Source organism: Simochromis diagramma, unplaced genomic scaffold (assembly GCF_900408965.1).
Source record: "Simochromis diagramma unplaced genomic scaffold, fSimDia1.1 OVJJ01000802.1, whole genome shotgun sequence".
Classification (NCBI taxonomy): domain Eukaryota; kingdom Metazoa; phylum Chordata; class Actinopteri; order Cichliformes; family Cichlidae; genus Simochromis; species Simochromis diagramma.
The window spans coordinates 15,990,731-16,132,656 of record NW_024387492.1 but is presented as its reverse complement, the minus strand read 5'-3'; the positions used below and the strand labels follow the sequence as shown (position 1 = coordinate 16,132,656).

Sequence of the window (141,926 nt, the reverse complement as noted above, 5' to 3'; positions counted from 1 at the left end):
AGCTGTTTCTCTTTCCCTCTTTCTTTCTCCCCTTCTTTCCCCCAGTCAAGTCTGTCCCGTATACAGTAAGTGAAAATAAAATAAACAATAAAAGGTGAATCAAATGGACCATTACGGCAAGGCTGGGATGGTCAATTTGGTAAAGTAAATCCGTTGGGCATCTTTCTTTGCCTTTAGACAATAATTCTGATGGCAAAAGAGCCAAACGGGACAGGCAAAAAAAAAAAAAAAAAAAAAAAAAGAAAGTAATCAAAATGCTACTTAAATACACTGTAAAGACTTAAGTTATAAATTTATGAGACCTTTTCTTTGCAAATAGCTTTTTAAAAGGGACAGAATCTTTGCTTTTCCCTAATAATGTGTCCCCAGTGTGCGTAAGACACACAATATGTAAGAAAATCGGCTCTCCTAGTTAGCCATTCAGGTCTGAAGCTAGGAAATAATAAAACATCTCTTTGCTCTGATATTGTTTCTCTTTGGGAGGCAAAGTGAACAGGTTGAGGAAGCATTAGTTCTAAGGGGTTGTGAGGAGGCATTGTCTTGCCCCACTCCCACGTTGTCTAGTACCTGATGTTCCCTACAGCATCTGCTCGCCATTGCCAAAGTGCCAGGCCTCTCACTGAGAGGGAAAGTCATATTATTTGTGAGCCTGTCTCAGAACAAGAGCTTTACAGAGATATAACTTTGAAAAGGGCACAAAAAACAAGACTTGTGGAATCTCAGTGGATTTATGGGGATCATTGATCCTGGTCTGCAGCAGACTGATGACAGTATGCCCAAAGGAAAAAGATTTTAAAGCTTCTAGTTTAAACCTGGATGTTTTTCAGAGTATGGGAATCAATCATGAAGGAAAAGCTGGATTTACCAGGAGGAAGTGGACTGAAATATTACTCCTGTGCTTGCTATTATTATGTCTCATTTTAATTCCTCGACTTACTCACTGATGTAAGTTGCATAATAATAAAAATGTCACAAAGGGCATGAAATTGAAGAAAGAAAATCTGCATCACGCTGAATAACATCTCCAATGAATCATCAAATCCTTCATGGTCCTGAGTCTTCTGATTCAGTGTTGTTGTTTTTTTTTTTTTGAGAAGGCATGGGAACACATACTGTTAACAATTCCTCCACCACAACCAGCTTAGAGCATGTATGTCTATGTGTTACCTATCACCCAGCTGACATTTTTCTACATGTGCAAAACACTCCAGATTAAGCAGCTTTTGGTGCATGTACCCATGCTGGATAACAAGCTGGGTAACATTACTTGTCTAGATAACAAATATAGAAGCACATAACATTGCAGGTACCCATCTCTGTCAGAATCACAAGAATCAATTTTTTCACATATAATCTATTAATATAATAAAAAAAATATATATATAATATAAAACAACATATGTGTTCAATATCTGTCATATTGTGCACGTATAGTCCCAATCAAAAGTTTAAGACCACTTAAAAAATGGCAGAAAATCATATTTTGCATGGTTGGATCTTAACACAGTTCCAAGTAGAGCTGGAAGTGAGACAAAACATTTTTTTTTGAGCATGCAATTTATTGAACTGAAACAGGCTGTTTTACAGCTGATCAAAAGTTTAGGAGCATGTGCCTTTAAAAGGCCAAATTTGTGCAAAAATGTGGATTCATTGTCATTTTCTGGCAGGTAATCACACTTCATGATGCTCTGATGGCAAAGGCAAAAAAACCTTTCCCTTTTTGAACGTGGCCGGGTTGTTGAACTGCATAAGCACGGTCTCTCACCGTGCGCCATTGCTGCTGAGGTGGGACACAGTAAGACAGTCATTTGGAACTTCTTAAATGACCTCGAGGGTTATGGAACAAAAAGGTCAAGTGGAAGACACCCCAAAAATTTTACCACCACTGAGCCGGAGGGTCCTATTGGCTATCCGTCAAGACACTGGATGATCCTCGACTCAAATTAAGGCTGAAACTGGTGCCGACTGCAGCCCCACAACCATCAGACAGCATCTGAGACTTAAGGGCTTCAAAAACAAAAGGCCTCGTCTCCTTGAATGCCACAGAGCTGACCGTCTGGACTTTGCCAGGGCGCACCAAACATGGGACATTGAAAGGTGGAAGAATGTTTTATTTTCTGATGAGATAAAATTTAACCTTGATGGTCCTGATGGTTTCCAGCGTTACCAGCATGACAAGCAAATCCCACCTGAAATGTTTTCTACGCGCCACAGTGGAGGGGGTGCCATAATGGTCTGGGTTGCTTTTTCCTTCAGTGGAACAACGGAGCTTCAGGAGGTGCAGGAGTGTCAAACAGCCGCTGGCTATTTTAAATTTAAAAATTACTTTCTTAAGAAAATAATTAGGTAATAAATTCCGTTACTTAAAATGTAATGGAGAGTTAAACCTACAGTTTACTAAAGATTCAAAAACTTGTTACAGTTAGAAACAAAGTTATCTCGAGTTATCGCATTCGCAAGGTATTCAGGAAATTTGACCACTGACCTTGAGGTTGAGGTCACTGAGATTCAAATTCACTGGAAATTTTTAGTAGCTGCACCTATGGCACTAATTTAAAAATCCTGTGTACTCTCATTCTCAATTTATAATTCATAAGATTTTCAGAAAATGTGACCTCTGAGATTTGAACTCATCTGAGATTTTTAGTAGATACAGCTTATCAGCTTTCCCATTAGCCTTTTACATCTGAGGGGTAAAAATGACTGCACTTCTGTTGGTAAGTACATCTACAAGGTGGGCCATTTATATGGATATACCGTAATAACATGGGAATGGTTGGTGATATTAAAGTCCTGTTTGTGGCACATTAGTATATGTGAGGGGGCAAACTCCTCAAGATGGGTGGTGACCATGGTGGCCATTTAGAAGTCGGCCATCTTGGATACAACTTTTGTTTTTTTTAATAGGAAGAGGGCCATGTGACACATCACACATATTGGTAATGTCACAAGAAAAACAATGGTGTGCTTGGTTTCAACGTAACTTTATTCTTTCATGAGTTATTTGCAAGTTTCGCTTTGTTCACAGCCATTGACACGTTGAAGAGGTTAACACGTGAGGAGCGGACCGAAATTGTGTTGATATCTGGTGAACGCAGTAACCGGGTCATTGCAGCAGATTTCAATGCAAGACACCCTACGAGACCACCCATCTCCCATGCTACAGTTAGCAAACTGCTTGCTAAGTTTTGTGAAACTGGTTCATTGTTGGATTTGCCAAAATGTGGATGCAAGAAAACTGTCACTAATGAAGAAACATCATTGGCTGTCCTAGCTTCATTCAGCAAGAACCCACAGCGTAGCACTCACCGCATGTCACTGGAGAGTGGCATTAGTCGAACATCCCTTCAGTGGATATTAGCTACTCACAAATGGCACCCTTATAAACTCCAGCTACTGCAGCATCTCAACGAGGATGACCCAGATCACCAATCAAAAATTGGAACAGGACCCTCAGTTCACGCAGAAGATTTTGTTCAGTGATGAGGCAAACTTTTATGTGAATGGTGAAGTTAACAAACAAAACCACCGCTATTGGTCTGACACTAACCCACATTGGATGGATCCCTCCAAGACTGTTGGAACAACAAAAGTGATGGTTTGGTGTGGTATATGGGGTACAACGATAGTGCGTCCATTCTTCATCAATGGAAACCTCAAGGCCACTGGATATTTGAAATTGCTACATGATGTGTTTCCCTCTTTATGCACTGAAGCTGGCACGTACCCTGAGTTTTTCCAGCAAGATGGTGCACCACCACATTATGCAGTGGTTCCCAAACTTTTTTTGCTAGGCCCCCCTTTGTTTTACAAGCAAAATGTTCGACCCCCCCCCCCCGCACGCACGCACACATCCTCCATCCACACACACCCATATTTTGCTCCATTGCGATTTATTTCACACCTCAAACATTTAGTAAACAATTAAGCAAATACAAGTAATCTGCAATAAATTACAGGTAGTAAGAAAATAAACTACTAACTCTTTTACGCTACGTCCACACCTGTCAACCTTCTGACTCTCGCTTCTCGTCTGGAACATCAGGCCCACGTTCTGCAAGAAACTGTTCTTTTTTTTGCAGAGACAATTTTGCAGTTGCAAGCAAACATGATTAACCTCTCACCTATAAATGAGTCTATCTACTGTGTGTGTGCGTGGGTGTGTGCGTGTGGCTCGACCTCACACGAACTTTGTCTTATGAGAAGAGAGGCCAATTCTCCTGTGCATAATAACCTAACTGAAACTATACCTGTAATATGTTGAATAAATGTTTTAATCAAGAACCTCTACTAAAAGCTTAATCAAAAGATATAAATGAATAAAAGACAAGAATGAATAACCTGGTTATTCAAATAACCTCATCCAGACAGCTCCTCAAAGTAACTTTCACTTTCACAAGCACGCTCTGGAAAAGCCTGCGCTTCCTGTCTACTTTTGCACAGAGTGTACTCAGAGTTAGGCCTTTCTTTTATAATGCAACAGAATCAGCACATACACATTTAAGATTATAACAAGCATTCAAACGCATTTAAGATTATTGATTTACCTCAACAGTTTAAAGTGGTTATAACTGCACCTGTAATAAAGGCTAATTGGGTGCCAATATGTTTAAACATCTGACTACAATATCAATGCTGTAGATTATATTATTAATGCAATGGTAATGATGATGATTAATAACAATAGCAGCAAAATAATTTCCCTGATCTCCACAACGGGTATTTTTGAAAACGCAGCTGTTTCGTCCACACGTAAACGGCGTTTTGAATCACGGAAAACTGAGATTTTTTAAAACTCCTTTTTTGCGTTTACATGTGGACGAGGAATACAGAGTTCATCACACAACGTCAGAGGTATGTGCCTTTTTTCACATCACGCTGTGCACCACGTTATTGTTTACATGAGATGAATTGCAGAATGGCAGATAGAGACAAAATACTGTTACTGTTAATCTGACTATCTTCAGATTTTACACACTTACATATACACACGCAGTTAACGTCCCTCCATTTACAAAGGCAGAGGCATCACGGTGTAATTATTTTACGTGTAGTTGTTTTTTCCTGTGTAATAATATTCTACATTGATATCAATACATCTTTCAAATAATGCCTCTCTGTGCAAAATGGGTTCAAAAACATAAACAACTGTGGGATACTGTTTGTCCGTGATTTAGACAGGGGGAACAAATCGTGGCAGGATAAGCCTGATATTATTTGTATCCCGCTGTAACTTTACTGTATAAAGTATAGTATAGTATGTATATCTCCAAAATGTCAGGAGTAGTTAGTCAAGAAGTGTTTGTGAACTAAAAATCAAGAATGTGGGATACTGTTTGTCCGTGATTTGAACAGCCCAGTGCGTGCTCCCGATGAAGGGAAAGCCAATTCTGCAGGGGAGACCTACCTCGGCACTTGTGCAGGTGAAACCAAAGGGAAGATATGCTTCACCATATTTTCTAGTCTTTGGCTTAGAATGAAGTTGGTTTGGAAACATATTCAGCTATGCTTCTGTGTGGGCGCCCGTGCTAGCGGTGTTCAAGCATTTGTTTGTTTTTTCCCCCTTTTCATACCGCGCCCCCTGTAAGGGGGCCCCACACTTTGGGAAGGTCTGACATTATGGGTGCCAGGTCCGAGCATTCCAAGATGAACAGTTTCCTGGAAAGTGGATTGGTCGTCGTGGGCCAGTTGAATGGCCCCCAAGGTCTCCCGATCTGACCCCCTTAGACTTTTATCTTTGGGGTCATCTGAAGGCAATTGTCTATGGTGTGAAGATACGAGATGTGCAGCACCTGGAACTACGGATAATGGATGCCTGTGCTGGCATTTCTCCTGCGGTGTTGCTATCAGTGTGTGAAGAGTGGGAGAAGAGGGTTGCATTGACAATCCAACACAATGGGCAGCACATTGAACACATTTTATAACTGGTCAGAAACTTGTAAGTAACTTGTGAAAGAATAAAGTTACGTTGAAACCAAGCACACCATTGTTTTTCTTGTCACATTACCAATAAGTTTGATGTGTCACATGGCCCTCTTCCTATTGAAAAAACAAATGTTTTATCCAAGATGGCCGACTTCTAAATGGCCACCATGGTCACCACCCATCTTGAGGAGTTTGCCCCCTCACATATACTAATGTGCCACAAACAGGACTTTAATATCACCAACCATTCCCATTTTATTACGGTGTATCCATATAAATGGCCCACCCTGTACATGGAAACTGAATTACATGGAAAGTCAAAAGTACTTGTACTACTTGACAAAATTACAATCAAATAAGTGCTATACTATTGCTGATTTCTCAAAGCAGAAAATATGTTGTGTGAAGATTTTGTGCCTTTAAAAATCCACTGCAATCATAAAATAAGACTAGACTGACTCAGAGTTTAAAAACGAAGACACTATACATTACATAACACTTATTTTTCTTACATACCCCAGGCCCTTCATCATAATTTCAGTGTTTTAAGATTGTACTTGTACCCCTTTACACAACAGAAATGGAAATTTTTTAGCTGTTTTTTCCAAAATATATATTTTTAAATAACTCGTCCATCCCATTTGATTGGGTAATACGCGACCCATTACCAAAAATGAGTTTGACATGCTTCCCATAGATTTTTTATCTTAATGTTTTTGGTAACCCTTTGGATGGATTAACCTCAGGTTATGCACCACTGCTACATGGGGCATTTAAAACGAGCTCTGCATGACATTTTTATCAATAACGCAGGTTGTTTTTGTTTTTCTTTGGAGTTTGGGAGTTGATAAAAGCTCAGCACATCATTTGGGACTCTGAGCAGTAACCACCACTTAAAACACATACAAAAGAGAGCTTTTTTTCTCAAGTAGGAAAGTTTTATAAGAGTCTTTATATTATAAGCCTACACAGTATCCTGTTTGCGCTGGATATGCTGCAGGACAGGCAACAATTTATTATTCCAAAACACATGATGACAAGATGATTACATGAAGCAACACAACAAAGTGCACTCAAGGATTCAAAGAATCTCTTTGGCACTCTGTGACAATGCAAACCACACACACACGCACACACACACACATGTGCGTATAAGCCCTGTAGACTGTAGACCCTTCCCACTTGTCAATGAATCCAAACTAAATGAGCCAGCATCTGGTTCATCTCAGTTTATCCTTCAAATCTTGACCCACTCCTTGTTATGTAATATTTACAGATGCAAAACAATTACATAATGATTACCTTCTTGTCATAGATAAATAGACATGCATTTCGGTAAATGTATAAAGTATAAAGTGGCATCCGGACACAATATATTTAATAAAACACACAATTTATTTGACCCTTTGATCCCTTTGACTTAGCAGGAGACATTGAATTTAATGCATGAGTTGTTTCAGCGTTCACTGGATGCTTTCATATAAGGTTGGAAAGTTCAGTCATTGTCATTAAAGGCTTTAAAGCTATAGCACGTGTCTATATAATGGATGGAAGTACAGTATAAGGTGATTCTTCACATCGGGGGACATCAGCATTTTGCACAAAAAAGCATTTACTGTTACAAGAAAGCATACCTTCTTCTGGGAGGGTGGTCATACTTATGTAAGCTGTAGCCGTTGAGATCCCAGTTCAGAGATCTTTACGGCTCAGAGTCCAGAAGATGACATAACATCGGTACAAGTTATTGATTAAAAATGTGTTGGTTTTGTTTTATTTAGTAGGACTGCAGCTGCTTAAAAAGTTCCTGGGCTTGATTTCTGTTAGTCATCCAAAGGAGAGCAGGAAAACCTGTGTGTATAAGGGCCAACAACTTATGATAATTCCTAATGGTGCAATAAGAATAAGAACTAATTAGCTCATAGTAACTCGTGGCTAGAGTGCCAGTGGAAACTCTGAAAGTGAAAAATGAACGTATCAATTAATTTACAGAAAAGTTTCTCATGGCACTCCCTGAACCTGGGCTCAAGTAACTTTCAGTGACAACACACACACACACACACACACACACACACACACACACACACACACACACACACACACACACACACACAGACAAACAAAAAAACCACAAAAAACAACAACAGGTAGAAGATGAGACAGCTCAACTTGACTCAACTCAGTTTTCAGGGTTTTCATTTAGGTTGTATTAGCTGGTGTCAGATACTTTAATTTAGGACCTGCTCCAAGCTGAGTCGGAAAATGTGACGTAAACAGACTACATGTCACTGATTGGCCAGTTGATGGTGTGACTCGATGAGTCATGAGAGCAACTCCTTCATTAAAATCAAAACCGCCCTTTTTGAAACCCTCCCTAAACCTAACCAAACAGTGGTAAAAACAATAGTAAGCAGAGAGTTTATGAAGTCCCAAAGAAGATCGTTGATTGTTTTACACCTCCCATCCTTCCATCCTCCTGTTGTTAAAATTTGTTGCTGTTTGAGCAAACCAACAAAGTTTTCTGCTCATCAGCCTGAAATGGGTAATCCTATTGTTTTCTAGCAATTTGTTGAAAAAGAAAGGAACATGGCTGATGGAAAGCCATTCACAAGCTCAGATTTTCATGTAAATTTAAAAAAAAAATCTAATATATATGAAGAATTAATCAAAGTCAAAATTGAATTCTCAAAGAATAAGCAAATTCTGGGTGGTTAAATAAGTAGAATGATTGTTCATTTAGTATTGTTCATTTAATGCCACCCAACATAACTATTGGCAACTCAAATAACCTCAAAAAACAACAAAGCAGAAATCTTATAGAAGTTGGATCAGGGAAACTTCTGACTGGCCCTATTTGCTTTTATTGCAGCTTGTGCATGTGCATTGCGGTTTGTGTTATGATTTTATTGAGAAAGTGTGCGCTCTTACTAATTAAATCATATTTATGCCTGTTTTTATCTGGTCAGCCCTTTGATTCTAATTTTTTTGTAAAGCACTTTGGTCAGCATGTGTTGCTTTATAATTTGCCACATAGACAAGCTGCCTTGAGTTCAAAGTAAACTCAATTTTTTCTCTTGGTGTTTCAAGTGATGCAAAAGCCACAATATGTGTCTCCTTAAGACTAACTGCCACTCTCAAACACACCAAAAAAGGCAATTTAGGCGCTGGGTTAAACTTAGAATGTATTGTATCTGAGCGGCTGTATTGCTTTCAACGTCTCATTGTTGTGCAGTGTCGTTGCACACAGTCACTTCCGTGCTGCGGTCTTATCCCCGGATAATCCTACTGTGGAATTCGTGTACTTTGCTGCAGGCAAAACAGTAGCAAGGTGGTGAACTTTTTGACCACACAACACCTGGGCATAAAAAGAAACTGAACTAAATTTAGATGTGCAAAATAGAAGTCAGCCCCAAATATATCTTTGTTCAGTGTTCTTTCTAAGTCTGTATGTGCATGAGCTCAACTTTACTAAAATGTATGCTGCAAAAGAAAAATTCAATATGTTCGATGCTTCAGAAATGATCACTGCATAAAAGGGAGAAAATGCATAAAAAGGTGCACTTGATTGAATATTTCAGCATTTAAAAGAAATACAATAAATAAATAAATAAATACAGTGTTGTGCAAAAGTCTTGAGCTACCCCTCAGCTGTTCTTGTTTTGTTTTTTTTACTTTGTCTTGACCAAAGTCTGCAGGCTTTGTGAAGGTATGTAAAAGCATAAAAAACACTTAACTCAAGAAGGGATGAACCAGTGTTGTGTCTAAACATAACATTAGGAAAAGAACCAAAGAGTGTGTATCTTTACTCTGTTACTAATAGCCTCTTCCAAATCTATGAAAAACAGTTGGAAAGACATAAAATAGTATTTTTGGATCAGCAAGGTGGTTTCCAAAGAGCTATTAGCTGAAAACGTCATATATCTCAGCATGGCATGGTGCAGTGTTTCAATAAAAAGAAAATCTCTGGGTAGCATTTCTGGGCCTTCAGCTGATCCATCTACTGTTTATTGAAGCCTCATCAAAAATTATCATTTTTTAGGAGACAGAAAATTGGTGGAATTATTTACAGAGAATATACTTTCAGCTGTTTCTTAAGACTACTTACAAGAAAGCTTGTCTAAGACAGTTGAGGGTTTGTAGAAGAGTAAAGGCTGTCACACCAAATACTGATTTCCAAGTTTGTTAGAACTGTGCAAACGTGTTGCCTTGTGCATGAGGGGTGTCACAAGACTTGCAGAGGACTGTATTAGTTTGCTTTAAGCCTTCGAAAGATCTCAAACTGGAGCTGATCTCAGTGTTCTGACACGACATGTTTCATCATTCGACCTTATATATCACAAACCCTGTATCTGTCATCCTTGTTTTCTGTTACGTTCTGCTTCTAATTTCAAGTGCTCGGATATACAATAAAAACTGAACTTGGCATGGCTGTAAAAATTCTTTTGCCACTGAGAGCAAAGCTTTTAGAAGTATGAGCAAGACCAGCTGCAATACAACAGATGGCAAAGTTAGCACTGGCAGATTTAAAGCTTGACAGATTTCCTTTTTAACTGCATATTGGGTTTTGAAAAGCATTATAAGCAGCTGCCAGATTTCATCCTAGAACTCCTCCGGTGGTGTTTGTGAGGATTCTTGAAAGTCCTACCATTCCTTCTTGCTTGAGTCCATTATCATCTGATCTAAATTATTCATCAGATATTTAAAATCTGTGCCGAGAACTTGCAGGCAGGAGAGGAGAAAATTGAACAAACACCGCTTAGTGACGGCTCCAGCACTGGTACCTGTTTTGGTTTTGATGGAATCACATTCAAAGTGTTGAAAAGCACACATTCCATCACTTTTCCTGGTCTGCACCCCAATCAGGGGCTGCTGTGATTTGTTTTATGCCTGGTGTTATTAGCTTTATCTGCACCAGGCCTGCCACTGAAATATGTTCGTCTGTGCTTCGGAGACCTTATTTGCTGATTCAGCTACAACACGAGCATCACAAAAACAAGGCTGTGGATTTCGTCTGCAGTAGAAGCAAAGCCAAGTCCTTCAGTAAAGGCCATTATGGTGTGAAGTGAAGGACCATAAAGGCCAAGACTCTATATTAGTTGGCCTGTTCATCCCAACACACAGCAATCTAAGAGGTCTCAAAATGTATCAAGCCACTGGAGGTGCTGTTTAGGCCAAAGACATTGCACAAAAAATTTCCAGCAAAACTTTAACCTCACAATCGAGATAATCTTTTCAAGCTACTTCATTGTGGATTAAGAGGAAATTTGTCTGGTTAACAGATGTTTCTATGGGGGAAAATGTTTTAATCATCTCGATTTTTTGTTTTTCACACCATGAATCACGCTTTTTGCTGCATGCAAACCCCAAACCTCAGCGTTACTTATGATCCATTTGCTGCCTTTGGTGACTTTGATGAGCAGTTGTTTAAAGAAAGATGAAAGAGCTGAAAAAGTGGCAGGGGATAATAATTCTAATGTGGTTTTAAGTATTTGTGTTGTGCATTGTGGCAACCACTGTAGAATCACTGGAAGCTGTCAAAGCAAAGTGCATCCAATTACAGTAAATGTGCAGCCGAGCAGATAGCGTGAGCGAGAAAGATTTAAGTATTTGCTGTCGCTCTTGGCTTTTTAGGGTGTTAGCCTTAATTTAGCCAGTCTAGAAAGAGGAGCTTAGTTCTGTCTTGCACAGTTTGCAGCTGAACAACGGTTCAGGTAGCAGGCTTTCTCATATGAATCCACCTGTATAGATTCCACACAGGTGCATTCATGTGACCACGTTAAAGCAGCGATCTCAAGAACGTCAAGTGTGATGATTTTCTGTTCACTTCGTTCCTCGGGAATGTTTTTTATTTGTGTTGCAAAAATGATGAGTCATATTGTAGAATAGTTATTGTATGCAAGACAAAAATAATCCACTAGATGTTTTAGCAAGAACAAAAGTTAGAAAACAAAGAAGACTTTGCTTGAATGTATTAAGTGTGGGCAGTAATAGCAAAGCTTGGCCAGTGGGCAGCTATGACATGATAATAAGAAACGGTAATTGTACCATAGCACAGCAATATACTGTAATATAGATGGTGTGCTCAACTGGTTGTGGTTTTAATCACACGGCTGTAACTGCACACCTCTCAAGACTTTACAGAGGTTGTGCTTGACCTGTTTTCTTCCATCGGTGATCTGTTCCCATTTATTGGATCAATGACACTAATCAGAGCCATTCAAAATAAGTTCTTTTTCTGGTTTGGCAAGGTTTTCCAAAATACTTCTCTTAGGGAACAAATGTGATACATAACAGAAGGCAAACACATCAAATCAATTAGCCAACTGACTATGCGATGGGATCGTCTTTCTACATCTGTCATACCACCCCTTTAGAGGAAGTCTTTAAAACTGCTTGGCACCAACAAAAGGACATTGCTTTGCATAAGAAAACAGAAGGTCATTGTTGTCTGGTCCTAACAAGTAGCAGCATCCTCTTTGTAAACAGACACAGTACAAAAAAAACATTAGTACTAAAAAACTGTGTTTAGACTGGACAAAATTTCTGTAGCTCTGAGGGATTTGAGTTAACACCAGGATGTGCACGTTGCTCACAATGAAAAGCTTCACATGATAAGGTTTAGGTGGATTTATATCATCTTAGTGAAAAACAAAAAACAAAAATAGAGCTCTTAAGATTGTTGTTAGCAGGTATTTGGTCAGGCAGTCTAGTGCAAAGTAGTCAGGTGACAGACAAACAGACATGGTTGCTAACCACAGACCCAGCTGCTTGGTCAAATGCATTTCTTATGCTGTACTGAAGATAATAGTAGGCTATAATAGGAAGGCCATAGTAGGAAAAATGTGCCACTGTATTGCATGTTTGCAGAAGAAGACAAACAGCCATTGGAGCACCCGTCATGTATTGACCTTTTGGAACCATGTTTGTGCTATTCGTGGTGTGATCCATCTTCATCTCCAAGTTGTGTCACCTGTCAAATCTTTTCCCGTAACACTAAGAATGTCGCACTCCATCTGCCAGGCTCCTGCATGCCTCAGGCATTTCACCTCAACTGTGAACGTAGTTTTTCCTTTTCATTCCTCATTTGATCTCTATGTGACATGTACGAAGCAATAAACTTCACAACTGATGCATTTCTACATATCTCCTTTGGTGGGTGGTTGAAATCAAACACTGTCGTGTGTATAACTATATAATTCAGTGTTTATCATAACACTGAATTAAAATGCGAAATGAATGTAAAACAATATTTTTGATGCAAAAATTGAGTGAAAGAGCAGGCCGACTGTATATATTTCAGTCTGAAGCAGCTGCTTACTTTGGAGAATATCATTAATTTCCTGCCAGTGTTGTTGGACTTGGTCAGATTTCTGCTCTGGAGCGGTTAGCTTGGCAGAGATGACGGAGGGCAGTTGCTCACCACAAAGTCTCTTATTTCTCATCAGAGAGCAGCAGCACGAGGAGAAGGATGACAGATACTCTCACATGGCTAATAAAACAAAAGCACTCGATTTCCTGCTACTGATTCGTGTGAACGGAGCAATCCTGCGGAGGGAGGCGTTTAAGTGAATGATATGCACTAAATTGTGCCTTATACTGACAGGAATAAGAATTAGATGTATAAATATCTCAGTAACCAATCACAAAACATGTTTTTTCCATCAGTGTGAGTGTATGCATGTCAATCTGTGCAGCATATATGGATATATTTAGACCCTTGCCCACAACTACTTCCTGGGGGCTCTCAGCAATAGGAATTTCTTACATGACATCATGCACACATTACTCATGAGTTTCCGGGACCTGATATAACCATATTGGCACTGGTTCCCATGAAGTTTCTGGCTGTTACTGGTTAAACTTGGTTGTAAAGAATAGTGATTGTTTTGGTTGCTATCAGATTGACACAGTTGCCAGTAGTTTTAATGTTTGCCTACATAAGTACTCACTAAACAGCCATAAAACCTAATTAAATGTGATGCAAACCACAAGCACAGTAATTTGTTAGTGACCAAAACAATTACCAGGAAGTTCTGACTGACTGCTCTCTAATCTTGTGTGAATGCTGGACAAGTTAGTGTCACATGGTTATCGGTCATGTGTCTGCAAAACCTGAAATTATTCCCCTTGCTATATTCTAAAGAAAGAAGAACAAAAGTTCATATAATCTCACATAACCCAGCCAACATCTGCAAAGTGGATAAAAATAATGTTGATGTGACTACTCAAAATCAATCGCTCACTAAGTACTCACTCTTCCTTATACGAGACTTATCCACTGTATGTAAATTAAACTCAGATCATTTCTTTGTGTTGTTACATCAAAGAAAAGTAGAAATATTATAACTACTGTATAGCTGTAATACATAGTATCACCTTATGTTATTAAAGCGAACAATTCAGCCTATTCACAGATCCAGAAGACACTGAAACACGACTGTCAACACAGTTAAACTGTAGCATCCTATGGCATTTAAGGCCAGGATTATAGTCCCTTGTGTTCCTTTTACCATGTTTCATGGACCAGTGCAAAGTTGGTCCCTCCCATTTACCCTCTGATGATCAAATTTACATGATATTTATTTATTATTTACAGATATTACCTGAAAATTTGGTCACAGCAACACAATCATCACTCACAACTGTCCCTAACTGGCCATATTCTTCTTCCTCTAACCCTGCCCTGTTCTCCAAAACACAATTCAACACTTGGCGTGTTGATAAAGTGCATAACATCCAGTGCTAATGCACGCAATGTTATCAGAACAGAAGATCCAGGAGATGATTCACATGTAGGAGGAGTGGAACGGCTGCACAAGAAGACTACCTTGAAGGGGATTGTGGCCAAATTTAAACCAGGTATGACTTTAAGCTTGTTAGTCATGAAATGGAACATGTATATACACCGAAACAGCTCGGGTGCACACACAGACACACACATACTTGTATTTACACTGAGATTTTTGGCATAGCTGCGTCTCCAGTCACGGTTCCTCTCGGGATGGCAAACACTTTCATACAGCCATCTCACGGCTGTACTCCTGTTCCAAACACAGCTTCCATCCCGTCACAACACGCCTTCTTCAATCAGCTCACATTTATTTCCCTCCTGTGCTCCTCAATGGGCCTTTATGGACCATTTTCATTACACAAAACCCACCTTTGTTCACCACAGCCTCTTTTCGGGAAGAGTCGATCTACATTTTTCTGCAGAGAAATTCTTTGATGTGTGGCTGTTTCCACTGGAATCGACGTAGTTCAGGAAAACTAAACAAATTTTCATGCAAGCAGGGTCACAGGCCATCTGCTGTTTTGTATATTATGTAATTCAGCCTGTCATCTGGGGAAAATAGACGGATGTAAACGTCTTCGATGTAATAAATCAAGCAAGAGTGAGATAACATATGTTCAATTCCAGCATTGTAATCTACCACTCTAGTTTCAACCCAAGGTCAGTCAGGAACTGGGCTTCTGAACTGGATTTCACAAGCACCAGTTAATTTTGACACAGAAAGTAAACAACAAGCAAATTAGGGACTAACCAAACATCATTTGGAAATTACTTTTAATCAGGCCCATTTCCTTTAAGTGGAAATGTAACAGAGCTAAAACCACAAGAAAAACCTTTTCAATTTGCGTGACCAGAGTCATCAAAACATACCCCAAAGGCTGAAAAAGAGGAGAAGTGAGAAAGAGCTGCACTGCCCTTACATATGTGGGCTTTCTGTATTTTGTGGACTTTAATGACAGGAAAACAGTCGCATCCTGTTTCTGGTATTTAACTTGTTAAACCTGTAAAGATTATTGAAAGTATTTTAATCAAGCAGTCACATACACAGCAACACATGCTTCCTACTGCAGCCTCCAATATTCTAATATTCAGAGCAATTTCAGCTAATAGTAAATTAGTCTTTTTCACTCTGTCTTTTATGCACCTTTACATTTCATACCAGGGAGTTGTCTAAGCTTGTTTCCTGGCAGTGGATGTGCATGTCACCCACTAAGTTGATAACAGTGACAAACTGGATTCCCACATCCCACTGAAGGCTGTCATCTCCATATGTCATCTACATGTGGCCTACTGTAAATCTGAGAGTAACCGATAAAGGAAGGCAAATGACCAAAGATAAAGACAGATTGTACAAGGCAATTAAAAATTCATTCTAGGCATATCTGGGTTCACTGAGTGTCTGTGGCTTGTCTTATGTAAGATAGCACCTGGGTGCCTTAAAGCATGCAAGAAATGTGGTATGTGATCATGTGCTTTGAGGGCACCGCCTTGTCTGAATTTGTAAAAAACAGTGCAAGCTGTATGTCCAAAATAAATAACCCCAAATAATCAGTGTTGAAAAGATAGTAAACATGATCGAATTTTTCCATTTCAGCCATGTTTGCATTCACATGGATGAGGTATTTGGATGAGGAGTATGACACTCCTAATGTTCAAGGAACTAGAGATGGTTCAAGTTTTATGACATGACACATTATCCTGTTGGAATCAGCTTTTCGAAAATAGTGGGATGCACATAGTCAGGAACAATACTCAGGTAGGCAGTTTACTGAAAATGCTTGTACAGTGGTCCCTTGTTTATCGCGGGAGTTGCGTTCCAAAAATAACCCGCGATAGGTGAAATCTGCAAAGTAGCCAACTTTATTTTTTACAATTATTATAGATGTTTTAAGGCTGTAAAACCCCTCACTACAGACTTTATGCACCTTTCTCAGACAGACATGAACATTTTCACACTTTTCTCTCTTGTTTAAACACTCTCAAAGTTCAAACCTTCGTAGAAAAACAAGTCCAGTATTATAGAATGAAAACAAAGGAACCCGTGGTTGCCTTACAAACTTACAAACATACAGTACAGCACTTCAGAGTCACACTGCTAGCGATCAAAGATTTATGTAAATTTGACAAGGTGAACGCATTCTGCACCGTACAGGAGACACGGCACAAGGTTGATTTACAATGGTCTACAGCCAATCAGGAGGCAGAAAACAATGCGCTGTAAGAAAAAAAAAAAGCATGCAAAATTGCACCCAAAAAAAAATCTGCGAAACTGCGAGGCCACGAAAGGTGAACCGCGTTATAGCGAGGGACCACTGTACATAATAAAGTGTCCGGTGAGTGTACTATAAGCAGGCATTAACTCATAAAAAAGGTAAACTTGTTTACATTCTCTTTTTTACTGGGAGAGATTTATCACTTATCCAGTGTGATGGTTTTAAATACTCCAGTAATAATTTAGTAATGAGCACTGACCAGGTAGGAAGGATGAGAATCATGAGATCACTCTCATATATGTAGCAAACAAACAAGACATTAAATTAGTTCGACTCAGCGCCATGGTGGTTACAACTGTTGCCTCACAGCAAGAAAGTACTAGGTTCAAATTCACCATCTGGTTACTCGAGCTTCCTCCCACAGTCCAGACATGTAGTTAGTGGGGTTGGGTTAACCGATAAATATAAATTGGGCATAGGTGTACCCTGCCTGTCACACTATAGCAGCTGGTATAAATGGATTGATGAATGGATAAACTTCCAACCAGGCCCGAGTGGATTTTAGAATATAAATAAATTGTTGATTCAGCTTAAAAAGTGATTGTTCTCGGTAGAATGCATCGTGGATAATCTATGCATGCTTTTCCTTTATTTCATTTGGTCTTCATTATTCTGCACGATTACATGTCTTCCTTAGTTATACAGAGTCGCATACACTGCTTAAAAAAGAAGCTGTTTCTTGTTTGGTTCCTTTGAGGTGGTGATGGAAATCCTAGATAGCTAAGCCACAATAAATCAGAGGGAGGGAATTGAAATTCTTTGTAAACATGCTGAAGAATCCCTTGTTGACAGCTGTGGAAACGGCTGCGTTTTTCCTTTGATTCTACTCAACATTTAATTGAGTCTCTGGACTAAATACATTGACCACGCCACACCATGATGTCACAAAACAACAATCAAACAACAAATGTTGGTCTTTAGACAAAGTCTACTGTAAACTGAAGGTTTCTTCCTTTCAGTATGTGGTTTCTGTGGTGGGCTAATGCCCGTAAATAACAGAGGAGGAAATGGGTAAGAAACCACAGAAAAACATGGACACACACATAACTCATCACCCAGTTTCTCTCTGTCTGTCTGCAGTTGTTTGATTTTTTTTTATTCTTCTTCATCAGGAATCTGGATGTCTGGTCAAGGCTCATCCCTTAAAGATCTAAGATTACAGCTTAAGTATCACAGACTTCCAAGGCAGAGAGGGCCAAGCTCAAACTACACCAGCTGCGTAACTTCACAAACAAATCTGATTAATCCAGGGCAATAAATTTGCAAACCAAATAATTACATGTGTTGGGGGATTTTGAGCAAATACTTGTTGATGAATACATCTCAAAGCTGCAGAAAAACAAAGTCCCTCTTTTGTGTAGTTACATGGATAAAGCCAGGTTTCTTAACAGGAGACATCAAGCATAAAAGCTGCACCCTCACAATCTTCATATATATCAAAGCTTCTGGATGACAGAGGAGCCAGTAGACCTGCATTGCTGACAGAGTGAAAGGTGCAGAGGGATTCTGAAAAAGTGTGTGGGTGGCTGGGTATCAGTGTGGGTTTGTTAATTGATAACTTGACCCCCCACATAGACTCTCATACTTCAAACGCTTCCAGTTAAGTAGCAGTGCCCCTGCTGCTGCAACACTTTATGACAAAGTTCACTTGCTCGGCAAGGGTGCTTTTAACTCCATGTAAGTACATCACGTCTTAAATTATTTAACCAGGAAGTTCATGGAGCTTCAAATCTTTTTTCAGGGGAAACATGAGGTCACATACCTTATACCACTGAACATAACATGTACAGATTTCGACCAAAAATTAAGCAAATGAGAACAAACAAGTTACATAATAACAAAACTCAAAGTCACATGACATAGTAGTGAAAAGTATAATATACTGAGGACACGGACACAACCCCAGCTCCTGTTAAAGTTCTGTCAAACAGGATTAGGCTGCATTCTTTGCTAAGGCATTGTGGGAGCTCAGGCATTGTGGAAGCATGAGAATGAAGATAAAAGCCTGGGTAATCCTGGATAAAGTTAGAAATATTACTTTAAATAATTGTCTACATTGCACTTTGACTGTTGCATGTCTGTTTTTCACCCCCACGCTGTCCAGAAGTGTTCCAGTTTTAAAATCTATTTTAAAATTTATAGTAGGTAGTAGTACAAAGGTTTTCAGGTTTTGTGCGATATGTGGGAAATATCCATCTCCACCTTATCCAAAGTTGTGACTTGGCATTACAACAGTGGAACTTAGTCATGTGGGTGGTCAGAGGAATGATCTGGTTGGCCTGATTTTATATACTTAATGTGATAATGAGGTATTTCATTTAGCATCTGTGATGAACTGACTTCTGTGAGTTTTGTTACTTGTGAGTCTTTTGTTTCGACACCTCTCTAGGGCAATTCAAAAGGAGCTGACAGGACCTTGTGGCCCTCTTTTGAATATCCCAAAAGGTTTAGAAGTGTGGAAAGAAAGAGGAAGTTGCTCTCTCTTTCCCCTCCCATTAAACATCTCTATTTTTCCTTTCTACTGAAACGTGATGGAGCCACTGCTGTCGTCTCTAAGCACAACCTGTCATTGTGGTCCACATTTTCCCAAGGATTACTGTCACTGGCCTCTTCCTTTTGGCCAATCACGGTGTCACTCACGCTGCCCTTGATTACAGTGGCTGGCAGGTCGATGTGAAGGTAATCGCTATTCGCTTTCTAATCCTTATTCTCATATTTGGGAGAGAGAGAGCCCGGTGGATCTTCTCACCACCCATCACTCCTCTCAACTCTTCTCACTTTCTTTCATTTCTGTCTGTTCTCTCTCCCATGCCGGTCAGCCGCACAACGGCTCCATTCTCCTCCCTGTCCTTCTCCCAGTTAAATGCTTGGATTGGCCATTAAGTGCTTTAATGATGCACAGAAGCGTGAATGATTTCAAAGAGAAGCAATGTCACCTCTGAGACTTGTGAATGTGTTTAATCACAGATTTAAGGTATTATAATCTCTCTGATGACAATATTAAAGTTGAATCCAAGGTAAATTGTATTCTCACATAAAGCTCTTAATGGGATCAAAAGCATGTAGCCGTGGGAGTAAAAATAAATGTATTATCAAAGCTTTGATCTCATTCCATGGTCCCTCTTTCTGTGATTGCACAGTGAAAACAAACAGTTTGTGTCAATTTAATGTACTAAGCCACAATATATTAGCCTTCAATAAAATGTGTCTCAGCAATGTTGGGAATATTTTTATTGTGCTGTGTCCTTCAATATTTATTCTTTTCTAGTGAAAGTACGCATAGCCTCCTGACTACCAGCAATGCAAATTTGTCCTCTGTAGAGCACCTTTCTAAACCTGAATATCTCCCATGCACTGCATACTACAGAATTGCCTCCTTTTGGTATCTACAGAGGACATTTAGGGCTTTCCAATGATACCAAATGTGAAGGGGTGGAGCTTTGGGAACTTTAGTTTTTTCATTAAGGAACATGGCGGCCATCGCTGCAAGCACATTTTATGGGAAGAAGAAAAGTAAGTGCATAAAACTTCTTATTGAGCAATTTTTAGCTGTAAATGTTGTTAACATATTTTAAATAAGTCTCTTAATAACACATTAAAACATAGTATGCTTAATTCTAACTTCATTTTAGTATAGTATTGAAGTGTTTAAAAAATGTCCTCCGTAGTGGACATTTGTAGTCATTTCCTCCATTTTGTTCTGTTTTTTGAAATGACCAGAAAAGGAGTCCTTTTTAGAAGCAGAAAGAAATTTATTGCAGTTTGATGAGGGAAACCCAGATCTTGAGTTGTCTGATGAAGAAGATCATAGGGAATAAGCCCTTGAAGAAGAAAGAAGGAGGAGCATCAGAGATGGTACTCAGACCTGAACTTGCTGTCATTAAGTGGTTGGACAACAAGCCAGTTGTCATGGCATCCTCTGCCTATGGCAATCAACCTCAGGACAGACGCACAAGATGGTCTAAGAAAAACAAAAGGTTTGTCCATGTGCCAAGGCCACTGGCAATTGCTGAGTACACTACCAATATAGGTGACGTGGACCTTGTTGCCGAATGTTGAGTTTCTACAGGATGGTCTCTCGCACTCAGAAATTGACAGTATGTGCAGTTCTCTACTTTTTGATCTGGCAATCACCAACTCGTGGCTTCAGTATAGCAGTGACTTGCAGTTTTGGGGGAAGAAACCACTACAGTTCCTTGAGTTCAAACTTCTCCTTGGTGAAGAGTTGAAGCAAATGTTTGCCATCAAAGTTCATTTTTACATGTTTGGCCTTCCAATGTCCTCTGCAGTGGACATGTGATATCTAAAAAATTTAAACTTTTTTTCCCCCAAAAATTATTTCAGTCTTCTAATTACCTTACAAACATTGGGGGATTTAAAAAAAAAACTTGATTGGACAACATTTTTTTCCTGGTAGTCAGGAGGATAGTGAAATGAAAACTGACAATATTACATAATAAAAATGTGAGGTCTGACGTTTATTTGACATCGTTTTAAAGGTCCACAGTCTATCAAGATTATCAGTATTAGTACCACTTGTTCCTGGAATATATATTTCCGGTTTCAGGGCAAAATGCAAACAGGTGTGGGTCTTTGTATACCTGTATACCCTTGGTTTGGAGCTATTTTTGCACACAAGAACCCTGGATCTTACCCTTGTCTCATGCATTATTGACCAGCAGTGTGAGGTAATGTCCAAGCACACATCCTGGTTTGAGAAGGAACCCGTGGACGGCTTTGTCCTCTCCGCTCTTACACAACAATGGTTTGCCCTGTTCTCCCGGCATCTTTTGCTAAATTGGGACTTTAAGACAAAACATCCATCCAGTTCTGCAAGATAAGTGGTCCTGAGACCACTTGTTGTTGTGTCCCCACTGCCATATTTATCAAACCAACCTATGACCTGATGCTGGTGCAACATAAAGCAATCAGCAAATGCAATACATTGACACCTCCTGCACTTTCCTGTAATAAAACAGTCTTAAGTTATGATTTATGATTTAAAAAGAAATACATTTGAAAAAAAAGATTCTTTACATATCACTTCATGTCTTTTAAAGCAAATAATACGACCTTCTTCTTACACTATGTGCTCCCATGTCCATGTGTCAGACAATGATTTATAGGGATTTTCTTTGACACTTTTTTGACCATTTCTTTTGGTTGCAGTCACCTAAGAAATGTTAACTGGACTAACTGGATTAGGGAGGGCACCACTGTTAAGTAGAGGATTAATGAGAAAATGCAAAATAAACGAATCATAGTTAAATATGGAAAGTGAGAGTGATTCGATCACGATCATTTATTTCAAAGCTGGTAGGACTGCCTTAAAAGAAATAAAGGATACCATGAACAGCATAACAGAACATCGCCAATGAAGCCTCTGCACCTATTTAATGTGATTCAGACTTCTGACAACAACTTCTGTCTTTAATCAAAGATTAAAGGGTGCCTTTTCTTTGAAACTTACATTAAATTTAGCTTTTTTATTTTAGTGGGATGAGAAATATAAATGTTTTTACTTAATATTTTAAATATTAAACTATTTTTTTCTTTATGTGACAGAAATAAATCAGCAACCTCTGTGCCAGGCAACCAAAACCAGATCCTGAGATTAATTTTATTTATATTTATCATTTATCTAAAAACAAATTAAAATAAAAGGTTTGTTAGAGAGGATCAGAGTGTTTAAACTCTCAGGGTGGAGGTAATATTAGGTCAGCTCACTCTCTCAGGCATGCGATAAGCTCTCCTGCCTCATATTTGACATGTTGGAACTTTACCTTATCTTTATATTCTAAGTTCAAGTACAAGCATCTTTACATCTGCACACCCACAGAGCTATGAGTGGAGCCTGTGAGACATTTAGGAGTTCAGGAGGTGAAGAGGCAGTGATTAGCCTGTCAGCTTCTTTCTTTACTTTAAGGACCAACAAGTGCGCCCTTGAGTGCGACCCCTCAAGGCCTACGGCAGACAGGGCTGGCCGCTCTCCATAACACAGGTGTTGTGAAGTACTCAGCCTGTAGGAAAAGTCTGTGTTAAATATAGCTTCCTCCAGTGGCTCCAAATAACCTCCTAAACTGCCTATATATAAATATGCTTAATATCTATACACCTTTGATATAAAGGTGCACATAAACATTATGCATATTGTTCTGTTTATTGCCGGGGACATGTTTTATAGGAACAGATTCAAAAGTTGTTCCAAAAGTTGAAAAGTTGTTTCCAGCTTTCCAATAAAATTCTGGCGAGCCAGTGTCAAGCAGGTTAGGGTAACGCTTCAAGGAAGAAAAAGCTTTTCTCTCTGCAATTAAAAACACAGGGGAATAAACATCTTATTTTCTTTTTAAATCAGATTTGGATAAGCTTTAAATTGTCAGATGCAACACAGAGACAGAGGATTTTTGAAATAGTAATAAAGTTACACAAGAAATACACTGTGTCAAATACACTGGCATCATGCTATTTCAGCTGACGTCACACTTTGAGGGGTATTAACAAGTGTCACCTGTATTATAGAGTCAGTGTATGAAGGGTTAAATGTGAAAGAGGGGAAGCCCGAGCATTATGGGAAGAAGACGCAACAATAACAACAAACAGCCATAATGATAGGGGACTCCACCTTAAGCTAATCTCAGTGTGTAAATTTGGAACAACAAATTTATTGTTAGAGCGAGCAGGTTTCTGCCCTGTCTCTTTCTCTCCTTTGGGTATTTAACTGCGTGTGTGTCCTTTCACAATGCAGTCATTGAGGAAAAAAGCTTATAGTTATAATCCGGCTAATGTCCTCTGTCAGTCTCTTTATTGTTAACTGAATCTTTTATTTACTATGAGGAGTTTAAATAGGCTTTACACTGCTTTACCTACTCTTGGTATTTTCAAATCGCCCAGGTGTACTTTTTTGCTAAATTTACAGTGATATGTCAATGTCTTGTATTGAAAACAAAAAGCAAAAATAAAATCAGGATGGCAGTGAGATCACAAGTGTTTCCAAAACTGCTCTCATATGAATTGTTTCTGTGCCTTAGCAGTGAGTACAGAGAACCTTATTTGGGGAATTTCGTGGACGCGACTTTCGTTAATTTTATTGTAAATTTTAAACTGTTAAATAACACACATGGCCACATTTCTCTAAGACCAATTATGGTGGAAGAAAAAACATAGTCATTGTGATTTTAATGAAGTGGATCATTTGTAGGATGCAAACTGCCCATGTCAAAGTTACACCCTTTTGTAAGCGCCGTAACCCATGACTACCTCCTACCAGCTATTCATTGCTCCTGTTGAGATCTTTTTTCCTCCAATATTTCAGAGGCATGTCGTGGACACTCAGCAAAAATCTTTTTGTGTGTTAAAATAATGCCTTCTGTTCAGGTTAGTGTTTGCATGGCCACGCTGAGTACCATCTACACGAAGGACTTCTCTGGAATTGGACTTCTGGTTGAAATCTATGCAGAGCCTACAAAACAACCTATGTAAGTGGTTAATGTTGTTGCCAGCATTTGTCCTTGTGTGTGGTTCATTATGTGTTAATTACTGTGTGGTCGTGTCCCGGTGTTTTACATGAGGTGCCAGCCAACAGAAACAAGTCATATGCTGGGACTTTTTTCCCCCAGCTCTTTGTTGTGGGTTTTTTTTTTCAGTGGTAAACATATTTCTTGCTCAAGTTTTTCCACTTCTTTGTAGGTTCCCTCACATCCATTCTAATAGTAACAGCAGTCTTAATCCAAGAATTTGCTGACATTAAGTCCTTATGTTGATGCTATGATTATTATTCCTTATATTGAGATCATGATTGTTACTCTCTCAAAGATAAATTACAAACCTGAGCCAAAAAAGTACCCTGAGATGCACAGGAGTAATCAACGGTTCTTGACAGGACATCACACAGTTATGCCATAGGTTATAGGTTAAGTCCTCAGTGACACAGCTAGATTCAAGAGAACTGTCTTCAGCATGGTGGCTATTAAAGTCTGCCACAAGCTTCCTGGGTTTCTGCCATGACAAGCAATCACCACCCTGTGGTCACAGATTCTTGCAGCTCTTTTCACAAAGAAAGTTTTGAATGGCATCCCTTCTGATGCCATGTCTCCAGCCTCCCTCTCTAACAAAAGGCAAAAGTTCACCAAGAGTTGAATTTTGAGGTATAAGAAGGATGATTAAAATGCTTGTGTTTACTGAGTCAGGCAGCCTCCAATTATTTCTGATCCAATTTACGATCAGCTGATGATCACTCAACGCTCCTTTGTATTTGATGCAAGTGTATTTCTACAGACCAATTTGTTCCCATTGTGAACTTTCCAGTGGACTAGTTACGGCCGCTATCCCATCAGTGTTGTATATACAGGGAGTGCAGAATTATTAGGCAAATGAGTATTTTGTCCACATCATCCTCTTCATGCATGTTGTCTTACTCCAAGCTGTATAGGCTCGAAAGCCTACTGCCAATTAAGCATATTAGGTGATGTGCATCTCTGTAATGAGAAGGGGTGTGGTCTAATGACATCAACACCCTATATCAGGTGTGCATAATTATTAGAGATGGCACGATACCACTTTTTTATGTCCGATACCGATACCGATATCATAAATTTGGATATCTGCCGATACCGATATGAATCCGATATAGTGTTTTTTAATCAACAAAACTGTTTTTTAAATATCTTGCTGCATTTTGTATAAGTTCATACTCAAGTTTAAAACAACAACTACACTAAAGCTATTCTGTTATACCTGTATGCAAAAAAAATATTTCATAGTTCAGCAATACTGATCAATCTAATAAACTTAAACCTACACCATCCTCCCTATTCTGGTATTTTAAAGAGTACTTAGCGTAAATATTAAGCAACCTAACTAATAGGGTTCCAACTCCCAGCAACAACAAAAATAAATAAATAAAAAATGGGGAACCACCCCTCATCCTCCACCTCATGATGCTTAATCGACGTAATCAACCTTAATTTGATGCAGTGTGAAAAAAAATGCACAGAAATCAATTATTTTTCAAGAAATATTAAATAGATTCAACATCTTTCTTCAACAAAATTGCAGACTGCACAGATGGTACCTTCCCAAAGGAAAAAGTACTATAGCTTACTAGGGTATATTAGACTCAATAGTTACTATATACAGTAATTGACTTCTATTCATTTTACATCAAATTAAAACTTTGGGTTTAAGATTTGGATAATTATTTATTAAAAGCTAGACATTTTAAATGAGAATAAGAAAGAAAAGTATGTCTTTGTGCCCCCTTTTCCCTGTTAATGCCCTATCGGCCCCCCTGGCTAAATTTGCTAGATCCGCCCCTGCACAGTTACAGCCGTCAGCTGCGTAGAAAAAGATCCTCGAGTAGAAAGTAATATTAAATACATTCTAACAACAGCTTATCAAGCTTAAACGTGCTGCTGTTGTTCAGCCGCTGGTTTCCTCTTTCTGGTGCAAAGTGGGCCAAAAACAAAGAAGAGAGACGGACTCGCGACAGAAAAGCCGATCAGCTGATCGTTAAGCAGTTTCATGATTGAAGTAGCAGCAAGAAGAGGCAGTCGCTTGTTAAGCTTAACGCAGGAATGCTTTACAAACATTCAGAGATGGACTTACACACTTGCTTTACTTCTCTCGGGATAACTTTGTCGGAGATGAAATGCCGGGTTGCTAGCGAAGCTCCAAATGCTATCCAGACCACCACAGGTCCCGCATGCTGCAGCCGCTCTATCACCTGATGCATACTGCTCCGAGTGCTAACGTTCTGAGGTGAGTTACGGCGTGTTGCAAGTTTTGTGAGGTGCTTTCGTGATATTTAATGGATCGGATTACATTTTTTATTTTTCTCCGATATCCGATCCAGTAATTTAGGTCAGTATCGGACCGATACCGATACGTAATATCGGATCGGTCCATCTCTAATAATTATTAGGCAACTTCCTTCCAAAATGAGTCAAAAGAAGGACTTGACAGGCTCAGAAAAGTCAAAAATAGTGAGCTATCTTGCAGAGGGATGCAGCAGTCTTAAAATTGCAAAGCTTCTGAAGCGTGATCATCGAACAATCAAGCGTTTCATTCAAAATAGTCAACAGGGTCGCAAGAAGCGTGTGGAAAAACCAAGGCGCAAAATAACTGCCCATGAACTGAGAAAAGTCAAGCGTGCAGCTGCCAAGATGCCACTTGCCACCAGTTTGGCCATATTTCAGAGCTGCAACATCACTGGAGTGCCCAAAAGCACAAGGTGTGCAATACTCAGAGACATGGCCAAGGTAAGAAAGGCTGAAAGACGACCACCACTGAACAAGACACACAAGCTGAAACATCAAGACTGGGCCAAGAAATATCTCAAGACTGATTTTTCTAAGGTTTTATGGACTGATGAAATGAGAGTGAGTCTTGATGGGCCAGATGGATGGGCCCGTGGCTGGATTGGTAAAGGGCAGAGAGCTCCAGTCCGACTCAGACGCCAGCAAGGTGGAGGTGGAGTACTGGTTTGGGCTGGTATCATCAAAGATGAGCTTGTGGGGCCTTTTCGGGTTGAGGATGGAGTCAAGCTCAACTCCCAGTCCTACTGCCAGTTCCTGGAAGACACCTTCTTCAAGCAGTGGTACAGGAAGAAGTCTGCATCCTTCAAGAAAAACATGATTTTCATGCAGGACAATGCTCCATCACACGCGTCCAAGTACTCCACAGCGTGGCTGGCAAGAAAGGGTATAAAAGAAGAAAAACTAATGACATGGCCACCTTGTTCACCTGATCTGAACCCCATTGAGAACCTGTGGTCCATCATCAAATGTGAGATTTACAAGGAGGGAAAACAGTACACCTCTCTGAACAGTGTCTGGGAGGCTGTGGTTGCTGCTGCACGCAATGTTGATGGTGAACAGATCAAAACACTGACAGAATCCATGGATGGCAGGCTTTTGAGTGTCCTTGCAAAGAAAGGTGGCTATATTGGTCGCTGATTTGTTTTTGTTTTGTTTTTGAATGTCAGAAATGTATATTTGTGAATGTGGAGGTGTTGTATTGGTGTCACTGGTAAAAATAAATAATTGAAATGGGTATATATTTGTTTTTTGTTAAGTTGCCTAATGATTATGCACAGTAATAGTCACCTGTACACACAGATATCCCCCTAAAATAGCTAAAACTAAAAACAAACTAAAAACTACTTCCAAAAACATTCAGCTTTGATATTAATGAGTTTTTTGGGTTCATTGAGAACATGGTTGTTGTTCAATAATAAAATTATTCCTCAAAAATACAACTTGCCTAATAATTCTGCACTCCCTGTATGTACAGTGTTGTGCCAGCATGTTTCTATCCAAAACTACTACAATATGATCATGCTGTAGGGAGTCTGAATATTCCTCAATTTCTGGTTTAATGCCCCAAAGGTCATTCATTATTTTTCAAAAGGTCAGAGTTTATAACAGGGTAGATATCCTAGTTTAATTCTGAGCTCCTCAACAAATGGTCGGAGAGCTGTGTAACATCCTGTCACACTGCATCATTTAATGTAGACAGTATAGTAGTATATTGTTTGTCATATTCACCTTGTTTCTCAGCAGAGGTGGCGAAAGTACAGACAGTCTGTACTTAAGCAGAAGTACAGATACAGTTAAAAAACAACAGCAAAACACTCCAAAACACTCCAGTAAAAGCACTGATTCTACACCTTTACTCAAGTAAAAGTGAAACATTACAGGCTCTAAAATGTACTAGTCTTGCCTCTAAACAGGAAAAGGAGCACAGTGTAGGGTTAAAGTGTGATTAAGCAGGTGGGGAAAAGAAACAGTTGTAGTGACTCAATGTAGAATTACAACTCACAATAATTTCTCTTGAGAGCTCCAGCAGATTTTCTTACTTTACTGGCTGTGAACAGCTTATCTGGGCTAATGCTGCTCTGAATTTTACTGCTGTTTGTGGATTTACACATTTGAATTCAACAAGATGTCGGGTAATCCATTCGCTTCCGCTTATCCTTTTCAGGGTTGCGGAGCCTATCCCAGCTGTCATAGGGCGAGAGGGAGGGTACACCCTGGACAGGTCGTCAGTCTGTCGCAGGGCCAACACACAGGGACAGACAACCATTCGCACTCACATTCACACCTAGTGGCAATTTGGATTATCCAATTAACCTATCCCCACAAGCTGCATGTCTTTGGATGGTGGGAGGAAGCCGGAGTACCCGGAGGGAACCCACGCAAACACGGGGAGAACATGCAAACTCCACACAGAAAGACCCCGGCCTGATGGTGGAATTGAACTCAGGACCTTCTTGCTGTGCGGCAACAGTGCTAACCACCGTGCCACCGTGCTGCTTTTAGAATTTGCCCTGATTCTTTTCTATCCTGTCGGGATCTGTGAAAGCAGATCATGCGGAGTAGGGAGAGGACCCAAATGCAGACGCATGGACTGAAGGCGAGCCAATAATTTAGGTAAAAGATAAAAATAAGACAAACCTGAGAAAACAAAACAAGGAACTAAACTATAAACCTAAACACTGAGAAAACCTGGAGGAAACATGACAAAGAACTGAAGAAAACTGAGACAATATATACACTGAGGGATGATCAGGGAAGTGGAAACACATGGGAACACAGCTGGAACAAATTTGTATATAATGAGACAGGGGAAGCAAAACTGAACACAATTAACACAAGATGAGAGACTGAGAAAATAAAACAGGAAGTAGCACACGTCCTCTACACTGACAGTAGAGTATGCTGTCTTTTTTCTAGATGGTATAAAGTTGGTATGAACGTGGATTTCAGTCAATGAGTCTAAGCATTATCAGCTAAAATTCATACCATGACCACCACAGCCACTGTGCACCAGTACACACCCAAATACAACAGCTGGACCTTTAGATATCAACACTGTGCAATAAACGTCACTCATTTTATGCTCACAGTAATGAAGTATTTGTACTTTGTTACTTCCCACATCTGGTCATGAATGTTGACAAAGTAGGTTTGGCTGTTGTGACATATGTCATATATACTCAATGCCCTTTCAGGGGATGTGTTTCACACATTCAAATGCAAATGCAACCCTAAGTTGGATGAAGGAGAAAAATGGAGGAATGGCTGTGTATGGACACAATCCTTTTCCTAATCCTAACTGAGTAGTTTGGTTTGATACTCTGTGCAAACAGGACTCTATTTGTGGGGCTCTACCCAAATTACTATAGCTGCTGCAGCACCACTGTGCTGTGTTTCTCTAGCACCTGTGGGTTCCAGGTATACAGCAGTTCATGAGTATCAAGTTAAAACTAAGAGTGTTTTCACAATTCCAGTGTTTAGTCCATTTAAATTGAACTCTGGCTCACTTTCCACATTGGTGTGGTTTGTTTGTACAGATACGAACAAAGTAATCACACTCTGGTATAGACCCAAACAACCGCACTGAAAACCTTTGGAGCAGGTGGTCTAGGTCTGGTTCCAAATTAACTGTAGAATGATTAATTTATGGTGTGACATGTTTCATTGCTCCTGCCCGAGACACATCTAGCCAATAAGTAAACTAAACGTTCTCACTAGATTTATAATAATGCATTTTGGTTTACTTAGAGTTTACTTGTGTTTTTCTCTGTGTGAAAAAAATCAAACCACAGAATGAAGGTAACAGACTCATCAACTCACTCTAACCAGAGTAAATGAACTATAGGTGGAAAAACATCTGTACAATTTTACAATTTTTCCAACCATTCTTTCCAAATGCCATTGCAATCTCATTCTTAAAAATTCGGGAAAACTTAAATCATTCTAGTTTTGACTCCTCTTTCGAACCATCTGTCCTCTCTGTCCAAAATGTGAACGTTAGCATCCTCGAAAGAGTGACCTTTATCCTTAAGATGCAGATGGACTGCTGAGTCTTGTCCCGTGCAGGTGGCTCTTCTATGTTGTGCCATGCGCTTGTGAAGTGGCTGTTTGGTCTCTCCGATGTAGAGGTCTGGGCATTCCTCGCTGCACTGTACAGCATACACCACGTTGTTAAGTTTGTATTTAGGAGTATTGGCGACTACAAACACCTACTGTCAAACAAAGTAATCACAAAGAGCTTTGCTGCTGTAACATATACGTTTTTCACACAAGTTACTGCCAGTAGCCTCTTAACCTTTTTGTAGTCATATAAGTAACATGTTTTATTCTGACTTATCTTATTGTTGCGGCTCTAACGTTGATCTGATCTAACATTTCTTTTCTTTAATCTGTACATATAATGTAATTGTCAAACAATATCCTATCCATACGTACATTCCGGCTCTATGTATGGTGTTGTACAGAGTGGAAGGCCCAATTTATGAACTGGCATTAGGGTTTATTAAACTATTGCTGCTGGAAGCCCACTTTGATACAAGATCAAGATAGAACATTCCAGTCTTTGATCTCAGTTTACCCCAACAATGCTATATGGGGAGGGAGGGGAAAAACAAGTCCAATGTAATTATGGGAGAACTCATTTCTCCTGGCTTCCTGTTATTGAGAACATGCTGCAAATAAGCTGAAGGCACGGTATCAGCAACATTAACAATGTTTCCTCTGACTGGGCAACTGCCTCTTTGATGTGCTGAGAAAAAGTCACACACACACTGCCAGTTCTGCAAGGAATAAAGAGAGAAAGTGAGGTGGGTGGAGATAGTGGACAAAACGTGACAAAAGAGAGGAGGGCGATGTGGACACAAAGGAGTCATGAACTCATGTGAATGAGATCTGAGAGTAGTATGAATGGCAATGAAGAATTGTTAAAATGTGGTCTTCACTGACAAAGGTGATGGTGCAAAAAGGAATTTTATGCAAAATGCCAAAAATCAAATAATCAGTTCCCAGTTTATCATAGAGTTATTATCAAATTTTAGATGCAAGTGGGCAAGACTAGGAATTTACTGAAATAGCTTACCATACTTTTTCTTGCTATCATTGCCAGTTAGCATCATATTAGCTGGTTTATCCAGTTATTAACATATATATCTCTATCTACCGTGTTCAAGCACAACTGTTCCCACTCCTGTCCTGAAAACACACAGCCTTTCATTCGGGCCCAGGTTCAAATTAGTTTGTGTCATCATCGCAGTGCCTCTTTTTTTTCATATTGGCCATGGCACAGTTCACTCAACTGGGCTCAAGTACAGCAAGTAGCAACTGCAGTCAAACTGGACTTTGGAGGCCAGACATGCTTGGGCTCAGTGTGGATAGCATAATGTGAGTACACCCTTTGCAAGCCTGTCATTCACCCAGGTTACAGCCCCAGCGGAGCACAGCACCCCTTTCTCTTGTCTGACGAGAAGTTGTGCAAAAGCAAAGTCAAAAAGACAGATGACAACATCATGAGCTGGTGAGTTCTTCAGAATTTTATAACTAGGAAATGAATGGCTGCATGTAGTTTGTGTCATATTAAATTGGCATGTGACCACAGTTATTTCTAAATTTCAAAGTGCATCTGCCCCAACGTGTAAATCAACTAGAAAACTTTCTTGCTCTCGTCCTTAAAGCCAATTGAACTAAACAGAAAATGATCTAAGAAACAAAGTGGTAAAAGTCCCTGTTCATGTAAGGTCCACTGGCAGGGCTATTTGGCTGAATACTACAGAGCTAACAGCTCTTAACTGTAAACCAATCATAACATCTAACTGCTAGCCCTGTTAGTTAACTGAGGAAACTGGGTACCCGCTGCCATCTATGCGTTCTAGATATGCATACATAAGTATGACACTTTTGTATACCCCTAGAAATTATGGCAAATAGTCTGTGTGGATTAATAATTCTTAATAAGGAATAATTGATCTTTCACGTTGCCTGTTAAAGATTTTGTATATGTATATATATATATACATATATACATATGAATGTTCAGAAATGTATTTTGGGTTAAAGGGAATTGTTTTCATCCAAGTGACCACTCTCTCTTTTAACGGAGCCATGGTCACTGCGCACTGGAGGGCTATTTAGGGCCAGTTTTATCTGAAGATGAGTGCAATACCTCACATCTGTCGATCAATCTGAAGCTACTGCCAGTCTGTACCTTTTGATCTCATTCAAAGGCTTCTGCAAAGTTAGTTCATTCAATTTTCATTTCATTTTATTTATATAGCACCAAATCACAACAACAGTTGTCTCAAGGTGCTTTTCATCTGGAACTAATAATTGCAAAGATACAGTTTAAGGGCATTACACTCTCTTATACTATTAAATTAGATGATAAGTTATTAAAAAGTTATTTTATTTTGTTTAACACAGCTGGTCACATAGTACATCAGAAACTCTCCATAAAGAGAAACAATTCAACCAAAATAAGTTTAGCTTCAAACATTTACTACAGCTGGTAATCTGTGACAGAAGACTTACATGGAAAATGATAGATTCCATAAAAAAATTAGGGAAAAAATAAAAGGAAAAGGCGTCTCCAAATATTTATATTTAATCCTAAATTGATATGTTTGCAAATAACGTTTCCTCCGAACTTGTGGTTCGCCGCTCCTCCCTGGATCGAATCTGAGCCGATGATCCAGTGCTGTAGCGGCACGCAAGCTGTAATTTTAATGCAAACACAATTATAAAAGCGGGATCCTCCACTATCATTAGTGGCGAGAGTCTCAAAGGCTGCAGCCACAGCGCAGCATGTAGCTGACATTACATTGCTCCAGAATGAATGGTAGTGGCAGAATACTATGATCAGAGAGTTTGGGGAAAGTTTGGAGATGATTTCAAAAGCCAGTCCAACATCCTGAAAATCACAGAAAAAACGAGCAAGAGAAATTAAAGAAGAATGCAAGAGAAATTTGAAACTCTAAACTCGCCAAACTAAACAAGCCAAGTTTAAGAAAACATGAGTGCAGTTTGTGTTGCTGCTAGGCTTGATGTTTGCTAAACTGAGGCATCTACAGGCATAACAAACATTGTTATCATTTTTATGCTAAGGCAACAAGAAACCTCAAAGCAGGATACACCTCTAATCTTGGTGTGGGACAGGTAGAGACATCACCATTTAATAAGTAAATGCAAATTATTTCATATGTACTTTTACAGCTTCCAAATAACGCGTGTCAGTGTTTGCTTGTGGATTTAGGCCATCTCAATTCTTCTCACGAAGACTGAGTCATGGATGTTGAAAATCTTGTTCTTGTTAGCGAATCTACTTCTTTATGACTCAGGATGTTGTTGTTAGTTTCATTATCATGCTGCAGAATGACTGTGCTGCTGCTCAGAGGCCCCTTTTTTTGCTGGTATGATTGAAAAAAATCAAGACTCTATCATCTATGATTATGTGTGAGTATCGTTTTCCATACTTTAAAGTGTAACTTGGGAAACTTTCACACTTAAACCTTGTTTACCGTGTTCAAAAGTGTCTCAGTTAGAAAGTTCACCACACGTACCGCCCAGATGTGCCTGAGGAGCCTGAAAGTTAATACAGGAAGAAAGTCCTTTGTTCTCGGCTAGTCATATCCAGCATCTGTGGCAGAAACATTATTAGTGAGGCTGCTTGTTACTCTCCAGCTAGTTGCTGCTATTAACGAGCAAGCAGCCACAGCTTGCGTGCTCTGCTGCATTTCAGAATACAAAGCGTTTGGCTACAGGAGCTGTTTAGCTGAGCAGAGCATCTGGGGGTTGGTCAGACGGAGATCAGATATCTTTCCAGTCAGCAGAGTTAATTTGGGAAAGGCGTCAGTGTTTTAATCTACACCTGAGTATGATTACTGTGTTTACACGTGCCCACTCACACTAAGGGGGGGAAATCATACTAAAGCGCACAGGATGTGAATGCAGGCTTACACAGCAGTTACACAGCAGGTGCACTTGATTTCCCCTTAAACTGGAATGTGTTTACACGTGTGTGAAGACAGTAACTTCCATAGCTCAGCAACAGAAAACAAGTGCAGTTCTATGTATGCCATTGATAGTATACTATAATGCAATGTATCACAACCTTTGCGATAATGTTCTGTCCTCACTAAGTGTTGTCCTCGTGAACGTAGACTCAGCTATACAGACAGCTAAACACTCCTAATCAAAATCCAAGGAACAGGCCGATGTGTTGAGTTGGATGATTTAATAAGGAAAAAGTGTGAAACTGTTGACAAAACCAGAAATAACAATAAAAATGATGCATCAATATACAATATAACAAACACACCAGTAAGTCACATATTCAAAAATATGAACACAATATTTATCTGTTTAGCGAGTGCCCGAAAAAAACATCAAATGAAATCACGCTCATGATCAAAATGTTAAAGAAACCACATGGCATATGAGCTAGCTTAACCTTACTAGCTTGGGTTATATATGCATTCAAATTAAATTCAAACTGCAAACTATATCACGCCTTCACAACAAATAATAATGCACACAAGTCGTCTCAGTGATAACAAACAATATGACTCACAGATGATGCCGTTTATCAACTTGTGAAGGCATGGATGGCAACAGATTAAGAGAAACTGCCTCTGGCTAGATCTTGCACAGTAAAAATACACAAAAACAACTAGAGAGCAAACTGCAGGACAGAAAATACCTAATGCCAGCATAGATAATATGACAATGAATAAGCAGTTAATGACACTGCACACCAGAATCGCAAATGCAAAGCAATGAATAGTTTCACTGATTCACCTTGGAATTATTTAGAATTCAGTGGAAGTGGGAGAGAGAGTTATTCCAGTAAAGTAATATCAGGACTGAAGGTCTGGTCTTGGGATGGCTACTGTTCTTTGGTCCGGCCTGTCAGACTTTATACTCTGTAGTCACGCATACCAGAAAAAGGAGTCATTAACAGCACCGTTTCCATCCCTGATTCTGTCTCTTGTGTTTCATTTCTAATGACCGACCTGTTGTAAGCAGCTGTCTTTCTCAGGCATTGAATGTTATATATGACAAGCCTGAGAACCAACATGAGTCATTTAAATAAAGTGAGCGCAGAGTCATTTGCGTTCCAGCTTCTGCTAAATTAACTGTGCAAAATACGCTTCAATGTGAAGCTAAATGCTCTGTCACAAGGCCTGCAACGTGACCGCCGTGCTTGTATGGGCAGTGTGTATGGAACGTGTCTTTAAAAACAAGAAAATACATAGTTTTTGCCAGTTTACAACAAGATACGTATTTAAGGTACTAATTTCAAATAGGAGTGCAGACAGGAGAACTGAAAGTGCCCCTTTGATTTGCTTAATTCAAAGAAAATTTACTTCAAGTTAGGGTTAAGTAGAGTTTCTCTGACTTAAGGATGTGCTTGAAAGCACATTGGTGTGTCCATTGCAATGACATCACCTTTCATGGGCTGTTTTGTTGACGATGGTTAGTTCCTGTGGTTGGATCTCTTTTCTTTAGACAGCTACTGTAACTGCCCTTGCTTCTGTTAATGGTAGTCTTCATTCTGTTTATTTCCAAAATACTACTACTGTGCCTGGAAATATGAACTGTGTCACTTTTTGTATGACAGAGGTCCTTTCAAGTAGAAAAATAGATTGACAATTATTTACATGAAAAACCTCAGATTATTGTTTTGAATTGTCAACATTTTTCTGAAAGATGAAGTGAAATTATACTTTATACATATACATTTCATGTACTAATGAAACTATGTGAAACGTCGGTGCCAAGCCTGATTATAAACATCCAGACAGTGTTTTAAGTTTGAGGCTATGCTCACATCAGCATCTCTGAGCTGATTCATTGTTCCAGCCATAACTGCAGCTGCTTCTAGGGCATCTTTTAATTCAAACCATGCATGTCAGTTTCTAAAGAAAGAAGGTAAATGAGGCCAACTTCAATTTTGAACGCAAGAACTGCACAATTTTGACTTGCATTTAGAGACATCTTGAGGTTCTCGAAAGGAGCAAGTCTTTAAGGGCGTCTGAACAAATGCTGCCAATGCACACTCATCTTGATGCTTGGGTTACCAAGTTTACCTTTGTAACAAATAAATAAGTACCAGCTTGAGAGAGATTCTTTCCTTTTGGAAAAGTGTTTCAACAATTTAGACAGGCAGGACTGTCATATGCATATTCTGAACTTCATCTTTTCCACAGCTATTGTACTAAAGTCCTTTGCGATCAGTTTTGCACTTTTTGATGTTGAGTCAGTGACCGCTATCTGTTGTTAAACTCACCCCTTCTAATTAGAAAAACTTAATAAAGTAAGTAGCAGGGGTGCCAAAAACTGCAGTTTCCCTAATTGCCTCTGGAGGTTAGGTTAGTCAGTCCAAGGGATGGGAATTATCGATATCACTTAGATTTGTTTCCTTATCGATTTTCTTGTTGATTGTCATTGGCTCTGCTTTGAGAGTAACCACTATCACTCAACTTTTATTGAAAAAATATCATTTTATTAATGACAGTTTCTGACTGAATATGAATATATTTCTAATAAGCAAAAAGTTTGAACCTTAAGTTGGATTTGGACTTTTAATTGATCTATTCCATTTTGCACTTATTGGGGTATATACGTATTTGTTAGGTATGCTATACAGTACATAAAATCAAAATGCATCATTTGACTAATGCCAATCAGAAAGTTACAGACTATTTTTATATGTGAATACTTATAAACTTGCATTTTATGTGTTTTAACCATATTTGGTACATATTAGAGAATGTAAAACCCGAAAATTTGTTAAGAAATTACTTTGATTTTGCCACCCCATCTGATTTCCATGCCACCTTCATGCCGCCCTAAGAACATTTCCCTAGATCCGCCCCTGGTCTTGAGATTAAGATCCTCTGTTATGAGAGCTGACCTACCAGGGCTGACCTTCACTGTCATTTGCAGGAGAAACATCCCAAAGAATGCCCCTGCAAGCACAGGGATGTGATGCAAACTCCCACAGAAGGTCCTTATTTAGAGTTTGAATCTAGGGCCCTCCCGCTGTGAGGCAACAGGGCTAAACACTGATCCACCAAGCTGCCAAATTTATAATAAAAACTTAAGTCATTTAATCTGTGAAGGGACACAGAATGATGGAAATTCCCAGCAACAATCCTCTGAAATGAAGACTGCTTCAAAGGTTGCCTGGTACACATTTTATGAGCACCTTTCATCCAAGGACAAACTCAGACAGCAGACATTCTTTGCATTCCTGTCCTGCTCCCAGTAAACAACAGTTGGGTGTTTAATTTCTGGTCTGAATTTCTCTGACAGCAGCCTAATGCATCTAATGAGTCATCTGTCCTTTGTTCGTCTGAGCTGTCGCACCTTTCATGTGCTACTCTGTATGCAAATCCACATAACAAGAGGCTGGAGATGGAAGACACATGCAAGCCACATGTTCTTTGTCACTCCTCATCTTTTCTCTGGTTTAAGACCAGAGTTTCACAATTGACTTTGTTATGTAATGACCTCCAGTGAAGAAAAAATTGTCCAAATGTTCCCTTTTTACCGTGCAGGAAGTATCTCTTGCACTTAACTATGATACCCCTAAACACCAAGTAGCTCATACCCACCATTCTTTAGGAATGCAACTCTGATGCAAGTCACTGAGTGCTGGCATATTACACAAAATTATCTTTACATGCTACATCACTGAGACAAATACCCAGCATACCTGTAGGGCTTATCCACCTGGAGTGGAACGAGTCGTAGCTGCAAAAGCAATAACAGGACAAAGGCAGCAAATCACTGGGGTTGAGTAGCTTTGCAAAACTTCAATACAGCCATGAACAAACCCCAGTGGCACAACCCTCTCATTGGAAAAATAAAGTCAGTTATCCATTATAATTTTCTATACATAATTTTCACATTCCTCTGTATCGCATAATGTCTGAAGTGGAAAAGAAAAATAACCACAAGCATAGTTCAGAAACAATTTTGAGATGTGAGGTATTCAACACATGCTATTAAAGGAAACAACTGAAAGAGGCAATATGGTAACATTTTACTGCCAACTACCAGAAGGTGGCCACATTATATTTGTGAGACAGTTTTTCTGTAGTGGGGATGAAAAGAAGGAACTCAAAAAACTGTTCTAAAGAAATGAAATTAGAGCCATTCCCCAAACCCTAACCCAGCGACACACCTACAGCTCCACTAATCTTTTAATCAGGAGGAATTTGATATAGAATGAAATCAAGCTATTTTCCTTGTGTAAGCCTAACGCTAATCAGTAACACTGCTGTTCTGCAAAACCACAAATTGCTTTCACTGTCAATATTTTCAAAAGACCAGCTTTCTTCAATATCTGGAAATGATGCAGCAAAGTTTGGATGAGGTTAGTCAGCATGGACAAGGTTTGGATAACAATTTAGTTCCAGCGTAGCGTCATCCAAAATCAATATAAATACTGGGTTGATAATTGAGTAACATGAATGTGCCGGCATAATAGGAAGAGCTGGCTGGAAATAGTCTCGGGCCTTATTTGACTGACGTTTTATTGTATAAACTCCACCTTAACCACTGTGCTGCAATGGTATCCCTTTAGATCATTAATGTTTTTTGTTTTTTTTTGTGATTTACATTTTGATTCCACTAACCTGACTAAGGTTAAGTTTTAAAGCTAGTGTCAGAAGTGGAGATATTTGATTATCTTGGAGTTTTGGAAAGAAATAATAAATATTCCATTTCATTTATTATTTATACAAGTTAAAGAAAGACAAGCATTTTTGCACTAATGCACAGCCATGGATTCCTGTGACACTTTAATATGGAAGAAAACTTTAAAGGTCATTAGTAACTTGTGTTTTTCAAATGGCAGATCAAAAATAACTATTGTAATAATGCATATTCCTTTTTGATGAAGATATGCTTTGAGCTGGCGCAAGGTCACCTGATCCATCCCTAGCTATGTTCCCATAGGCCCAGGATGCTAATAGACTTCCCATGATCCACTGAGTATTTAATCTCTACGACCATCTTTTCACTGCCCGTGGGTTTTACTACTGGATGTTATTAAACTTGAGCTGTGTCCCAAAACATCGGCTGCATCCTCCGAAGGCCGCATTTGAAGGCCGATTACGTCACAGCCAGGCGACAAAAGCTGTCCCAATTCGTCGACTCCTTCAAATGCAGCCGACAAATGCGTCCTTCATTTCCCCGAATTTGAAGGACGGGTTGGGTGTGTCCTTTGTGGACCACCATATCCCAGAATTCATAGCGCAGCCCAGCCAATTTCAGTTTCCAACAATGGTGGCCGCTACTAAGTTTTAAAATTACTCTTATCAATCTATCAATCGTCACAAAATAAACTTTTAACACATTTTCAGGTGAGAAAGTAGCTGTGTAAACATCAAACATCTGCTCGGTTTATCAAGACATTGCATATTTGCAAAAGTGCGCCGACGTTTTTGGAGACGTCTGTTACCCACCCGCTCGATATCTAGCCGGGGGGTTCAATGGTCACTTGAGCCGGCGAGAGCAGCGGACTCCCGGCTTCATTGTTTTCAGACCCCGCTGTCTTTTGCTGCTCAGGTTAAACATGATATATTAGTAACTCGGATAACTTAAAAATGTAATTGTTTGGCTTTTTTCGGTGTTTTATTTGTTCTGGAGCAAATTGGTTTGGCTGAGATCAAAGTTATTAGATTATTAGATTAAATAAAACTTTATTAATCCATCGGGTGGGTTCCTCTGGGATTTTCACGCAGCTGAATAACGTCAAACAGAAAACTGATTAAACAGAAGTGTGAGACAGTCGAGAATTTACGGCAGTGTCCTGTTATATTTTAGATAGCAAGGAGCAGACGGCTGAGTTTATTAAACTCCACCGACACAGCGGTGACGCAAACTAGCAAAGGCTAAACCGTCCCATTTCACAGCCTTGCACTTCCGGCCTTCTCGGTCTTCGAAGGACCCGGCCCACGTAGACCGCGAAGGCCGGGTCCTCCGAAGGATGCAGCCGACGTTTTGGGACACAGCTTTGGTCTCTTCTCTTCCATTATTTGTGTTCTGTTCCCCTTATGTGCTCATTTTTTTCTCTTCCCTTTCCTCTCATCCTCCAGCTGGTTATAGCAGATGGCTACCTCTCCTTTAACCTGGTTCTGCTTGAGGTTTCTCCCTGTTCATCAGGATATCTTCCTTCCCACTATCACCAAGTGGTTCATATGGGAAATAATCTTCTAGTTAATATTGTAAGGTCTTTACTTTGAAATATAAAGCACTTTGAGGTGACCGTTCTTGCAAATTGGCAATATAAAACAAAACTGAACTGAACGCTCTCCACTCTAGGTTGAACAAAGTCATTAATATTGAAATACTCCTTTGATTGTTGCCATGCCTACGAGTGTCTGTTTTGTTCTTCAGCTAAAACACTACAGAACTTGCTCTGAGTTAAAGTACAAGCTGGATTATTCTGCCAAACTGTGTAACAGTTCAAGATTGTTCAAGGAATTACTCATGTCTTTGTGCAGATTCTTTCTTTGAAGACATTTGATTCTGAACAGATTCAAAGGCATTATGATTCTTTGAACTGTGGTGACTGTGTCCTCAGTACATTCATTTGAATCAAGTTTACCGAGTATTGTGTTGATATTTGGAAACACATTTTATGGAAGAACAGACAAGTTCTTTCAAGCGGAGGTTTTATGAGTAACTTTGCTGTCATGTACAAAAATTTATGTCACTCCTCATTGCCATTCAGCTCAAATAGCCATGAGCAGTGTCTTATTGATGAATTCAATTATGCTAAGTTGCACCGTGGTATACAACACTGCAGTAATGTAACTAAACCTAATAGGAAATGCTTGTAATTCTGTCTTTTTTCCTCATGATGCAAGCACGAAAACCATTTTTCTTTTCTCCATATACCATTCGACTGCTAATTTGCCATTTTTGACGTACACACCTCCTTTCATCCAAGGACAAGTTGCAGGGAAACAAAATTCCCAAATAGCATATTTGAGGTGTAATTACCAAGCAATGCAGGCATGTAAAAGGTGAGATCAAATGGAATATACTGCTTTTTGATTTCATCGGGAGCTTATCTGTACATAAAAATAAATAATAAATAAAAAGGAATTGCAAAGTGACTCGCTGGATAGCTGCAAAAAATGGAACTCAATTTGAGTATTCAAAATAAGAGAAACAGCTGGAGCACATCTGTGAGGGTTATGCAATAATGCAGCCTACCAGTAAAGGTATTGCTTGTGTTCACTTTTCAAAGCCAACTTGTTCACTAGAAAGGCTAATTCAAGATGTTGGACTTGGGCTGACAGTCTTTGGCACTGGACCTTTGACTGAGGATATGGGTGCTCCACGCCAGTTGCGCAGGAATAAAATATAAATAGTAAGACAGCAGGAATAAATAACAAACAGGAAAAATGTTTGAAATTAATAGGAATGCATACAAACTAAAGGAATATACACAAAACAAGAGAAAGGTACAAAATGGAGAACAAAGTGTGTGGAAGTACTGCAAGTGTAGTTTTCGATAGCACCTATAGGTGAGATGGGTGTGGCTTGAAAGGCTCAGTGTGGATTCTGATATCACACACTCAGGAGAAGAATAAATGAAGAGGAAGAGAATATAAGTGGAGCCAATGGCAAGGCAATAAGATGGAATGAGTCTGTTAACAGGTTGTGATTGAATGGGGTCAAGTTGGCAATTACCTGCAATCTGTTTGTGATAATACAGCAGTTTACTGCGATAAATCGGTGAAATTGGTGAAAATTGCAGCTCTGCTACAATCTGTTGCAAATCTGTTACCATCTACATGTACAGAAATTCATATTAAACAGAAATTTGCATCACATTTTTTCTTTTTTTTATTGTTTTGTGATTATTCATAGCGTTTTACTCATTTTGTTGTACATTACTTTGTCGTTTCAAGCCTGTGAAAAGCACTCTGTAAATAAATTTTATTGACTTACTTACAATTAACTACTTACATTCATAGAGTCCAGCCAGAATTTAGAAATTTGTTGGCGCTGTACAGCAATTTAATTGCAAAATGCTATAAGCACTCAGGTACCTGTGCAGTCATCTTACAGTCATCCACCATTTTTTTGTAGTTGCAAGGAGTTTGCCATCCTATTTTTACTCTAGTGAGCCAACAGCCTATTTATGCAAGATAATTCATAATTTTATTGGGAGGGTTATATTGGCTGGGTCTGATTATTGGGGGGGGGTCATTAGCCCCCTAACCCCCCTGGAAATTACGCCCCTGGTGCAAATGGATGGATATTTCAGAGTAATTTAGACAATTTCGATAAACTAAACTAACATACAACTTGTGTATTATTTTAAAATACAAAACACCAGAGCTGAGTGGGCCCTAGGTTCCCGAAGGACCACAGAAACGTCAAAATATACCAGCATGAAAATGGGTCTTAAGAGGTGGAAATGTACCCCTTTAGACATCCCTTGTGATAATCTAAATCCTTCTTCTGATACTGATGACAGACTAGATACTTTAGCCCATAAGTATTAAGACTTTTTTTTAATCTTTCATATCAGTGCAGGTGTAATATGATCTGAAACCCAGGATTGTTTTAATAAAATCTTGATAGATTTCCTTATCCTCTAAATCAACACGCATTCCTCAGGCATCAGCGTGACAGACTTTCTCAGATCACGATGGTCCCGGGGCCAAACACGGCCACATCCCAAAACACAAAGCAGCTTAAACTGATTTAGGAAGTCAGATCAGAAAGAATAGGGGCTTTATCAGAGGTGAATCAAAACACCTGCAGAAAGGATGAGCTTAGGATTCAAATGGTATTCGTCAGGTATAACAGCAGGATGTGGAGGAAGGTGAAAGTATGATAGGTAAACATCACAGCTTCTCCTCAGATCTTTGCAGTCTAATGAAAGTTAATGCTGGCTTTGATATCGACTTGCAGACAGATTTATGGAAACAAAACCATGCAACCTTTAAATCTGAAATTAGGACACTACCAGTGCCAGTCTTCATGTCATCTTGACTCTTGTCATATCACAGTGCTGTGTTGGTACATCTTGAAACTGGCTATCATAAGGTCATGGAAACATTGTGATTTTGATGGCTTTCAGACACGATTGTCCTCGTTGGCTCAGTATTACCACTGAAATCAGCTTATGTAATTATTTTTAGCTGTTGCTTCTTGTTAATGCTTGTTAATGCAGTGCCAACACTTCACTGCTGCTCCCCAGAGAGGATTGAGTGCTGGAAATTTAGCCCATATTTAATTAACTTTAAAAAAGTCTACCTAAAAGTCTGTGTTGATCATACATCTTGGTTTAACTAAAAGTTAAATTACAAGTAAAACCTTTAATTTTTTTATGCCCTTTACATCATCCAACAAGAAGTGCATAATCAGCTGCCTCAGTCTCAACTCAGCCTGCTTCTGTATCGCTGCAAGGTCAAACTATTTTGGCTCTTTTGTTTGTCCTCAGGGGACGATTGTGGGGGTTTCTGTTTTTTTTTTCTAGGGAGAAACATAAAAATTACAGATTAGAAGAACTCAAATCGTACTTGAAGTTAAGAAATGTTTCTCCCTTCAGTGATTGCAAAGACGTCACATTAGTCCTAATGTCAGGGACACTGACAGTTCCTGGAATATTTAGTTTATATTTATTAATAAACCTCAATTGATCAATATTAAGAGATTGAGAAAAAAAAACAGTTACAAGGAAACCTGAGATTTTCTGTTGTGTCACTTTCATTTGCCAAGGGTTAGTACTTTACATTCATAAATATTACTTACAAGTCAGGTCATGTCAAAACTGTTCCAGGAATCTCAAACAGATAATATCCTGGAGCATTTAATCAGATGACTTCACAATAATTTCACAATGATAATGTGTGCTGGGTAAAAACACTTTGTATAATTTATATTTCATGCTGTCTGGCTCCATTATTATTAGTATTATTATTATTGTTATAGATGGGGTAAAATATGCTACTTGAAATACAGTAATTTTTAGACACACACTTTCTTTTCATCACTCCTGGGTGTGATGGGTTTGCTGCCTTACTCACCATAATGAAAAATAAAAAAAGATAAGTTAGTCTTTTGATTTGAAAGACTTGAAAGACCCCAACTTCTGCCCTTTTAAGGAGGCCTGACAAAAAGCAATAGGAATCCTGGTAGAAACAGCTTCAACCTGCACCCTGTGTCACATATTCTGGATCAAAGCAGAGTACTTGACTGCTATTGTGCCATAAATCCTGTTGATATCCACACAAACATGACCCCTCTGACACGCACGCCACAGAAGCAGAGCCATAAACCTCTCTGCAGACATTTCCATTCAGAATTCTGCTTCTGTTGGAGCTTGGCCGCAGCACCATGACTAGTGATTATTTTCTCAAGAGACTCCCACAGAGAAGGAGAAATTGGGTAGATGCCAACAGGACTGCTGAGAATAGTGCAGAGTTATTTTGTCAGATTTTAAGTCACACAAAGGAAAAAAAGAAGTGGGGGTAATGGGGTGAACTCTGTGGCATAACAAGCTAAGAATCTTATGTGGTTCTTCCCTAAAGCATTCCACCAAGTCCATGTTCTCAGTCCTTCCCATATATCTGACATCAGTCGGTGATATAGTTATGTTTATATCTCAGGATAGAGTGTTGAGTATTCGAACCTTCTCCTAGAAAGACTTAAGAAACAGAACCTATAAACTCTCAGGCCTCGTGCAGAGGACCCAAACTTGAGGCGTGCGCTGCACTGTTCTTTTCTTACACTGCACGACTTGTGTCCAAGCCAGTGCTGGATGTTTTCTGCCCTTTAAAGAAATATGACATTACATGTCAGAATACTGGGATGGCCGAAAGCACGTCCATGTTGTTTTTACGTTTAGTTTTGGTGGTCTTCTTGCTTTTATTTCGAGATAACATTAGAGACAGGCATGAGTCGAATTGGAGGCCAAAGAGTCTTTTGTGTAGGCTTTATTGTCCTGCATCGGTGCATGTAGTGCTTTGGCTAGGCAGAGAGAATTTAACCGACACAAGCTGCAGAGATCACCTTCAAAACGTCATCGGTTTTATGACTTTGAAAGCATACATGATCTTGAATAGAAATGAAAATGACAGAAAAATAAAAAAAGAACTAATGAGAAGCATAGACAGTGGCTGCAGTGGACACTTTTCCCCTCTGATTTTTACTTCTTTATTACAATTTCTTTCCAAGACTATGACCTAGGCTAAAAGAACCAACAGCACAAACATAAAAGTAGCCCACACTGAATGGCAGATTAATTTTTACATTACTCACAGTTGAGTGGGCTTTACACTTACAGTATGTATCACAGTCACTGTCCACTGTCCATTACCATGCTGGAAGCTGTTGCTACTGTGGTATGTGTCCGTATTTAGCCCCCTTACAAAAATATTATGTCTGCTTCTAAATTGTCGAATATTTTAAATCCAATGGTTTGAAAGTTACTGGAGATCATTTGCACTTTGCACATAGTTCCAAAGACTAAATGCACATTCCCAACAGTGGCAATTAATGGCATTCTGATTAATTGGCTTTTTTTGTTTTGTTTTGCTTCAGCATGAATGTCTAAAGTTGCATTAAAGTCACTCCACCCAGTCATGTTTGCTAATGGTTTCCTTCAGGAATGCAATAACACAGGGGATCCCAGCAAAGAAAAGGACATGCTGACAACTTAATGGAAAAAGACAAAGATATTTACATCGCTTAATGCATGTCTCGACTCAAGAGCAACATGTTTTATGAACCACAATCTTCTCTATATGGCAACTGATTATCACAGTTTATTATTTACATTTAGGGAATGAAGTGGCCAATGATTAATCATTATGATCTCAATTAAAAGGACCTTTGTTCTTATCATAAAATAAGTTATAGAAATATACTTTACATTTTTGTTTGGTCTATAACAATTGTTTTTCCTTTCATCTTTGCATTTTCTTTTCTGCTGTCCCAGGACAGACTAATCAAACATAAGACTGTGACACAGAAGCTCTTGACTGCATAAACTGACTTCAAATAGAAATTGCAAAGTGCCTGCCGAGGACAACCAAAAGGACGTCATCGACATTTATCATGCAGTCTTCTAACCTCAATGTGGGACAGACCAGAAATAGCACTGCAATAAAACGTCAGGGGCGGTAATCAATCTGTGAATTTGAAGGCTCATAATCAAATGCAAAAACACTACAAAAGAATACTCTAAACATTATCCTGACTGCTATCATTTTTCTCCTGATTAGACAATACAAACATTCAACGTTAAAAAAAATAATAATGCAACAATGTGAAAGGCTTTGCTGATAGCAAATAATGTACTTACAATGTGCTAAAGTGGAGCTAATGTAGTAACCATTAGTTTTGAATTTGCCAGGTGGCCAGAAACACTACTCCATATATATATATATATATTCTTAATAAGAAGCTTCTTGCCATCAACAGTTTAAAAGTTGTTGATATGTAAAACATACTTTTTTCCCCAAGTAGCAGAAAAAAAAAAGATTATTTAACACAGATGGCCAAAATATGTCTCATGCAGTGATAAAAGACACTCTGGTCCACTGCTGTTACTGAGCATGGTTCATCCATTAACTTTTTCCAGGTTGGCAACACCACACTGCCAATGTAGTGGTTTCACTAAAGCGATTAACAGCTTCCAGGAAGAGAGAAAAGGATCCCTTTAGTCTCCCTTAACTGAGCATAAATGAAGAATAAATGAAGCCACCCCACCACAAGACCAAATGATGATCGGTCTGACAACTGTGTACCCAGATCACTGCTAACCCCGTGCTCTTTGTGGATGGTTACACATCAGCAGTCTCAATGTGGTGCAGGAACCTTTGCACGTTCCACTCATCACATCAGCATTTCACCCTGAACTTGCTCTCCTTTTAGGTAAGAGCAATCAATCTTCTCTTGCTTTTTAGCATTGTTAAATAACTGGTGAAATGTCTGTGATGACGTGGAGTTTCTCTTAACTTCCTGGTGGCTGCTGCAGCATTTAAATAGAGACCACGCCCACAGACATTTTTATGTACTCCAAATCCAAATCTTAAGAAATGCATGTAAATCATGAAATCCTCCAACACATTGTACAGTTTTACATCCTTATTTATTTTAATTTATTGCAGAAACAGTCAACCCCTCCCCATGTTTACGTCTGAAGGGACCAGCAGCTCCAGGATCTTCTCTTTTATGTCCAGTTATGTTTCTCACCCACTGCTAATTTTAATACCTAATACTGTTTTAATGTTGTGTTGCTGTTATGAGATTCATTTTATAAACTGGCCATGACTATGCATGGTGTCAGCCTCAGTCTTTGTCGTTTTGGAAAATGAAGGTTATATAAAACTGTCAAAATCAACAAATTCAGACTCACTAACCAAAATCTTTGTGCATTAAAAAGATCTGAGTGTAGTACTTTTAACGCTGAAGCATAATTCGAATACTTGTGAGTAAAGCAACTTTTAAAGTCTAATGTAAGAAAGAAAGTGCCAATCAGAACGTGTCAGTTTTAATGCATTCAAGCTCAATGTCCTGTTTTTATAGTCATGTACACACGGCCAGGATGTGCTGTGCACATGTCAACCTCTTTAAGCATCTCGCTGGGTTTGTGGCCTTTTCATGAGGGTCATGAGCTCCCTGTGTTACCCTGCAGTCACTCCCACTCGCTCCCTGTATCCTACTGTTGCTAAGCAACCTGATCAACAGAGCTGCTGAAACAGGCCTGGTTAGTGTCAACTGTGACTCAAGAGGAGGGAAAAAAGGAAATATTTTGGGAATGATTTCCTGAAAATATTTTGGCTAATTTGAAGTGCTGCCAAAATAAGCAACTGTTTAATAGGATATGAAGGTTTAACAGACATTACAGTGATCGCATTCCTTCGCTGTTGACAGTGTGTGCTGACAAAGCACAGGACCGCTGAAACATTTCCGATATGAATCTCGATGCAAACATTGTTTTGCAAAACCTGCCAAGAGGAGGAAAGAGATAAACATCAGTGTCAGACGTGATTAAATGTGTCAGAAAGATCGAATAAACTCAATCAAACAGACAGTTTCCTTGTAAAAGAAGCTCTTAATCTAGTGAATACAAACCTATATAATACATTTCACATAATGCAAGTATATTAAAATGTACACCCATCAGGCATAATGAACCACTGGCCTAATATTGTTTTGTTTCCTCTTTTGAGATCTGGAGCATTTGTGGCAGGGCCCATTATCCTGCTGAACGCAGCCACAGTCATCCGGGAATATTAGTGGGGTGCACAGGGTCTGTAACAGTGATTAGGCAGGTGGTACCTGTCAAAGGAACATCCATATGGATGGCAAGATGATTGGTTTCCCTGCAGAACATTGCCCAAAGCATAACTTTGTCTCCCCTGGGTTGCCTTCTTCCCATACTCGGTGCCAAGTGCTCTCCAGGTAAGTGACATACACACACACACCTATAAGAAATCAAGATTCAACAGAGCAGCCCATCTTCTTCCATTGCTTCATGGCCTATTTCTGAAGCTCATGTGCATCTTCTCCCCACAGAAGACAGGAAAGCTGGGAGAGAAAGAGGAACAAACATATACACTGAGTTTTGTTTTACACTAGTATATATTAGTATTAGTGTATATTAGTATATATTATATACTCGTGACATTATGTAATTACATGTCATAGGGGAGTTTTGTCTGTTTTTCCTAATAATGTGAAAACCTTTGCGATAAAATAGATTGAAATTTACCCATTTACTGCTCCTGGACTAGGTTTTAATGACCTACAGTTTAAAAATAACCTTATAGGGAAATCTGTGACAAGCTGATGTCAAATAACTCAGTTTCAACATTTAAAAAAAAATCCAAAAGAAACACCTTGCAAGTGAACTGTGGGTTTATTGAGCCAACTAGAGAACATTAACCCATATATACAACCCTCAGAGAAAGATTTCTATTCTTTCTTGGATATACACTCAGCAGAAACTATTAGATTCACCGCCTTAGTACCAGTATGGACCCGCTTAGAGCAAGGTGCTCGAAACATATTGACATGATTAATGGAGGTTTGTCAACTTTAGATTAATAATGTCAGTCTCCCATTTCACCTCACCTCAAAGGTGCTCTATTCATGTCCAGTGACTGTGGAAGTCATTTGAGGGCAATAAACTCAGTGTTCAAGAAGAGTAAGAGGGTCTGAGCTTTGTGACATGGTAGCATACATCAGAAGATGGGTACACCATGATTTTAAAGGGATGGACGTGGTCAGCATGGGTTGGAAATGTCCCCTGCATCACCAGCAGCAGCCTGAATTGTTGAGACAAAAAAGCGACTTCATGTTATTTATGGAAAACTCCTGACCTAACATCAGATCGTTGCAGCTGGAACATTAAGTGACTTCATGTCTAAATGTAGTCACTGGTTAAAACTGGCTGATTAGATAAAGGTGTAACAAAATAGAATGAGTGTATGCCCAGCTGTTTTTATGCACCACACACCACCGCAACCTCACTACCAAAATCTTTAGGTAGTTTGGTCATTTTAATAGGCTTACAAGCCATTAAATAAGCAGTTTTCTCCAACTCGTATTGGGGAGCTCACATTAATCCCTCTACCTTAAGACTGCATGTCAGTCAGCACAACAGTTTTTTGTTTGACTTTCAATGGCGAGGGCTCACAGATGTGAAAAAGAATAGCTGCCTCCAAAGTCTGTCAGAATCTTTAAAACTGACTTTACATGGCACTGCATTCCCTTTCTGTGCACGAATAAGTGTGGTCGACACAAAAACAACAGCTCTGGAAGTAGGTTACCTATATCGAGCTTAGCTTTTATGCTAAAGCCGCAGGATAAAATGCCAAACATGGAAGTAGAAATAGGGAGGCTTTAAATAAACACTTGGATGAATGTCTGCGTGACAGAAATGTTAACATCTGTTTTGTCAGACGGATTTGGTAAACAAAGGGTTTGTCCCTCTGAGACCAAACACACTGAGAGGTTCTCAGCGTCAAACACAGGCATCACATAAGCCTTTTGTCAAGATGTTAAACTGCAGAACATGTACACATAACTTCTACTGTCCCACTGATTCTTCAAGTGCACTGTTAACATGAAGTAACATGACAGTCAGGATGTTGCCTCCAGCAAGCAAACATCTTGATTCTGAATAGATGACAGTTTGCATGTATAGGAAGAACAACTGAAAAAAGAGCAGCTATATAAAGTTTATCTACGACTCCTTATTGGAAAGCATAAGGAATCCTGTGATGCTGTCATGCTTGTTTGAAATGATACTTGCTTTACTTATCTCAGGAGCAACAATTAATTCTACAGATTTAAATTTTGTGTCCTATCAACCACTTACATTTTTAGCTATATGTTTACTGACACAGACCTCTATTAGCCAGGACTAAACAAACTAAAAAGCTCTCTCTCACACACACAACACTTTTTTCCCTCAAATATAAGCCAAGTGCTTCTCCTGCCTAAATGAATGTCAGGACACGACATGGATGACTAAAAGATAAACCAATGATATCCTACTGATGTAGATTAGTTTTAGAGGCAGCTACTCAGAGTATTTTGTAGCTAAGCCCGGAGGATTTCTTCAAATGAGTGCTTGGACACTAACTCGCGTCTCCTGCATGAACAGGTGGCCGAAGGATTCATTGAAATGTCAGTTGTTCATTCATGCACTAAACAGCTGCTGAAAGATGTCGTCTCGCTCAGAGGCTCTTAACCTGGTTATGGCGACCCGTGAGGAAGGTCATACTGGGGCCAGTGGAAAAAGTAACAATGAAAAGGAAACACATTGTAGTAGAGAGTCATAAATCGCAAACTATCTTTAGGCAGGATGGCAAACAAGAAGTCTTGTGACAATGTGTTTGATCCAGAGACACATCAGTCTACTCAGAGGTAAAAGGTCAGTACAATGCTATTAAAAACATGGAAAGTAAAACTGTTCTAAAACCAGAAAATCTCTCTCAAGAGCAAATGTGAATATTAAATTACCCTAAATTGTTAAAATGAATAAGAACTGCAGGCCAGACTAGTCGAATCCTGAAAATAAAGCCTGGGGCCACGAAAGTCATCCAAGCTGAACCGACTGCTTCAGACTGTGTTCAGTAGGCTAGGAGGGTAATGACAGATGTGAATGTATGACAAATGAGGTGTGGCACACATCCTTCAGTAAAACCATTACACCTGATGTAAACAATCCACGGATGTCGGGATGGGCAAGGTGCAAATTACCCATAGCTTCAAGCAGTACACATGCAAAGCTCGCACTGAGAGGCTATTTCTTTTTTTCGTGGCCTTGCGTGTCACTACCAGGTCTCGATCCACACCCCTTCTCCGTAACTGCTGGCATTTGGCACACTCATCTAATTGTGTGTTGCTTGATTTTGGCTGTGCAGGTCTAGACCAATCCTCCTCTTTGTCCATGCCCCCTTGAGTCATTTCAGCACAGCATTTTTCTTTTCCTTTTTTTTAAACTCTCCCTGTAAGTAAGGTTCACAGACACTGTGGCAATTACAACCAAACTGCTAAGAGAAAGCGAGTTTAAAAAGCTATTCTCAAACAAAAATGTGCAGCTTCTGAACTTAACAGACCTGATACGCAAAGTCCATTTGAATCAGGCCTGTCCAAACGTCCTCCATGAGCTGTGAGTGGCTTTCACTGATGACGCAGGACAAGGAGGGGTATTGTAATGCCTCTTATTATGTTGAGTGAGTTAAAAGCTAATAACAGGGATTTCTGTCGAGGTCTTAGATAAATGAAGCTAGCATACAGAACAAGGCTCTCGGTATATGTAGGTATGCTGGGAATGTGGACGTGACAGGTGACCTCTTTGGCTCACCAAATAGAGACGAAAGTTGTTTACTGCTGCTTTACGTCAGGTCACCGCAGTTGAAGTGGGTGTCCCAGAAGAATGTTTGAGCAGTCATAAAAGATGTCCACTGTTTATAATTCCCCCAAACTACTAAACTTGAGCTGTTTGAAGATGAATGCCTGTGCGTATGTTGTTACATAAAAGGTGAGTGATGGAGGCCTTATATGCAGAGTAATAGGCCTGAGGGAAAGTGATTTTCCACTTGTAAAAGCAAATTCATGTTTATTCTGGTTCAGTTTTCTGCAGGTGCCTTAGCAAGTACATCATGTTAGAAGCCAGTTGTAGAACTATCAAAAATCCTATTGCATTCTCTGCTAGCGGTTAGACCTCAAGATTTTGCTAACAAAGCCCAACATAAAGAAAGTGCAACAACATAAAACAAAGAGCACTGTGTTCTCGTCTCAGGGTATGTATTATTGCTACCTTTAAAGTACAGCAATATTGAACTCCCATAGATAATGTTTATTTTATCTGCACTTGATTTTTTACACATCATTGTAGTAAAATATAGATGCGTACTTGATTGACTGTATCCATGACACTAGATGGAATTTTTAATAAAGCTGTAATGTTGACTTGCAGGATAAACATCTTTAAATCTTATTTTGTTTATAATTTACATATTTAGGCATGTACACATAGTCAGAACAACCTGCTGAACTTCAAACTTTGAAGATGGCATCGCTGTTAACCGGTCTGAGTATTTCAGAAACTGCCGAACTACTGAAATTTTCCCACACAGCCATCTCAAGAGTTTAGCGAGAATGGTGTGAAGAAGAGAAAATATTCAGCGAGCAGCAGTTCCCTGTGTCAAAATACCTCATTGAAGTCCAGACTGCTTTGAGCTGATAGGAAGGCAACATAACTCAAATAACCACTCATCATAACCAAGATATGCAGAAGAGTATCTCTGAATGTACAACACAACAAACCTTAAAACAGATGGGCTGCAGCAGCAGAAGACCACTCTGGGTGGCACTACTGTGAGCTAACAACAGGAAACTGGGGCTATGATTAACATCACCATACCAAAATTGAAAAGTAGAAGATTGGAGAAACATTGCGTGGTGAGATGAGGTCACTGTGTCACAATGCTATAAAGCACTTTTGGTATAGGATTTTGAGAAAGGGAGATTTGCATGATGGATGTGCGGGTGCAACATGGATCAAATCTCTTAAGAATGTTTCCACCACCTTGGTAAATATATGCCATATAATTAAAGCAGCTTTGAAGGTAAGGAGTCTAACCAGATACTAACAAGTCCCTAGTAAAGTGTGCCATGAGGGTAACTACCCAAAGGCATTACCAAGATCTCTACTAAATAGAAAGAATTGTTTCCACAAAGTGTTTGACCCGGGGCAGTCTTAACCCTGCACATTGAAAAATGACACTTACCCAGTGCACTTCAGTGTGATCCATATGCAATGAGAAATATCTCCTTGTTGCTATAGCCTGATGCATCACAGCACCAATACTAAAGCACACCTTGCATAGCTGTAACATCCAGCTGCTTTGAAAAATACAGCAGTAGATCAGCAATTTCTCTTCTGCCCCAACTGCCTTGAGGCAACTGTTGTTGTGATTTGGCGCTATATAAATAAAATTGAAATAAAATAAAAAATGTGTTGTTCGGAGAGCATTTAATCCACCAACTTATATGAGCAGAGTTCACCCGCTTTATTTTGCCCCAAACGTGAGTTTGATCCACCCAGAAAAAAAACATTCCATGAAGGCGAAATGAGTCTGGAAAGTTATTTCCAAAGAAGAAAGTGCAACAGCTTCTTTACGGGCAGACTATCACAAGACAGTGCACCATCTTACCATCTAATGATTCTAAATAAGGAAAAAACACATATATGACTCCTGTTTTAATAGACTTAACCCTTTGTGAAAGCTTTAAACTGCTTTCATACATTGCTACTGTCTAACAGTGTCTCCTCCTTAGGCAAATTTAATAAAGGCGGTTATTAAGAGTGAAATGAAAAAGAGCTGTGGCTCAACAACATGACTGCACTTGAGTAGAAGAGCATGTGCCACTAATATGTAATGAAAGTAGTATATTTTGAAGCAAAATGACAGGCAGACCTATTAAAAAGTTTTCATTCGTACACGGCTGCCTGTGTAACACAGGGTATCTTTTTTTTTGGACTGTAAACAGCTGGTTAACAGCTGTGAAGTTGCTAATGGTCAAGACGGGCCTTTGTATTAATTTGCCAAATTTGGGGAAAACATTTCACTGGAGGCCCCATTAGAATTAAATAGAATCGGCAGTTACGCTCTCAGCAGCAATTATATCAGATGATTCAGAACACCCAGACGTCTTTTTCCCCCAACCCACTGAGCTCTGGAATGCAAATTACATTGTCCACGGAAGCCCATGAAAAGAAGCTGGCACACCGTGACCTCCTAATAGGCTGAAGATGGAACTGGATCAAGACTACATTCCTAGACACTATTAGATATTTAGAAATCACTGCGCAGAGAGCCTGTGGCAATTAATGTCTTTTAACGCGGACCTAGCTATAATGATCCTGGCTTGGTCGCAGTAATGTCATGGGTGAACACACCAATGGGTAGTTTATTGGGAATTAGTGAGAGCATAAAAAGGAGGGTTCAATGAAAGAAATGTACAGGTGGTCATCTGTAGGTCTGCATCACTGGAAAATGGATTTTGAGCTCCCGCGTGCATCGGGTCTGACAGAGTTTGTCTAACAGTCACTTCATTGTTTTGGATTATTGACCGAAACCTTTAGTGTCGCTCTGTGAATGCCCTGCGAGTTTTGGCATTCAGTGTCCATTCATTTTAATAAGATGTATACAGTACAGGCTCAATTTGTCCATCGAAGCGCTGTGTCTACACGCTTTGTGTGGCTTAATTGCCGTAAAGAAGCAGAGCGGGTTTGGTGGCGTTGAAGAATGCCTATCCGTCTGTCTGTCTGTCTTGGCGTTGTATTGTTTACACAGTAATAATAAAAGTAGTTTTATTGAAATGCTGAGGCAAGAATGCTTACCAAGCTTAACGACAAAAACAAAGACTTAAAAAACCATTTTATTCTGACTCACTGATTGCTATGTCTGTAAAATGGTCTAAAAATCATTTTAAAAAATGTCTTGTTTACATCAAATAATGCGGGAAAGAAGCACCTTCTCACAGTCAAGAAGCTGGAGCCACAAAGTATTTGGCTTTGCTGCTACATAAATGAAACAAAACCAGGATATACTCCAAATGGTCATAGACACACAAACACCAGCGCAGGCTGACGTGACATGAATATAGATGAATGGATTCAGCATCCCCCCATCTGTGATCTATAGATTTTGGGCTGTGAGCAGATAAACATATACATGATAAAGATGGTAAATAATTTAATTTATGACAAGTAAGTTCTCTCATCTGGAAAGCATGACTGTGGAGCTTTGACATATTTAAAAAAAAAAACATCTTCAAACACAAACACCTACAAGCATCAGGCAAAATGAATATTGCCCCCTTTTTTTTGCCTTTTTTCTCTCAGCTTCCTTCTCTGCATTAACCCAGAATCTCTGGCTCATCTTCTCTCTGATGATGAGGCAAAGAAGACCATGTGCTGAGTTCACGCCATGTTGAATTTACGGTGACTATGAGCTGCCGACTGGGAAAAATTCCCCATGTCATCTTCTCAGTAATAATTGCAAGCAGGGCGTGGGAATAACTTTAAGAGGCTGCAATTCATCACGCTGTCTCAAATTGAAGAAGTGTGACAGCACAAGCTGCAACTTTGAGCATCCTTATGGGAATTTGGTGATACTCAGCTTTTGGTCAACTCAATTCTGCTCAGCATTAATTTGGTCTCTTTATAATCTTATTGGTCCGTCTGCAACAGTCTGTTTCCCATGCAGCCCCTGTAATGAAAGGGCTGTGTGCAGGCAGGAAAAGGACCCAAAGTGCAGACACTCAGAGACAAAAGGTGAACTTAAATACAGCTTTAATGCTGAACTCCAAAAATGTAACAAAACTAAGACTCCAAGGTAAACTTACACAAACAGAACACACAGCAAGATAAGGGTAGATCACAACACAGACACAGAGAAACACAGGGCTTAAATACACAGAGGGAGCAATCAGGGAATGGGTAACAGGAGGGAAACACAGCTGGGGCAAATCAGGCCTAACGAAACATGGGAAGCAAAACCAGATACATTAACACAAGACATGGACCTTCAAAGTAAAACAGGAAACATAACACAGAGACGCAGACTTAACACTGGGATACAGAACTATGGAACAGAACAGAAACCAGGAGGCACAACTCTGACAGAGAAACCAAAAGACTTAGAAATGATAAATAATATAATAAACTCCAAACTCCGGGTCAACGACCCAGGCATCCTAACAGCCCCTTGGGAAAATTAATTGCTCACTCTTGCCTTTGACTAACCTATTATTCAGCATGTCATGTTTTCTTAAACAACCTTTTACGGTAGTACCATAACATTCATTTGTGTTTTTCCATGCAGGTATTATACAACTTCAGGTGTATCATCATACCTGTCATACTCACCAAATGACTGACAGCTTACCAATAAATTTATCACCCTCAGTTCCAACCTCTTGAATCACTTTCCTCTGACTCTACATTACGGGAAAAATAACTTAGTAACCAGTACCGTAGAATGTGAAAGCAGGCCTGAGGATGGGTCATGGCCTGCCACGATGCTGAACTTCAACAAAAACAGGAGGGCAAACAGAGGTGCGATGGAAAGTTTTGTTCAGCGGTCATAAAATAATGTCACTTCTATGTTATGACTTACAGGGAATAGCAGATGATGGATTATTCCACTCAGTGACTGGCCTCTGAAATAGCATGTATGTGCATGTACTGGACTGTTTTTTTGCCTCCTCTTGTTTATTACCTCCTCTTCGTCACCTTTTCTTTGTTTCTGCTTTTCTGTCTTCTTGTTAGGCAGCATGCTGGCTTTGTGGTTGACACCGCTTCCTTAAACAAAGAAAGTCCAGGTTTTGAGGACAAAGCAAAGCATTTCTGTGGAGAGATAACACGCTCTCCTGTGTTTGTGCAGAGCTCCAAGGACAGTTCCGGTTTATGCCACCTTTCAAGACTTTAATGTCTTAGGTGATCACTTCTTATGGTTTCCTTTAAACTGTTCTCTTAATTGTCTCAAATTGTGTGCTTTCATACTCATGCTTAGTATAAGTTAAAAACAATCAAATATGGCAATTTTCCACCAACAGCAGGACATGTTTACACTTCCGATGGTGATTCCAATGCTACAGATTATCTTCAGCCACTGATGTTACGTGTGTTCAAACAATTTCTAATAAGGATCACAAAGTGCTTGACAACAACAATCAGCAAATACAAACATTAAAACAATGATAATGCCAAAAAGTTAAAAACAAGCCCACACAAGTAAGTAATGAGCTTATTTGTGGGCCAGTGGGCCAGATTTGAGTCTTTCCCAGGTTGATCCTAGCCCTCAGGCCTTATACACAACCCTGGTCTAGAACAAGGAAACACCAAGGTTTAGTCAGAAGAGCTTAATGATTTCCACGTTATACATTATATATTGGTGCAAGAGTTTCTATTGAAGCCAGGCATTTGACTATGCAGCGCTCTGAAAGTGAACAATGAGACCTTACATTTGATTCTGAATTTTAGGTGGAGACAGTGCAATGAAGACAAAAGAGGTGTTACATGACACCACATAGAGGATCTAGTGAGTAGCCTGTCAGCTGCATTTTGGACCATTTGTAGGCGAGCCATAGATGACTTACTGAGGTAGGTTGAAGAGGAAATAAAGCCATGAATAATCTCAGTCACACTGTTTGGTGTTCATGCCTGATTTGTTGTCTTAAATGTTGAATATTTTAGCAGTATGTGTGTGTGGTCACGTTAAACAAGTTGCAGATGTTCGCAAAATGGAGTAACTAGCCAGACAATCATTGATAAACATGCAATCAAACATGTATTGGATTTAAAACAACAGTTCTCAGCTGGAATTTATGCTCTAAACAAATATGTTGTGTACTAATGGAAGAATCTGGATTGAGAGAAGGTTTGTTTCCCTGATACTTTTTGCTTGTTTGTCACTTCTTTTCCACGTTTTTCCTTTGCTTCCCTAATTTCCTCTCTTAATTTTCCCCCTCATTTCCATTTCCTTGTCCTTTCCTTTATGCTCTTGTTGTTTGCTTTCCCCATCATTTCTTCCTCTCCTCCTTCTCATTTCCCTTTATCCTCCTTCCCTTGCAATATTCCTTATCCGAAATTATCATGATCTCTTTTCCTTTCACTTTCTCGTCTCTATTTCTTCTCATCTGTGCATCATCTTCTCTCCTTTCCTTTTGTCTTTTCTTTCTCTTTCCTTTGTCTTTACCTTCCACTCACTTCTCCCTCTTCCTTTCCTCTCTTCTGTTGTGGGTCGTCTTTTAGAGAGGATGCCAAGTATCTACATGTGTAAATGCATGTGCACTGTACGCACATCTGCACAGCAGTCTTGTGTGTATTCAGACAAAATTTCCCCCTTGATCCTTTTATTTATATTCACCGATGCCAAAACAGCAGCACATTTTTCTTCTCAGCATGATTTCCCCTCTTTGCAAGCTAAGCTTACAAAATTAAGAACCAAACACCAAATGAGCTCAAACAAACACACGATTTGTGCAGTCTTTCCATTTGCTCATTCAGGTTAGCACCTCTCCAACCGACAAATCTTTATTGTTAAGTTTTTAAATCAAAATCCAGCCAACTGACCTGACACCCGGGTGACATTGGGTCCTCCACAGGCTGAAACAAGCTACCTACAGTTTCCATTGAGGGTCCTGAATCTGAGACAGACACGCAGGCACCAGAAAAGTCAGCTCAGCTCTGACCTTAGGACCCCTCAGGGTACAGCGCCATTCCCCGACATCTAAACCACCATTCAGTATCATCGCACAACTATCTGTTAAACTCATACCTCTGAAGCCTGTCAAATTACACATAAGTGTATGTCTATTAAGCATCAATTAGATAAATTAGACTCATAAGACGAGCCAAAAGAGCTTCTCTGTGTCTGAGAATAGGAGATAAGCATGACTACTTCTATGTCAAAAGATGCATGTGTATGCTATCACAAGAAGCAGCAGAGGTGGGGGTAGAGGTGACTTTTGCTATGAAATTCTCCCTTTCCCTTGATCTTTGGCTAGAATGTCTTATAAGTCTGTCCTCTAAATGTCTATCAAAGGCAGGATGTTACATTCCCGACAGATGGAAATTGGAAGGGCAAGGAAACATCGCATCTTATTTAGATACAGGCAATGAAAGGCAAAGATCACAGCGCATGTATGAATAAACCACATGGATGAAATAGACTGCAATAGTGCAGTACCAGAGAAAGCTGAGACATTTGCAACCTGACCAGAAGAACTAATTTATAGAAATAATTCATATGTAAGTCTCTTCGTGCAGATCTCTCCTTAGGTATATCTGACGTTTCTGCAAATCTGTGCTCCTTCCCGTGCTCACAGCTGTTTATATTAGATGATTCGACCAAAGATTTTTTTTGTAAATAACTGCCTTGGAGGTTTAAAGTGTGAAGCTGACATCTGTTTACACCGAGAAGCCGAAAATAAGGAACAGCTGCTTTCATTAGTCTTGCGCTGTTCATTATCCACTATTAATGGCTTATTATAATAGCAAAATATTGGTATTTCTTAGAGAGCATCTGTGCTACTTATATGTAAGAACAGCAGCTAAAATAGCTGCTCAACATCACTTCTACACTTCAACCAGGAACACAGAGCGTGTTAGCTGGCCATCTTAAACAAAACTGAACAGTTGTGCGTGGTCTGGCGGGGAAGAGTTACTTTAAAGAAATTGCATCATTTCATACTGGTTTATATGTTTTCTATATGTCACTCCCACTTCCCACACTTCTGTTTGGTTGAGCCTCAATCAATCAAGCCTAGACCTGATGCTTGGTGCACTAAAAAATGCCCAAATATGCTAAATAAATTATGTAATACCTTATTATATAGTTCTTCTGAACTGAATGGCAATGAAAACAATGTGTCAGTTCAGGTGTGCTGCAGCAACACCTTGAAATGCCTCGGGCATCTCTGGAGTGAATACGTCGGCTCCTAGCGGATAGATCCGGAACTGCAGCAAACTGAGGCTCATAATCTGTGAAGCTCAAGTCACACCAAATATACTCTGATATCTAGCTTTCATCTGTTTAAGCAGAGGTAAAAAAGTGGTTCATTGTGTAATTTTTATAGTATTTTTTAAAGTTAATACACCACAGTATTAGTATGAGAAATATAACAAGTTTATATAAAAAGTTCAAAGCAGAAGTAAGTCTGAAAACAGACTTGTTTTTTCTACTGTGAATGTTAGAAACACGTCGCTATAAATGTGTCACGTCGCTGTAGCTGTGAGACGGAAATGCCTGTGAGGGCTGATGGATGGACGCTGAGATGAAACACTGGACTATTAAGACTCTGAAGGCAACGCAGTGAAGTTGGTCCCGCAGTGGAAAACGCTCTCTCTCTCTCTCTCTCTCTCCTAAGAGGATAAGGTCGTCCCTTTTTCTCCCCTCACCGTGATTGGACGAGGCTACTTCTTAGGAATGGCATCAAACTATTTAAATAGCACTTTGTCCCCCCTTCGGCTTAAAAAGCTGTATTTTAGCGGCTGACACCGGAGGGAGAAATTTCTATATAACAAAAACTAAAATACAATAATTTCTTTTTGTCATTATTTTCCTTCTTTTCGCAGTGGAACTTTATAAATATATATATATACATAAAAACAACTCGTCACAAATTCATGCTTGGGGATTAATTGTTGGATTTCTCCAGATTTTTCCGGATTTTATTACTTTGGATCTGCTGCTTTAAGCAGGTAAGTGGTAAATATTCTGAGTGTTTTTGCAGCAGCGTCAGCCATCGCTCTTTGGGCAGCTGTATTTTAGGTGTACAACCTGCTGCAGGCTGACTCTTTCTGACAATACCATTAATGCTTTAAATTAAAATGGAACTGCTGTGTTTTTGTGGTTATTTGTCACAGACCGCAGATCACCATGAAGCTGCCGGGGATATTTTTGTTATTGATGCTTTGGACCTGCGAGGCTGCGAGAGTCGCAGGTGAGTTTGTCTCAGTTTGAACTGGTTAAAACTTGTCAGTATGATTCTTGTGGAAGATAAAGGGAAAGAAAGCTTGTGTTTGTTTTTTGTGTTTGTTTTTAATTTAACCTCCTAAGACCCGAACTCTTCCATGGCATGCATTTTTGATTTCTCTTTGATATTTGGGCATATTGGTACCCAAACAATGTAAAAACAAAGAATTACCTGATTTTTTGTTTTACCTGATTTTTGTTTCTAAGAAACATGAGAGCCACTTATGAGGATATTCGTTTAAATTTTCGATAGAACAGTAGCAGTATAATGTCTTCGTAAGTGGATATCAGGCCCTTGTAGAGCAAAATTTAATATTTTGGTCTAAATAACCCAAAATGTGATGTCCACACATGTGGACGCCAGGTCCTAGGAGGTTAAAAAAAAAGAATATAAAGGAGCTGGTATGGCTTTAAAGACGTTTTGCAGTACTCTAAAAGTGAAAACAATAGAAATCCAGCGCCTCACAAAGGCTGACTCCTTATTGTTATTCACCCGCAGAGAGTCGAGACGACAATAGCGTGTATGACTTGTTTGAGCTCGTCAAAGTCCCCAGCAAGAACCACGGGGTGACCCTGGTGAAAGGAGACGACCCGTACAGCCCCGCCTACAAGATCCTCAACCCGGACCTGATCCCCCCGGTCCCCGAGAACTCGTTTAGGGACCTGATCGATTCCATCCATGCCGAGCGGGGTTTCCTCCTACTGCTCAACTTTAAGCAGTTCAGACGCACCAGGGGAAGCCTCCTGACTGTGGAGAAGAAGGATGGATCCGGACCCGTGTTTGAGGTCGTCTCAAACGGCAAAGCGAACACCTTGGACATTGTTTTCTCCACCGAGAACAAGCAGCAGGTGGTTTCCATCGAAGATGTGGGTCTGGCTACGGGTCAGTGGAAAAATATCACGCTGTTCGTGCAGGAGGACTGGGCAAAGCTGTACGTGGGATGCGATGAGGTGAACACCGCCGAACTTGATGCGCCAATTCAGAGCATTCTGACGCAGGAGACTCCGGCCAGCGCGCAGCTCAGAGTTGGCAAGGGAGCCGTGAAGGACAAGTTCACGGTGAGAGCTGAGAGAATGGAGCAGCATATGTCAGGAAGGAATTTCTTTTTAAATACTTTGAGTGTGATGAACTTTTCGAATTGTGTACCGGTGCTTAAACTGCACACTGATACTTGCAGGGGGTCCTACAAAACGTGCGGTTTGTGTTTGGAACGACTCTGGAAGCTATTCTACGCAACAAAGGATGCCAAAGCGGTGAGTACTCAAAGTGTTTACCAATCACTCATCTGCTCCATGCACTCTCAAGTGCGAGCAATTCCTTATCAAAGAAATCTGCGTGTACTCCGTTTGTCTGCTGATTTCTGTACCAAACACTGCCCGAGAAGCTGTTTACGAGATGCCAAAAAGGAATGCCAGTTTACAAATATCTCAGAGCTCTGTGGTCTCACAGTATGTTCTCCAGCCTATGCAGAATGAACTAATTACTTTTTTGCATAATTTACTGCTGCGGGGCATTATGCTCGACCTTATTAATTAATATATTACCATTGAAATAGTATACTGATTCACAGCAGTATTTCTCTTTCAGCCATGACTGACACCATGGTCCTGAGGAACCTCAATGGCTCCTCGGCCATCAGAACTGAGTACAGTGGCCATAAGACTAAAGGTAGGCATTGCTGCATCTGATGCACTCAGTCTGCAAACTTTTCTAAACTATATGAGAATTAAATAATTTTAATCTGAAATAAAAATTAAGTATGTTTTTCTCACTGTTGTGTATTCTGGTGAAGACCTGCAGATGGTGTGTGGCTTCTCCTGTGAGGATCTGCTCAGTATGTTTAAAGAGCTGAAGGGTCTTGGTGTGGTGGTCAAGGAGCTGTCCACTGAACTCCGCAAGCTGGTAAGGAGCAAACCCAGAAGACAGTGTAGAAGAACCTAAGTGACGTCTGCCTCTTTGCTGGTTATCTGTTTGCCTGTGTGTACGTCAGATGTGTGTACAGTTGTCTGTATTTTAATCAAAGGAGATACGGAGCTCTTAAATATTTGTAAAGCTCTGCACTGTGAATGAAACTTGAGAAGGCATCTGACAGAAAATCATCTGTAATTTCAGCAAATCAGTATCAGAAAAACTGCAAATGGTTTTTACTGTGTAGTTTTACTGTTTATTACTCTGTACATCATATAATTCTTTCCTCTGTGCTGATGCTGAATTTGCTTACCTCCTGCATTTCTTCAGAATTGTATCTCTGTTACTTTGTGAATTTTAAAATGGGCTTCACATTTTTTCTCTTTTAACAACCAAGCTAACAACTCATTATCGTAAGTCTATTTTTCTTGTTTCTCTCTTCCTCAGACGGATGAAAACAAGCTTATTAAATCCCACATTGGAATTCACAGTGGTGTCTGTATCCACAATGGCATCGTTCGCAAGAACAGAGACGAGTGGACAGTGGATGACTGCACCGAGTGCACTTGTCAGGTGAGATCTCCACAGCACTCCCACCAGTGTACTTAAACACACGTGTGAGGAGGACTTACTCAATGCTCTGACTTCTCTTTCCATGTACACACACACAAGCACACACACTATGATGACAGCCCACAATGGGCAGACACACTTAACCACAACACAACTGATCTGGTCAGTAATTAGTAAGTAGTGTGGCGACTGGGCAGGAGGCCAACAGTCTTTATTGTTGTAATGACAGGTCTGCTGTCAGAAGTTCAACTTGACTGTGGCCTTGAGGGGCTTGAGGGACTTAAGTGATCCGTTGCCCATAATTAAGAACAAGACCTTGGCTTTGACAAGTGGACAGGAGGATGTAGATGTAAAATACTTGGGAGGAAATCTTCCCGCATTTCACCAGTGGGTTCATTTGCTTATTTCTCCCTGTGCAGATAGACTACTTCTTCCAGGTTCTGCTTTTTTCCCTGTCAGTGATCAGTTCCTGGAGGGAGAACATTAGCATGCATAGTCAAAAGGCAGTTCTTATGCCTGAGTCATTCATAGTGAACCCTCACAGGTTGTGCTGGCAGGCTGGCTTTACTTGTTCGGGGCTCTGTGCCCAGTCCGGCTCCATGCTGAAACCCATATCCATTATTAGGACTTTGGCCTCTTTCCCACCCTCCCCTGACCTAGTCGGCAGGTGTTGGCTGCAGGGGTCCCCGTTCTCAGCCAGAACTCTTGCTTCTTACTCATTCTTCCATGATTAAACTCAAATGACCAATAGAGAATTTAATGAGATGGTTGCACGTACATGGGCGAAGCCTCGATTAAAAACATATCTTCAAACATGCACTAATTTAAATGGATTTAAACAACCCCACAAACTCCACATTAGTGACGCCGTTGTGAAGGGTCCAGTGTTTCAAATTCCATTCAAGCACTGGGACTTGACTGAGTGCCTGGACTGAATTTGGAGGAAAATTGCAGCAAAACTTGAGTGATATCCAAATATTTAAAAATGAATTTGATCTCTGTGCTTTTGCAGAACTCTGCTACTGTGTGTCGCAAGATCTCCTGCCCCCTGATCCCCTGTGCTAATGCTACTGTTCCCGATGGAGAGTGCTGCCCACGCTGTGGAACACGTAAGCATTTCTAATCTACGATCTCCAACACATTTTGTTATGACCTGCATAGCTATACAAAGACACACTGTAATTAAAATAATTATAGGTATGTAAACCTGCACTATAAATGTTACATTAATGGTCCACATAGTGTAAAGTGTATGACATTTCAGCTAACACTGTACCATTCCCTGAGCGAGCTGTTTCTATTTTAGTTGCCATATAAAACAAAAAAACCACAAATATTTCCCTTGATGTATTGATGTAAAGCTTTCTCTTCATTAGAAAAAATGCTAGTTTTAAAGATGATTTAACTGCATTAGTATGAAAGGGTGCTTATGTGTTTGGAACATTGGCGCTTTGTGCTCTAAAACATCTTTGAATCTTTAAGTTGAAATGGCTGCAATTTGCCAAATTGGTTAAAGGGGAATGGAAAATTGGTTTTCTGTTTAGTGAAGCCATCTTTTACATGAGGGGAGGTGGCATGTTCTTCATACCTTGGCAGACTTGGCTGCGATGCTTCCCTAAAAGTAAACATTGGGAGCCGCATTCATCCCGGCCTCAGCCACTTGCTGAAGTCATTACAGACCCAGGGCCATGTTTTCAAAAGCTGTTTCCTCTTTGGAAAACATAAGCCAGTGGGGCATCCCTATCCATCCTGAGGACAGGAGGCCTTTCTATTTCTCCAGTTAGTCCTCTACGTATGCTCACAACAGCTGTGTCTCCCAGCTAAATCCAGACCATTAGTCCACTGCTTTTAGAGCTTCCCCTCCTCATTTAAGGTTAGGGGCTGTTTGCGAGGGGGTGCTGCTTCGCTGCAATAGCTCTTTTATTGTCTCCTTCTTCGCCTCCTTCTCATATTCTCTCCCTCTCCCTCCTGCTCAGCGAGCGACTATGCAGAGGACGGCTGGTCGCCGTGGTCTGAATGGACCCATTGTTCCGTGTCATGTGGGCGTGGCATCCAGCAGCGTGGGCGCTCTTGCGACCGTATCAATAACAACTGTGAGGGCACCTCTGTGCAAACCCGAGACTGTTACCTCCAGGAGTGTGACAAGCGCTGTGAGTTAACTTAACCAACAACAAGAACAGACAGAAAATATGTGTGACTTTTTTATGATTTGATGTCACCGTGGTTCAACTTTTTGGCTCTTGATAACTGATCTCTGACCTTGTCTTGTGGCCTTTAGTCAAGCAGGATGGCAGCTGGAGCCACTGGTCACCATGGTCATCATGCTCGGTCACCTGTGGTGCTGGTGTCATCACCCGAATCCGCCTCTGCAACTCCCCAACTCCTCAGCTAGGAGGCAAGGACTGTGTTGGAGAAGGCCGGCAAACTGAAACGTGTACAAAGTCCCCGTGTCCCAGTAAGTTTCTTCATATTACAGTTGGATTTTGCTACTGTGTAAAGCAAGAGAAGACGTTGATCATGCTTTCTTCATGTCTTCATCAGTCAATGGCAACTGGGGTCCCTGGTCTCCCTGGGATTCATGCAGTCTCACCTGTGGAGGTGGTCAACAGACTCGGAAACGCCTGTGCAATAATCCTGCACCACAGTACGGCGGTAAAGAGTGCGTCGGTGAAGCCAAGGACATCCAGAGGTGCAACAAGACCCCCTGCCCAATCGGTGAGGCATTTTATCATTTAAAGGAGTTTCACATATTCCATGTATTTGGTATTTTTTATTATTCATGTTTTTAAAATTTAGTCTTTACAACATTATTGTTGGCATCCACTTCAATGTAGGTTTTATTTATTGAAGTTTTTTTTTTTTAATATACGTAAGTGTACCATCTCAATGAGATCATAACTGGAAGATTAGGATTACTAAGATTAAAAACAGGTTACATATGAAGGATTTTGATGACTGCATTGCTGTGTTCAGATGGATGTCTGTCCAACCCTTGCTTTGCTGGTGCCAAGTGCACAAGTTTTCCCGATGGTTCCTGGAAGTGTGGGAAGTGCCCAGCAGGATACACTGGCAATGGGATCAAGTGTAAAGATATTGATGAGGTAAAACTTCTTTAGCTGTTGTTCAATGATTAAAGCAGCTACAGTCATATATTAGAATTCAGGCAACATCGTAACCATAACTGTGATTCTTTTTTTTATCCTGAAAACAGTGCAAAGAGGTTCCTGATGCGTGCTTTGAGTTTAATGGGGTGCACCGCTGCGAGAACACCGTTCCAGGCTACAACTGTTTGCCCTGCCCAACTCGTTACTCAGGACCCCAGCCGTTTGGCCATGGTGTGGAGCAGGCCGCCGCTAATAAGCAGGCAAGCAGATTCCTGTTTGAAGCCAAAAACAGAGCAAGAGAGACAACATTTATTAAACAAATACTGATAACAGGGAGAGGTCATACTAATGTGTTGTGATGAATATGTGCCTTTCTAAGGAGAGAATGTCATGAATTTAAACTATGCAGAGCTCGTCTCACCACTGATATTCATCTCATCTTCAATCTACAGGTGTGCTCACCCCGTAATCCCTGCCTCGATGGAAGCCATGACTGTAACAAAAATGCCCGCTGTAACTATCTTGGACACTTTGCTGACCCCATGTTCCGATGTGAGTGCAAACCTGGTTATGCTGGCAATGGCCATATCTGCGGAGAGGACACAGATCTGGATGGGTGGCCCAATTCAGATTTGGTGTGTGTTGAAAACGCCACCTACCACTGCAAAAAAGTACGTAGTAGCAAAGCAGCTGCAAAGAAATGTCAATGTTTTTGCAGAGTTAAAGTGAAAATATCTAAATATTGCTTATAATGGCTGAGACTGACTCTGTTGTTGTTCATTCAGGACAACTGTCCCAACCTCCCGAACTCAGGGCAAGAAGATTATGATAAGGATGGCATTGGAGATGCTTGTGACAATGATGATGACAATGATGGTATTCCTGATGATAGGGTAAGTAAACATTTCCAGACAGGAAATAAGATTGTACAAGGAATAAGTGTGAAACGGTGCCCGTGCACGTCTTTTTGCATTCATCACGTTGTCTAATAAGAGGACAGGTGGAGATGGGGGTAGGGTAGAGGAGGGTGGCGCTCAAAAGAAAAACAAATGTTTCTCCCAAGGCTGAGCCAAAACCTCAAATTCCAGTGCTGAGGTTCTGAAGGAGCTGCGCTGTGTGCTGCTAATCCCAACATTTGATGCAGGAGAGAGCTTACAAATAAAGCTGCTTTTCATCCTGCATCACTCCCTCCCTGTAAATGGGCAGGGAGGGAGTTGGAAATTACAACCGCAGCACCTTAAAAACTGTCATTGACTCTTTCTCTAACACTGCGTTTTTCTCTTTTTCAAACAGGACAACTGTCCTTTTGTGTACAATCCCAGGCAGTATGACTATGACCGTGATGATGTGGGTGACGGCTGCGACAACTGCCCCTACAATAGCAACCCAGACCAGACAGACACCGACAGCAACGGAGAGGGAGATGCCTGCGCAGTGGACATTGATGGAGATGGTGAGACCTGCAAACAAAAAATAATCAGCATAACTCTTAGACAGTACTTTTATATTTTCTGCTTTTGTGCTGCCTTTTCATCTAATTTATTTCCGTTTATGCCAGGCATACTGAATGAGAAGGACAACTGTCCCTATGTGTACAATGTTGACCAGAGAGACACAGATCTGGATGGAGTGGGAGACATGTGTGATAACTGCCCACTAGAACATAATCCTGATCAGGTGTGTAAAAGCAAACACACGCATTGCTGTTACCCATTTGCTTCAGTCTTACCCGGCAACAATAATCCACATTCATCTCCCGGGCTCTCTTTTATATCTCCCTTTCAGTCAAAGCAGGCTTCAGTAGTTGCTGAAGCATTATCATGGCATGTAAAAGGTGGAGTAAATCCTGTATGCAGCTGAAGGGCACATTAGTTCAGTAAGGCGTGGTGGGGGGCTAGGGGTCTTTTCAATGACCCATTGACGTTAGCTGGCTAATGTGAAGGGAGAGGCCCCAGGCTGGATATTACTAAGGAATGGGCTTGCCTTGGGCTATATGTGTGCTCTGTCTTAGTCCTGCTTAGCCCACCTGTGCCATGCTACACTGAGAAAGAGGAATGTGTTAAACAACAGGAATTAGGAGAAGAATAAGGGAAGGAGGGGAAGTCTAAACTGATGTGCTTTTTAAAGAGTGAAGCGCACAATTAAAGGCCAAAAGAGACATGTTCAGACATGAATGCAGCTGTTATTTGGTGGTGTATAGAGTACAAGTAAGCTAATACTCAATTTTCCCCATAAATCAGATCTAACTAGGATGTTTAAACACTCTAATTTTGCAGTTGGATTCAGATGATGACCGCGTGGGAGACAAGTGCGACAGCAACCAGGACATTGATGAGGATGGACACCAGAACAACCTGGACAACTGCCCGTATATTCCCAACGCCAATCAGGCTGACCATGACAAGGACGGCAAAGGTGACGCCTGTGACCATGATGACGACAATGATGGCATCCCTGATGAAAAAGACAACTGCAGGCTGGCGTTCAATCCTGATCAGCTGGACTCTGATGGTGAGCAAAGTTGGACATGGATACATCTAAGCAGTGTTATGCTGGAACACATATATATATATATATACACCCTGGGTATTATTATTATTATTATTATTAAATAATTTGGATTATGTATTTTTCAGGTGATGGCCGTGGAGATGCTTGCAAAGATGACTTTGATCAGGACAATGTGCCTGACATCTATGACGTGTGTCCCGAGAACTTTGACATCAGTGAGACAGACTTCCGCAAGTTCCAGATGGTTCCTTTGGATCCAAAAGGCACCTCCCAGATTGATCCTAACTGGGTCGTCCGCCACCAGGGCAAAGAGCTGGTTCAAACTGTTAACTGTGACCCTGGCATTGCTGTTGGTAAGTACCAACGATTTCTCTGGACCAAATGTGTAACTTTGCAAAGACTAATAGGAAAGTTTCTTTTTTCTATTCAGTTCTTGTCGTGACACCCTTTCAACCTGTTTTTGTTCAGGCTACCATGAGTTCAATGCAGTGGACTTCAGTGGGACTTTCTTCATCAACACTGACAGGGATGATGACTATGCTGGCTTTGTGTTTGGCTACCAGTCCAGTTCCAGGTTCTATGTGGTGATGTGGAAGCAAATCACACAGACCTACTGGTCACATAAGCCAACTAAGGCACAAGGTTACTCTGGCCTGTCCATCAAAGTGGTTAATTCCACCACCGGCCCAGGAGAGCACCTCAGAAATGCCCTCTGGCACACAGGCAACACCCCAGGACAGGTACATTGGACTTCTGTTCTTTCATGGACAATTGAAACATTTATTTTTGATAATCAAACCTAAATAAAATAGAAAAACTCATGTCTTTTTTTCTTTTTTTTTTTTCACACGCTTTAGGTTCGCACTCTCTGGCATGACCCAAAGAACGTTGGATGGAAAGACTTCACTGCCTACAGATGGCATCTGATCCATAGGCCGAGAACAGGACACATTCGGTGGGCAGAAAATAATTTTGAGTCTGTAGGTAGTTACCCTTCATGAGTTTGGCATTCAAATGTCTAATTTTCCCTTGATTTCCACAGAGTTGTCATGTATGAGGGTAAGAAGATCATGGCTGATTCTGGTAGCATCTATGACAAGACGTATGCAGGTGGAAGGCTAGGTCTTTTTGTCTTTTCACAAGAGATGGTATACTTCTCAGACCTCAAGTATGAATGCAGAGGTAAGTTTTATTTGAAAACCACTAAAATTGACATTGTTCTATTAAAATGGACTCTAGAATTAAAGACATTAAACAAACCCTCTGCAATCTCTTCATGTTATGTCTCTTCCTTTTGACAGATGCATAAATGTACGGCGCAGGAATGCTCTGAGGAATGCACCTTTTTGTATAAAGTATGAACTTCTATATTCTCATGCAAAGTCCAGGGACCGATTTATTGCCGCAACTCTTTCTTTTTGGGCATGCTCACTCAGACTGGGTGAAGGGCATATGGTTAGCCTCAGGGTAACTTGAAGCCGGTTTGGAAAGAAAACCAACCAGCTGAATGCCATTTGAGGATCAGAGAGCCCCTTCTCCACCACCATCCTTAACATCTATAAGAGCAGGGAGAGGTGAAAAAAAACCCCAACAAAGCCTGTAGGTCACCAACACCTTTCTATCCCCGCTCTGCCTGCTTTACCCGCTCTCTGAAAGACCTCATTCATCTCTGTACAGGAATGGCTCCTCATAAACAACTATGCACTTCCAAGTCTTTACGTCTCTCTCTCTCTTTCTGTCTCACCTCTTCAGCCTTTTCTGCCTCACTTTCTAGATGGACTTCCCAAAGAAATAAAGAAGAATATTTCCTTTGCCTTACCAGTCTGACCAGGATATAGATCCTGGAAATACAACTTATGAGGACTCAAAAAATGAAGATGACATTTTGTAGGAATTTTTGTTGTTAATGATTTAAGAAAACTGTTGAGAGGGGAGCAAGTTAGAAATAAGGGGAATATGATGCTGTGGATAAATGTTTGCATGCATGTACAGAATGTATGTGGAAGACTAACCATGAATGGAACAAGAAAGTTCTTAAATCTTCTACCCTAGAATCTCTAGGGTAGAAGAACTATGAACTGTGTTTGTCTCAATTTGAATACTTCCAAGAGCAGAGTTCCAAGTAGCACAGTATGTACACTGCATACTTACGTAATGCATGAATTCCGGCAAAGTTGTCTCAAACTGAACATGCTAAAACATGTTCCTAATATAAAAAAAACAGTTGCATTTGATGAGTTAGCTAACATGTTTTGTAAAAATTTGCAACTTCTTGAGCCTTTGGTGATTCTTTTAATACAGAATTACTCAACAGTGAAGATTACAGTTCAATTTAACATACCTAAACACCAGACAAATCCATAACATGCACTGTTTGGTGTAAGCTAGAAAAAAAAATGCTACTGTTAGCTAGCTAGCTGGAATTGGAGATAGCTAGCGGGTGAGAAATGTACAGCATTTCATATTGATCTTCTGACTGTTTTGAGTATCCTATCTGGGTACTTGTGCTCTTCATGATGCCATATGTGAGCGTTTTGTCACACTTGCCTTATGGAAGTATGCGATGCAAGACAGCACTGGTTTATGTTAACTATCATTTACATACAGGTATTGTTGGTTTTTTTTGATGTCATCTGGTTGTCTTAACAACTCTCAGGATTAGATGGAGATAATTATATTTTACAAAAAGTTGTTTGAGTCTATAACCACATAGTCAAAATTTCTTCCAAAATACTCCCTATATCAGATCCTAACTGTAGAAATCGAAGAGATTTAGCCCCCTCAACTTTTGGGGGAATTTGCTATGAAATAATGTAAATACATCTAATTTATTGATTTTTGCCTACAGTGTAGGCAGTAAACAAAATATTTGTACTTTGAAAAAGTAAAAGTATTCTTCCAATCACAGTGAAAATTGACCCCAAATCAGGTACGCTTAGATACAGGATGCATAACATTGTCGTTGTCTTTTATCTCCAGAATTCGTTACTCTTCAGACAGGGCTATTTAGCATGAAGTGTATCTGATCCGTGTGCCTTTTCTTCAGAGAGAGATGAAAAACAAAGGAGATTGTTGATGTACAAGTATTACCTCATTGCTGTTGTATAATTTGATCAAACAAAAACATAAGTACTTCTTCGTATTCCTTTGAAATGATTGACATCTTAGTGCTACTGTAGCATGAGCTGTAAATAATATAACATGACATAGCTACAAATACAGCAGAGCTCCCAATCCCATGATTTACTACAGTGAAAATTATAAGAAGGTGGGATATTTCTTATATATTTTTTTTTATTTTGCTTTATCACGTATGTCCAATGCGGTTTTTAGCAGATAAATTATTGTCCTGTTTGTCTTAGTGGTTTGTGAGACGCTGATTTTGTGTGTGTGTGTGTGTGTGCGTGTGCGCGTGTGTTTGTAGAAATTTGCTATTTAAATAATTTATCAGGATTTGCTGCCTTATTAAGGGGCACATGTCCATCTGTATAAACGGTTTGCACACTGACGTGAGGATGTTATGTTCTTTATTGTTTTTATCTTTTTTATTGTGTTATTGTGTATCAATGTTACCAATATTTTTGTACAATTAGTTTTGCTTGTCTGTAAACATTTTCATAGTTGTACAAAGCAAAATGCTGTTTTTATTCATCACAACTATTTTGTTATGTATTTTAAGACAATAAATAGTTGTTAACATTCTCATTACTTTATTGTTTTTCATGCCATCTAGCATTGATCAATTCACGATTTAGAGCAGTGACTCTCACCAACAAAATCCATCAAAAACGCAAGTAGATTTGATCAGATCTATAGATTCAGCGCACAGCAATCAAAATTACTCACAGTCAAATGTTTCCCCTACTTTCTCAGAAGCACAGATAGACTTGTACATTTCGTCATCTCGATGATAAAGGCCTCATGAGGAATGTGGCGCAGGTGTCTCCTCCTTAGTTTGATCTGTGTGACCTCTTTTGCAATATGCAAATATTAGATTGACACAAACCTTGACATTGACTGAAAGGCATTATATACGTGTGTGCTGAATTTGTTATATTGTTGTTATTTTGTAACTGCCGATTTCTGAAAACCTGAGCCCCCCCAAAAAACAAAAAAACAAACTAAGACCAGGAGTAAAAGGACACCAGGATGTTAGAAATAAAAGGGCATTTAAAAGAATGCTACCTGAATGTCAGTTCAAAAAAATAAGCTCTTTTTGAACTTTTGTAGTCGACTGAGCTTGTAGGTCATGGATCAGAGGGCAAAGAGTTTCAAGGTGTAGGGCAACATCTGCAAAGGCTCTGACACCTTTAGTTTTTAGACTTAAGGATGGATAACCAGCACTGAATAGAAGACCTCAGAGTTCTGGTGACATATGGCTGCAAAAGCTTACTAATGCATGTGTCCTAAAAATGAAAACATACAGGTAATTTTTCATGTGCACTTTACAGTTCAGATTCACTCAGGTGAAATACAACAAGAGCTCAGTGACTTCTAATGACTGGTGTCATGCAGAGTGATGCATTCTGACTTAGACTTTCCGTTGATGTTTGAGTTCCTGTGACTTAGGCCTTTGAGCCACAGTGGCTGCATAAGACATATGCAGAATAAGACAGACCAGACATAGTTGTGTTTAGATATGATTATGAAGATCATTTTATGGCAAATAGAATGACTCTTTATCCTGTTGCAGTCAAATGGAGAGAAGAAAATATAAATTAACTGGTTACATTACAACATTTCCCTTAAAAAAAAGGAAGCTGATTATGAACTCCTTCTTGTTAACTTAGACAGGTCAGTATTGTAATAATCCATAATAACCTAATGTGGCAATATTAAAGACCAGACATCCTAATACTGGCTGCATTTTTCACAGGTCTCTGTCAGCTGCCTACAAACACCCACATGTTTACTTTACGGCCTATTTTAAGCTGTACATCCTGCACATTTCAGGATGCGAGAGTTAACACATACCAGTTTACAGAAAACTCTGTAAATTCTATCTTAATGTCTTTCCACTAATATCTTCCTTTAAACCTTTAAATAAATTATATCACATCTCTTACTTGGGGAAACTGATACGATAGGCAGTACAATCATGTATTGGTTAGTTACCTCACAGAAAAAAAAGAGTCACCAATGACTTCTTTCTGTGTGGAGTTTTTCTGCCTGTTATAGTATGTGTTTCTTCCATGTATTTTAGCTTCACCCTCCAAAACCCCCCACAAACGTTGGATTCACTGATGTTTCTAAACCTGGATGTGACGTAGTTAAAGCATTTGAAGTAGACACATATCAATGTCTGGGTTAGCCCGCTTGGCTATTTGAGGTTTACTTTGTTAACTGGTAATTATGGTGTGTTTCAGGTCATTTTATGGAGAAATGTGAGCGTAATGTATAAAAAGTTGTGTTACAAATTATTTTCTCTGGGGAGTAATTAAGTAACATAATGCATTATTCTTAAGAACAGTAAGAAGTAATGTGTAATGCATTACTTTTTTCAATAACAACCCCAACACTGAACACAAATAAGACGGGAAATACCTTCAACATGCATAAACATTTGGCCACACTGCACACATACAATTTGCACAAATGTAATGACTTTGATATGCTGCTTAGAGATGGTGTCTGTGAAGGTTCTCAGTCATCCAGGTCATCGTAGTCTAAGGAGCTTGGAAGAAAAAGCTTCTGGACTTCTTTAAGTTGCTTGAAGTTGAAACGGAGATGGTTCCTATAACCCGATAATTTCCTTGATTCCTTTTCATACTCCCGCACCAGTTGAAGGGTGTTCCTCCCAAAATGTATGGCAATATGTCTGTGAAGGTTCTCAGTCATCCAGGTCAGATCAGTCATTCAAGCAACTTAAAGAAGCCCAGAAGCTTTTTCTTCTAAGCTCCTTAGACCTTAGAGATGGTGGTGACTCTCCAAGTGGAGCCAGTGAAACAGTCAATAAGAAATCTAATTGATAAGTCATTTATCAATTCCCATTCTTTTTGATTTGCTTTGGTGTTTGTTCCAACATGATTTCTGCAAACCCTGCTTTTGAACGAACATCCATCCATCCATCTATCCATCCAATAAAGTACCTTTAGACTGTTTTGTCTTAATTTCTAATGAGTCAAGAGTACTCTTCATTATGCTTATTTTTTAATAAAGAAATTTTTTATTTCTTTATATATATATATATATAAAACAAAAACTCCAGGATAAGAAGTGGTAAATAAATTTCAGATGAAGCCTTTTTTTGCTTTGTTTTTCTAAACTCTTTTTTGGGTGTTGTCATCATAATTTCATAAGACAGCGAAGTTTTATATAGGAAAGAGGAAGCACACAGCAATGGGACCTGGACTGAACTCTAATCCAAGCCACTGCATTGAGCCTTGCACCATATGGTTACCTGCTTGATTAGAGCTGAGCATACACCCTTGTCCTTGCATTGGCGTGCTGATGTGAGTTATGCTTTGTTTTTGCAGTCTTTTATGAGGTTCTTTAGGGACGGGTCAAGGTTTTTTTTCTCCAGAACTTTGAGTTGAGTTAAGTTTGAATTTACATGTTCTCCTTATGTTTGTGTTGAAAAAAGAATTCTAAAGCTCAAACTCATGTATTCATAGTAATCGTAAATCCAGGTTAGCTATGAAAGCTGGGATTGGTGGACCGATACCTATCCCAGCTGTCATACGGTGAGAGGCAGGGTACACCTTAGATAGGTTGACAGTCTATCGCAGGGCTAACACTGAGAGATGCACAAGCATTCACACTCACATTCATGATTTAGAATCATCAGTGAACCTAAAGTGGGTGTCTTGGTCAGAGATGAATCAAATAGCTCTTGTTAGACTTAAATGAGCTGAAGCAAGACGATCTGCAAGTGCTAAAAATTTCCCAGACAGACCAGAACTTAACTGGTAGTCCTGCAATTGCAAACCAGTTCAGTCATTAGTTGCCACCCACTCTCCTCAAATAATGACAGGCCAAAGCTGTATCCCTCAATTTGCTCACAAACCTTTAATGTGTGAGCAAAAAGTAGTGAATAATATGCTGATGAATGGAACAAAGGGCATCCACCCTGAAGTTAAAAATGCTTTTTTTTAGCTCATGTAATTCATCCACCTAATTGGAGAGACTGCACCGCATTTGCACAACTGCCACAGCTAGCCTCAAACCTCAAACCTGAAATGTTACATTTGATCTGACCTCACTCGTCCTCCTTCTGTCATTCAACACCTCTCTGCTTCCTGCTGCTGTGTACAGAGGTGTTGGAGTGTTATTTTAAGATGGAGGACCCCCCACTGAATACTGTGGTATTTCCCCACCATCCACCTCCTTAAGTACAGGAGCTGCAGGACGCCACCTGTGCATACAGTATTCGAGACTCAAATAGGAAGAAAATAACATGATCTCGAACAATAAAGGCTCAGTGAAAAATAGATCTGGGATGTGGTTTAGTCAAAGCATTTTCTTGCCATTATAGTTACGTGGGTGTGGAGGGTGGGATCAAAATAAAACCCCAATGACACCTGCACTCTACTATTTGTGAGAACAAAAAATAGCTGCAGGCACCATATCTGGTTAAGTCATCACTTTAATCACTCCAGAGGTTGTGCAACATCTGGACTCATCTATGATGAGTGATATGATACATCAAATGGCTGAAGCATTCACATGCAAAGACCCACAGACAGTCTGGCAGGAACAAAGAGGTAAGTCCAACTCAGTGCTTGTTCTTTTGCGATTCAAGTATTATTATTATTAGTGTTAGTATAATAAAATGATGCTTACTTTTACATTAATTACAATGACCTTCACAGATTTTTACCATTCATACACTGCATTTAACTTGAGAAGGACAGCATCGACCCTTATATAATTATTGTGGCAGAGTGCTGTTGCCCAGGTGGACAAATGTTCAAATGTTTACCCAAAGGTTTCTAATTTATAATCATATGAGTCAAAGAGGCGCAAAAAATACTGAAAATGTCTTGCAGTTTAGTTTTACGAATGATAACACTAATTAATATATTACACAAATTGTCTTTGGTCAATAACCACATACTTGAATGTAGTCTATCTTTGTTTTAAAAGATTTGCAAACACCTTTATAAGATAAACCGCTGAAGCTCAAATGGTTCCACTCTCTGTAATACCAGCGTTGAAGTGTCAGACAGCTGGATGTCACATGAGGGGTCATTTTATAATAACACACTCTGGGACACTCAGTGGAACAGCCAGGATTTTCTGATCTTTGTGTTTTCCAAATCAGAGGCTCTGCAGCAACTCCAAACCACAACTCTACTAAAGTTTTATGAGAACTAAAACAATCATGGCATCAGTCAACCAAAGAAGTTCTTTTTATTAGGTCAGACTTAGTGACATAACTGCCGTGTAATCACATAAACACTTTGGCTACGTTTCTATAATTCCTCTCTGTAAGCCCTCATAAAGTAATTCCCCATAGAGAACAATGCGCTTCCTGTGATTTTTGGCAGACATGATGGGATTCCTGGCTAGGATGTGCTCTGACCTCTGACCCCTGAGCTGACTGCACCTGGTGAACTTAAACATGCAGCAAATATTTTGATGGAAAAAAGGTGACCTTCATCATCTTTTGACGCATGTCAACAGGTTTAAAAAATTTCATAATTAGATAATGGTTAATTAAATATAAGTTGCAAATGAAAAACTATAAGGGGGAAATTTTAGTTCTTTTTCATACCATCCATCATAATTTTACATTTTTTAAGTCACTGTTCAGCACGCGTGACCACATTTGTTCCTCCTCTGTCACATCTGTGTGGTGTGTTTTGTACATTACTTCTGTTTATTTCTCCCCGTTGTCATCTGGTCACATGTAAAGCAGAGAAGCAGCAAAAAGGCTGAATGCTCCAAAACAGACAGGGACCATGTTGGCAAAGACGGCTACGTGACCAGAATTCCATTCTGGATGAAATTCATCTTTGCTTCCTATTTTATTACTTTGAGAGCCATGCCAGAGGCCTGCTTTTACTCCGCAGCATGGAAACACTAAGCACATCTTCTCCTTGACTAATATACAAGTGCTCCACTATCCAGCTTAACCACAATGCAACAATCTCTTTTTCAAGAGCGAGTCATCTTTGAAGATTTTCACAATTTAGAACAGATTTTCTTGTCCCTGCACTGGAATATTTCCTTTCTTTTATTGATTATTTGTAATGAGCAACCTTAAATGTATTCACAAATGTTCTTTTCCTCCAACATCCCACTGACTAATCACACTATGGGAGTTTTATATCAACATTTTCTTGCATTTCTAAAGTTCAACTACTTTATCGTTGAACTCAGAAGTGGAAAATACTCTGATCAGATATAACTTATGAGGCAACTAGCTATCTAGCTTCTGAGTAGTTTCTAGGGTGTAAAGAAAAGTGTGTTTACATTTTTCCTCTTGATCTAATAATGACAGAAAGGTGTTCAGCAGTTTTCAACAGTTATCAGCTGTTTACATGTTTAGCTAACTGAACATTAGTAACTTCGATAAGGATTTCAAAGGCTTAGATTCAGTGAGGTGTTTTGTTTTTATGCTTGATTCATTCCCCAAGAGACAGAGGGTGTTTTTTCATTTCATCAAAAGGGAAAACTGAGTCATCAAAACATCACTGATACAAAAGGAATCAGTCTTACCAAGCTGTTGCAGCTCTTACTGACTGCATGTTTTGACAATGCACCTCTAGATTACAGCAAACAACTAAGACATGGTACAGTACTCATTATGCTAATGCCATGATCCCTTTCATGCCTGTGAAAAATTAGTTAGAGTATTCTTTTTTGTTATACTTGTATGATAATGTGAAGGTGAATGCCCTCTACAGACAACAGTAGATAGGAAAAGTCCCAGACACTATTAGTTTGCTATTCATTTAACTGAACTGGCAGGAGATGAGAGAAGGTGGGCAGACTGAAGGAAGAAGCACTGGCTTTTAATTTCCTGAAAGGAGCACGCCCTGCTACTGCTCTACAGCTTATGTTTATCCGATGGCCTGTAATTCCTCCTGGCCTTGGCCTTGTGTGGAGTTACAGACTCGCTGCTTCAAACACACCGTCACTGCAACAGCAAAGACACTGTGTGCCCATATGGTACACCTCCACTATCTGTACCAGTATGACACAGCTGCACATTAGCATCACTGTACAGTCGCATGTTTAAGAGTTAAAGAGAAAATATACAACAAACACACAGCAGAGCGGCTGCAGAGGTTTAAAGCACTTCAAAAGATGAAGTTTTGCTTATATTTCTTTTAGTTTTTATTAAATAAAGTTTGCTTTTAACTTTTTTTGAACTTTTACAGTTTTTTCATTACATATTCAGGTCATTTAAATTACTGGCCGCCACCAAACATGTGATAACACGGGATCTAAAACTACAAGACCAAACCCAATCATTAACTATGCTTGCATATAAATAATCATTTGGAGAGGATAGAGGCAACACAATGTGTTTCTTGCTTTTTCTTTGACACAGCCTCCATCTCGCTAACAAACCACAAAAACAACACTGCACACATAGCTAACTAATCTGTGCTGTTGCTCGCTTCTCTCTTCTCACGCTCGCTGAACAGACTAAAGGCACAGAGGCGGGCCTGCAGCCAGAGAGCAAACCTTGTGCTTGCAGAGCGGCACTGACAATGTTTCTCTTCAAAAAAATTGAGCGAGACATCTGATTTGGGTCCAGCTGTAATGCAAAGGAATTCAGGCAAGTGCAAGATTAATTTAACGTTTGTGAAACCTTGACAGAAAAATTCAGTTGTTACGAAATGTGTTTTATTTTCACTCAACGGGAACAAAGTTGACAGTAGAGTAAATACGTGTTTGAATTCATAACTTTAAGCACTTAAGAAATGACCAGGCTACAGTTTCAGTGAAACATTTTATTAAATTTCACATTGAATCGTGTGCATTGTAGTGAGGGAATAAGTATTTGTTTATAATACATACCATCCAGTAAAAGCTTAGTTGGAAACAACATAGTTACTGACAGCCAGCATCCATGGTTAATTATACTAAATCCTGACAACAGTCAAAGCCTCAAGTGGCTTTACACTGCAAAATAAAGACTGTACAGTAATACAAATAAAACCCCAACAATCAGCTGACACCCTATAAAGCAAGTATTTAGCGACAAATACCCTTTTAACAGGAAGAAACCTATGGCAGAACCACATTTAGGGAGGTGAACTTTCACTGCTTTCACTGCTCTCAGCTCAATTACCATCTGTGTTGTTTGGAAATGGAGCTAGCATTAGCAAGTACACCAACCCTCTGGTTTATCATTATAACAGATATGCTTCCTATGTTAAGTAAAATTTATGGTCCTACAGATGTGTCCAGCTGTGGTTTGTGTTTGGACAACATACAGAGCAATGCAGACATGCTGACATGCAGTACTCCAAAATCCCAACTGCATGCTCGTGGACACAGATGACCGATGTCCTGGGCCAGAACAGGGAAGGAAGTGACAGCAGAACAGGAGAAGTGTGAAAAAATGATCAGAGATCAAAACTACAGCATGAAAGGTACAAACTGTGGCTGAAGTGGAGACTTCATTGTTTTAACAGTCAGTTTCACTTCAGTTCTTTGTATGTTTTAACTTCACTCTTCTCCACAGCTGGCTGACAGACCAACAACAGCACATGGAAGAGCAGTGCACACATGGTTGACATATTTTTAATATAATTTTTTTTTTTTTTAAATGAAAGTGTAGACTTTCACTTTCTGTAAAAGTCACCGCACCCCATTGCTGTCTACCACTCTTTGACCTCGACTAAGCATACAGGCAGCATCGATGATCATCAAAACCATGAGGGATAACCCCAGAACTACACAAGAAGATCTTGTTAATGATCTCAAAGTAGGTGTGACAACATTCAAGAAAACTAAGGGTGGCACATTACATCGTTATGTTTTGAAATCATGCAGGACAGCTAAACAAGACTTGTGAGAATATCATGCGGTTGGGTGAGCCCAAATTGAGCTATTTGGCACAAAAAATGGTGACTATGAACCCGTAAAAAATATCTGTACCATCAAATCTGGTGGTAGAGGCATTATGCTTTAGGAATGTTTTTCTGTCAGTGGTACAAAACAGCTCTACTGGAATTGAAAAGAAAAAAGTCCCTGATGAGAAGCTGCTTAAGTCCAGCAGAGCACTTACAGTAAGACACATCATTTGAATTCAATAATGAAAGAATATACCGTAATATTAATGAACAACAATATACACCCACACTGGAAACTATAACACAAGCTTTTATTATTTTCTCAATATGAACATTTCTTGCACAAACACAGACCATTGCACCATGGCCTGAAAAAAGCCACAATGTCTTCAGTTTGAAACCTCAAACCAACGTATGACCGCCTGCAGGAAATAGAGTATTCTCTGTTGTTGGCCACAAATCGACTCCCCCTATTCTTCACACAGAGGTGTGAAATATTAAAGATAGCTGTGGCAGACAGATTTCCACATGTGCCCTGAACCTCTCAACAGGTCAGCACTGCGTGAGAGACCAGGTTGTAAACAGCTGTGACTGAGACACTGTTACTGCAAACAGGCCAATGTCTGAAGAAGTTAAGACTGGTTTTAACTGAGGCATGGTATGTTGTGGTAGTGTGAATTGGTAGCTAGCACTATGACAACTTTGTGTGTTGTGTGGGTCAAGAATAAAGTCAGGACTAACCCAGCTGCAGTCTTTCATGCCATTTTTAAAGCTTTTCGTGTTTGTTATGTCAGGCTGTCAACAGGATTAACTTGTAATTTTCCATTTTACCCTTAACCCTTGAGACAGAATGGCAACATGTTACGGGTGTACCCTGCCTTTCTTGATCTGTGTTGCTAATGATCCATTATAATTATCTCCTCTTCAGTTCTTGAGATCAAACAGGGTTTCAACCAGTGTTTTTCAGGCTCGGCAGGTCAACAGGCTGGAGCCAGATGGGCTGGTCAAAATATTTCAGAAAGTGCTGATCTGCTGGGATTTTCCCCACACTACCAACTCTAGGGTTCAGAGAAAACAGCCTGAAAGACAGAAGATAACCAGTAAGTAGCAGTTCTCTGGGCCAAATTTGCATGAAATCAAAGACATGCAGTTAGTGGTGTTAAGTTAATTGGTGATTGCCAATAGGTATGACTGTGAGTGTGAATAGTTGTCTGTCTCTATATTTTAGCTCTGCAGCAGAATAGGGACCTGTCCAGGATGTATCCCCTCCTCTCGCCCTGAAGATAGGCTCCAGCCCGGCGACCCCCGTGACCCTGATGAGGATAAGTGGAAGACAATGGATGGTCTAATCGATAGGTGGATGGATGGACATGAAAGAATGGATCTATCTTGCCTTGTATCAAAGTTTTAAGGTGCTGATGTAACGGTGTACATAATACTGTCTTGGCACATTCTGAGCCCTTTAGTACCAAATGGGCCTCGAGAGTCACCATCAGTTCAATGAAACACCTTTGGGATGTGGTGGAACATCATGGATGTGCAGCTGACAAAATATGTTAATATGTCAATGTTTCCAGCACCTTGTTGAATCTATAGACTGAAGAATTAAGACACATCTGAAGACAAAAGAGGGGCCAAAGTGGTACTAGCAAGGTGTACCTAATAAAGTGTCTGGATAACTGTATGTTAATTACTTTCTCAGCTAAAACACTACCTGGTTCCTTCCTCTCTTTCTCACCCACTTGCGTCACAGTTCTGTCTGTGCCATTCAAGCAGGATTTAGTGTTATAGCGAGTGGACAGCATTACTGCCCGATCACTCACAGACACTTCTGGCATAAACACTGTCATGTATTTTTCCGTTTTCAGACTGTAATATAACACTTTCCGAAACACAGTACAGAAATGTGCATCTTGAATCAGTTGTACTCTGCTGTCAAGGCCCCATGACGAGGAGCTCGTCTGGCTAAATTACACCAAGAAAGGACCAAGAAAAAAATAGAGGGACTCCAGTCTCTGCTGTCGCTGACACTGTGACAAAGTTTACAGAAGTGACTAATGTGGGCTACAGGTCCAGGACAGACCAAGGTTTCCACTCAAACTGGAATAGCCTTGCAAGGGTTAGTGCCAGGCTATGTGACAAATGTAGCCAAAGTTGATGAGAAAAAAAACTGGCTCATAAGTAGGCAGAAATGTGTCAGGGGGGAAACGGAAAAAAACAGAGACTGAGAGAAGGGTTTGTGGAGCCATTAATACACGTGCATGCCCGCACATTGTAAAGAATAACGATTAATGGATTTTTAAGACATGTTGGCTGGATAGCTGTTTTTGTTATTGCATTCTTTCAAATAGCATCCAATAAATGCTCTTAAACTGAGTCAGTCCCCATAGACATCTATGTTATTTTGCCCAATTTTATAGCAGAAATAAACATGTTTACAGTCTGGTAAAAGTTCAATCTTTGGTGCACCTGTGCATTTTCACAGAATACATCCAATTAAATTGATTCAAAGCCGTGCACTGAAAACTAAACCTGCTAGCTCTGCTAATTCAAGTCACTAAACTCGACCCCTTATAGTGTTGGAGAGTTTTAAAGTGTAGTTATCTTGAAAATAATGTGGCTTGTTGTGTCATTATTTGAGCAGATTGTTGTTGTTGTTTTAAATATGTAAGTACTTTGTGTCCCTGCTCAATGTATGGATGTATGCCACTTTGTATCTTGCACCATTTAGAAGGTAATAGATCAACATTTATAGAATATAGCACAATCAGTGTAATTTTTGTTCATGTTTTGTGACACTTGCACAGCACACACATGCAGTCACACACACCCACAAAACTAATCCTCTGAGCTACTGGCATGTCACCATGCACAGGTAGTGTATCCCTTTGATAGTGAAGGTCAGATTTGGTACCACACGTATCTAATAGCAAAGCTGTGTTTACCAGCAACATTCCTTTACCAAAAAGCTCCAGTTACAAGCCTCCACTGCAACTGGCCTCTGTAATATTCCAGACCAGAGCAGTAGAGCAGAGCTACTCAGAGGAAGGCATCCTGCTCACATTACTGGGTCAGTGGCATTTCTTTACTGGGCAGCCCACCTGGGACAGTTTCAAGAATAAGCGGAAAATACCTATTTAAAGGTTACAGGCAGGTGGTAGTGAGGTATCTCTTTTCCGGTTCAACGCAAAGGGATGGAACTGAACTAAAACAAGAATTTTTATAAGCACAGTTAATTAATAAGTGAATGTCTGAGTTCTCTACCTTCATGGTTTCATGGAAACAGCTCCCTTTATTTCATTCTTGTGACTATAGCTTTGACAGGAACGTGAGGGTGCGGTGTTGGGTTCCCTCCAGACCCATTTTGTGCCCTCAATCGGTGGCGCGAGACAAAAGGACCACAGAAACTAGAGCTTCAGGTAGTGCTGCCATTTTGCCATAAGGCAGGAGGGGGAGAAGAATGGAGTCCTTTCTCTGTTCAGCTTCGCTAGCTGTACTGTACACTTTGGAGAAGCACTCAGACCAGAGGGGAGATGGGTTGCCTTGATAATGGATGCACACATACTCACACAAGAGAAGTCTCCTCTTCAGATCTCATCTGCCTGTAGGAGCCTGGCATAGAGAGAGGCAAGAGAAAGAGTTTGGAGTATTTTGCATTGGTGTGAATTCATCTGCTTGCTGAGTCACTATTGTCACATTTGTCTGGCTTCCATTCAACATGCGAGAGTGAGAAAGCATCCTCCTGGGCTCATGTGACACTGCAGCCTTTTGTGGAAAAAGCAGACTGTTCATGGCTGCTTTTTGTCATTTTTGAGTGCTACACGAATACAGCACTGCGAGTTGGTGCAGCTCATTGAGAGCTGCCGTGTTTCGGTCCTCTCTTTTATGGACACAAACAATGAAAGTGCAGAGGTGCTTTGAGAGAGGAACAGGTACATATATTGTACTCAAAAAGCAAAAGAAAGTTCTGCGGAACATCATGATGATCCCATGAGGACTACACATCCTAAACAATGGGCCTTACATCGAAGAGGCTTGTTTTGCAAATCAGTTGACACAAATATGAGAAACTGAATCATGAGCCCTCTGGAGGTGGGCAAAAGCCAACTGTTCATTGATAAAGAAAAACTGAATCCTCTCGAGAAAATCCTTTGAAGGTCTCTGCTGACATAGTTAGCCGACTATTCTATTTGCAAATGATGAAAATAAGTAAGGTTCAACACCTTCTTGTTCAGTGGCTCTTTCATGTCAAGCATGTCTCATATAGTGTAATTCTTTTTGGTTAAATTGTAAATAATAACATCTGTTAAATGCTTCTGGACAATTCAATTCACTATGAACTATATTTAAATGTTTTCCACTTGTAAGAGACTGAAAATATAACCCATTTGTTTTAACTCTGATTGGAAGAAACCCACATTAATCTAATGACTTTGGCAGACCTTGAGCTAGTGAAAAAATAGAAATTTAATTTAAACAGGTGTGTAGCCGCCATATCCGTTTTATGGTTAGCAAAGATTTGACTTGCTTGAAATCATTGCTGTAACTCGGGACTTGGTTGACAATTAAAGACTTGAGAACTGAGGTTGCGACTTGCACCTCTGCTTCATACTGTAACCTGTTGATATGTTGAGCTCTCACATCACAATAAAACCAGCCTTTTAGAAAGCAGTGCAGACAGAAGGCCTTCACACAGCAATAAAGCCCATTTTCCTGCAGATTTCCTAAAGCTTGTGATTACTGAGCTAATTACTGACATTCCTCCAAGAACCGCGCAGAACGTGGCGGCTTATGAGAACAGTGGGCTCCTTATACAGTACTGTAACAGACGTGTTCACACAGACAATATGCTGTTCTGTTTTATATGCAGTGCTTGAATAATGTTTGGTTTATTAAAGAAACCATGAAGCAAACAAAAACCTGTTTGTGATGTACTCAAATTTTACTCAGATTTAAAGTTACATAAAATATATTTCTTTAATGTATAAATACACCTGCCTAAACGTAAATATTTGCAATAGGCTGTTTAAGTAATCATCATTCTCCGAATTTCTTTTCGCCCTTGTTTTGTGTTCATCATGGCTCTTTATATAACATCTGAAATGAGTGTTAAATGTGCATGCAAATTTGCTTTGGTGTTATAAGTGGTCCATGGACTGAAAAAGCCAGAACTCTTTATGTAGAAAATGTCTTTCTAATTTTCATTTAACATTTTATTTGACTGTTTGTTTTTTTCTAAACCAAACCCTGAACTCCTCCCAACCCAAACAACGTAATTGTGCTGCCTAAAATTGACTAAACCGTGGGAAAAAAGTGCTTCAGCTGCAGTAGATTTAATGTGTTTCATTATGTGGTTGACAGCATGGCTTCTTCTCTGCACTATAATCCAGAGCTCTTAACACACTACTGTGCGAAAAGTTTGAGTCATCCCCCATTTTGTGTTATTTTGCCTGTCAGCTGATCCATCTCCTGTTCATTGAAGCCTCACTGAGTCTCAACTGAGACCATTTGTGATGGTAACAGTTGAGAGGGTATCTGTAAAGACATCATTATTATTATTATGGAAGGGAAATGGAGAGAAAAGACTAAGGCGTGCCAAATTATATAAGAACTCGATTGAAAATCATAACATATCTTATGGTGTGATGAATCCAAATTTGACATTTTTGGTTCTGACCGTCATCACTATGTGGAGGTCTGTAGAGTCTAGAGTGCTACCTGACCTCCACAGCTATGAGGTGCCATTCGTAAAGTGAAACATGCTGAAAGTAACGGCAAAATTTTTCTACATTTAGCTCAAAACTTTACAAAAACATGTTTTTTTGAGTAATTTTTTTACAACATTTAGTAAAATACTTGTAACTTTTCATATTTTAAACACAATTTTAAATGTTAAATCTAGATGTTAAATATTAAATCTAAATGTTAAATCTAAATGTTAAATATTAAATCTAAATGTTAAATCTAAATGTTGAATCTAAATATTATATTTAAATTTAAATGTTAAATATTAAATCTAAATATTATATTTAAATCTAAATCTAAAAGTCAAATCTAAATCTAAATATTATATTTAAATCTAAATCTAAATGTCAAATCTAAATATTATATTTAAATCTAAATGTTATATTTAAATCTAAATGTTAAATGTTAAATCTAAATGTTACAGAAAACTAAATATTTAGGCTAACATGCAAATTTATTGTACAGATCAACGAAAATACCAAAATAAAAGCTTTCCGAAAACCTCCGGTTCAAAAGTGTGCCGGTAAGATCGTTACATGGAGAAACCTTTTGAATAAAAGTGCGCTCATGCAGACAGGTGTGCACATAGGTGTACACATGGGTGCTCACAGACACAAACTATATCTTTCTTGGCTGCTTCCTCAAAGCACATTGTGCGCTGTCGGTCTTGCGTGCTGGATAATAACATTGAATATTTAGTATTTACTGCTCCTTATACTTGTCTAGGTTATTGCTGTGATGTTGTGTTTATTCTGTTGCTCTCCTTTTGCTTGTTTTTTTCGTCTTTCAACAGCAGATCCAGTGGATTTCTTTTTAGTGTCTTCTCTCACTATCCCTCTTCCCGTCTTTCCCTCCCTCCCTCCCTCCCTTTCTTTCTTTCTCCCTTTCCTATCCCCCAGTCATGTCTGTCGTGTCTGTAATAACTAAAAATGAATAATAAAATAAAATTTAAAAAAATTAATTAAATTAAAATAAATTAAACGAAGGTCAGTCAAATGGACCAATATGGCAAGGCTGTGATGATCCACTTGGTAAAGTAAATCTGTTGGGGATCTTTCTTCTTTCTTGGACTTCAGAAAAAAATTTGGATTGCTAATGAACCAAAAATGACTGGCGCCCAAAAAAAAAAAGAAGAAGAAAAAAGGCTTATTGACTAAAGACTAAACTAAGTTATAGGCCAACTGATTACAACAAATGTGTCTTTTATTCTGTCTTCTCCTATCACCCCCAACTGGCCACAGCAGTTGGCAGTTCCTCCCTGAGCCTGGTTATGATGGAGGATTCTTCCTGTTAAAAGTGAGTTTTTTCTTCCCACTGTCACCAACGTCTTGCTCAAAGGGGGTTGTTCAATGACTGGGATTTTTTCTCTACTTTTGTAGTGTCTTTGGGGTGATTGAAGTGAAAATAAAGGCTATCTCTTGGATGTTGAGTAGGATGTCAAATATGCCCAACCAACAATATGCAAGACAAGTTGCTCCCAAAAAAACACATTACTGTGGATGCTATCATTTGACTTACACTGTTTCTCAGAAGATGGCCAGCTATTAATTTCTATCTATTTAACCATGCAGCAAAGGAAACGGGACATAGAAATGAATAAAATATAAAAATGCAGCCACTGTAAATAAATGTTATCCAATTGTCATTACTTTTACTATTTGTGAGACTTTATGGGTTCCATTAGCAGAGATGGGCAGTAACGCGTTACTGTAATCCGATTACTTTTTCCAAGTAACGAGTAAAATAAGCAATTACTATTGCAAAAACGGTAATCAGATTACCGTTACTTTCCCGTAGGAACGCTGCGTTACTGCGTTACTAAAACCGTGATTTTTTTTGCGAGAATGTCTCATGACAATGACGTAAGGAAGTGCGACGTTCATGACAACAGCTGTGTGCAGATCAACAATGGATAATATATCGAGTGCAGGAGAGAGTATGAGCGTGCAGCGTTTAAAGCGTGGAAGTACTGACCTTACTTTAAGTTTGATTCCATAAAAAGTGACAAAAACATTAGCGTCCGTTGTGTGTGGGAAGAAAACTTCTTTTTACAGCGAAAAAAAAACCCCCTAAACTTCCAAGCGAGCACCGAGTGCGCTATGACGTAATGGGAAATTCACAGAGAAACTCGCGGATTCTTCAACTGACCGCTGCGGCACACCTGCACCAGGGTAAACCTCCGCCTACCCTACTCCTGCTTTACAGGTGAAAATAGAGCAACAGGACCGCTAGTCTTTGACTTTATTTATTTTCTGCTGTGTTTTACTTGCATCTATTTGAAAGACTGAGTGTAAACACACACAAAAAAAATTATTTTATGTGCTGGAATGTGCAGAAAATAGGTTTAAATATTAAACAAATTTCTTCCAGTCAGAGAATGTTGCATATACCGTATTTTCACGACCATAAGGCGCACTGTGCTAAAAGGCGCAGTCTCAGTTATGTGTGCTCTTACTGTATTTAACACACACATAAGGCGCACTGGACCATAGGGCGCATACAAGTACCGTATGCGTATTTAAAAATAAAGCGGGAGCAAACCTGAATTCGGTACCTTACTCACATTTCTATTGCCGGTAATCGTCATCATCAACAACACACAAGCATACAAGTGTGCATATTTAAAAATAAAGCAGGAGCAAAACTGAGTTTGGTACTCACATTTTTATTACCAATAATCGTCATCATCAACAACACACAAGCATACAAGTGTGCGTATTTAAAAATAAAGCAGGAGCAAAACAAAGTTTGGTACTCACATTTTTATCATCAATCAAACCCATCGAAGTCCTCATCCTCTGTGTCTGAATTGAACAGCTGCGCTAAATCTCCATCAAACATGCCAGGTTCACTGTCTTCACCGTCCGAGTCACTTTCCGTGCCGTGCGGCTCCTCGGAAACGATGCCGGCTTTTGCGAAAGCTCGAACAACAGTGCCAGCAGACATGTTAGCCCAAGCATCTACAATCCATTGGCAAATTGTGGCGTAACTCGCCCGGGGCTGCCTTCCACTCTTAGTGAAACTGTGGTCTCCACCGGTCATCCATCGCTCCCAGGCCGCTCGCAGCCTTACTTTGAACGGGCGGTTCACACCGATGTCCAGCGGTTGGAGTTCCTTTGTCAGGCCTCCCGGAATGACAGCAAGCTCACAGTTCATTTGCTTCACAAGTTTTTTCACATCGGCTGTGAGATGGGCACGCATAGAGTCACAGATCAACAGCGATGGTGATGCGTGGAAAAAACCACCTGGTCTCCTTACATACACCTCCCTCAGCCAGTCTTTCATCATTTCCTCATCCATCCAGCCCTTTTCATTTGCCTTAATGATGATTTCTGCTGGAAACTTCTCTTTAGGCAAAGTCTTTCGCTTAAAAATCACCATAGGCGGCAGTTTCTGTCCATTAGCATGGCAGCCAAGCACAACAGTAAAAGAAGACTTTTCATACCCCGTTGTGCGTATCGCTACCGTGCTGGTCCCCTTCTTCTCCACAGTGTGACTCACCGGGATGTCAAAAGTGAGCGGGACCTCGTCCATGTTTGTGATGTGGCTGGGCTGGATGTTTTTGTCGCCGATGTGTTTGCTGCAGTAGGAGCGGAAGATGGCCAGCTTTTCCTTATAATCCGCTGGAAGTTGCTGCGCTACCGTAGTCCTGGTCCGGATGGAAAAATGGCACCGTTTCATAAAACGAAAGCACCAAGACGGACCTCCTTGGAAATGTTCAATGTTCATCTCTTCAGCTAGTGAAACTGCTTTTAGCCGAATGGTGACCGTCGAAACGCTTCTCCCGCTCGCTCTTTGCTCGATGATCCACCGCTCGAGTCTTTCCTCCAACTCGAGCCACCTCGCCTTATGTCCGCGGAAACTCAGCTGCGTTTTCTTGACCTGTCGGAGCTTGTTTTCCAGCTTCCTCCATTTGCGAACCATCGATTCGTTAATCTTAAATTCTCTCGCCGCTGCTCGATTTCCATGTTCCTCCGCGTAGCTGATGGCCTTCAGTTTAAACTGTGCTTCGTAAGCGTGTCTCTTTGCCATTTTCAGGGTTGTTAAAACAACGATGTCCTGCATAATGCACATACCTGTTCTTTTATACAGGTATGTGCGATTGTCCCGGTATATACGATCAACGCCCACACTTCACCCTTTAACGTTCTCATGGTGTTCTCTACTACGTCCTCCTTACAACACATAGGGCGCACCGCGCTATAGGGCGCGCCGCACTTTTTGAAGAAAATCTAAGACTTTTAAGTGCGCCTTATGGTCGTGAAAATACGGTAATTAAATTTTTGCTTGATGCATAAAGTTAAAAGATTAAAACTAATAAAACAAGTTTTAAAAAGGGACTTTTCCATTTGATTACATTTTGTATGATGGAGTATGTAGAAAAAGTAGAATTGGGCTGAAAGATCTATCGATTTATCACCTATTCAGGTTGTAAATTGTGTTTATAAAAAGTAACTAAGTAACTAAGTAATTAATTACTTTTGAAAGTAACAGGATTACTTTTTGGGGGGAAGTAATCAGTAATTAGTTACTGATGACTTTTTTCAAGTAACTTGACCAACACTGTCCATTAGTGGACGTAATCTTTGCAACACCATCCAAAACACTGGCTGCTTCTAGTCCGGCTGACAGACACTGTGGCCTAATTCACTAGAGACGGGTTGGCAGACAGTGTAAATGACAGGGTAACATCAGTGCAAGCCTACAGTAAGACTGGATGGAACGGTACAATCATGGTCAGTGTCTTTCATCTACTGTACACTTTGGTGTGTGTGTGTGTGTGTGTGTGTGTGTGTGTGTGTGTGTGTGTGTGTGTGTGTGTCAGACAGCTTAAAGTAAAAAAAATATCTCTGACCACCATTTTAAGGAGGTACTTAACTCTCTCAGCTGTCATCTACTGCAGTGGGTCACCACTCGTAATTATATAGCGGGTTAAGAGTTTACGGGCACGTGAGGGAGCCAAGGTAAGTCTGTTGTGGTACCAAAAGTGGCCACAAAAGTTGAAGTCACATGTTTACTACAGAAGAAATAATTACTCTCTTTAATGTCTTTGAGTAGTTTGTTGGTCATAAATGAAAATGTACCATACATTAATCCTCTGTTCGAAAATGATACATGGACTGTTTCTTATACATTTCTATTTGAAAACTCAAAACGCTTACACATGTCATTCATATGCATGCACTTTTTTTTTTACGTCTAAGTGTTAACTTCAATTTTACAGTCAGACCTTTGTCGTTATATTTTATTATTCTACATTTTTTTATAATATTAGAAAATGAAACATACACAAACCATCTTGCAAACTAAACTGATGTAAGAGGAATAAAAATAGCTTGGAAAATACCAAATATCTCTATTTGTTACAATCAATGAACCAAAACACTTTATATTTACTATTCTTATCCCCGCAGCTCCTGTAATTACATCGTTGAACATTTGAAGTGTTCTGCTCAGTTAGCAGCCATGTATTTATGGTGTTATCTACATGGCAATTTAGGAATTAAAGACTTTTAAGATGCCAACCACAAAAAGGAAGAGAATTGCGCTTATTTTTTCCATCGCCTCAAAGCATGCAGGCTTCCTTTGCTTTAAGATGACAACCAAAGACTATATAGTAGGCTTAAACCTACTGGCTAGTCAGCATGCTTTTAACTGAAGTCATTTTAAGCACATTGCCTAATGAGAGCCTGCGGTAACCATCATGTCTGTAAATGTGTCCAAATAAATTAAATTCAAACATTTCGTCAGATTTAATGATGCCAGGGAATTAGATTTAATCTACCACAGAAATCTTGGTTTGTGATTATCAGAGTGGAAATGATCCATTTAAACTTGTAGCTGGATTTTTTCTGAGGCTGTCACAGGTTGCCGGGGCAAGCCGTGTGAATTTAACAAAGGACCCAAGATGCGGATATGCAGTGAAGTGAGAGGGCTTTATTGACACAGAACCCGAGTGATAACAAACAAAAGGTGAGTGTGGCAAAAAACAGAACTTAGAAATAAACTACAGACTCAGGACCATGACAGAGGCAGAGGTTTGTCCAGAGCTGAGAAGGCTTTTTTGATTGGAGTGGGTATTTTCGTGAGCTACAAATGAGCTACAACTAAAACAGGGAACTGTGTGGCGTGATGTTCTGCTTTTTGAGATCTTATAGCCTATTTCACATTAACAAACAGGTTTGATTTCAAACAGGTTTCTATCTTGAGTTAAAATATCTGGGTGTGGTTAATGAATCTGAAGAAAATGTGGTTAATCCCAGTTAATTCATGCTATATCTAGGGGGTTGTGCGGCAGGCAAGATGAAGGACCCAAATGCAGGACTCAGAAACGGAAAGTTAAACTTAAACCGCAGCTTTTATTGCTAGAAAAACTCTTCATGAAGACAAGGAAACAAAACAAGAAACTCAAAGCACTAAGCACTACCTAGGAATCTGAAGAAACTAGAAACCCGAACTATGAACAGAGAACTGAAAAACTATCATAACACAGAGGTGAAGACACAGCATGGTGAGGGTACAACACGACACAGAGCAAAGAAAACACAGGACTCAAATACACATTTGAGCAATCAGGGAATGGGAGACAGGAGGGAAACACGGCTGGGAGAAATCAGAGCTAATGAGACAAGGGAACGCAAAACCAGATGCACTGCACACAGGATTATCAAAATAAAACAGGAAGCACACGACAGGCACAGAGACACAGACTTGACACTGAACACACAGGAAAAAAACCTAAGAACTAGAAATCACAGAACAACGAACTAGAGCTAGAAATAGTGAGACAGAAACCAAAACACTAACAGTGATAACCATGATGACATCAAAGCTCAAAAACAGCACAAAACTCAAAACACTGGTTCACAAACCCAGGACCATGACACTTAATAAATTAAAACATCATTTACTCAGGTTATTTTTGTCTAAAGAACTTGATGACCTGAAAAAATGTGATTGTGACAAATACGCATGAAACTAAGAAATGAGGAAGGGGGGAATACTCTTTCACAGCACTGTATATAGAGTACATTTCATATTTTGCTGTAAATTCAGCTGTGGATGTCAGTTTGAGTGTGACTCATGAATATCAGTTCACTCTGGTGTAATGTGTAAACAGCAAGAAAGTCTAATATTCTGTACATGTCAGCTGACTAAGAATTTAGATTCAATCTGTATTACTTCAAAAAAAAAAATCTAGAAGTCTAAGTGGTTAAACTTAGAACTTAGGGGGAAAACTTCTTTTTGGTTTTTTGTTGTTTAAACCTCTGGAAATAGTTAAAGAGATATTCCCTTGTTTGACATGTTTTTGTCTGCACATGACACCCCTGAGCGTCGGTCAACACTGCCCTCTCAGCAGGGTCACCACGCTACATCAGTTTCAACTTATTCCACTTCCACTGACATGCTCTGCTGTTCCAAATACAATGAACTCCCCAGTTTTTCATGCTGCCTTTCTTTTTATTATTTTATATATGATACAGACTGGATTTTCTCCTTTCCGTATGACTATCCCATTTAATTTACAATAATGCATCATTCTATAAAATTCCTTGTATTGTATCCTTTTAGTGTAGTGTCTATACAATTTTTAGCATGGCTGTCTAAAAATATATTATTAACAAAACCACAAAAAAAAGTCACTTCTAAATTTAAAGCTAGAACGCAAACATTGTTACTTGTAAATAGCTACAGGCTGATTAAACATATCCTTGAAAAATAAAGTGTAGTGTAATTTCTTAAAGATGCTAAACTGGAAATACTAGTAAAGTCTACATGTGTTCAACATGCTCAGCAAAAGCTGACATTCCCACTTTATCATGCTTTCACCGTTAAGGTGCTGAAGGCATTTTTAAAAGGTTCTTATATCACGCATGTTGACTAAGATTGTTAGCAAGAAAATGTTACAATAAGAAATTGCTTATAAACATGATGGCAATGCTAGCAGTGGATATTCTGTGCTTACTGCCTAACCACAGGTGTAGCAACTCTGTGATGGGCTCCAGTACAGATATTTTTTTGTCTTTTACTAGCTATGTCATACCTGAACAAACACTCTCCCTCTCTTTATCACCCTAATAATATCAATTCAATCATTCCAACTTTTGATCAGTACCATGGACAGCAACGACAGTCAGAGGTCAAGGGAATGGACAGATTGATCTGATGTGAATCTTCTGTTTGACTGCATCCTAGAGGTTCTCTATTGGATTCGGACCTGGTGACCATGTTTAGGAACAAAGTTTTGTTCAAGAAAGGTGGTTTAAATTTTGTGATGTGCATTTAATCCTAGAAGCTGGGCACTAGAAGATGGGCACTGTGGCCTTACACAGATGGACATGGTCAGCAACAATACTCACATGGGCCATAAATACAGGATGGCTTTATGATTTCTTACCATTTACACCAAATTCAGACCCTTCCATCTGAATTTCATAGCAGATATCTAGACTCATCAGACCAGGCAATGTTTTTCTAGTCTTCTCTTGCCTAATTTTGGTGAGCCCATGTTAATTGCAGCCTCAATTTCCTCTTCTTAGCTAACAAGAGAGGTTCCCAGTTTGGCCTTCTGCTGCAGTCTATCTGCTTCAAGATAAGAGGAACTGTTCTGTTATTCAGAGACACTTTTCTCTTCTTCTTCAGATTTCTCTTTTTCTTGCTGTTCTCTGTAAACTCTGCAGATGATTGTGTGGGAAAATCTTTGCAGATCACCAGCTTCTGAAAACTTGCCCATCTGACACCAACAACCATGCCACATTCTTCCCCATGCAGATGCTCAATTTGGTCAAGTTGTCACGACCATGTCTATATGCCCAAATACACTGAGTTACTGCCATATGATTGGTTGATTAGCTATTTGCAATAATAAGGAGTTTAACAGGTAAACGTCATAAGGTATCTCACATACTGCATCTACTGCCTACTAATTTTGGGAATATTTTTCAAGAATTTGAAATATTACCATCATGAACATGGTTTTGCTGGGCATGTAAGAGGTTTACTGCACAGTGCGGTATTTTAAATAAAATATAAGATCGGAGTTGTCAGCTGTTAAGGAGAAATTTCCCCCCAGAAAAAGACTTCTTTTTCTTCAATGTTGGAGTCATGCAGAGAGTAGTGTTTACTTTTTACTGTACTGCTATAAAAACTGCACAAGTGAGAGTGCACTTGTGTATCTGTGCGTGCACTGTGCACATTTGGGCCTCAGCATGTGTGTACATAACAGCAACTGTGTTATTCCTGTCTGCTGTTCACATTAGTTTGAGTCAAATGGAACTTACTGCTGCCAGTTCAGCTCTCTGGATATGCCTGAGGAAACCCCTCTCGTGGGCCACTGGACGGCCTGGATGCAATTAAATTCCAATATCAGGGAGTGAGGGAGACTCGGTATAAAAAGGCTGTGGCTGCAATGGCCAGATGTGATCCTGCTTTGTGCACTTTAGGTCTGGAACAAACCGCCTGAGTATTTATGGTCGAGGAATGCCACAGCTGCAGGGTGTTCCAGGTGGTAAATGGGTGCTAATAGAAATCCCAGAGACTGCTCCCCAAGTCAAGGCGAAGGTTAACCCAAATAGTTTCACACACCTAATACAAAAACACACATTTGTGGGCAAACCTTTAGCTTGTGAACATATACTAGCTTATATTTAAAACCTATATAAACACTAGAAAGAAGACTAGTCTGAAATTTTAACACTCAAATATTTTTCTTTTTATTTGGATTTTAATAATACATTTACAGAACTATACAGAAGTCTTGAACAACCCCTTATTCATTAACCCCTGATTTGAATGAGAAACAGGTGCAGTCATTTATTGTAATATTTGTGAACATAACTGGAAATACATTATATAAGACAAAAACTCAGTTTGGACAATTCTAAAAGGCAATATTGGGTATGTGCTCCTCAGCTCTCTTAGGCAGGCTTTCTTGTAACTTATTTAATCTTCAAAAGTAGTTCTCCACACTTCTTGAAGGACATTCAAGGCTTTGGATGCTGACTTGCTTTTATTCTCTGCCAAGATGATCTCACCTGATTCAATAATGTTGAGGTCTGGGCTCCTGATTGATAGCGTTCCACTATCAACTGCGTTTCTCTAACCAGGCATGCTTTTACTGCACTGGCAGAGCGTCTAGGATCACTATAATGTTGAAAAACTAAGCTGTCAGTAATTTGACACTTTCCAGATGTCACTGCATGATGCCTCAAACTCTGATGACACTTTTCTGCATTAATAATTTCAGCATTTTTGACAAGATCTCAAACACTACTTGCTGAAATGCAGCCCTAAGCCATGACACAACCCCTACTGTGTTTTATAATGGAGACACTCCCTGTTGTACCTCTTCAAAACTCTATAGGAGACAATGATTTTTAACCAAAACGTTAAAATTTTGTTCATCACTCCATAAAACCTGTTGCCACTTTGTATAGTAATTGTACTTTGACAAACCTCAGCCTTTTCTAACTGTTTCCAGTCCTTAAGAATCTGTTCTTGAAAGTCAAACTTCCACTGAGACTATTACTGATGAGGTTTCAGTGAACAGCAGATAGGTCAAGTTTCTTCTCAAATTTCTACACTATGCCGAGATATGCCAAGCTTCTGGTTAACAGTTCTTTGGGAATCATCTTGTTGGTCCAAAATTACTGTTATTTTACTATTTTTCATAAATTCAGATAAAGAAATGGGAATAAATTGTGTGTTCTTGTAACAGTATTTTTAGGCACTTTGTCATTAGCCATCTATTTAAAATGAGTTCTTTGCTGGCTTGTCTGTTATGTGTAGACACAACACTGGTTCAGTTTTTCCACTTGAATAATCCATATCGGAATATATATTCGCCTTCATAATGACATGAATTAAGTACTTTATGGGGATGAATCGAAACCCTCGATGTGCAAGAGGAATAAAGGTGATTTTTGTTTCTCTGCAAAAATAATCCTCTTTACAGGTAGATTAGCTCTTTGTGTCCTTTGTCCTGCATTCACAGTGGGCAGTTTTCTTGGTCAAGAAATAAATAAGCAGGCATTCCCACTTGCAAGTTATATCAAAGGATCAGATCAAGACCAACAACTTGGCCAAAAGCGGTTTAAATTGCTTCATTATGCAGACTCAGAGCCCACTGAGGTGGCTGCATCCTACGTTGCTTTACCAGGAAATCCCAAATCACCCAATTTCATCGTCAGAAGTCCTGTGGAGCTTAACGGAGGGATCAACATGCTTAGCTACTGTGGTAACACAAGTAAATCAAATTGGCTGGCTGGAGCATGCAAACAGATTCATTATTCTGAACAAAAGGGTCATTTTAAGATATAAGTAATCATCCTATAAACAAGGATTTTATGTCTCACACAGAATGAACAGAAGTGCCTTCTGGGGCAAAGATTAATGAGTTTCAGCCATGTTACATAAAGAGATCATCTGTTACTTCATGTCATTAAGAAAATAAGGTTTATCCAAAAAGTTGTTCGGAAGAATAACACTATTAAGATCTGCAAATAACTAGTGATCAAAATTGGAAGTTCCATTTACTGTTGGCTCTTAGTTGGTTTAGTTTTTGTGGTAGTAGAAAATATAAATGTCACTTTTTAACGTCAGCCTATAACAGAAGTACTTTCTCTTGTTTGTCAGGTTGAGAGAAAAAATACATTTCACATGTGTTTCAAGAACATCTTTTGTGTTGTGTCTGAAAGACAACCTTTAGCACCTTTTGTGGTCTCCAAACCAACTTCAGTGCCAAGAATTCCTTTACAACACATGAAAACTCACAAATGTCAGCATACAGAGAAATCAGGCCTCTAATCGTCTTTTGTCACCCGGCGGCATTCCTGATGTTTTCCCCTGGCAACCAGGACTTAAGGAAGCACAGAGATTTTGTTTGACAGCCGTATCACTGAGCTTAGTGCCTCTCAGGGCGGGGTCGATGTCTATGGACTGTTTGGGTGAAGAGGGGGAGCTAATATCGCAACACAATGTGGTCTAGCCAAAGACTCGCACACGGTTATTCTTGCAGAACATCACATGTAACGAATCTGCTTAATGAAGCCGGCCTTTCTCTGACGCAAATGCTGACAGCTGAAAGACATATTTATGGGATGGTGCCACAATATTAAAACAGGACGGATTCTTCACGCCAGATGCTTCAGATTCTTCAAGTTTGCGAGTGTCGCTGTGTCAGTCACTAAAAGACAAATCTGTGAACCCATTGGCTAGCCTGATGACTTAGCCTCTGGTGGCAATTTAAAAAAAAAAAAAAAAAAAAAAAGGGGGGGGGGGAAAGAAAATGGGAATCACAATTTCACATTTGAGCCTGGAAGAAAACGTTGCATTGGCATAGTGAAGAGAAGCAGCCAAATGGAGTTCTTGTTTTTTAAGATGGCACTGTCAGCAGGTGGTTAGCTTATTAAGGACACTAGATGTGCTATTTGCATAAACTATTGAGATGAAATTATGGTTTATGATAAACAGTGATGCATGCACATTAGCCATCCAGCTTCTTTTTACTTTAGCACAAAGAAGCTGGATGCAAAGACCACAGACACCGAGTATCATTGCTCACTGAATGATCAAATGTTTTTTCCTATATGCTTTTACTGAAAAAACACCCAAAAACTTTTTTGTAATGTATTTATGGAACATGTTCATAACAGTGGTGATGTTAAAAAATACAAATTTACTGGTCAGCACTTAAGATTAACGTTAAACTGTTAATGCAACAATGGCAACTTCAAGAATATCAGCCTGAAAAGTCAATCTTGGACTTTGTTTTATGACTAAATATGGAAAACATCTTGTCAGCATGTTCTCCTAGAAGCCAAAGCAATTGGTGCTGAAAATCATACTACATCAACAAATCAGCAAAATTTTCAGCTGAGGTCTTTGATGCCATTTTTGTGTAGCTGGTACTATAATGCCTATTTTCAGAATAAAGTAGTTTTGATCCTTTGATTACAGACAGGCCCAGTTGGTAAGGCTCTAAAATAAGCACAGAGGTTCCTAACCCAAAATAGCAAAGTCTAACTCTGGCTGCACTATGGCCAGCAGAGGGCTTTGTCATGTTATACTGCTATTGGCTATTCCTGTCAGTTCTCCGTGGGTTCAGATAAACACTTCCATTCCACAGTCTCAGAGACATAGTTAAAAGACCGCGATTATAGCCTTGGGAGTGTCGTATAAATACCTCCATTGGGAGGGATTTGTGTCCTCGCAGCCGCAGTTTCTGTTCTTTGTTTCTATTTAGCATGTTTCCAACAACTTTCCCCTCTCTGGCTGTTGACCTGTAAGGTGAACTGCTTCTGCACGTGCTGAGAGTTTCCCTTTGACTAAAAGTGGGTCCGCCCAGACAGCCTGGCTCCCCTCTGTACCTCTGACTCTTAATTTTAAGAGGAAAGTGGCTATATTTGTTTCTCTTGCTGAATGTCGCCCTTATGAACACAATCCAACATCTTTGTTGCACTTGTATGTTTGCATGAGACTATAGCAAATGCATATCCTGTGTATACTAAGCACACAGTGAGATTCAGCATGAACATTATAATTTCCCATGTAACAAATACAAGAGTTTCCATAATGAATGACCTAGATCGCCGTTCTGACTTGAATCGTGACATCAAAAGTCACACTCCAAACCCAAATCCAACATTACATGGTGTAACAAAATATGAAAAGAAATACGACCAAAACACAAGCTGCAATTGTAAGGTCCAAGTCTGCAGCTGGAATTGCCAGGTCCTGGAGGAAAAACAATGGGAAGCGACTGAGCAGTGAATGTGGTTAGCGGCAGAGAAGGCGCCCCTGCACTTTAATGTGGCTTCGAGCTGTCTCACAGGCTGCCAGCTTCTCGCTGATTTACACCACAGCAGCGATTCACAACCCAAACAAACCCCAGACAACTAATTATGTCAGGTTTACTCTGTCAGCTTATCATAGAAGAAAAACAGAAAAGAAGCTAGTGACCACAAAGCCCCACGTTTCTGGAATGTAACTCCAGACAATATGGTGATGGGGCCTTCGTGCTGTCTGCTGCGGCCGGTTTGCGGATCTACTGTACTACAGTGCACAAGCCCAGGGAGGTCTGAGGTGGACGGGATGTATATTTTATGAGGTGAGGAAAAGGGAGGCCCAGCGAAAAATTTATATCCCAGCTCCATGAATGCTTGTAGTATTTTACATCAGCACTGATACAAATATCTGCATGCTTTCCCTCACTTTTTCTGCTTTGTTGTGTAGTATTAGTAGTATCAGTATTAATGTTGTGTAAATGAGTCACGTAAAAACAAAGCTAAAAAAACTTGAAAACATATGGTGAAGGTCTATGCATGTTGTAAATGCAATGTAAGCGTCTACAATTTAATGGAACATAAGAAGAAATGTATTAATAATCCTTCTTTTTATTATCTAAGTAAAAATCTCATTGAAATTCAAATGTCATTTCCCAGAGAGACCTGGCCTGGCAGTCTCTCTGGGAAGTGTGACTACTTTGCATCACAGTATCTCTGCCTGATCACAGAATTGTGATACTATTTTAATAAATGTGTATTTAAGAATTGCTACAAATTACTTTATTAAGGCAGTCTAACAGTTCTGCCTAACAAGCTCCAAAATTGTGTTATTTTAGTATGGTTATTATTTCTGCCCTGACTTCCACTGGAGGTCGAGCTCAATTAGGGTCAACCCATTTATTTTCAAATACTCTAAAACACCAAAAAGAGACGAAATAAAAGATAAAACTGTTTATTTTATCATTAAAAGGTTCCTGTATAACATTTAGAAAACAATTGATATTGACACCTGCAGCTATTAATTGTAGTTAGCATCCTGTTCGTTGCTTGCACATCCTAACAATAGCAAAAATAGAGATGAAACATACAAGACAGGCCACTGTTGCTGGATGCCATGTCAAACTGTATTTGTCACACACTTTATACTCATGTGCTAATGTTGTGCAAGTTAATTTGAACGTATTCTTACCTGTTTACAAAATGCTAGCTACAAAACATAGCAGCTAGCTACTCTTCCGTAGGCCACAGTCAGAGGCTGAGAGACCGGTCTACGATCATCTGGCAACTACTGATCACAAAGGAGCCAGTTGGTGAGTGATTGCTGGAAGTTGCTGGCTGCTGTTAGGTGGTACAGTGATCCCTAACTATAAGGCGGTTCACAGGTATCGCTGTTTCGTGGATTGGTTTTTTTTGTGCAGTTTTATTGGCTGTAGACCATTGTCAATTAATCTCGTGCTGTGTCTCCTGTACAGTATAGAATGCCTTCAGCTTGTCAAATTCACATAACTATTTGATCGCTAGCAGTGTGACTCTGAAGTGCTGTACTGTATGTTTTTAAGTTTTCTCCCCAACAAACACAACAATGTCGACGAAACGTTTTGCACCATCAAAGGAACCTGCGGGTGGTTTCATTCTATAATACTGGACTTATTCTTCTACAAAGGTTTGAACTTTGAGAACAAGAGAGAAAAGTGTGAAAATGTTCATGCCTGTCTGAGAAAAAGAGTGTAGTGAGGGGTTTTACAGCCTTAAAACATCTACAATAATTATAAAAAATAAAGCTGGCTACTTCGCGGATTTTTAGAACGTAACTCCCGCGATAAAAGAGGGACCACTGTATATGGTGCTGCTAAAGAAAAAAAAAAACCAAAACCCACCTACTTGTGCAATTTTTTTAGTGGTTGCAAAGTACGTTACTTGTGCTGTATGCAATTTTAGATACACAGAAAGTCTTCACTTACTATATATGGCTGTCATAGTGTCCTTATCAAGGGCAGTCCCTGGGACAGGCTTAAATCTTCTGCATTTTGGATTTTTGATGCAAATTCAACCCCAGTTCTTTACATAGAAATCTATCCACAAGCTGTTAGATGTAGCCAGAGTGAGGAAGGTTTTAACTTACATTTGAATCTGTTTGCACATTAACAGTAAAAATGTTTTACTCATGAAAAATGTTTCAAACAACAAAACAAAACAAAACTCTCTCTTGGACATCTCACCAATCCTTCTAACCGAGCATACTAGCCTCCAGCAAATGTATATCCACAGAGTATGAAACAGGTTGACCTTCTTGGATTACAAAAATGTATTTAGGCTGGCTTTGTTCCTCAAAAACAACCCGAGGCTCTCTAATTCCTCCTTCTGAGGTTTAATTCAACTAGACAGACTATTTTTCTTCGGATAAACTTTTTATTATTGTTGTTTTGGAAGAAGCTGGTCTGTTGAAAAACCTAGGCTGACGTACATGCAGACTTCTGTGTGGTAGTCTGACTCCTCGTGTCTGGCTCTGTATCAGTTTGGCTCGTGTTCAGTCCACCTCTTGCCTGTTATAAATGCTGTTTTTACTGCATACTTTCCTATACACTCCTGTGTCTGAGGTTTACAAGTTTCCTAGTTTTAATGGCACCACTAAGGTATTTTTTTGAACTTCCTAATTCCCCCAGCTTAAATAGTATTGTAATAAGAATAAAAAAGGTATCAAGGGACATTTTAACCATTTTCATTTTAACCATTTTAACATTTATTTTTTTAAGGAAGACAATAACTGTTTATTAACTTAAAAAAAAATCATATCTACTCTGGATGGTGGTCACCTCAACAGGGTTTTTTCAAAATAAAATCGGAAACACAGCCGCAGGAATGCGGCTTACTGATACTCAACTACAAAGAGCACAAAAGGCATTTAATATGATGCAGATCTCCACTGCTTATCCGAAAAGGAGGGGAACAGTCAAACTTGGCTCTCCTATAAACTTTGGGTATATAATTTCATCTTTGCCTCCTTAGAGGCAACAACAATGGTCTCTTCTCTCCTAAGGTTATCCAAATAAAGCTGCAACCTTCCTGACTGAAAAATAAAGCCAATTCAGAAGTGCTGAAAGCTCCAATTCCTTAACAACCACTTCAGGTTGGTTCAGTCTCCACAGACTGTCATGTTAAAATGCCCAGATTTCAAGGAGGTCAGTATCTGTGTGGTGCACCTATACTATCTAATGATGTGCCTTGAGTAACAATTTAGCTAGTATTAACTGTTGGCTTAGTGCCACACATTGTCATCCAAATATTGCACCTTCTGGCTTCAAATTTAAAAAATGAAAACACTTAATATGCAACAAACATTTTTCAAACCAACAGGCGGTGCCATTTGAACAAAGTGGCAGTTTGTCACATAACAAAGGAAAATATGTTTGTTTATCCAAGACAAGCAGAAGATATCATCTTCCCCCTTTTTAAAGGCAGATGAAAGAAAAGTACTAGCAATGTATAATTAGTCATGATTGTAACTGCTCATGGAGGGAGAGTTAAGCTTTTACTGAGCTGAATTCAAACTGTTTATCTTGTTTTTGAAACAAGTCTAATGGGCCAGATATGTGTGCCATACTGTCATTGTATGAACATCTTACTAAAACCCATTGAACAGCCTTTATTTTTATTCTATTTTGTTGGCATTGATTCAACAAGGTGCTGGAAATATTCATCTTTTGCTCAGTATTGACATGACAGCATCACACAGTTGCTGCAGACATGTCGGCTGAGGTTGAGTTCTGGTTACTTTGGAGGCTAAAACAGAAATCAGTTTGAGTTCTGTGGCATAGCTGGAAGCAGTCAGCCAAAGGTGGGTGCACCGTGGTCCCTATAAAAGGGATGGCCATGGTCAGCAATGATCCTCAGGTAGGCTTTGGCATTTAAACACCAAGAAACTGTCCTCCACACCAAGGCAGGAGGGATCTGTGCTTTCATGTTGTTAACAGTGCATTCTCATCCCACATCAAGACTCAACAGACCAGGAAACATTTTTTTAGCCTTCTTTTGTCGAGAGTCCATGGAAAATATAGCCTTAGTTTCCTGTTCTTAGCTAATGGTGTGGTCTTCTTCTTATTTGAGTTGGTGTCGCTGTCCTATCAACTCTGACCCCTGATATCACCAGGTATTTTCACCCAGAGATTTGCACTCACTGAATGTTTTCTTTTCCCATCATTCCCTTAAAACCCTAAAGATGGTTTTGTAGGAAAAACCCCAGTAGATCAGTTTGAGAAATACTCAGACCTGTTGTCTGGCACCAACAACCATGCCCCAAAGTCACTTAAATCAAGTTTCTTCCCTATTTGGATGCTGAGTTTGAATTTCAGAAAGCTTTGACCGTGTCTACATGCCTAAATCCACTGACTTACTTCTACGCTATAGGCTAATTATATATTTGCATCAATAAGAAGTTAAACACTACCTAATAAAGTGGCCAGAGGGAGTATGTTGATTTAGTGACTCATAACCACATTAATGTGGCTCCTGTGGGAGTGATACTGTGCACAGAGCAGCTTATTCCGGCACACTTGTTTGTTTAAATTGTTTCCCCATTATTTTGACCTTCCTTTAATCAGTTTAAGTCTTTAATCATTCGAGTCCTGTAGTTTTCTAGTTAAGAACAAACATCACACTGTGTCAACAACAGTGTTGCAGCACACTTGCTGTAATCGTATACGTGGGCCAAAACAGAAGTTTCAGCAAGACAAATTAATGCAAAGATAAAAATGTTAACCAAAGAGTCGTCTGGGGAAATCTATTTATTCTTTGTTAGCACTCAGGCAAACACAGGAGCAGGAACCATAAACATTTCCTTTAGAAACTTGAGAACAGGCCCTGTCGGTTTCTTCGAGGCCTAAACAACTGACACAAACACTACTTTTCAAAGTCTTTTGTTTAGCTTGGAGACTTTCACGATCTAGCTGACATTAAGAAGAAATGCATGCAATGTTTGGGTTTGTTTTTGTTTTTCCCTTCACTGGCATGTGTGTCATGCTGAAAATAAACTGAGGCCTTTTGTTCCTGTGCTGAATGGTGTTTTTCACAGCCGTCTCAATGTGCTGACTGAGCAGAAATGAAACAAAACGGATGATGGAGGTAAAAATATGAGTGAAGCCACAGAAACACCAAATAAATTATGATGCAAACAAGACTATGTTAGCTTATCTCCTTTAAAGACTTAGAATCATATATATTCAAGGAATAATTAAAGGAAGTTCCTGTCACCTTGTAAATTCTTGCATGTCTTGTCAAAAGCAGAGGAGTCCATTCATCTATTTTCTTCTGCTTATCCATCAATCTGCTTTAAGTTGGGTATGGCAATAAATCTATATGTATATTAAAGATGTTGACATGGTAAAGCTTTCACATCTCCAAGCTCCGTGGCTTCCTCCTCCCCTCCTGAATGGAGGTCCAGGCTCTCTTGCTCACCTTCCCTAGCTTTCATTTTTGGAACATGGGTCACCTGACAACTCGAGCAGGGCAATGACCCTGCATACCCAAAGAAATCCCGATAATGCTTTAGACTTTAAGTAATTTGCAGACTTCTTTCTTATGTTTTTGTTTTGTTTTTTCATTTATCAGAGAGAGTGTATTCATGTGTTTAGGAAGAATTTATGGCTAGAGGATTTCATGCTGGCGTTTTCTGAACAGAAAGCCACAGTGCATACAGTTTGCAAAGGCTTAAATAAACACAGTATATAGTGTCAAGTAGCTCTGCCACAAATACACTGCCATGTGACTGTGATGTCATTTATTCTGACTTCCAAGGGAAAGGGAAAAAATGGTTCTGGGTGAAGCAACTCATTCTTAAAACCACAAACAATCACTCTCTCTGCACAGAACATGCAGCATTAACCAGAGAATGTCTAACATTAGTATGCAGTGATTTTTGCAGAAAATATGAAGTGACCAAAATACAATTTCTAGAGGCTTTTAAATCCAAACATATAATTCTCTTGTAAAATTTGCCTTGCCGTCGCGACATCATAACCACTAAGAGCTTGATTCACATACTGTCTGTGTCGAGACTTGCCTACAAAATCATATCATTATATTGCAAACCCTGAAGCTGGAAAAAACATTTGCATAATTTGGAGCATGTTCGAAATGGGAGCATATAGAAGTACATTTGGAAGTTCAGAAGATTGGCTAAACTAATGCTAACCATGCAATGCGAGAAAAGGCAGCTTTCTGCTTTTCATTAGCGCCAGCTTGCAAACTGTCAAGTGTAGCCAGCACAGACTTTCCAGATGCATCTGTCCCTTTGCGTTCCTCAGATCTGCTCTGAGGTCTCACCTCGGGGATGGAAAGCAAGACAAAGAAGCATGCGCAGCAAGGGAGCACGCTCATCCGGCCAAAGTTGTACGTTTGCAGGAAGCTGGGCAGACAGGCAGAAGGCTGTTCTGCAGTGGGTCTGCCAAATTAACAACACATCTCTGCACTCAGTGACTGGCACAGCTGTTTAAATTGATGCCAGGGTTGTTTTTTCTTTTTTCCTTTCTTTTTTAAAAAAGTATTTGTCATGTGTTGTTAGTGGGTTGTTGTGCTTTCAAGTGGCAGGGAAGGAGAAAACATTATGCCAGCACGAAGTCTTTCATCCAGGACAACTTGTCTCAATCACCTCTGAAACCTCAAACATATTAAAGGATTTAGCTATGCTGCTAACAAAGACTTGCATTCACCTGTAGTCAGTTTTATTTCAAAAGAACGAACACAAATTGAATGTCTAATGTGATTTGGAATTTCGGGTGGTCTGAAAACTACAAACTGATCCCACTAAATTCCATTAGAAGCTGGAATCAGATGATAGTGCTTTATAAATTCACCAAATCAAGTGCTGTCCACAACAATGTCCTAGCGAGGATAATTAATAGTAGATGCTTGCTTTTATTCTCTTGAAAGCTGTGATTGGGACTTCAAGCAGCTTTAACAACTGAAGGGAGTGATTCACCAGTTGTGGTATTACATTTTGTTATTTTCTGCTATGCAATACCGTTCAAAAGTCTTGAGTGACCCCTCATTTCTTTATATTTTGAGAAGAAAATGTGGAATAGGTCCAGCGATTTTTAAGTATATAATGCAAAAACAGCTTGAACAAAACCTTTACAATTCTAGAAGTTTAAAATTCAATATTTGGTATGACCACCTTTATTCTTCAACACAGTCTGAACTTGGGCAAACATTCTTGCAGTTTCTTTAAGTAGTCTTCAGGAATAGTTTCCGAGGCTTCTTATGGGACAACCAAAGCTCTTCTTGGGATGTGGGCTGGGCGTTGTTCTGTTCTCTGTCAAAATGTGACAAATGTTCACATCCAGGATCTGTGAGGCCAATCCATGACTGATAGAGTTCCATTGTGGGTTTTTCCTATCAAGATATTGCACTGCATAATGAATCGAAATCTGGCTATCATTTTCCGTGTTCATAATTTCATGCCGCCTCAAACTAGGACAAAGCCTCCTCGTGATTTCCTCCACACATACTGGTAAAAGTAAGGAGTGGTTCAAGAGTTTTGCACAGTATTGGGTATGCAGTTAAAATGATAGACGCTCATATCAAGTGGTTTAAACAATGAGATAAGAGCATGTAAAAATAATCCATGAGAGTGAAAAGGTCAGGGTTCAAACTGGATAAACACTTGAAGTTTTTTATAGTCTTGGCTATGGATGATGTCAGAGCTGTAACCACGGAAACATTACCCACCTTCTGTTCAAATCTTAAGACCAAAGTTAGATTAAAAAGGCTTGTTGCAAACAAGCTGGACTTATACAAAAGTACTTTATTTGAATACAAGAATCAAATATGGTGTTGGAAATTACAATTATGGGTCCCTTTTAACATTAGCATTGCCAGTACTGGCTTAGACTTGTGGAGACATGCAAGACAGTCAATGGTTAAATATTGTAGAAAAAAAAGAGAAAGAGTGCCAATAGGTTTCATCAAAGAAACCTTCTAAATAATATGATGTAAGAAGTTGTACCGGCCAGCTGAAAACCAGTACAAAAAAGTGTAAACATCTCCTAGAAAAAGTAGTGAATAAATAAATAAATGTCCTAGTAAACTAAAAGAACTGTTCAAAACTAATAAATAAATAAATAAAAATCAGTCTGTAAAAAATAATCCTACTCAAGCAGAACACTCTGCAAAGTTACAAAGATAACTGACATTTGGATAATATCTGTACTTGGTGTGCTTTCTTGAATCTAAATGGATAACAAATGGATCTGCCAGGGAGTGATGAACACTGGCTCAACAACCAAACTTCTCATAACCAACTTTTCATGTCTGTCCAAAGCATTTACTCTTATTATTAACGCCATACGACCAGCTTCTCGCAAGGACAAACACACATTTGTCAAAACTGTCCCACATTTAAGATTTTGGCTAAAGCAAAATTATGCTGTCATGCTTCCTCTTCACCGATTAAGCAGGCCAGGAGAAAAAGTAATTATTAGCAGGCAAAGCAAGCGGACAATCAGAGGGGGTAAAATTATGACATCACTTCCACAGAAGCTTCTAAGACTTTTCTGTTTATGTCAACAAATATTCAGCCAGGTCTGTCAGGAGATCTGACAATATATGAAACAAGAGAAAAGTTTGAAATGCATGAGCTGGAAAACCAATGGACAATTAAATGATTGGCTTAATAGATTTCAGGCTCCAGTAGATCTGTTGTTTTTTTGATTTTTGTTTTTTTCACGTCATTTCAAGTCTACTAGGTCAGAGCTGTTTTCCACTTTCCCGTTTCACTTTCTGCATAGACAGTGTTAGGTGACAGACTTCAAAGGCTTGTATAAACCTCAAATTTTAAGTAAGTAAGTAAGCTTATTACACTCATTTATGTTTATGTATTTACAGTTGGTCCTACAGTGTAACTCACTGGTCAAAATAATCCCCATTTAATAGGTCCTTTGTGCAACTCCTCAGTTCAACCTACACCTGAAACAAGCTGCTTTAGCTTATGATTGATGAATGCCACTTACACTTTAAGTCAGTTCTCTTCTGATACACTTGATTACGATCTGACATCTGAGGAAAATTTTATTTTGCTTGAAAGAGACAAAGATAAAAACTGTTGTAGTGTATTCGTTTTCATGCTCAGTGGTACATGGTATAATGCAAAAATGCAATTTAAATGTGTGCTATCAAGAGGTGTTCAGTTGTCGCAGTAGTACTCTACCAGGGCAAACAAGGCAGGCAGGGCTTTCCCAATTAAATCTAAATACAGATATTAGTTAAAATCTGCAAACGTGAACTCAGTCTCTCTTTCCACACAGCGTTCTGTCATAAAGAACATTGGGGGGATACTCCCACTGGGTTTAAATCTGGGACTCTCGGCCATTTGACCTTACAACTGAAGAAGCTTCTCGGATGAGAGGTGAAACGTCTTCAAGCAACTTAAAGAAGTCCAGACGCTTTTCTTTGCAAGCTCCTTTGACTACGATGACTTGGATGACTGAGAACCTTCACAGACATAAAGAACATACGCTTTTCTCATTGCCATCCTTTAAATTACTGCCTTCTTGTGTATGCAGTTGGCTATTATTTCTGGAAGCAGGCTTAACTGTGTTTTCGTCAGACTTCACAAAAATTATTTGGTATGCGTATCTCTTTGTCCCACTAACAAATGCTGGAGTTGGAGAGCTGAGAGGACAGCAGCCTTTACGGTTGTTTGGTTATAAACGTCTGGTCTTTGATGGCAAAGTGACATGTGAGACAAGCCACTGGCTCTGCTTTCACTGCTCTGAGATCATTTATGATCTGTGTGATTTGTGGAATCAGAGATACCATTTCCAAGTAAGCAAACATGCTATGATTTGTCATCTTAAGAGATAGGTCAATGCAGCTACACAGCTCCTTACACTGACTTATAGGTCAGCAACACTTTGAGCATAAATAACCTGCAGGACTGATGGACTTACACCTGGTGCCAGTTTTTAGATAATTATGCTAGTTAATCTTGCTAACCATAAAGCTATCTAATACAGTAAATTAAAGCACAGAATAACCTGGGCCCTAGTTCAATTTAAATTTCTTATTTTCTCTGTCTCCAGTTGTTGCACTTCATAAAGTTCTGTTTTCTTGCCTATAAAGAGTCTATGATACACCAGCAGCGGATGTTGTCGTCATCTATTTCCCACTTCTATTTTGCACTCCACAAACCAACCTGCCATTATCATATAATGTATCCATGAAATCATATTTCACCACTTATTACAGAGCATAAAACCACATGGGTCACAATTTTAAATCCACGAGGTTCAAAATGTTTCTCAGTGACTCACGATTGTCCTCGGTGTCATGGCTGAGAGCTACGCAGACAAGCTGTGTTCATCTAAGACCACACAAACACAAACAGCAAGGGATTCATTTGAAATCTGCAGGGGGAAGCCAGATTCATAATGAAAGCAGATGGTTACTGATATAAAGTTGAAAACAATTACAGCATCACATCATAAAAAGCAAGGTTTAAAAAAAGTGTGTTCCCATTTATGATTAAAAAAGTCGTGCTTTTTGGTCAGTTTCAAAACTTTTGCCAGCCACAGACAAACATGGTGCATTTTTACACATTCTTGTGCAGTTTGAATTGAAAAAGAATTAGGAATTTTGAAATCCCAGCCACCCACTGATAAACATTTCTATCACTACTGTTGTTAATTTCCTTTGAAACTGTTGGGTTGATAACAGTTTTTCACCCCAAACATGATGGATAGAGCTGTTGACAAAAGCACTAACTGCAAAAAGGCCGCTAGTTTATCAAGTCCTGAGGACAGAGTGGAAGAAACCCAACTGCTCGAAACATTTCATACACTGCTGATTAGTGACTCAATCTATTCAACAGACTATTCTATTCAACACCCTTGTAGATGTGTCATTTTAAATATCTGTGCTTCTAGTATTTATTTGTACCGAAACAATGAGTAAAAGTAACTATTCCTTTTGGGATTATTCAGTGCAAACACACTAAAAAGCATTATGCTGGATTCTTACTGTATTTCTTATTTTTCCAGTTACCAGCCGAGGTTGTTGCGTGGTTTATTCCTCCACAGTTCAAGCACCAGAGCTGAGAATGTGGCTTATGCCCATGAAAAACCTGCCAAAACTTCTCAACAATGATTGCCAGTTGGTCGCTAACCAGTCTTCAGGCCTGTACGACTCTGGTTTTATTCATTTTATTCACTTCTTTTTCCCAACCAAAGCAATTTCCTCATCAATTCTGTCTCTTAAAAACAACAAGTCCTCACAAATCAATCAATCAATAACATGGTACAGTAGCTATACAGAAATTCTTTGTTTATGTTTGCAACTTAAGTAAAAGAAAAACGCATCGGTTTAATCTATTCTTTGAGAAACATCAAGCTGAAGTTGACTCAGCACTCCAGCAGTACAGAATCTAGAAGATTCCAGTACGTGCAGAAAAAAATATCTGCAACTAAAAACTATAAAATGAGGCAGTAGTTGCCTGCAGAGACTTTCCAGTCTCCTGTTATAAACACACTTCATATCAGTGATCCTAACACTGGTGTGACCTGAACTCCTGTGGTCTAAGTGGCATTTTTAATGCATTTATAGCTCATGAGCAAACCCTTTTTTTTCTCTCTCTCTTTAATTATTTCACTGTCCATCTGATAAGTTTCAGGGACAGGCATGATTCTGACCAGGTGCTATATTCACCAAGCTGCTCCAAGAATCTGACAGAGAAGACGAACGCATTTTCCCCTGGTTGCCCAGAGTCTTACTGCCCCTTTCAACAGCAATTCAATTTGCAGTTGACCGGAATGAAATCTTAGAGAATCTTAGTGAAATGCTGCATTTCTGCCTTTGATGGATACAGTTGACTAAAAACAAAAACAACACAAAAATCCATTACAATTTGTATCAGATTGACAGGTGGGAGATACTATATGTTTGAAAAGCTATAAACTAAGTTTTTTTTCTTCTTTCTGGTTCCAAAAGCTGCTCTGTCGATATGTTTTCCATGGTGGCTATATCAAATAAGTATGTTGTTACATAGACACTGGTGCATTCTCAACTGGTGAAATCAACAACAACTTAACTATGGTGGGTGAAGGATGAAGGTTATCTAGTGGATGTTTTCTGGTCATGACCCTTATACCCATTTTGGTGTAATGTCAGCTCAAATGAAAAAGTGCTGCTCCACTCATATTCCAGCTTTCTCCAGTCATGTGCCTTTTTGTGAGAGCTACTGATGTGTCTCATTTACTACCTGAAGTTTCCAATGCACCTGGTTAGTCAAACAGGCCTGTCTCACGGGGTACTTACCTAAGTATCTTGGAGTGTTGTTTACGAGTAAGGGGAAGGGTGGAGTGGGTGATGGACAGAGTGGTTGTTCTGGGTGTCAGTGATGCAAATACTGTTCCAGTCTGTTGTGATGAAGAGAGAGCCGAGTGTGACACCAAAGCTGTGAATCTACCAGTCCATCTACATTTCGATGTTTTTACCATCGTCCATCATCACGAGCTTTGAGTAGAATGAGACTGCGGATTCAAGCAGTGAAAATGAGTTTCCTCTCATGGGTGTCTGGACTCAGTCTTAGAGATAGTGTGACATTGTTTATTTGGTAGATGGATAGATGAGACATTTCAGGCATGTCCTAGTGGGAAATTTGTTTGCTTGGGAACATCTCAATGTCCTACCAGAAGAGCTGGAAGAGGGAGGGGAGAGGTTATGTGGGATGGATGGGCTGGCACTACAGGGCTACAGTTTTGAAATGGAAAGTGTTAACCTACAATCTTTAATTAATCTTAACCAAGCAGTTTTAGGGCCTAAACCCAACTATGTAACTTAAAGCAAAAGTGAACATAAAAAAAAAAAAAACATGTTTGTGTGTTACACTCAACATATAACAACAGTTTTGTTATTTGACCATTTGGGATGAGAACATAGTTGATTCTTATTCATTTGGAACTCACACAAGCACTACTGTTGTATACATAGGTGATATTATCCAAGTGTGTGCAGGTTTAATACACAGGTCTTAAGGTGGGGACTGGTATTAGGCCTATAAGAGGAAACGTTAAAATAATATCTAAATAGCGTTAGCAATATTTGAGTTACAAACCATCATAAGTCCCCTTAAAATTAAACTCAGCCCAACTAAGCCCAAAGTGAAATGTGTCTTTAAGACATACACAATAACAAGAAGACGCATAACAGTCAAGCTATTTAAAGCAATTTAATTTAGCAAATTTTGTAAGTAATCTGAATTTAATAAGACTGTATTGTCTTTACGTACTTTGTTTGTTTGTTGCGTTTCTATGAAGATTTAAATTTTAGACCCATCATTATGGTCAGCTGGAGTCAACTGTTAATTGGCTGCTGCCAAGCCGTGCTTCCACCCACAACCCCATTCACCGAGCAGGCAACTGTGACTTCCTAACCACATCAATAAATGCCATCAGTAAGAAGACGACATCAACAAGACTTTCACATAAACACCTACTTGTTTGCTGGGAATTCCCCAATGTTTGGGCTATGCCATGAAGCAGTTTATAAATTCAAACGTGCACAAATGTGACTCACTTCAACCACTGGTGTATGTTTATGCAGCATGACTTTTTCTTTCCTATAATCGGATGCTTATGGTTGTTCAGCGTTTAGTTCTGCTAGACACGTTTATACGAAAAGACGACCATCTTCTTGAGCTATATTAGACAACAATCGCATCATTACTGCTTTAATGTGTTGGTTATGGTGACTGGATGAATATGTGCAACAGGATCTTTTTCAAGCACACTGTGGGAAGACTTATATTTTTTTGGGGAAAGTACGTGCTATTTGATCTCCAGTTTGCAGGGCTTTTGGATAAAATTTTAGCAATCTATCACTTTGTGTTGCTTGTGTGTGGTAGGCCTGAAATTTGTATTGGTAATACATGGAGAGTTCACTGCCCAAAGACAAATGTTAATGAATATTATTCACTATTCTCAGTGCTTTTATGAATTTTATCAGGTTCTGGTTTAGTAATTGGTGACAATCTTTGACTGATTATACCATGGTTTCCTCAGTGTCACGATTGGTGGGATTCTGTTCCCCCCCCCCCCGCTACTTCTCTATATCCATTGCTTTCTCATTGCCAGCAAAGTTCTCATCTGGGTACAGCCAAGTTTTTCAAAATAGAAGCCTAAATGTGGCAGCACACCACCCAAAACCAGCAGTCAGCCAGTCGTCTGGGTGTTTTTCCCTTATTTTACAGATTTTGTCCCCTGGCTTGATGTGGCCCTTAACAAGAGGGTGGTGGCACAGTGCTTCTGACTTCTTCTGACACTGTGTGTGAGTTTAATCATCAGAGGACAAAACTTGCTATGTTCACATATAGAAGAGTTTGGAGAGGCTTTGGACTGTAAAAGCGACTGATAATTTCAACTATGAGCAACTATGTTTTCACTGTGGCACAGCAAGTTATGAACTGCATTTAGTGTTCATTTTGAAAAGCAGTACTAAAGCCTTCAAAAGGAGTACACGTCAAAATCACATCCAAGGAGTAGCCTTGACTCAAGTAACACGATCAGATCACAAAATAAAGGCGGTTCTGGAGAAGACGATGTGGTTTCACTGGCTTGCAGTACCATAACGTTAATGTCCCCTGTGCTCGGCAAATCTGTCTCTCTCAGACGCCATGTGTATGTGAAACCCCCTTTATTTAACCCCTATTCACAGTCCCACAGTGATGGGAGCTAATTGGCATAGACAGTTAAAATGGATAATGATAAGAGGCAGCTCCCCTAGACCGTTTCAACGAATCCTGATGTTATGCTGTTTGTCACAGCACTGGGGCTGGAATGCAAGGCCTTCTTGGAAAAAAGATGAACACAAAAAGAACAAAAAATGTGAGGGATTTTTTTTTTATTATTATTTTGATCAGTTGCTTTTTGCTTTGTTTTTTTTTCTTCAAGCTAGACCTGAGAAATAACAATGATACAGTTGTGTTATGTTAGCGAAGTGAAAGAAAAATTCATATATTTTGATGCATTCTCTGTTTTTCTGATTGGATGAAACAATATATATTGTAGATCAAAAGTTCACACCGAACTGCCTGGTAAGCAGCTGTAGTGGTAGAGAGGCTTGTCCATTAATCACAGTTGGCTAATCCCTGGTGCTGTGATGGACCAAAGTTGTGTTCTTGGCCAAGTTATTAAACCTGAAGTAATGAGAGTGCTTTGTAAAGTACTTTGGAGTCACAAAGGTTTAAAAGGTGCTTTATAAGTATAGTTCATTTAATCTAAACATTAGCTTCTTAAAAACAACAAAGACAGTCAAACCACTCCGTGTATATCAGTGGTACTTGGGTCACTCTGTCCTTCTTCAGAGGTCAAAGGTCTTAAAGAAGAACACTGCTCATCATTACATCTCCACAGTCCACTGGGTGCATTTAACTGATCAACGGCTGATGACCGCTTGGACTCAGTCACTCTGCAAGCTGCCTAATAATGTCTAATGACCTGCTGGGTAGTAACCCTCATAGATGAAAGGACTCTCACGGATGATGCTTCCAGACTACTGGGGTTAAAGTGTTTTTAGAAAGTTCCTTTGTTGTCTTAGCCACTGGAGCGGCACTGGAATTTACCTACGAAGTGTGTCTGGTATTTATTTATTATTATTATTTTTTTTTTTTTGTTAAATGCAGTTTTAGCAAAAGAAACAAAATTAGTTTCTGCCTTCTCTTCTAACCATTCACATATTTGCACGGCACTTTTAGATACTTACATATGGCACATTTCCTCTTACATGAACTCATTCTGCTGCTTTGTCTGCAGCAGCTGTGCTGCTTTCTGTCATTTTATGTCATTTTGTGTTTAACATAACATACTTTTTAACATATCCCTACTCATGATTGCTCAGATGCTTTCCACGTACCTCCCGCTCTTTCACACACACGTGTTTTGTTTTGGTTCTACTGACTGTCATTTCTCTTACTTCCAGAGCATACCTCTCATAAACCTTCCACCTCACTACAGATCACAATTTTCTGCAAACATCATTGTCCACAGAGACTCCTGCTTGACCTCAACTGCCAGCCCATCCATCACCACTGCAAAAGAAAAGGGGCTAAATGCAGATCTCTGATGTAATCCCACCCCCACCTTGAACCCATCTGTCACTCCTACTGCACACTCACCTCTGTCTCGCTATCTTCATACATGTCCTGCACCACCCTTACATACTTCTCTGCCACTCCTGACTTCTTCATTTAGTTCCACAGCTCCTCTCGTGGCACTGCACTAGGTTCTTTCTCTAGATCCTTCTCCATCAACACTCTCAAAGCAAACATCAAATCTGTAGTGCTCTTTCTAAGCACAAAGACACACTGGTTTCCTAGATCTTCGTGGTGTGGCTCATCAGCTTTATCTCTCTGTGGTTACTGGAGCTCTGCACATCAAATTAATTATTACTTTCCCTCATGTCAATATCAGAGCATACTGTTCAATTCAATTCAAAATTGATTTGTATAGCACATTTAAAAAACAACAGAGTTGACCAAAGTGCTTCACAATCGTTTAAAAACAAGAGAAAACAATATGGTCCAGGTATCTTGAAAATGCAGCTTTCCTTCACACCATAATATCACCAAGCCCTCTCACTTTACCAGTCCAAGTCCTTACATTTAAAGCCCCTACTTTCACCTCAACATTCCTGCCTTTTCATCTCCCTTGCTGCCTCCAAATACAGCTTCCCCACTCATTCTCCTTTGTCTTCAGCCAACAACACCCTGTTAGCCAACAGCACCGGAGTCAGATGTTGTTAACCCAGGACCTGACTGATCTAGTATGGAAATCTCATTCTTGATGATCCACATGTTTGCTTTGGCAAAGATTTTACAGTGGTTTCTCTTCCTGACACAACCCTCCCCATTTGTCCAGGCTTGGGACCAGCACTAGGAGTACACTGGTTTGTGGCTCCCCCATGGCTGAGACTCACACACAAAAGAATGAAAAGCTTCAATAAGACGAGAACAGCAGTGAAATCAAAACAATAATCCAAAGGCCACAAACACTCTAGGAACAGAAAATGTTGCTTCACTGTGATATTTATTATTTGGGCTCCCATTCCATGTATTTTATTTTGAACTGCAGCTTCGCTCAGTTTTGCTCACCTTATGTTTAATAAGCCTTAAGTCGTTTACAGGAAGAAAAACAAGCAGATAAAAGGGGCTCACTGTTGTTCTTGTGCTCCCATTGGAATATCTCTGTAACCACTATAGCAGTGTTGTGTATTTAAACTACATTGCACCTCTGAAGACAGAACAAAAAACCCTCCCTTCAGACTGCAACAAGGCCACAGCAGTTTTAATTAACTGCAATAATATCCTGACATTATCAAAAATAGATCACCACTGACCTGCAGCTTGGAACAGTAGCAAGAGTGTCCTTTCAACATGTTTGAGATATTGCACAAGTTTCCCAATCGCCAAAGAGGTGATTGTTAGAAGATAAAGTAACTTAAAAATATATCTTATTTAAATTATTTTATTTAATGTTGAACTTTTCTGATCTGTTTCATGGAAGGCTGTCAGACTTGAAAAACACTTTGACTGTAAAGTGTTTTTTGCTGACTTTCATTGGAAAAAAAAATCATTTGTATCTCAGCTGCCTACTGAAGCTTTGATGAACCAATTAATTTAATAAGCAGATCATTTATAAAGCACTTCAGTTTGAAAAAGTGTGCAGCCAATACCAAATTAAAATAATGCAAAAAGCTCTATTTAAGCATTTAAGACCCTCTTTACTGTGCAAACACATTCAGAGTTTGACCTTTTCAACCAACAAATCATCTCATAGCTCCCACTTATGATCCACGCTACTTACCTCCTATTGAACTGTTTTTGCCATGAAAGATCCATGCTTAGAATGACACAGCACATACCTGTGAATAAGGTCTCTGCGGGTCTGAAAACAGTCACGACCCTGATCAGGATCCTGCAGAGCAGAGAGGCCACGGGCTGCTCCGTGTTGTGACTCCAGCTGCAGCCAGACGTTTCCTGGACGTCCTGCACGTGAGATGGAAAAACACATCACTGTCCGCTTCCAATGTGAAATTCACTGCCCTTTACTAATCCCCTAAAGTATGTGGATGACGCATTAAAATCACAAAATTAACAGACAGACATACCTGGAAATTAATGGAAAAAACAATAAAATGGGGACATGAGAAGGTTAGATCTTTAAGATGTTTTCAGCTTTCAGAGTTGGTCATATGATGATTACTGTGGAAAAAAGGGGAGAATTCAGTGTAGAGCCTTCATTATTTTATTAGATTTTTATTTTATTACATTTTCTCAATAGAACACCTGGATAAAATGCCTCCATAAATTACACAGTGTTCTAGTGGCACATGTGCTTTTACATGCAAAGAGAATCCATTCTTCATCACTATGCATCAATACTGTGATAACCTGAATTTGTAATCATCTGAAACAGATCAGGATTGTAATAGATGTTTTTTGTAAGATTATTTATGTAATTTTCAGAGCAAACTACTACAGAACAAATATTATAGTAGGCCTAATGGTTTCCACATGAAGAAAAGTCATCATTCTACATTATTCAAAAAACAAAATAACAGATGATTAATGGGCCATCTGTCTGCCCCACTTTAATATCTAATTGAATAAACTATGGCAACAGCTCAGTAGACAAGATCAAGGTGACCTGCTGAGATTCAAACTGAGCACCAGAATAGGGGGGGCAAAGGTGATTTGACTGACTTTGAATGCAGCATAAAAACATCCAGTGAGTGGCAGTTCTCTCAGCAAAAAACAAAACAAAACAACTTGTTGGAACAGGAAGTCATCGGAGTAACCCAGTAACTCAAACAACTCCTCATTACAAATATGGGCTGCAGCAGCAGAAGACCATACCGGGTCACACACGGATAAACATTGCCTGGTCTGATGAGTACATTTGTGCTGTGACATTCTAAAGACAGGGTCCGAATTTGGCACAAACAACAATCATGGATCCATCCTGCCTGGTATCAACGATTTAGGCTGCTGGTGGTGATCTAATAATAATAATGTGAGCCCCTTACTATTGGACCGAAAAGTATGGCTGCTTCCAACAGGTTAACATACCGCGTTACAAAGTTCAGATGAACTCAAACTGGTTCCTGTGATTGTCCTGGGATGGTTAGGATTCCTCTGTTCTCTTCACTAATGTTTTGGCCTTCATTGAGGATGTGCAAGTCCTGCCTCAGACTCCACCTGCTGATTGAGCCCCCTGGTTTCAGCCTACACACCTGATTCTCATCAGGCCATCAGTGACAGTATTTAAGGACCAGCTGATGTTCCCAATCGCTGCCAGATTGTTGTTTATTGGTTGCAAAGACTTCTTTCATCGACAGAAGGGTGCATTCTCCTCAAATTTTCTCCAAGCTGGTCTGCATTGTCTGGTAAGGAATTGCTGAATACTTGCCTGCCTGTCCGCCTTCTGACAACACCTACTACCTTTGGAATCCTAACCAGTCATTCCCAAATTGCCTTGCTCCTGGAAAATCAAAATCAGTCTGCACGTTAAAACTTCCCCTGGTCAGGTAACAACAACCAACACCGCTTATCTTTGACAGAAGTGGCCTCCAGTGCCGTGTTCCCAAAATCCCCAAAGAATTTTTAAAGCTCTTTGTGAACTTGGGCTGTCTCTCAATAAACCATTTAAACATCACACTGTTGGTTCTGGGTTTTGCCTAGTTTGTTGAACACAACAAAAAGTCTTTAAATTGATTTGAAAATGAGAAATGTTTCTGGCACCTTGTTTAACCTATGTCATGAAGAAAGTACTAGCAAGAAATATCTAACAAAGTAACCTAACACAGTCAAGTTCAGCCACTTACCCCAGCAGATAATATTATATTATATTATTATGTGGCATGAAATTTAAATTGCCTTTGCTGTGCAGTAGACTGAAAACCTGTCCAGGGTCTACTCATCCTTTTGCCTCGTGACAGCTGGGACAGGTATCGGCCCCCATCCAACCTTAAATCAGATGTACGGACGGACAGATGGACTCTACACTACACTAACTCTAAAATACACTTTAACTCTATAAACACACTGAAGAAGCAGAAAATCTGAGAGGTAAGTTATTCTTTAGATCACCATCAATTAACCAGTGTCATAATGAATGGAATGAGTCTGCTATGTTGAAATGATAAGGATGTTTTTTGTTTTGTTTTGCTTTTTACCTTTTGTTCCTGATCCTTTTGGATTACTTATGGGTATTAATAATCTTCTTTAGCATGTTGAGATGATGTAATAACAGCAAGCAAAATCTCAGATAAGCCGACACTGTCGTTTGGTGCTAATGACAAGAAGCAGATGAGGTTATCAGCTACTTAAAAAATATAATGAAGTTAGTGGAGACTTAAATCGGAAGGAATCCATCTACAAGGTAAAGTTGCTTTATGTATTTCCTTGTAAATAGGCAACAATTTGTGAAAATGCCTAGTATATCAACTTTATGAGGCGATAATAAGCAATTGTTGTGTTCACAGTTGCTCCCAAGTCAGTAAAAAAATTATTTATGGTCCTCATAAATATCTCAAAAAATTGGCTACAGAAGTTTAGCAGGCTATCAACATGGGTTTTTTTTTTTTTCACTTTTTTCCCCCCTTTCTTACTTTATTTGCTCGCTTGTTTTGTTTTTATTTCTTCATATATCAACTCCTTGTGAAGAGGACCTCATGTGGCCACTAAAGGAACTGCAGATTCTGGCTTCATTTTTCATCCCTGTAGATGGCCAATTGGTGGGGAGGCAAAGGCTAGTCTGCAGTTCTGTATTACAAATTAAACAGTCAGGATGGTTGTTAATGTATAACGCCAAACCTTTTTGCAGGTATTTCTTCCTGAAACATAAACCCACATAAAGCACAGTGCATCTGGAGTGCACTCTGAGGCAATGCGTGGCACAGTGGCACAAGTGAGTCTTTGTTGTTTAGTGGGTCTTACATCATCTCCAGACTCCAGTTCCTGGATCAGCTACTGAAGGGGTTGGTAAGCGATCCCAGAAGTGCACTTTACCCTGGCCTGAACCCACTGGATTTTTACCTGTCTCACAAAAGCTGCTGTTAGCTGCAATTTAACAGTGCATGTTCCCACAATATGTTTTTGTGATTCTGTCAACCAGTGAACTAAAATCTCACCTTCATGTCCAGTGTAAGCCTTTGAGCCTTGCTGTTTTCAATCAGTAGCTGCAGGGAGCCCTGCTGGCAAGCAGGTCAACAGTTTCAGTGCTGAAACAGTTGAACGGCAGTATGGCTACTGCTGCTGCTCAATCTCAGCCCCATCTCCTGCTTGAGCTCAGCTTTTCCAGCCGTAACTCATTCCTGCTAATTAGGACAAAGGCTCTTGCTAGTCTGTAAGGGAACCACTTTCACATGGGAAGCCCTTCATTTGTTTCCACCCCCTGTGCCCAAGCACGAGTTAGCCAAGTTATGAGACAAGACTCCAACAGAGAAAAACACAGACAAGAAGAATCTTTCAGCTCTTCCCTGAGGTCACCTTCACTTGGTAAAATAAAATTCCCCTCACATGAGTGCTGCTCAGCCAAATGTATAAACATAAAAAATTGATGGAAACAGCTATGAGCTGCTCATCCTTCATCCAACAGACATTTCTACACGATCTAACTTGACACACACACAAAAATGAATATGTAAATAATTTTCCTAAACCGCACAAGCTTTGAAACAAGGTGCTATTGATCAGAAGCTTACATGTAATGACTTACTGACATGTAAATGATTCATCATTTCCAAATATATATACTTTTTTTTGACTTTGCTGAGCACTAAAAGTGCAAGTAACCTTTAGTCCCGTGCTTGCTGAACACACCTCACTTTGCCTTGTAAATTAGTGAGGTGTAAATGACCCTATTTAATTGGAAAAATCAGTGCAGACGAGTGTGGAAGTAAATGAAAAATGCAAATCAGTAACTGGAGTCAATACCCAAAACTGGGTAACTAGTGGCAGGGTAAAGGCAAAAACAAATGTAAGTTTACACAATGCTTTTCACGGGTATGAAGCCAAAAAGTGTTGTGCAAAAATGTACAAAAAAACCCACCTAAGAATAATCTAAAAATATATATATCATAAAATAATATATATATATATATATATATATATATATATATATATATATATATATATATAAGGAATGAAGGGACATGAATGCAGAATCCCAGAGACCATTACACATTTTTCAAGAGCTTTATTTTGACAGGATTCTCAGGCAAAGAAATGGATACGTTCAACTCAGCTAAGTTGCCTTTCAGCATAGGGACCAAGCACAAAGTCACCAGGGAACCATCATGGGGAAGAAATTAGGTAAGTATTGATGCATCTGAGTATTTTGCCAGAATTGTTAATAAACCTGACTGGAATTAACACTTAATTTTGCTTCCCTTTGTGATCTGCAGCCAAGGAAGACAGGCATAGATCCAAGAAAGTAGCATTGATGGAGACCAGGCATGCACAAATAGCTGATCATAGACAGGTGGGAACACCCCACCTCCAGGGCAGGGCAGGGCACCGCTCTACCATGTTTGTACTGTTGGTGCCTTTTTAATCATTTTATCTCTGACTGATATTTTGGTTTGTTGTGTCATTAAAAAATGTCCAACAAGTCTGGGGTTTTTGGTTTTTTTGAAAGTCCTTTTTTTTACATTAACCCTCTGGGTTCCAGAGTATAACTGGCAATTCCTTTTTGCACAAACCTCACATGCCTGAATTTAAAGTTATTTTTTCATTTTGACATACTGTATTTACACAATTGATCTAAAATAATACAAAAAAATATATAAAAGCTGAGTTGAAAATTTTGCAAACAACAAAGTTATGTACAACTATATATACAACAACTATTTACCTAAAAATGAAACCAATGGCTCTGGCATTTTTTTGTACAACCATTTAAAACTTGCCACATATAATTTGAATTGCGTATATTTTTTTTAATCTGAACTTTTTTTTACATGGCCTATCAACACAATTAAAACTGGTATATAGTTTGAAGTCTGCAATTTCAACACAAGTTGAAACAGAAACATGATGAGGCTGTATTTTGCTGCTATGTCATCTTAAATTGGTTATCTGTGTCTGTTTCAGATTCTTGCATAGAGCTATCAGCATTAGCTGATAACATAGCCCTCCGCACTGCTGTCCAAATCCCATTACCAAAATGCTATAACTGAGGCGCCGGTTAGTAAACAAACCAATGAGTTATGTCACAGAGCCCATCTTCAACATACAGTCTATGCTTTCGTACGTTCACTAGCTACTTGCTGACATTGTTTGTCTTTGCAGATGACATAGAGCAAGGTTATCAAAGATAAAAACAACTGTACATGGTTGAAAATGACAGCAGCAACAGGGAACTAAATCACAGCAATAAACTTCTTGTCCACCTAGTCAGTGGGCAAGTATTCATATGGCCTCTTTGGTAGTTACACCTTGCTAGTATCAGGTCAAGAATTCAGAACTGCCTGAATTCTTTATGGCACAGGTTCAAAAAAGGCGCTGGAAACATTTCTTTGGTCCATATTAACGGCGATAGCATCACACAGCTGCTGCAAGTTTGTTGGCTGCACATCCATGATGCAAATCTCCTATCCCACCGCATTCCAAAGGTGAATTGAGATCCGTGACTGTGGAGGCCATTTGAGTACAGTGAACTCATTGTTATGTTCAAAAAACTCGTTTGAGATGATTTCAGTTTTGTGACATTTTGAATTATCATGCTTGACGCAGACAGAAGATGGGTACACACCGTGGTCATAAAAGGATGGGCATGGTCAGCAGTTATACTCAGGTAGGCTGTGTTGACTAAATGATGCTCAGTTGGTAATAAGGGATCCAAAGAGTGCCAAGAAAACATCAGAAGCAGCCTGAGCTGTTAAGTTCTTTTTCTCTTTTTTTGTATCACTTTCTGTAAACCTTAGAGATGGTTGTGTGTGGGAAAATCCCAGCAGATTAGCAATCAGCGGGCTGAAATGCTCAGACCCAAAAAACCTGCCATGCAGAGTCACTTAAATCACATTTTCAGTAGGCCATCTTGACAACGTCTACATTCCTAAATGCAGTGAGTTGCTGCCATGTGATTGGCTGATCATCCATTTGTGAAATCAGGGCGTTGAACAGGCAGTGAGTGTACATCATGTTCATATGAAAAAGGGAAAAAAAACACTTTTTGTACAATTTATTGCACAATATGGATTGGCTCTTTTTTATATAACTACTAAATGTAAGTAATATTTTACTCACTCAAACATTCATTCTTTAGGGGGTGATCAATTTAAGGGTTTTAAATTCAGAAGATTCCCAGGAAACGATTTTAAAAAAATCCCCAGGAAAATAACACAAAGTTATTCTATGAACTTGTGCAGTTTTGTTTATGTTCTATGAAAATGTGGGCCAACAACAAAAAGGTTATAACCCCGTGGACTTCGCTCCTTCTTTTTTTAATGTGCCACAAAATCTGCAAGGTTTCGTGCTGATAAAATTACACTTGGGTAGCAACAACACTCTGAGATTGTGAGAGCCATTGTGCATGTTTTTATATGAGACACAGTAAAGCTGGTATGCAGCAGAGCGAGGTGACTGGGTGGAAAAAAAAACACAAGGAACACGCAGTCTGAGCCACAGTGGGGAATACAGAGAAAGCTTTAAACCAGAAAATCTCCCCTTAAATTACAAGAAGCCAAAGGAACAAGAGATGCGAATAAGAAGCCAAGAGCACGACGGGCAGAAAAAGAAACAAAGAAAAAGAAAATACAAGAGGCAGATAGAGAAAGGGAATAAGCCCTGCAAACGTTTAGACAAAAGGTTCTTCCCTGTATAAACTGAAAAAAGAATCAATAAATGTATTTATTTGTGGCACCCTGGAGAACTGTCTGCTGTTAAAAATATATATTGCCCCATCTGGCACCAGCAAATATAAATAAAGCTTATCTTGACAGACAGCCCAGGCTTTCTCGAGCTTCTTTGTCCTGAATCAACCCACTGAAGTGTTTGTTATTTTAAGCGTAATGATTATTATATTGCACGATAATAAACACATGAAACACAGAAACGTACATGCACGCACAAGGCAAATTAAAAAACGGTCTTAGGGTCTACTAAAAGAGTAACTGTGATGTTGATAAAACTGATTTCTGTTACATTTTATGAAAAGAGGTCATTTTACTGACACTGAGTCTTTTCAAAAGTCCAGCAAGTTCATCTTCCTGCATGGTTCCTTTGCTAAAAATAAGTCTTTTTGGCGCCCAGGAGGTTCATCTGGCACCTTGTTGCAGGCAAGTTGCACATATTCATTCTGCCCTCTGCCCCGAAACAACACATTTTCTTCAAACAGACTTCTCCCCAAAGCAAAGCGCTGGTAAATCTGTCATCATACTCATCCAATAATGCCATAAATCAGCAGCCTGCAGCTTATGAGCCAGTGCGAGTTTTAAAACTGGGTTAACATGCTAATATTTTTATTGCGTGCACTGATGTTTATCCTTTTTTCCCCAACTCCAACATATTCTCCTTGCACTTAAAGGAACATGAACGTAAAGATGACTGAAAAATAGTCGTCAGTCTACGGGAAAACTTCATCACCGCTGTGTGTTCTGCCCTGTTAAATCCAGCAGATGGGGTCAGAACTCCAAGCACTCTTTGATTGGGGTTATTGTGACTTCGGTCTGCTGGGAGAATATTGTTACAAAGCCTCGAGAGCTCAGTCATTTAAAGTATTTTATCTTATGTAGTATATAAATATCATCCCTGCTGAACCCAAACAAGGCCACATATCTTAACTGAATTCAACGGTTCCTTCTCTGCACCATTTTAACCTCAGCCCTTCCATAAACCTTTGGTCCGATCAAAATCCTTCTGGTTTTATTATGTCTCCTTGGACGTGGATAAAATAAACACTCATGTCTATGAAGCTGGACTCAGAAGGAAGACAGCATCTCTGTGTTTGCTGTCTGTCAGCTACAGACAGGCACAGGGTCTGATTTCATGGATCATGTTGATTCCTAATTGAATTAATATTTGCGCAATCATTTTAAATTCTTTACAGCAAGATTTTTAACTTTGCTTCATCAAAAAAAAAATGGTTGCAGACTATGTATTTCCTGAACAATGCATCCATCTGTTTTCTGACACATCTATATATGCATCCATCCAAATGCCTGCTAGTTTGTGTTTCTGTGATCGCTGGCGTGTTAAACGAGATCGATGGGCGTCCGTCAGCACATCAGCCTGCCTCTGTGTTTGCCGCCTCTGTCCCTCACAATCCACCAAGACACTGAAGCTTTGATGCCTGCTGTCACCAGAACATGAGAAACTGTCATGTCTGACAGCTGTTTGGTCGCATGGCATGGAGAAAGTGCCTGAAGGAGGGGACAGCCTGCTGTCATGGCTGATCATCATGAGCTAGATGTCTCTCACTCTCACAGAATAACCTGGAAAGATTTCTGACCAGTCTATTGCAATTCGTGACTACTGATGGTTTTGTTATCATGACTCTTTAAAGCACAACAACTACTTGCATAATGTCAAGGTGTTTCCTGTGAGGCACTACTGCCCTCTATTGGCAAATCAGCCAACATTTCCTTTTTTTTAAAGAAATGTTTGTTCAGATCTCTGTCACTTAAAATCTTGTGTCATTTTTTATAAAGAATCTCTATTTTTCATCATTCAAATGAGCTGCAGTTGAAGGTACATGCGTTTATGCTTTAGTAGGTAAGCATCCACATAACTGCAATATCAGTCACGCTTGAGTGTGACAAAGGGGACAACAATGCAACAATTAGTCCTCTTTTCAGTGTAGCACTCTGCTGTTTTATTACCTATGAGCCTTGTTTGAATGGTTTTGCTGATTCTCCTGCCTCAGTAATAAAGTCACCTATAAATCTGTTTAAACAAAGGTCAAGTAAATTAAAGGAAAATAATAAAGCACTCAATGTCACCTAATGCTTCAGCTCAAGTGGGCAAATTTAGAAAACAAAATGTCACATTATATCAACGCCGGTGTGCCAAGTGTCTGCGCAATAGGCTCTCAGCTGAATTAGAAATTACAGTCATGTTCAACACTAAATGTCAGCTGTCTACACTGGTACATAATGAGAAAGTAAAAATGTTAAGCCTTTTGAATCTCATTGAAGTTAAACTACAAGAAATACCGACTGTGAAATTAAATAATGGAGCTGCACAGAGCGTGAGCATTTTCGAGCTGCTCTGTGTACGCTGCATTCATTAACAGCGCTTCTCTGAATTAAAGCAAGAACCGAATGAATAAACTTGCCTTTTTGGTTATGCAGTACTTAACGTTAATGGAAGGAAAAGATTTAACCAGACAGGCTATAATGCAAACTTCTTTTTTTGGTTGAAAAAACTGACCCCAAATTGTCACTATTAAAGTTTGTGTACTTTTAGAAAGGTAATGTAATGAAACGTGAAATATCTGAAGCACAGCGGTCATAGCTTTGACACTTTTGCCACAAGTCTTCATTCGATTTTAAACAACTAACCAAATCATATTATTTCCATAATCTCTACTTTTGTAAATGCCCCACAAAACCACGTGACTGCTGTAGATATGCGCTCGCTAGTCACTTTATTAAGTACACCTGTTCAACTCTTTGTTAACACAAATAACAAATCAGCCAATCACATGGCTGCACCTCAATGCATTTAGACATGTACAGAATGTCAAGACGACCTGCTGAGGTTCAACCTGACCATCAAAATGAGAAGGAAAAAGTAATTTCATTGACTTTGAATGTGGTTCTTGGTGTTGGTCTGTATTTCAAAAACTGCTGATCTGCTGAGATTATCCCACACAGCCATGTCTGGAGTTTACAGAGAAGGTTCTGAAAACCCACCAAACTAAGAACAGGAAAATGAGCCTCACCAATAATTGGACCATAGAAGATTAGAAAATGAGTTTTCTGATGAGTCTCAATTTCTGCTGTGACATTCAGATGGTATAGGCTCAGGATTCAGCATAAACAACATGACAGCGTGACTCTATCCTGCCTTGTACCAGTGGGTCAGACAGCTGGTGGTGGTGCAGTGGTAAGGGTTATATTTTCTCTACATACTTTGGACCCCTTATTACTAAACTGAGGATCATTTAAACTGGACTAGGTGAGGCTAAATCCTCCCTTAGTTATGTTGACATAGGCCTAGACTTTTGAGCTGTTCTTCACTCAACTTTTTCACTTACTATGCGTTTATACACCACTCTGCCTTTAATAATGAGTTATTATGGTCTCTCACCCTCTTGCTGTTTTCCTCCCCTCACCCTCGTGGCAGATGGCTGCCCTTTCCTGAACCTGGTTCTGCCCAAGGTTTCTTCCTTTTAAAAGGTAGGTTTTCCCTTACGCTGTTGCCAAGTACTTGCTCACAGGGGTCATCTGATTGTAGGGGTTTTCTATATATTATTGAGTTTTCACCTTAAAATATAAAGTGCATTGAGACAACTGCTGTTGTGATTTGGCGCCATATGAATAAAACTGAATTGATTTGAAAATTAAACCCCCACAGCCTGCTTGTGTGTTGCTATTAATGTCCACAATGTACCCATCTTCTGGGTGAACACATCACCTCACAAAGCTAGGATCACTCAAATTGGTTTCTTGAACATGTTACTCAAATGGCCTCGACTGTCACCATATTTCAATCTGATAGACCACTTTTGGGATTTGGTGGAACAGGAGAGTCTTATTATGGAGGTGCAGCAGACAAATTGACAACTGACAATGGTGTGATGCTGTCATGTCAAGATGGAGCAAACTCCCAAGAAATGTTTCCTGCAACTTGTTCAATCAATGCCACGTAGAATTAAGAAAAAGGTTGGTCCAACCTTGTACTAGCGAGCTGTACCTAATAAAAGGCTGCTGAGTGCACACCAACACATAAGATGTGTGACCCCAATTTCTATCTCCCTTTATTGGATAGTAAATTGAAGTGAATCTAATAAAGAATGTTGAAGGCATGCAGCATGGACTCAATCAAGAAACCAATCAAAAACGTAGCTAAAACCTGCTTGCATTTTTTTAAAGTCTGTACATTATGTTTACAAATTAAAGTCCAAACACCTTTTGTCAGACTGCTTATTAACAGTTCACATTATGGGTCTAAATTTACATTTATTTTCCTCTGCATTTCAGCCTTCCTACAACCTATGGAAGCCAGTTTCCGCCACTAAAAAAAAAACAAAAAAAACTAGTATCCATAACTCGAAATTTCGAGTTACTTTTCTCTAAATTTCGAGTTAGCTCTGCCAATCAGTAATCTACGTGAACGAGATCACTTTCTTGTTACCCCGAAGCATATGGCGCAGAGTAACGCACACTCAAAACGGATCGCAAAAAATTGACGCTTTCGCGAGTACGTTTGCTGATAGTAACGCCATGTGATTCAGCAAATAACACAAGGATTTCATCATTTTTGAAGCCACGCTGAAAAAAATCAGCAATCTGTGCATTCATGACCGGATGTAACACCGGCAGCTTAGCTGTAGCATTTGTACCTGAGGGCTTCAGCTTCCGGGTAACAAGAAAATGACGTCATCCACGTAGATTACTGATTGGCAGTGCTAACTCGAAATTTCGAGTTACTTTTCGCAAAATTTTTAGTTAATAAGTCGAAATTTCAAGAAAATAGCTCGAAATTTCAAGTTATGGATCCTTTTATTTTTTAGTGGCGGAAACGGGCTTCCGTATACAACAGCAGCTCAAAGTATTTAACATCAAGTGTGTCATATGGTTCAGATGGACAGGGAGAAACTGCAGCAGCATTTATTTTTACAATTTTGTAACCACTAACTATCTCTGTGACCACCCATTTAAAACATCTTTTATTGCCAACCACTTCATGTAGACACTATTTTATTTTTTTAGCCTGAAGTATTGTTGAAAAATTGCTAGGAAAATGCAGATCATTATTGACGTCATTTCTCGTTTAAGTGGCTTCAGGGCTGTTAAAATTGTCTCATTCTTCCATGTTGTGTCGCCTTATTTAAGTCCTTCACTAAAACTACTTAATTCACTGAGCTGTGACCTGAAAAAGCAGTCATGCATTTCTATGTTCGATTTAGAACAAAGGTCAGAGCACCTGAGCTTGCACTTTCTATTGATTATTGATTTAAAACTTCATTACAATAGACTGACCTGTCTTGCAGTAAAGCCTCTGCAGTTTCCTATAGACTTGTTGAGTGTTCAGCTGTCATCACTCCTTGATTCGCTATCTTACCCAAACCCTGCATGAGTCGCAGAGAGCCGGAGGCGCCCCAGGTGAACGCCGGCCTCCCAGAGGGATGATGCGCTGCGGTCTGAACGTATGTGACAGGCTGAGAAAATCCTAGGTTAGCTCTCCACCTGTCTTTAAATTTTAAACAGCAGTGACAAACTTTAGATCTCTTACAGGTGATTAATTTTTTAAAATGCAGTATCAAGAGGGTGGCATGAAGTACAGGCTGCAGGAGGCACAAGCAAGCACAAAAAATTGAACATTGAATATTAGATATATTTTCTCTGGACAGTGTTACAGTTATGCATTATACAAATTACATAAGAGGTCAGCCTCCTTTTGCATTCGTCATCATTATGATTCTCAGAATTGGGGAAAAGGTTGCCATGGGGATATTTGCTGGCTACCGTTCACCAGTACAGGTAATTGTTCCTCTTCACTGTCTCTCTCATGTCCTACTCATTCAGTACTTTACAGGCTGCTCCAAAAAAAAGAAAAAAACATACATACAAAAATGAATTGTTTGTAATACTTGTTTTTTCATGTGACACTTGAGATGAGACTGAAACATGAGATTGAGGATTCTTAGTTGCTTGCGTTAATGTCAGGAAATTAAACTCTGAAGATAAACAAGAAGTAAAATGTAAACTAAACCTCCAGCACTGAAAAATGAGGCCGACAGAAAAGAGCCAAAAACGGAAATGCATTTCGTCACACGGCCATTCAATAGACAGTTTATGACCACACATAAGAGGCTTGACCAAAAGTCCACATTCTTTTTTTCTGAAACACAGCTGGGACAGATCCACCAGCATGTCAGCATCAGGCATTTCCATGGTGTATCAGTCCAAGAGTACAGGGATTTTGCAACAGTTGCTCAAGACGGGACATTCTTCAACAGACTGAAATATCCTCTGCATTTGGTTTGTTTCCTTTTTTGTTTTCCTCTGTTAAGAAGGCATCGCATCCACTATTTGAGTCAACGAATCCGATAAAACCTATCCCAGTAGTCAGGGGTGAAACACATAGATGAACTGTAGGTCACCTGTCTGTTGAAGGGGTGAAGAGAAAGTTATTATACATATACAAACTGTGTAATCTTTGGCATTTTTTGTATATCCAGCTTAACACATTTTTCCTTTTTGCACTTGGCTGCTAGTAGCAAAGTTTCTAAATTACAATTTAAAATTTGTATAAACACAACACCAGTTTGTCTTTTCAAATAGGTGCCTTTAATATGCTTAATTAAGTTGATGATTAGGCTAGGGTTAAAGAGTGATTAGACTAGCTTAGCAAAAAAAAAAAAGTCATCATTAAATGGTCGGGTACAAGGACTGGACTGAAAATGATTGAAAAAGCAGCCAATGTTCAAAGAAAAGCTTTGATCCAGTAGAAAATCTACTGCACACAATACCCAAAGAAGATCCGTTTTTATGTGATGAAACTGTAGACTGCAGTGTCAAAGGTATGAAAAACACAAATCTTTACCTTTCCAGTTAGAAGTGTATCCTGTTTTTGTTTTGTTTTTTACTCACAGGAACATCAGGTGTTGTTTTAAAATGTAAACACATCTGCACTTTAGACAGGAGAGAAACAGAGTCCTTCTGAGTAGGAAAAAGGAGTCTAAGCGGTTCTACATCACCACCATCACCTCTGACAGAACCTGTCAGGTTTTATGCATCAACAAAAATATATTACTGATGAAAGACGAGAGGCACAGGTGAGGACTGCGAACAAAAGGTGCCAGCTGAGCTCTGGGGCCAAGTCTGCATTGATGCACATTTAAATGACACTGAAGCTTTGAAGATTACATCCTAAACATATTAACAGCTAGTTCTATAACATGCACAGAGAACACTGAGGATTTTGGAAAGACTGCTGAAGAAATGTCAAGCTTTCAGATGTAACCATGATGACCTGACACTAACAGAGATGACACCTGTCATTTTCACACCTACACACTAACTCTGCACTCACAGGAACAACCCTTAAAACTGAAGGGCTGAGTGTGATTGCGTAAGCTAGCTCACTAAGAAAGTCCAAGCAATTTCCATTATTTATCTTTAAAGGTTTGACAAAATTACCATTTAGTCATCGCTTGTATACAATAAAAGAGCCACGTGACATCCTGCTGATGGGTTTCAGGCCGAGGTAATTGCTTTGACTCACTTAAACTCACACTAAAAGAAAAAGAAATGGCTGTCGAGGCACACGACTGTGACAGTTTCTTTTCTGGGCTGCCAGGCAAGCTGAGCTAAGCTGGGTGGAAAAATTGGGTCTCTTGGCCCTGTTGCTCCCAAACAGCTGCCTTCCACTTGTCACACAGGCTTCTTTTATTTATTGAGACCGCAAGAGACACATTTCAGATATCATAGACCAAAGAAAAACCCTGTTGCTGCGCTGTCCTTTGTTACACACACCCCAGAAAGTCAGTGAGATGTGATATAAGAAAGAGAGTGTTCAGGGGGTAATAGCAGACCAACGGGATGAAAATGAAGACAAGACCAAAACATTCAAACTAGTCAAAAAAAAAAAAAAAAACTTAAAATTTACAAGTCAAAAGAGCCCTCAAAAGCTCTCCCTCAGGTTATGTACTCCAGTCCGAGTGCTGACTGCTGAGTTGAGTCAGCCGTGCACAAACCGCTAACTCCACAGGATAAAACAGCAACCTCTGAAGCTAAAAAATGAAGTGCCAAAAACTACGGTTTCTCCAATGGACACTTAAAGCTGGCTTTAAAAGTGAGTCAGTCCCTCCTGTAGTTGCAAAAAAGCAAAGTCCAAGAAAAAAAAGAAAACAAAGGAAGAAAAACTACTTTCAAGTCATTGAAGAGAATATTAGGTTTATTTTTAGCTCCTACGATAAGCTTATGAAATAGCTAGTCATCTATTGACTGTCCAACCCTTCAAAGTTCACAAGAATCGTTGCACCTCCGACAGCAATGCTCAGACTTTTTCTAATAGGTTTTGATCCAACTGTGCTTCTGGTCATGATTATGTTTGTCATTGTCATTACTGCCAGAGTAATGGTCAGGTTTTAGTGAAACAAGATTATTTTGTTCTGGATATCACTGTTTGCAAGGCTCGCCTTCTCAATAGATTCTCATTGGTTTCTTTCTTATGATGGGTGAGCCGAATGAGCTACTACACTACGGATATTCTGGTTTAAATTATGTTCATTCTGAAAGTCAGAAAGGAGAATTATCCAGGATATATCCTATTCCAAGTTATTAGCCAATGAGAATATAGTTTCCTGAGTTCCTCAGTGAGTTTGAGTGTTGGGCATGACACATTAAGTTATTGCTGTACTAAATTCAGTAATTATAATAAAGTTATAATTGTGCCTACAGTAGAATAAGAGTGGTGATTGTTTTAAAATCTCTGACTTTGCATCTGTCTGCCTGCCATCATTTGGGCACTCCACATTAGCACCACCACTCTATTCATGTCCTTAATACATACTCACACTTGTTCTGTCCTCAGCCTCCCATTTGAAACCAGCACTGAGGGAAGCAATGGAGCTGCTACAGCACCTGCACTAAAGGAACTGGGTTCAGTTGCCTAGCCATCACGCTAACTAGACATCATCATTTGATTCCACTTATTACCAGTAATGGCTACAAAAAATAAATTATACGTTTGTTTGTTTAAAAAAAACAAAACTTTTGTGCTGTGTTTGTATGTGAGTTCAATTTACATCTGTGTGCTTGTTGTTATTTAATGTTTTAATGATACCAATAATGGCTCTGTGGACCACTTAGTGACTCATTTTCTCAAATGAAAATAAGGCTTGACCGCTGCATAATGACGAGGAGCATATTAAATTATCATTAACGTTGTTGTGCATTTAAATGAACTAATCACCTTTAATGCTGCATTGTTATGTGGTGTTTTTCTGAGGCCTCTGTAGCTGTGGGAACGTTTCTGTTCATGTACAGGATACACCTAAATGATGAGTGATGCACAAATATAGTTTTCTTTCTGACGCAGCAGAGAAGTCCATGTTCCTAATCCTTCTTTTATAGCATGGCTTCAAGCAGGAAGGCAATTATCATTCAAATGTTCTCATCACACTGAGTCTCTGGCTCCCAATTATTGTGTAATTGAAGTCTCTGGGTTTATGTTCTCAGGCCTCTCTGTCAGCCAAGCACAGAATAGCTGATCAGTAGTTAAAAGCAGCTTCAGCCTTTCTTGTTTTCAGTACTACATTCTACCAAAACCAAAGTCCTGTACAATCTGGTCATTGTTATATAAACCTTAGACTATTTTTTCTTTACCATAGTTTCTGTTATTTATTTCACCAACTGAAACAAGTTACAGTTGTGGTCAGGAGCTTACATACACTCATCATGGGCATGAATGTCATGGTACTTTGGGGCTTTTAATGATTTCTTTGAATTTATTTTTGTATTTCCTTTAATCTACACACAGCCAGAAGTATAGATACAGACTCAAATATATTCCGATAGTTCTACAATATCTTTCATCTTTTACTGTATTAGTCATCACGATTGACTGCAACTGGTAGTTACTCTTTGCCAGCATGAAAAGGGTTCCTCTGTAAGCACTGACTGAACTGACAGATTTTTAGAACAATGGAAAGATCCTAAAACTCAGTGAAGATCTAAGAAGGAGATCTATACATTTATACAAGTTATTTGAATGTCTAAGCACTTTGCTAAACTGTGAAGGAAGACCCAAAATCTCACCCTCAGATGTGAGGAAATTGGGTCGTATGTTCAGGAATAACCTAGGAACCACCAAAAGTTTCAAGCCTGCCATGAACTGGAAATGCTTTTTGGCCATAATACCAAAAGGTGTATTTGGAATATGGAATATAGGTGAGGTTTTTAAACCTAAGAACAGTGTAACAGCTGTCAAGCATGCTGATTATCATCATGCTCTGGGGCCGTTTTGCTGCCAGTGGTACTGTTAGGTTGCACAAAAAAATGGAATAATGAAGAAGGAGGAGTACCTCTAAATTCTTCAATTTCCGCTTCAATTAACAGCTAGATGACCTAAATCTGGATAAATTTAGGTGTTCCAGCAGGACAATGATGTCAAATACACATCATGGTTTGGAATGTTTAAGCAGGCTAAGATTAAGCTTCTGAGATGACCTTTCCAAAGGCCTGACCTCAAGCCTAATGGAACTTTGTGGATGGACTGCTAAAAAGCCAGGCCCACTCCAGGAAACCAACCAATTTCAGTGAAGTCTTAGACCACTCCTCTGGAGAGAAGTCAATCATCCAACCAGAATGTTCCCAGAAGCTTATTGATGGCTACCAAAAGCTTCTGGTTGATATACAGCTTGCTAAGAAACATTTAACTAAATCTTAGTGGGAATGTCTCGTATTTGAGTCTGTGCGCATATTTATTTACCTGTTGGGTTAGAATTAAATTGAAAAAAAAAAATCCAAACTGTGCAACCAATTCTTGTTGGGTCTTTTGGGGGTTTTTTAAAAGTCATTTAGGATGTATGCTGGACAATCATTCAGCCCTGAGAAAAGAAAAGTCCACAATTACCATAACATTCATGCCCATGATGACGTTTGTAAACTTATGACCACAACTGTATATTACATTTTCCATCATAAACTACCAGCTGTGTATAACAAGCAAAGGCAGAAGTAGTTTGGTGCCTTTATATGCCCTCAGACTTTGACCCAAGAGGCTATTTGTGTTATTTATAGTCAGTGTTTATTTCTTGTGGAAGATTATTTTTATTACTTCCCACAAGCAGTGTAAGTTGTTTAGAATTAACAGTTAAATGGCACAAATGGCACATCATCAAAATAACATCAAAATTCCATTCAAGACCATTCTTCCCAAACGAGGATGTTGCATAAAGTTTGGGGATGTGACACAACCAAAAGGATTCAGTTTTAAGTCTGCTGTTTGCTATTTTAGCCACTCTGGGAACCCATCAGCTCGTCTGCGGACTTAGCCTCCGAGGTCAAGGGACAGTTTTTGGGGGCTTCAAGTGTAGCTAGCGGATATACAGGCCAACTTTCAGTTTTTCCACTACATTTTTTTTTCTAAATAAAGCTATGAGCAACTATTCAGATGATAGATGATATTTTAAGATTGCATTTCAGCTAGGGCATTCCCTTTTCTGCTCTCTTCATGACCTGTTTGCCTCCATGCACGCAACAGCCTGCTCAAACCTGATTGGTGAATAGAACTCTGACCACAAAGTCCTGCATATTAAAATGCAGATTTTAAACTAATTTCATTGAGTCTAGTTCACCACTTGTCAAGATTCTTTAATGGATGATCACGATCAGCCCTTAACCACTTAGCCAATTAGCCTTGAAGCCGAACATATTTTAACCTAAATCCTGATTGTTGACTAACTATAATCTACATCATCTCTTTACGAAAGATACTACAGTTTCTAACATTATAGGCAAGTAATGTTGTTGTTCAGTTTGCAGGACTTGTTAAAAATACTATACTAGACTTGGTGAACTCCTCAAACAGTCTTACCTGTTATCTTTGTTGTCAGAATGTTGTTTCTACTCTTCACCAGCAGCTCACTTATGGCTTTCAAACTGTGCAGCCGAACGATTCCACACCAGACTTTGTAAAACTGTTTTTTAAGCTGGAGCCTTTTGGAATCATGAACTGATTTTATTTAATATGATGGTGGTTTATATTTCTGCTAGAAGAGCCTCTGCTTTTGGCTGTTTAGGTTCCAGTTTATAATAGTCCTCCCATTTTTTATTTCAAGAGAGCATCTTCTTGCTCCTTTGACATTTTACCTGAGTCTTTGTTCAAAAAATGCCTTTCAGTCTATCAGTCCCTGTGTGCTCAGTATAACTGATGCTTCACTCTGGTCAGGTCCCTGTCTATTTTAAGAATGGCATCATCCTGCTTCAAAAAAAATTCTAGTTACATACCAACCTTATAATTAGATTTTATTGCTGGGTTTCAAGAAAAGGTTTTGAGAAGCAGCTTACAACTGTTCTAGAAAAATACAACATTATTGATCATTTTTTATCTTTTTGTGGTGATTATTTCTCTGAAACTGCTCTTGTTAGAGTCTCCAATGACATTTTGGTGTATGGTGATGGAGGACATTGCTCTGTTATACTTATCTCTGTTGATCGTCACATTATGCTTGATTATCTGAGTTACTGGGTGGGTATAGCTGGGCCTGCTTTTGAGTTTACCAGATCCCCATCCAGCACATTTCAAGCACGCTGAAGGACATTTCTTTTCGCTGCTGTGTAAGTGACATCATCTCTCTCTTATGAGACCCAAGACGTTTCTTAGTTAGAGAACTTGCATAGGTACTGTAAGAAAAGTTGAATAGTTGGCAATTATTGTCAAGTTAATGAAGAAAAATGAGAAGACCTTGTACCCAAGGTAATGGAAACTCCAGGTTCCCTTGACACATTTGCTCAATCCTCTATGAGGAACCTTGAGTGAACTTTTGACTCAGTCTTTCTTAAGAAGGAGCAAACTTACAAAATATTGGTAAGTTGAGTTCTTTTGTATCACACTCTGAATTGGAGATTATTCATTCATGCCTTTATTTCATATTATTATTTAGATTTATTCTCTGTTTACTTGTCTGAACAAAACCTCCTTAAAATATCTGAAGTTCTACTGTAAGGCTTCTGATCCACTCTTATAAATCCTTGTATCGCACATTTGATAATTCTGTTACGCTGACTCTCCATTAAAATCAGGGTCCACTTTGAAATTATAGGCCAGTGAACTTTTACATCCATATATGCTCAGGAGGTCCCCTGAGGTTAAGTGATTAGGACCTGATGGCTTTGCATGATACAAGACAAAGCATTAAAGAAGAGAGAGTTTTAAAAACGGTGGCTGCCAGTTTCTTGAACTCTCTCTCAGTGAACCCAGAAGCTGGGGGCTCAGTGATCTCTTAAAAAGTAGGCTAAGCTTTTTAAATCTTTTTAAATTTGCTTTAAATTAACTTTTTGTCTTTGATTGTCACGTACCTTGTAATATTTATCTTGAAATGTGCTACATAACTACTGTTTATTTTAATGAAATACACGAATTTAAAATTATATGACTAAACAACATTTCCATGCTACTTTGTCATAGCATTTCCATCATTATCTTTGGTTTTACTTCTTAATGGCACCACCGAATTGATCGTGCCCACTGACTTGGTAAACAGCACCTAAAATCCAATACTATCTTCCATAAAAGGGAAAAAAAACAAGGACGGTAACCAGTGACGACAATTCCTGCTTAGATTACAATAAACCAAAGCTGATAACAAATACAGACTTTGTTCTCTCACTTCAGTTACTCAAAAATCTGTCATGTGCTCCTTCTTACAAAGACGGCAAAGAAGATTAAACTTTTGCAGTCTGGATTGCAGCTGCTATAATTTGCTGTAATTAAAAATGTTGAAGCATGTTTTACTTAGTTTTTTTCAACTATCTTTGCAAGTCACATAACAAGAGACAGTTTCAGACTAATAAAAGATGGGGGGACTCTTTAGTTAGCATGCCTAAATTCAGCAGCTTTTCGAATGACAGAATACATTAGAGTTTTTATGTAGGTGGTAATCCACTGAACTGCTTCTAATACATCTAGACATTGACCACCCCGTTAGTCACAATAACAAAATCCTTGACAACATGACTAAAGCTCAGCCACAGCAGCAGTAAACTGAAAATATTGGTATTTTCCTGCAAGTGCAAGGAGTCCTCTGTACATGGTGCCTTATGAGGGGATTTTCCAAAGAATACAAATGGAGCACAAATCTTGTTGCCTGAGGACACCAAAGGGAAAGCCAACATTTCAAAGCACACCTACATCATATTGATAGTGGTACAAAATATCCTCCATGTCTTCTTTTGATTGGATGGAAGCACTTTTTTCATGGCCCATTTGGACCACATCAACCTACCACAACACCTGCAGCTTCTCTGCATGTGTCACTCATGTATGATTTTTTTTAAGTTTTCAAGTTCTTCTATGACATAAATTATTCCCATAACCTTATCAGTAAATTTTACACCAAGGTATTGCATCTGATTCAAAGACACAGAACACTTTTTTATGGTTTTTCTCAAAAGTGATGTTTGGTTTCCGTTCGTACTTCTTTAGCATTAACCACTGACAGATGATGAATCCAGCTGAGGCCATGAGAAACGAAAAACCTTCTGATGATTTCAGCCAGACAGTTCTATTTTTATGCTTCCTTTAAGTTGCGAGTTGTCTGCAGTGGTAGTTAGCTGCGTCTCACACAAGAACGTGACCCAATTTTCTGTCAGAGATTAGGTTATCCTCCTCAGTGTCAATCACTGCCTTTGAAGCACTTTCAGTATCACACTCTCTTATGCCATTTTTATTTTCCAGCAATTACTTGAACAAACTGGGTTTCACTTTGATAGAAGTTTAAATTATTTTATGTTATTTTTTTAAGTAAGCAGAAATTACCTCTCTATGTATCGATACACAGTACTCGAACAGTAAATAGTCACTTTATAAATTTTTGTGCAGTTGTCCAATATCGTGCAAAGGTCTCGAGCCAGATGTTATCATAATTTTCTTAAATGGTCTTGTACAATAGTTCTCCAGGCTGCTTTTCACTTTCAGTCCAGTCCTGGGACCTGCTAATTTTCCAGAAAATTGACCAAGGAATGTTTCTTTTTCTGTGTTTGTTTTGTTCTTTTGTCCACTTAACACTGAGTAAATGAGCTATTTTAAGTTTTATTTTTAGGCACTTAGTTACCAGAAACCAGCTGCAAATGAATAAGTAAATAAATTAATTAATTTAGATTAAATAAAAAGATATTTTTTTCCTAATTCTTTGGGTGAACTTAACAATATTTGATTAATAGTTTGGGGAGGTTTTATACTAACAAGGTGAATCACAAAAAGTTATTAGCCAAAAGTGTGGCATCTTTCAACTTGGTGTGTAGCATATCCTTAATAAAAGTAATGAAATTTAATAAGTGGAAAACAAAAGAAGAAGTTACAAGTGCCTAAAGTATCTGCAGTGGATTAATAGTATCTGAAAGTGATCCCCAGCAGACAGCAAAGACCTGACACTGAACATGAGAGATTCATCTGCATTTCAGCTGATCCATCTACTGTTCACTGAAGCCTCAACAGAAGAAATGGTCTCAGTGGAAGGGTGGCTGTCAAGAAGTCAGGAAGGAAGAGATACGGGGAGAAAAAGTTGATATATACCAAATTTCACAAGAACTGCACAGTGA

At 39.4% G+C, this 141,926-nt stretch overlaps 1 protein-coding gene and 4 long non-coding RNA genes across 6 annotated transcripts; 4 read left to right on the top strand and 1 right to left on the bottom strand.

The window, feature by feature from the left end:
* Window positions 1–12,002: 12,002 nt before the first annotated feature.
* LOC120725426 lies at window positions 12,003–21,267 on the top strand. The gene is made up of 3 exons (XR_005694116.1): window positions 12,003–12,014; window positions 18,149–18,153; window positions 20,270–21,267. It is a non-coding gene; the product is annotated as an uncharacterized LOC120725426 (long non-coding RNA).
* A 26,360-nt stretch (window positions 21,268–47,627) lies between these two features.
* On the bottom strand, window positions 47,628–120,718 carry LOC120725421. Its single transcript, XR_005694112.1, has 6 exons — window positions 120,556–120,718; window positions 119,595–119,688; window positions 119,349–119,472; window positions 49,914–50,107; window positions 49,119–49,367; window positions 47,628–48,784 (listed from the first exon to the last, which is right to left on the bottom strand). It is a non-coding gene; the product is annotated as an uncharacterized LOC120725421 (long non-coding RNA).
* On the top strand, window positions 61,343–72,987 carry thbs1b (thrombospondin 1b). The gene is made up of 23 exons (XM_040018297.1): window positions 61,343–61,569; window positions 61,735–61,811; window positions 62,343–62,902; window positions 63,022–63,097; window positions 63,432–63,512; window positions 63,637–63,746; window positions 64,200–64,325; window positions 65,338–65,434; window positions 66,302–66,475; window positions 66,604–66,780; window positions 66,867–67,040; window positions 67,299–67,426; window positions 67,537–67,689; window positions 67,882–68,100; window positions 68,215–68,322; window positions 68,723–68,882; window positions 68,988–69,106; window positions 69,706–69,940; window positions 70,066–70,293; window positions 70,409–70,680; window positions 70,798–70,895; window positions 70,983–71,122; window positions 71,242–72,987. The coding sequence occupies exons 2-23, from the start codon at window positions 61,748–61,750 to the stop codon at window positions 71,247–71,249; spliced, it is 3,507 nt and encodes a 1,168-aa protein (XP_039874231.1). The 5' UTR covers window positions 61,343–61,569; window positions 61,735–61,747; the 3' UTR covers window positions 71,250–72,987.
* On the top strand, window positions 81,271–84,366 carry LOC120725424. The gene is made up of 3 exons (XR_005694114.1): window positions 81,271–81,492; window positions 81,585–83,015; window positions 83,144–84,366. It is a non-coding gene; the product is annotated as an uncharacterized LOC120725424 (long non-coding RNA).
* A 52-nt stretch (window positions 120,719–120,770) lies between the features above and the next one.
* LOC120725420 lies at window positions 120,771–124,222 on the top strand. Of its 2 annotated transcripts, none has more exons than XR_005694111.1 (4): window positions 120,771–120,872; window positions 121,425–121,554; window positions 123,698–123,801; window positions 123,894–124,222. It is a non-coding gene; the product is annotated as an uncharacterized LOC120725420 (long non-coding RNA). The 2 variants fall into 2 exon arrangements; XR_005694110.1 differs by having other exon boundaries at window positions 120,784–120,872; window positions 121,376–121,554.
* The last annotated feature ends 17,704 nt before the right edge of the window (window positions 124,223–141,926 follow it).

Coding starts and splice junctions, on each gene's coding strand:
- thbs1b (XM_040018297.1), top strand. CDS start 61,748: ATGAAGCTGCCGGGGATATTTTTGTTATTGATGCTTTGGACCTGCGAG. Junction 67,427..67,536: donor AGTGTAAAGATATTGATGAG/GTAAAACTTCTT, acceptor TCCTGAAAACAG/TGCAAAGAGGTTCCTGATGC. Junction 68,323..68,722: donor ATGGTATTCCTGATGATAGG/GTAAGTAAACAT, acceptor TTTTTCAAACAG/GACAACTGTCCTTTTGTGTA.